Source organism: Arvicola amphibius, chromosome 5 (assembly GCF_903992535.2).
Source record: "Arvicola amphibius chromosome 5, mArvAmp1.2, whole genome shotgun sequence".
In the NCBI taxonomy this organism is placed as follows: Eukaryota; Metazoa; Chordata; class Mammalia; order Rodentia; family Cricetidae; genus Arvicola; species Arvicola amphibius.
Genome location: NC_052051.1, coordinates 125,988,158 through 126,132,336, shown reverse-complemented (window position 1 = coordinate 126,132,336; position 144,179 = coordinate 125,988,158). Strand labels below are relative to the sequence as shown.

Below are 144,179 nucleotides of genomic sequence, written 5' to 3'. Positions count from 1 at the left end.
GGCCATTATTAATAATGTCACAATCAACATGTATGTTGGATTCTCTTATGTGTGGTGCCTTCATTTTCTTCATGCACATGAAGAGTAGTATAGGTGGGTCATGTAGTAGCTTTGTTTTATTCTATGGGAAACCATAATGTTTTTCATAGTTATGTTATCAATTTACATTCATACTAATAATAAAAGTTTGGTTTCACATATACCCTTCCAGAAATTGTTATTTTTTTAATAATAGTCATTCTAACTGAACTGAAAAGAAATCTCAGTGTAGTTTTGATATAAATTTTATTTCACCTATGATTTAAAATGTTAAACATTCTTCATATATTTTTATACATACTATTTAGCTGTAATATTGACTACTCATCAAACTTGACTATGAATGTATTTGAATGTTTGACTCATGGATAGTCTTAATTGTCTGTTATTACTTTAGCACAATAACCTATAGTTTTAATCCAAATTTACTAGTTCTTAAAACATTATTCAGTGTATTAGTCAAGTAAGATATGCCAACTTTAAAGTATGAACTAAGAATTTTTAACATTACTTTTTGTTGGTTCCAAGAGCACACTCTCCCATATTTACCTATGGGCTTATACCACAATGATGACATTGTGATAGTTAAAATAATAATAATATATATTTTTATATCTATCTCATATGAATAATAATATTGTTATTCAGTGTAGCATAAATATAATGCCAAGACAGAGAAGCCTAAAACATATGAATCCTGACTTCAAAGGCTGCATTTCATAGTGAGACCCTCTCAAAAAAAATGTAACGTTCTATTTTCAACAATTCTATCATCAGTGAGACAAGCTCACAGTCGGAACCTTAGTTAATAGGAATCCTACTTCAATGGAGAGCTTATTTGGAAGAATGATGCAGAATTATAAGCTTTATTATTGTCCAGAAATGGACCATAGCTTCCTTGTATGATGAATATATGGCTATTATCCTATTGCTTTTGCTACTTACAAAAACATTATACATATTTTATAGCTTACTTGCATTCCCTTTCCCAATTAAATATCTTAAATTATTACTGAATGAACGGTCTTAGACTTCTCAGTCATTCTAACAATTTGTTTATGGTTACAACTGTATCCCAGTCTGCAAACTGCCCTTGCACCAATACCACCACAGTTCACACCTTCACGTGCAAGAGTACTGTGAAAACCAGGGAATATTCTCTTAAAGGGTTTCTGATTATTTATACATGTATGCCTGCATGCTGCATTTGGACCTGAGTGCAGAGGCATGTGGAAGCCAGAGACACTGGATTCCATGTAACTAGAGTTAGAGGTCAATATAAGCTACCAGGCTTGGATGCTGGGAGCCAAACTCTTAATTCTCTGCAGGAATAGTACTTGCTTTTAACAACTGAGCCACCTCCCCAGCCCCAGGCACTCTCTTTTTACATGGTTCCCTCTATACAATACGGAACAGTGACAACTTGGATTTTCATGTCATCTTTCCCATAACCTGTGCTGGTTTGTGATTTTTTTAGAGATTCATCAGGAAACTTTACTTACTATTCTTCATTACTACAATTAATAGTCAGTAGTATTCAAAAGAGCAGTAATTACATATGCAGAGCTTGATTCTTCTATGTCCAGTAATATCATTTACCAATTATTTCACAAACTATAAACACAAACACAATCAATTTCATTCATTAAATGCAGTAAAAAAAAAAAATTAGAACTTGAAGCCGGGCGGTGGTGGCGCATGCCTTTAATCCCAGCACTCGGGAGGCAGAGGCAGGCGGATCTCTGAGTTCGAGGCCAGCCTGTCTACAAGAGCTAGTCCCAGGACAGGCTCTAGAAACTACAGGGAAACCCTGTCTCGAAAAACCAAAAAAAAGAAAAAAATAGAACTTGATTATACCTAGAGTTCATTTATTCATTTGATAGCCTCCCATAAAATGCCTGGTATACATGAATCATGGGGAGATCAAGTATCAAACTCCTCCAACCAGTCTGCGAAGTATATGGAGAGTCCAATGATGTTGGAATCATTGGGTTATTCAATGAGAAAGAGCACACAGTATAGGGAGGTACTGTAGGATCTGTGGAACTCTCTGGTTCAGGAAAACAAGGTTTGCTCCAGATTGGATAATGCAAACAAAAAACAAACTGACTGGGTATTTTATCAAATATTATCTATTAAGGGGAAAGATAAATGTGAAGGAGTACTTATACTTGACAAAAAAAATCATTATTCCTGTTATCTGGGAGAAAAGGATGTTCAGTAATCTTTGGTTAGTGCTATAATCTTGTTTTTGTCTGTTTTCTAATGAGGTCATCAATTAATCATTTTCTGTCAGCTCATTCTATTTCTAGAGTGATCTTTCCTGACATCCATACTCCATGTGATTAGTTTCAGCAGGAGAACATCTTGATCTGACTCTGAGTGCTAGGGTAGCTCTGAATATCATGACGTACCTGATAGTGTTGACATTGTCTTATGTTGAGGTCTGGTTTTCTTTTCTTTTCTTATCCTTCTCTTTCTTTCTTGTCTTAAAAAAAGGCAGAACTCCATCTGATAATTAAAATAAAACAATGAGTAGAAACACAAAGTGTACATGCACACACACACATACACACACACACACACACACACACACAAATACACTCCAGATACTTGAGCACTTTAGTAGATTAATTAATGTTGTTCCTATAAGAACTCCATAAAGTAAATATTGTTGTTATTCCTATTTTGGAATAGCAAAGTGAGATTAAGAGAAGCTAGGTGCCTTGCCAAGTGATGTATAACTACATGTGAATTCACATCTTCAGTGATCAGATTAAACAGCACGTAAATACATGTAAATAACATGGTAGGTTTTTGTGGTATTTATTATTTGGGTATTATTTATTATATGACACACAGCTCAAGTGGATCATTTATGCCAGGAATGAACTTCATGGCAGGAAAAGCAGCAGGTTGGCTAGTCATCTTTTGTCCACAGTCAGAAATGAGGCAGTAAACAGGAAGTCAGAATAAATTACAAGCCCCAAGGCCCACCCCTTGTTACCTTCTTTCTCCATCTCCTAAGGGTTCTATAACCTTCCCAAATACACCACTAATTTGAAACTAATTGTTCAAATGCATGCGTCTATAGGGGGCGAGGAACATTACACATTTAAATCACAACATTCTGTCCCTTCCCCTCATAAGTTAATGGCCATCTCATGATGCCAAATGTATTTGTTTGCAACTTCAAATGTCTACAATGGTTTGCCAGCCCTATCTTGGTGTTCAGTTTCCATGAAGAGACTCAATGACCACTGAAACTTTTATAAAGGAAAGAATTTAATTGGGGATTGCTTCCAGTTTCAGAGAATTCAGTTCATTGTCATCATGGGAAGGAACATGGCAGCATGTAGGCCAACATAATACTGAAGACATAGCTAACATGTGCATGTGAGTCCATGAACAGCTGAGAGAGTCAGTGGGCCTGGTTTGAACTTCTGAAACCTTGAAGCCCACCCCAGTAACACACTTCCTCAAACAAGGCCACATCTACCCCCCAAAAGCCATTATCTCCTAACCCTTCTAAGTAGTGCCACTCCTTGGTGACCAAACATTCAAATATATGAGCCTATGGGAGCCGTTTTTATTTGAACCACCACAGGTCCCAACATTATTCAAAAGGCAAAAGTCTCTTCTGAGGCTCAAAGTAGTATTTTAACTGTGATACCTTGTATAATTAGAAACAAATTATATGCTTCCAACCACACAGTGTCACCGAGAAAATATCCTTTTTTCAAAGGAAAAGATCAACCTGAAACAATACTCAAACCCAGCAATGCAAACATGAAATCCTACGGCTCTATGTTCAATGTCTGGTGTTCTGGTGGATCATCTGGGTCTACAGAACACATTGTCTCTCTCAGACTAACTCTACTCCAAGCCTGCAACTTTCTCCTTGACAACATTCCAGGGTCCTGGCATCTCCAGTATCTCTGAGTCTCTCTTGCAACAAAGGTTGAACTTCATAGTTCCATACAGTAACCTTCCACAGCATCCGGGCAGGGAATCCTACTTGTCACACATTGCCTTGTGTCTTAGTTACTTTTCTATTGTTGCACTAAGATACTACAACCAAAGCAACTTATAGAAGAGAATGAATATTGAGGGCTTAAACTTTCAGCAGGTAATCTGTGAATATCGTGGCAGGGAGTGTGGCAGCAGGCAGGCAGCTATGGTGATTGAACAGTAGCCAGGAGCCTACATTTGATCCATGAGGCAGAATGATAAGTGGGAATGGTATGGGCTTAAACCCCCAAAACTCAATGACATGCCTCTGCCAAAAAGGCTGCCTAATCCTTCCCAAAGAGCTCCAACAACTGGGGACCAAGCTTTTAAATATAAGAGCCTATGGGGCCCATTCTCATTTAAACCACCATACCTGGTTCTTAGAAACTGTGATGTAAGAATCCACAACCCCCTCAACTTATTCATGCAATGTAAAACCAGTACAACATGGATGCAGTCACCATGCTGGATTATCAGCTTGAAAAATACCCTGCCCACCCTGAACCACAGTTTCAGTGAACTCCATGCGCTTTCCAGGTTAACCCTAGAAAACTAGATGTTTGGCGACAGGGAACCCTTTCCATGGTGTTCTCAGAGGCTCTACTTTCAAATGTAGTCTTATTTTCATAAGATGGAGCCTTACATGCCTGTTGCCTAAACTTAAACTTGCCCTAAATTTTATGTTTTTCATATTTTTACCATCTCTTACACATGCCACATCCTGAAACACTAGCCTGTCTTGACGTTTCCTACACAAAAGAGAGTCCATTACATTTTGGTCTAGCCACATACAAGTTCTCAGGACCTGGGCAGAATGAAGCCACATTCTTTGTCAGACTAAAACAGGAATGGCTCCTAGGTCAGTTTATAATGGGATCTATACCTACATGCACACCAAATATCTCATGAACCAAGCCTCCACTATTTACGTTCCTCTTGGTATTCCACTCTTCCACCGCAATGGTCCATTAACCTCTGCTTATAGTAGTTTAGGTCAAATTTTTCTACATTCCTCTGACAAATTGGTTCCAAAGCCTATGAACCACATGGTCACATTCATCTCAACAATGACCCAACATGTGTATTAGTTACTTTCCCTACTGTTGTAACCTGGTACATGATGAGAAACAAGGTAAGCAAGGACAGCTGTATTTTGGCTTGCCTTTACCTTTCAAGGAGATAGCTCCATTGCTACAAGGAGGACATGGCAGCAGGAGAAGGAGGAATGATGGTAGTAGGAAGAGGCCTTCTTGTTACATATTACATTACAGTCTAACAGCAGAGAATGAACAGGAAGTGGTATCTGGCTATAAAGACTCCCATTGACTGACCTCATCCAGTGGCGCTCCATCTCCTGAATATTCCACAGCATTCCTAAACCACCACCATTTGTAACAAGATCCCAATCTCAAAATCTCAGTCTCCCCCTCACCCCCCACCACACACACGTCTTTTCTTCTTCTCTCCATCTCTCTCTGTAAAGGTAAGATCTGAGTGTTTAATTCTGAAGACTGCTTATCCTTAGCTTTTCTGCTTCATTGTATCTTTTGTGAAAACCATATTTGTCTGATCAGATGATAGGAACAGAAATAAATAGGCTTTTAATGAAGAACTCTATGGTAACATGTTTAAAAATTGATCTACAGCTATGGGGATCATACCATTCAAACTCCCCTATTGTGCCTAGTTCATTACTGTATTAGTAGTGAAGCTAGTGTCTGTATCTTTGTTTCTGTCTGTGTGTGTGTGAGAGAGATCATGCATGCATGCATGTGCGTGTGTGTGTGTGTGTGTGTGTGTGTGTGTGTGTGTGTGTGTGTTTGTGTGTGTGTCTGTGCTTCCTACCTTCTTAATATTTGGTTTTCCCCAAAGTAGTTTTTCCAGAGAGAATGCATGCTTTGTAGCTCTATAAGTTTTTGGTTACTCTTATGTACTGGAGTTCTTTGTTGTACTAAGTTGTTGGAAAAGACTATTATCTTTATGATATAATCTTCTTGTTAAACTTCAGTCTTTAGTGTGTCTTTCTGTACATTGAAGCTGTGAACATAAATTTTTTTCATTACTGATGAAGGTGAATTTTTTGTCCCTTACTTCCTCCTCTGATGGAAGTATTTCTAGTATGTTATTTGATTCTCTCAACCTTGTTGACTTTGAATCTTTAGAAGAGAATAAAAATCAGAAGGAGATGGAATATGAAGAATGTTCTTCCCCCTGAGCTATGACTACGGTTGTAGTGTGGAGCTGCGGGCAGGCCTGCTTTTCATCCTGCCCAGCTCCCGGCCACCGGCTAGCTTTACCCGAAATAATTACGCGGAAACTGTATTCTTTTAAATACTGCCTGGCCCATTATTTTCTGCCTCTTACTCACATCTTGATTAACCCATATCTAATAATCTGTGTAGCACCACAAAGTGGTGCCTTACCGGGAAGTTTCTAGCGTACATCCATCTTGGGCTGGAGCTTCATTGCGTCTCTCCCTGAGGAGAGGCATGGCGGTCTGTCTAACTTAGGAGAGAAGTGGCATCTGACTGAGCCATCTACCTCACTTCCTTCTTCCTGTTCTGTCTACTCCACCCAAGGGCCGGTCTATCAGATGGGCCAGGCAGTTTCTTTATTAATTATCCAATGAAATCATCAGATAGATAGAAGACACACCAACATCATACGGTGATGACTTTTTGCCTGGAGATCAGGCCTTTGCTATAGAGTAAGCTTTGAGAATATTTATACAAAGGCTATATTTCCTCTCCCCTAAACCACCCCAGTGAGATCTTCCTGGAATCATCAATGTCATGTCAAAATTTGCTTGGGTTTTTTAAAAATAAGTTCCCTAAAATTGTAGGAAACCCCTAGAAATGTGTTCACCAGGAATTGGTTGCTCTAGCGCTAGCCTACACTCAGCCTCTAGGGATTCATTAAAACTATCACAGAGGTGTTTTTAGGACACTGAAGACTACAGAGACTCTTTCTTACAGCCATGAAATCGTTAAGTGTGCCTCAGTAATGCACTTACCTCTCCAAATGGCCTAGAGGAGACTTACTTGGTAAATTCAGTTTCTCTAAGTCCAAGGAAAGATGGACTTCAATTATTAGTCCATGTGTTTGTTGTTAATTTGGGAGTGATGACTCCCAGGGTCTTTGTTTATCAAGATATAACTAGAAAGTCCTCATTCAAGTGTTAAAATTAAGGCAAAATTTTCACTAGATTTCTTTGCCGGTTTGTTTCTGTGTTTGTTTTTTATTTTACCGGGAGGAGGGGGAGTTGTTGTTCTTCCTTTTTTTCTTTCCAACACAATCTTCCTTTGTGGTGAAATGATGAAGTGTATTAGGATGTTCTGATTCCTTCCTAGTTATTTTTGGTTTATCCAGTACATATTTTTGCCATTAAGCTTCCAGGAGAACATTTTTTGATTGTGAAACTATTTTAGAAATATTAACAACTTAGCATGACCATAAAGAATAGGCACAAATGAGCAAGAGAAAATATACCAAACAATGCCAAACAATGCAAGCTCTACCTTCTCCCATTTTGAATTGTAGATTTCCTTATTATTTTGTGTTGCCTATCTCATCCCTCGTGGTATAGTTACTGCTTCCGAACTGTCTAGCTCTTAGTCTTTATATTAGAGTCTAAGTGGCTTACTAGCTGCTTATCCCTCGGTAGAACAGCTTAGAGTATTTTGTGTACTTGCTTTTACTGGTGAGTTTTACAGCTTCCCATGCTTCCTTCTTGCTCATTAAATGTTTTTCTTAATGTGTCTACGTGTTTCTTAATGTTTTATTTGAAGGATTTCTTTTAGCTTTTCTCTATATGGCAACATATTTACTTCTTCATTTCTAATAGCTTTGCCTGACATTTAGTCACGTTGATTGTTTTTCTTCTGTATTGTGTAACTCTCGTCCTGGACTTTTACCGTGATGGGAGGAAAAACAAGAGGCCCCAAGCCCACTCCGGGCCAAAAAAAGGACTTCATGCTGTTCTCATCTGCCCTCTAGTCTCCTTTTCTGCTCTGTTCAGATTCAGAGACATGTTACTGCCCATTACCTTTCAAAGATGGACAAACTCACAACTTGCTTCAGTGTGGATATCCCTATTATCCCAGTGGGTAGTAATAGTGGTTGTCTCAAAGGTGTTGGGGTCAGATTTTAAAAGACAAGTATAAGAATGAATAAGAAATAAAAATAAAATTAAAATAAAATTTTAACTCATCTGGACGAGAACATGTGCTAAGTGGAAGATTTTCAAATATGCCGGTACAGTCTCAATCTTCAGGGCTCACAGTCTAAGACAGACATTTATTAATGTTTTAGTGAAACCCCATTGATCAACTTCTAGAGACGTGTAGATGGGCATTGCTAAGGATGCAATCAGGCTTAGTTTGGAAAACAATCTTTATTGCATCTGATTAGGTGTTCGACAGAGAGTTGGTTCTTCTATCTTCCTTTATACTAACAGCATTCTGTCCACTTCCACTGCTGTCTTGATGGTCGCCTCTTCTTCCTGGGATGGAGAAAATAAATATGGTAGAACAAGAAAGACAAGAGATACCATGACTGCTGCTAGTAGATTACCCTTTCCTTTTGTCTTAACTCCACAGTCATACACACACCACAGTGAGTTCATGTCCAGCTCCACTGCAGCAAACAGTTCGAGAACATGCACAGGTTTCTTGAGACCTCACTTCCCTGTGGTTCCTTCTCTCCCCTCTACTTTTCCATTTTCCCCACAGGACTATTATGCCCATGGGCCAATGAGCTCTCAGCTCAGACTTAAGACCCAAACCTCTCATCCAACTGGGTCCCTATCCTCTCTCCAGGCCATTCCTATTCCCTGAGGTTGTGCTGAGCTATCTGCCCAGAAGGACACTGTTTCCTCTTAAAGTAGAGGACTATCACATAGGAATAGAAAAAGTTCCCAGTCAAAGCTCTCCAATTTCTCACTTAATAAAGGTCAGTTTCCCTAGGAGAATTGGGTGTGCCTCCAAACAGCCGATCACAGCCCTGCTCTTTTTTCTATAAGCTCCCTGTCTTATGAGGTTTCTATTCCTGTGGGCCTTACCTCTCCAAAGAGAAGGCCACCCATCTTCCAGGATCCTCTAGCCCAAGAATATTAGTTGCTGCATGGAAACAAAAATAGGGATACTTCTTAAGGAGGAAAGATGCTCTCTGCCGGCCCTTAGAAATGTCTGAACTTCCTGCAGGAGCTGGAAAGCTTGGGACAAATCACAACTTACAGTAATGTTAAGATTCCTGGGCCAGAAGCAGAGGGCCTGTTTAATCCCCATCATTCCCAGAGCTGACAAGCTCCCCTCTCTTCCTGACGGAGGTGCAAGCCTGCATTGGAGGGACAGATTGCTCAGCAGACCCAGCCCTTGCTCACTTCTGTCCTTTTGGAGAATCAAACATACAGCCTGGACACTGACTCCAGGGTTTCTTCGCACCGTCTTCCTCGGTGAGCTGTTGCTCCTCAGCCTTCTCTTCCTTGTGTTCCTCTTTCTTCTCGTTGTTGTCCTGTTGCTGCTGCGGGGTGTGCCCTGATTCCACATTGCCAATTATCTGGGACATAACGAGATGGAAGACGTGGCAGCTGAAGCCCTCCTTGAGCCCATTCTGCACATGCTGTTGGAGGCAATCTAAGGTAGTATAGACTCGGCAACAGGCCATACACTTGTAGCCATTCTCAATGGTCACCAGTGAGTCGGGTGTCTTGGCCCTGGGTCTCTCTTCAACCATGGGTGACTCTGGCGGGCTCTCTAATTCTAGCCTTTCTTCATGTTCTTTCTCTTCGGCACTTTGTTCACTGTCCGACAGGAGGTTTCGGGTGGACACATCAGAGGATGGAGCACCTACCCACACACTCTCAGGAAGGGTGGCTTCTTCCATCCTTGGATGCGTGTCTAGGGACTCTGAGGTTTCGCTTGTGTCCCAGGAGATAGCCACGCCTTTGATCACGTGCACCCGCATGTAGTATACTTTCATCCCCCGTTCATCTTTGTTCATACACAGAGAGGACACACAAGTCTTATACGAAGGACAGGATGAGGAGGCAAGTTGTGAGGTAGCATCCGTCGCCTCTCCTTCCGGAACCTGGGCTGCTGATGATCCAGGCTTGGAACTGTCTTGTTGTGATTTCTGGGTTCCTGGCAAGTGAAATCAGAAATATAAGAACATTTTCAGAGAGAAGGTTGAGGGCACATGAGTGAGAGAATACATGTGACACAGGACAAGAGGCCTTGGGGTGATACGATTGAATGATGAGCTTTGGTATTTACTGTTTGCTTTCTAGGGTGGTGCGTCTGCTGTGATTTTTTGTGCACAGGGATATTAGCAGACAGTGTGTACTGAGGAATGTGGAGTATGAGAGTGAGAAATGAAGACTGTAGGAAGTAGAGGTAGAACATGTATGTGGTGAGGATGAACTCTTGGGACCTCATTGCTATAGTATTTGTGCAATGCGGGCTATGGTGTCCAAGGACAGCATCGTGTGTCATGTGTCATACATTTTCATGCTGTGTCTGGACTGAGAATACACATATCCGTGTGGAGTAAGGCTGTGTGCGAAGTCAGTGAGTCTGTGCTAGGTAGTCCCCCTGCACTAATGTCTATGCTAAGCAAGTATGCGGAACTCTGAACACAATCCAAAGGCAGAAGCCACACAATTCTTCTAAAAGTGCTTGTCTGGTCCCTTAGTCTGCAGCCCCAAGACCCAATCCTTCTCTCCACTGTTTCATGACTTCTCATCATTGTGAAGCCACGGCTCGGGATCTCCCACACCAAGCTCCAACTCCCTTAGTAGCTCTGGATTCTATCTAGGCTCCTCTACAGAGCCCTGAGGACCCCCCCCCCAACTTCTCTGGGCTTCTTCTCGACCTTATCCTTGAATCTATATGCCTTCTGCACTGCACCCTGAGCCCATACCCAAAGAGTTTTACCCAAGAAGCCCCATACCCAAAGCGTGTCACACCCAAGGAGCTTCGCACCATTACTACGATGGACGAGCTTAGGTGGAGAAGAAACACAGGAGAAGTATTTGGAGGCAGAGGAGACCTCCCCTACCCCTGGGTTCTGAGCTTCAGCCACTCCAGTAGATTCAGGCTGAGGGACATCATCTTGTGATTTTGAAATTTCTGAGAAAGGTATAAAAAACAAAAAGATATGGTGGTTGGCCATGTTTGCATGTCATTTACTTATTCAGCAAATGATTACTAGTGTCTGACAGAATTTGCAATTAAGATTAATACACATCGTAGAAATCTGACCCTAATGGACATTCTAGTACTTAATCACAGCCATAAATTATTTTATTTGTGTCTTCATTAAAAAATGTAAGAGTAGAGGCTGGAGAGTTTGCTCAGTTGAGAGTACTGGGTACTTTTGCAGAGGCCCTGGGTTTGATTCCCTGTACCCACACCTTAACTCACAACTGTCTGTAACTCTAGTCCTAGAGGATCCAATACCCTCTTCAGGCTTCTGCACGCATTATGCACGCACATGATGTATATAAATATTCATGCAGTAGAAAACAACAAAAACATAAAAAATAAAAACTTAAAAAATAAATAAATAGAAGTATAACCGTGATGTGTATAAGGCAACCTTTAATAAATGTGAGGTCAGGGGCTGGAGAGATGGCTCAGCAGTTAAGAGCACTGCCTGCTCTTCTAAAGGTCCTGAGTTCAGTTCCCGGCAACCACATGGTGGCTCACAACCATCTGTAATGAGGTTTGGTGCCCTCTTCTGGCCTGCAAACACACACACACTGACAGAATATTGTATACATAATAAATTAATTAATTAATTAATATTTTTAGAAATAAATAAATAAATGTGAGGTCAGAATGGTAAAAGTGGTAGAAATGTGGTCTCTATCTAGAGAATCAGCAGTTAGGAAATACATAGCCTTTTTGGGAGGCCTATATCTGTTAAGTATGTTTCATTCACTGAAGCAATATTTAATAAATAGCTATTATGTATGAGACACTTTCCTAAGTGTCCATCTTTGGACTGGACTTTCCATTTTAATCTTGAAAGGCAGGCACTGATCATAAATAAGTAAATATATACTAGGTCAGCTTATGGTAAGTATATAAGGCTTACCAGCTGTAGCAAACAAAAATGTCTGATATTCAGTTAAATTAGAAATTCAAGTAAGTCACAGACAGATTTTTTTAGAGTAAATATGTCCTATATAGTATTTAATACACATTCATACAAAACAAATATTTGTAACTAATCTGAAATTCAAATTTAAGTATAGTTTATATTTTGTTTGGCAACCCTAATAAAAGGTACAGGTGATTCTGTGTTTTATTGTGATTTGCACAAGGCTTGCCTGTTATTATTACATGTGTAGGGTTCCTCATATGTGACATATAATAACATGTGACTGGTTCTTACATGATATTTAGGAAGATCTTAAAGTATGTATGCTTTTGTGGGTCTCTCATGTACACACACACACAGAGAGAGAGAGAGAGAGAGCGGGAGAGAGAGAGAGAGAGAGAGAGAATGAATAGAATTTAGTGTGTGAAGACAAGACTGTCACATACACAAGCCATGTGAACGAGAGGTAAAGGGATGGTGTGTTTATATAACTATGTGTTCTCAAAGTGTGGAAGTAAGGGGCATCTTTCTGCATCAGAGCACACAGGGGAAATGTGTGGCTATCTCACTGAAGACCCTTGTGAGAGCTTTTATATATTACTGCATATACGGAGTGTCAGGCAAGAATAAAATAACTTTACCTTACACACCTCATAGTTAGTAACACTTTCTGACCCTCACACCTACTACTTCTCCTCCCAATAAGGATACCGAGGCAAAACAGTTCTAAAATCTAAGGGGACATGGGGGAGTCAAACCCATTGCTTCACTTTCCTGTAACTGCCAGTGGGAATTTGACAGGGCTTCGAGCCACTATTCTCTGGGCTCAGCCCACAGTCTTCAGATCCCAGGACCCCAGGAAAGCTGTGGGGTTCTACTGTGGGCAAAAATCTCCATCTGAGTAACTAGGTTGGGCTCCATTCTGCCCCACTTCCAACACTTGACAACCCTCCACACAGCAAGCACTTATGTTTTAATTATGCATTTATTTTATTTTATGTGTATGAGAGTTTCCCCTGCGTGTATGTATGTGCACCATTTAAATGCCTGGTGCCTGAGGAGGTCAGAAAAGGACATCTGCTCCCCTGAAACTAGAGTTATCAGTGGTAGTGAGCCACTATGTGGGTTCTGGAAATGGAACCCACATCCTCTTGCAAGAGTAGTAAGTCCTTAACCACTGAGCCATCTCTCCAGCCCACACGCCATGTTTCTACTTGTAGTAATTGCAGTTATCATGCATCCTAGGATACAAGCCAGCAACTGCCAGTGTCATCTGCTTTCTCTAGAGTCCCAGAGTCCTGGTAAATTTCACCCCATCTGTTATGACCTTGGTCTCTTATCAGACTCTTTCCTTTCTTTGCATTTCCTCTGGAAAGTCTAAAACCTGAACATCCACAGTCTTTATTGGACCACTTACAAATTCTTTCCACTAAAGAAGTAAAATCTTCATGGTCTCGATATGACATCAACCCCAGACAAACTCCTAACCTTCTGAATAAGCATTTTATTTCTCAAAATATTTCTCAGGCCCTTTAACTCATTAGGTTATTCTTCACTCTTTCCTAAAAGACTCAGTAGAACTCAGTTTTTCAATAAGCCCCATCACATCTCCAAGCCATTTTTCCAAGGGAAAAACAAACAAAAAAAAAAGATTACGAGATATGAACTCAGAAAGGGATGTCTGAAAATCTGCACCTCTGAGTCAGACAGCTGGGACCTCGGCAATCTTGGAATCCATAGTCCAAACGCCAGTGCCCGGGAAGGAAGTTTATAAAAGAACACAACTAGCCGGGCAGTGGTGGCGCACGCCTTTAATCCCAGCACTCGGGAGGCAGAGGCAGGCGGATCTCTGTGAGTTCGAGACCAACCTGGTCTACAAGAGCTAGTTCCAGGACAGGCTCCAAAGCTACAGAGAAACCCTGTCTCGAAAAACAAAAACAAAAAAAAAAAAAGAACACAACTGACTACCTTCCTGCCGTGGGCATCTGGACTCTCTGTGCTGTCTCCCATCACTGAAACCCTGGAGACAGATCTGGCAGAGTCAGCTGATAGACGATCTATGCCTCCCTGCTTCACCTGAATCCTCCTCAATGCCTCCTGCTCAGCTCCAGCTGACTAACATCCCTTGTGCCTGCAGACGAGGGGCCCAGAACATACCTTCTGCCTTCTCATCGTCTTCCTGGGACTCTTCAATTTCCAGATGTTTCCTCTTTTGTCGTCGTTTCATATCAGCCAAAACAGCCCCTTGAAGGATACGTAAAGTCTAATTTCACCTTTTCCCTACAGCTCGACTGCCCTTTTTGACCTTCAGAAAAATCTGCTAATACAAATTTAGAAATAAGTTAATACAAATTTAAAAATAATCAACTCTCTTAACTGGCTGATGAACTCAGATTACTTTAATTGAACAGCAGCCCTGTCCAGTGTTCACTGCGCTGCATGGTGGCTGTTAAGGGTCAAAGGTCAGAGGCTTACTAGAGGGTTCTCAATGATGACATCAGAGCATTCTATGGACCTCAGTCTAACAGCCTCTGCAGCTTCAGAAACCCTTTTTGCAAGAACAATTCCTTTTCCCCAATGGAATCTCTCGAAGGAACTCAACTCTAGTCTCTCAACTGTGGCAGAATATTTTTAGATGTTAACATGTTTCTATTTCATTTTTTTCTTTTCTCTGGTTATTTCACCCTTTCGTTTCTGCCCTTAAGCAGGAAGCAGGCTTTGTGTTGTTCATTTCTTAGAGCAGAGGTATTGTCAGGGCTGAAATTGTCAATAAATTGTGTCTAGAACCCCAAACTTTGCAGAAAACAGAATACTGGACCAAAAATATAGCATAGGCAGAACTTTTTTTATTCACTTTCTTCTTATTCTACTGAAGGTGTGGAAACTACCAATTATACCAGAGATAGATGTAAACTGTGGGAAAGAGAGGCCTTGATATATAGCTAGGGAGATAGCAGACAATTGTGTTGTTCAAATAAGAGAAGATATCAACCTGTCCTACTTAAAGTACAAGAGCAATAGCAGTCAGGTGCCCTGATGGCCACCCTCAAAGTCAAAGCCCTGCATGATTTCCAAAGAGAGATGGGTGGAAATGCACACAAACCAAGAACAGGACAAAAGCTTAAACTGGAAGTTCAAGTGGAAGTGTGAGAGAGAAAATGGCACGCCACGTCTTGCAAACAAGCTATACTTTCTCCAGGAGTAAGACGACAAGACTACTCCTGTATCTAACATTCACCAAATGAAGCCACTCTAAATCGACCCTTAGGGAGTTGCCATGGGAACATGTGGGCACACTGTGGACTGAGGAGCCTAGATACAAGGCAGAACTACTAGGATCACTACCCATCCACAAAATCAGACTATATATAGGTTTTAAGGAATCACAAATTGATTTTTTGTTCTGAAGAATATAGTTTGATATAGTTGTGAGACTAATTCCCTGCTACGAAGAGCAAGAATGGCAAGGCTAAAATGTACAAGGGGAAACCCACAGAGAAAGTACTTGATAATGTGACTCAGTGCAAGATATGCCTGTACCACGTGGCACTAGTTTTCCTTCCAATGACAAATAAGATGTCACAATCACCTATCAATATCCATGGGGCACTGGCTCTTAGACTTCCTGCAAATTAGGATATATACAAATCTTCAGGACTCTCAAATAAAATGATGGCAAATGTCCATGTTGTGCGCCACCTCCTGCAGTCCTCTCTAGACAACGTATAATAAGGCGGAGAGAGGTATTAGGACAAGCAAACATTGTCATGGGTACATGTTCAGAAGTGACCATCCGTCTCTAGCAGCCCAGAAGTATAGAGACTGAGTTGGACTTCTGTATGATACAAAGGGACAGGTGACCACCAAAAACAATACCACTGCTCAAATAATAAATCAGTTATATAATTAAATAATGTGCAAGACAGAAAAGTTGTAAAACATAAAACTATGGCTCAGCATAGTAAATTGCCATTCCCTGCAAATTAATATACAGATGTAGTATAATTCCTGTCCCAGTCCAAGAATAATGTTTGTAGTTACAGAATTTTATTTATATGTAAAGGCAAATAAACTAGTGTAAGTAAAATAATTTTGAAAAGGAATAAAAATTACCCTATTTTACGGCATTATTTTCTACAATAATCAAGATTGTGTGATATTGGTCAAGATATGGACATGTAAACCAATCGAACAGAATATAAATTGTACAGGGAAACATCTGCAAATATACCAAGTGATTTTTCACAAAACTGCAAAGTAATTCAACAGGCAAAAGACAGCCATTTTAATAAATGGTGCTGAAGCAATCGGATACCCATAAGAAAAAGAAATCAACAGCCATCTAAACTTCACACTTTATACAAAAGTTAGCTCTGTGGACTAATAGAATTGCATAAAAATAGTAGAGTAATAGATCATGAACTTGGAATAAAATGACCCAACTTTTAAAGAAGAAAATGAGAAAGCTATCTTTAGAATCTGAGACATCAGTAACATGCAAGTGTGTGTGCTTCAAAGTAAATTTCCTTAAACCTAAAACTAAAAACATAAACTATATAGTAAAAAGATAGACAAATTAGACTGCATCAAAATTGAAATCACTTGTTAGGAAAGAATTTCATTAATAATATAAAGTGAGATCTATAGACTCTAATAAAGTATTTGTAAACTATGTATACAGCAAAGGGTTAATATCTATAATATAATGTTAAAAGTTTCAAAGCCAAGCACTTCACTAATCGAGTGAGAAAATGGACAAAAGGCATGAAGAAATGAATAACTGGGGATTGGAAGCACATAGCACATAATCACATGACATGTCATTCAATACCATTGGCCATTAGGAAAATACACATTTCAAACACGGTAAGGTATCACTAAGAAACTATCAAAACAACCAAAAGACACTCCAGTAGTGATGTCATGTTCTAACAGGAGTGTGGAGGAGCTGGGTTTGCTGTACACTGCTGGTAAGAATACCAATACCTACAGAAGACGTGGTAATCTGAATGTAATTAGCCTCATAAAATGATACGGACTGGCACTATTAGGAGATGTAGCCTTGTTGTTGGAGGAAGTGTGTCACTGTAGAGGTTGGCTCTGAGGTCTCATATATGCTAAAAACCACACCCACTGAGACAGTTCATTTTCTGTTGCCTGTAACTCAAGATGTAGGTCTCAGCTCAAGAACCACAGCCTGCATGCCACCATGTCCCCCAATGATGATAATGGACTCCTCCTTTGAAACTGTAAGTCATCAGTGCTTTTTGATCTTGGCCATTCTTATAAGTGTAAGATGGAATCTCAGAGTTGTTTGATTTGCATTTCTCTGATGGCTAAGGATGTTGAGCATTTCCTTAAGTATCTTTCAGTTGTCTTAGATTCATCTGTTGAAGTTCTCTGTTTAGGTCTGTACCCCATTTTTTATTGGATTATTTCTTCTTTTGATGACCAGTTTCTTGAGTTCTTTGTATATTTTGGAGATCAGCCCTCTGTCCAATATAAAGTTGGTGATCATCTTTTCCCATTCTGTAGGCTGCCATTTTGTCTTGTTGACTGTGTCCTTTGCTTTATAGAAGCTCCTTCATTTCAGAAGGTTCCATTTATTATTTGTTACTCTCAGTGTCTGTGCTACTGGGGTTATATTTAGGAAGAAATCTCCTGTGCCAATGCATTTACATGTACTTCCCACTTTTTCTTCTATGAGGTTCAGTGTGGTTGGTTTTACATCGAGGTCTTTGATCCATTTGGACTTGAGTTTTGTGCATGGTGATAGATATGGATCTATTTTTATTCTTCTATATGATATCCAGTTATGCCAGCACCATTTGTTGAATATGCTTTCTTTTTTCCATTTTATATTTTGCCTCTTTGAGAAAAATCAGGTATTCGTTGGTGTGTGGGTTGATATCCAGGTCTTTGATTCAGTTCCACTGGTCCTCCTGTCAGTTCTCATGCTAATACCAGGCTGTTTTCAGTACTGTAGCTCTGTTGTAGAATTTGAAGTCAGGGATTGTGATGTCTCCAGAAGTTCCTTTATTGTACAGGATTGTCTTTTACATCCTGGGTTTTTCCTTTTCCAAATGAAATTGAGTATTATTTTTTCAAGGTCCGTGAAGAATTTTGCTGAGATTTTGATGGGCATTGCTTTAATCTGTAGATTGCTCTTGATGAGATTGCCATTTTTACTATGTTAATTCTATCTACCCAAGAACATAGGAGAACTTTACACTTTCTGGTGTCTTCTTCAATTTCTTTCTTCAAAGGTTTAAAGTTCTTGTCATACAGGTCTTCTACTTGTTTGGTTAGAGTTACTCCAAGATATTTTATGTTATTTGTGGCTATTGTGAAGGGTAACATTTCTTTGATTTCTCTCTCAGCCCATTTATTACCTTTGTAAAGGTACTGATTTTTTTGAGTTAATCTTGTATCCTGCTACATTACTGAACGTGTTTATGAGTTGTAGAAGTTCTTTGGTAGAATTTTTGGGGTTGCTTGTGTAAACTATCATATTATCAGAAAATAGAGTTTGACTTCTTCTTTTCCTATTTATATCCCCTTAATTTCCTTTTGTTGTTTTTATTGTCTTAGCTAGGACCTCAAGAACTATATTCAACTGATATGGAGAGAGTGGACAACCTTGTCTATTTTCTGATTTCAGTGGGATCGCTTTGAGCTTCTCTCCATTTAGTTTGATATTGACTATTGGCTTGCTGTTTATTGCCTTTATTATGTTTGGATATGTTCCTCATATCCCTGTTCTCCCCAAGACCTTTATCATGAAGGGATGTTGTATTTTCTCAAAGGCTATTTTAGCATCTAATGAGATGATACTGTGTTTTTTTTTCCAGTTTGTTTATGTGGTGGATTAGATTTTCATATGATGAACCATCCCTGCATCTCTGGAATGAGTCCTGCTTGGCCATGGTAGATGATTTTTCTGATGCGTTCTTGAATTCGGTTTCCCAGTATTTTATTGAGTATTTTTGCATCAATGTTCTTGCGTGAGATTGGTCTGTAATTCTTTCTTAGTAATACCTTTGTGTGGTTTGGGTATCAGGGTAATAAAACTCATAAAAAGAGTTTGGCTATGTTCCTTCTGATTTTATTGTGTGGAACAATTTGAGGAGTATTGGTATTAGTTCTTCTTTGAAAATCTTATAGAATTCTGAGCTGAAAGCATCTGATCCTGGGCTTTATTTGGTTGGGAGACATTGATGACTGTTTCAATTACTTTAGCAGGTATAGGCCTATTTAATTTGTTTATCTGGTCTTCATTTAATTTTGGTACATGATACTTGTCCAGAAAATTGTCCATTTCCTTTAAGTTTTCCAATTTTGTGGAGTACAGGTTTTCGATATATGACCTAATGATTCTCCGGATTTCCTCCATGTCTGCTGTTATGTTCTCTTTTTCATTTCTGAAAAAATGAATTTTTTCATTTTTTAATTTGCTAATTTGTTAATTTGGATATTCTCTATCTACCTTTTGGTTAGTTTGGATAAAACTTTGTCTATTTTGTTGATTTTCTCAAAGAACCAACTTTGTCTCATTGATTCTTTGTATTGTTTTCTTTGTTTCTATTTTGTTGGTTTCAGTTCTCAATTTGATTACTTCCTGGATCTAGTCCTCCTGAGTGAGTTTGCTTCCTTTTGTTCTAGAGTTTTCAGGTGTTCTGTTAACTGGGGATTTTTTTATGTAGTCATTTAGTGCTATGAATGTTCCTCTTAAAACTGCTTTCATTGTCTCTTATGAATTTGGGTATGTTTTATGGTCATTTTCACTGAATTTTAGGAAGTCTTTAATTTCTTCCTTTATTTCTTCCTGAGCCTTGGTGACTCAGGTGAGCATTGTTTAATTTCCATGTGTTTGTGGGCTTTCTGAAGTTAGTGTTGCTGTTTAATTCTAATTTTAAGCCATGGTGATCCAATAAGATACATGGGGTTATTCTAATTTTTTGTATCTGTTAAGGTTTGCTTTGCTACCTAGTAGGTGGTACTTCTCAATTTTTGAGAAGGTTCTATGAGGTGCTGAGAAGAAGGTATATTCTTTTATGTTTGGACGGAATGTTATATAGAAGTCTGTTAAGTCCATTTGAGTCATAACATCTGTTAGTTCCCTTATTACTCTGTTAAGTTTCTGTCTGGCAGACCTGTCCAGTGGTGAGAGTGGGGTGTTGAAGACTCCCACTATTAGTGTGTAGGGCTTTAGTGTGATTTAAGCTTTACTAGTGTTTGGGGGTTTTTTTGTTGTTGTTGTTGTTGTTGGTATGTGGGTGTCCTTGAATTTGAGACATAGATGTTCAGTATTGAGATTTCCTCTTGATAGATTTTTTTCTGTGACTAATATGAAATTTTTTCCTTTGTCTTTTTTGATTGATTTTAGTTTGAAATCTATTTTATTAGATATTAGGATAACTACACCAGCTTGTTTCTTAGGTCCATTTGATTGGAAAATCTTTTCCCAAACCTTTACTCTGAGGCTATGTCTGTCTTTGAGTTTGAGGTGTATTTCTTGTATGCAGCAGAAGGATGGATTCTGTTTTCGTATCCAATCTGTTAGCCTGTGTCTTATTATAGGTGAATTGAGTCCATTAATATTAAGGGATATTAATGGCCAGTGATTGCTAGCTCCTGTTATTTTAGTTTTTGTTCTTGGTGATGTTATTGTGTGTGTGTTTTCCCTGTTTTGGGATTTGCTGCTGTGATATCATCTATTATCTGTGTTTTTGTGGATGAGGCTAACTTCCTTGGGTTGGAGTTTTCCTTCTAGTACTTTGCGTAGGGTTGGATTTGTGGCTAGGTATTAGTTAAATATGATTGTGTCATGGAATAGCTTATTTTGTCTGTCTATGGTGATTGAAAGTTTCGCTGAGTGTCCTAGTCTTGGCTGGCGTTTGTGGTTTCTTAATGTCTGCATAACACTTGACAAGAACCTTCTGCCTTTCATTATTTCCTTTGAGAAGTCAGGTGTACTTCTCATAGGTCTTCCTTTATATGTTACTTGGCCTTTTTCCTTTGCAGTTCTAAATAGTCTTCTTTATTCTGTATGTTTAGGGTTTTGATTATTATGTGGCAAGGGAATTTTTTCTCGGGTCTATTTGGTGTTCTGTAAGTATATTGTATCTTCATATGCATATCTTTCTTTAGGTTAGGAAAGTTTTCTTCTATGATATTGTTGAACACAGTTTCTGTGTTTTTAAGTTGAATTTCTCCTTTTTCTATCCCTATTATTCTTATGTTTGGTCTTTTAATGTTGTCCCATATGTCCTGGAAATTTTGTGTTAAGCTTTTTTTAGATTTAATGTTTTCTTTGACCCATGAGTCTATTTCTTCTATTTTATCTTCAGCGCTTGAGATTCTCTCTTCCATCTCTTGTATTCTGCTGTTTATATTTGTTTTGTAGTTCCTGATTGTTTTCCCATGTTTTCTGTTTCCAGAATTTTCTCAGTTTGTGTTTTCTTTATTGTTTCTATTTCAATTTTTTAGTCTTGAATAATTCTTTCCTCTGTTTAATTGCTTTTTCTTGGTTTTCTTTAAGGGATTTGGTAATTTCTTCTGATTTTTTATTTGTCTTTTCCTCCATTTCTTTGAGGGAATTTTTTCATTCCCTCCTTAAGGGCCTCAAACATTTTCCTGATTTATTTTTAGATCATTTTCTTCTGCTTCTGCTTCATCTGTATTGGAGTGTTCAATCTTGCTGTTGTTAGGGCTGCTAGTTTTTGTTAGTGTCATGTTGCTCTTTGTGGTGTTGAGCGTGGGCTTACCTTGTCTACCCATCTTTTCCTCTGATTGGTGCAGTTGGATCTGTGACTCTGGTGATCAATCATCCAGGTGCCAGTGGATCCAAGGCTCAGGTGGTTGCTCCTCATGGTGCAGTTGGTGCCACGAATTCACTCACCCAGAGGTCACTCCGTGTTCCCAGAATTCACACTCCCAAAGATCACTCTGCAATCCTATAGGTAGTTCAGGCCTCCTCCCAGGGAGCTCACTTGCTTGGGCCTGCTTCCTCTGAGGCCGTCTGCTTGGGCCTCTTCCCAAGGAAGTCTCTGGCTTGGCAGTCGCTTTCTCATGCCTACTCTTGTGGAGATCACTTGCTCAGAGTAAAACCAATAGTTTGTCATAGCCCAAAACTGGAAACAACTCAGACATATTTCAGTGGTTAACTGGTTAATCCATAGTATATTCACACTGTGGTATCTTGCTGAAAAGTTCAAACAACTTATCGTGGATGAATCTTCAGAGAATTAGCCAGATCTGGGAGAAAGACACTCCAGAAAGCATATATGCTGTGTCATTCTACTTGAGAACATGACTACAATAACAAATTATAAAGGAAAAATGACCAGCATCTGCCAGCGGTTAGAAAAAGAACAAAGGGGGAAAGAAAGTGGCCCGAGAAAGGTCTTTTTGCTGCTGCCAGCACAGCCTGGATAGCCAAGATTGGTGGTGGGGGGGGGGGGGTGCCAGGATTGAGACACGAAGGCTTCTTTTCAGGTGGAAGAACAGCAACCTTTATTTTGCCCAGCAACCTTTTATACCTCTACTCCTTCTGTGGAGACCCACGGGCCAGAAAGAACACAAACATCCTTGTCAATTACAGAGCACAAGGAAGTTCTGCTGTGAGTCAAGGGGAGTGAGGGCAGCTGGATCACAACACTTCTAATTTTTAAATTAGGGGCCAGAGGGATGACTCCACAGTTGAGAGCCCTTGCTCTTGAAGAGGACCCTGGTTTGGTTCTCAGCAGTCACACAGTGGTTTATAACCATCCATAACTCCAGTTTCAGGGCATCTGATGTATGCATGTGATGTGCAGACATGCATACAAAGTACTGATAAGCGTAAGATAAATTGAATGACTCTTTAGCTTAACTTGAATTTAGGAAGACTCTTCTTTGTTCACTTATCATATTTGTATCAATCAAAAAGAAGTTTGTCCATTCACATATAAATAGAGAGTGATTTCCCACCAATTTCAGTGGCTTCAAATGAGTTTCCTTGCTCCTGCTATGTGACCACTGTCAGTCCGCCAGGAATTCTGCTCTTTATTGTTCTTACTTCTAGACCCAGACTGACAAAGCGATCACTGTCTGGAGAGCTGACAGTGTGGTTACTGAAGGAAAGACAGTACTGAAAGGTCTTGCGTTGGCATTAGATGTTTTGGCCTAGAAATGATGGCTGTCACAGCCACTCAAAAATCAGTTACCAGGAAATACAACCGGCCAGCTACACATTCACAAAACTAAATCTAAAATTACCTGTTAGATCATAAGCCAAAACCTCTCTACCATGCCCGGTTAGAGTTTATACACAAGGATGGTGCCTTTGTTTGCTGTGCTTTTTCATAATAAATTTAGGAAGGAATGTCTGGACATCTTTAAAACACTTGGCCTGAAATGAAAAGAAACAAGAATATAATTTCACTTCCTTCCTTCCTTCGAAAATGACGGAGATAAAAAGATTAGCTATCTGGGAGGTTTTTGTAGTCTGAATACACGAGAAACAATATTTCTAAGACTTCAAGAAATGGTCGAAAAACTCTCGATCCCCACGCTGCTATTTCGATTATCTTGTTGACACTCTAAGTCTGTGAATAATGGTGGTAGTTGCCACCGCGCAGTTTAGCTGTGAGGAAAGTGTTTGCTGCAGCCTCTGCAGAGGCACATGCAGCCGGAAGCGCTTGGTGCTCCCTTATTTGCTCGTGGGTCTGTGCAAGAAAACAAATGCTCCAGAAACTTACGCCGACGAGTTTTTCTGTTATTACTTTAAAGATAACTTGGCTGCCAAATATTTGCTCGGTGATGAAAAGCAACACATCCTCGGAAGAAGGATTTACTCATTACCATAAGCTGCTTATTTCTCAGCCTACACATCCCATGCACACCTGCTATAGCAGAGGCATTCCTCCACACTTTCCCAAATTGTGCGAAAATGACCGTGCCCTTCTCTTTCTTTAATCACTACTGGTGAGTGCTATTTTTTAGAGAACAGCCTCCCTTTTTGCTCAGATCTTCAATGGCTCTCTAAGATGAGAGGAACAAAGTCGGAAATGGCCAACCAAACCTTCGAAGTCCCATGACATTTTCAAGCCTACAACACAACATTGACCTTTTAGCTTTCACTGACTGTAGCCAAACTTCCTACCTAGAACAGAGCTCAAGCCTTTGCCTGAGTCCTGGCCTTTCATTGCACAGATTTTTCAAATACAATCTAAGAGCGGATTTTTTTTTTTTTGTAAGAATCTTCCCAGATACCCCTTCTGGGTGGCTGGGAGCCAGGCGGGAGGAAACCAAGGGCCCGCTCCCTCATACTACACTGAAGGAGGGCCCCCGCATTCCCAGTTTCCAAAGGACATTAGTGGTTCCCGGGACTACTCTGCTGAGAGTTAGTTCTGCAACACAAATGAGGCTGTGCTCCTCTTTGGATCTTCAGTTCTCTGCACTGACTTCCCTTATACATCACCACCCTCCAAAGCAAGACACTTAAATTGTGAAAGCATTGCATCTTGCTACTCCCAGCCCCTTATACACCACTCCCCCAATAAAGTATGTAAATAGTGATGTTGCTACTCCCAACCTCATATATACCACTCACCAAAAAAAAAAAAAAAAAAAAAAATTAAATAGTGAAAGTCTTGCACCTTGCTACTCCCAATCTCTTAGATACCACCCTGCAAAACAAAATATCTACGTAGTGAAAGCATTGCATCTTGCTACTCCCTTGCCCAAAAAGTATCCCAACCTGGTCTTCTTTCATCCCCCACCAAAAAAAATGATATATGTTATCGTTACATTTATCTGAAAGAACTGCCACCCCCAAGTCTGTCATAACACCAGTTATCTGATCCAAAGTGAGAAAGGAAGAGCCTCACCTGTCCTCTATAACCTACCTGACTCACTTCATCTCTGCCACAAATTTCACTACCTAAAATTTGGTTATAGGGAATTAGCATTTTGGGTAAATTAAGCCTTAAATTGTTTTCTTTGACTCCAAATACCTTTGAGACTTTAAATCACTAGCGGTCTATATTTAAGCAAGAACTAGTGCAAAACACTCATAAAATTAGGCTACTTTTGGATAAGAGATATAAAATAAGGGACAAAGAAGAATGGGAGTAAAGAGGAGGGTTTTCAAAGGACTGGGGCAGACTTTCAGGCCACTGGCAGTGAGATCAGGATTTATCCCTACTGTTTGTTCTGGCTTTTTGGAACCCATTCTCTCTGGAGGGATACCTCACTCAGCCTAGATAGAGTGGAAAGAGCCTTGGTCCTGCCACAAAGCAATGTGCTCGACTTTGTTGACTCCTCATGGGAAGGCTTACCCTCCCTGAGGAGTGGATGGGGGGTGGGATGGGGTATTGAGAGGAAGGTAGAGGGAGGAGGAGATGGAGTGGGAAAAAAAACAAAGAAACAAAATCCAAATAAATAAATAAATAAATAGAGGAGGGTGTTGAGGAAGTACCAAAATTAAATAAATATTCAACTTCCTTATGAATTATATATAGACCAATCTTCCTGGGATAGTACCCCTGAGTGAGACAAGGTCCTAAAAGCAGTATATATATCCAAATTAATAATGTTCAGAAGTGAATTGAGACTCATGAGAGTTCAAATAGCCACAGTGTAATCAGAGTGTAATTTTAAAGGAGCTTTGAGATTAGGATAAAATCCATACCTGTGAAATAAATCTTCCCATCAGGGACTTAACTGACGTGTATAAATTATAAGAAAGAAAAGCAAGTTTTAGAAAGGAGATTACAGGACTGCTAGACCTGAGAGACACTCCTAACCCAAAAGATTCATCTTTTAAACCCACTTTGTAGGGTTTTGGAAATTTCCTCTGTGGACCATAGGCTCTGGACATCAGTTCACAGATATGAAGGGGATTGTTATACCCTGGCCAATGTCCTGGCATTTTTCCTACAAGGTTAGCAGTATATGCACAATGAGGGAACAACCTGAACCACTGGAAAATCTCATGCTTTGAACGTCTTTCCATTCATAAATGTTGTCTTCCTGCTGTATACAGATAACAAGGCAAAAAGATCAAGGGAAAATAGGTCCCTGTGTGTATCAATGCGGTCATTGAACTGATGCTGCCATGAACGCAAAGCAGGGTCGTGTTTGTCCTAAGGAAAGCAACAAAATGCTCAGCCTGGTACTTCTCTTTCTAGAATATTTACTGCTTGTCACTACAGGAATTCAGTTGTAGGCTGTGAGAAAATCATCCTAGCATTCACAGTTTGTCCTTGAGAGAGCAAAAAGGGATCAGAGTCCTGAGATTAACAGTTGGAAATTCTGACCTGGCATACAATGGGAAACAGTATACTTGCTTATGGGTAATTTTTAGAAGTACTTTGAAGTGTGTATGGAAATGCTAACTGGTTCCTATCTCTTGAGAGCAAGGATTTCCATATCTTAGAAATGTGTAAATAACTCAGATCCATTCTTCTCCCAGAGAAAGTCTATGAGTGCAAATTCTGTTGAAGCCTGGTGATATTTAATGTCTGAAAAAAATATTATTTAATGACATTTATAAAATCTAAGTTGGGGGCACTGGAGAGTTGGCTCAACAACTAGGAAAACTGACTGCTATTGCATAGAATCCAGGATCCATTCACAGCACTCAACTGGCAGCTCAGAACTATCTATAACCCCAGTCCTAGGGCATCCAATGCCTTTTGACCTCTGTGGGCACTGCACACACATGGTATAAAGACATGCATGCAGGCAAAACACCCACATATGTTTTTTGGAAAGGAAAAATAATTAACTCAGCTGGATGAGTTGGTGTACTAGGTGAAAGATTATCAAATACATTCCTGCAAGCCCAAGTCTGCAGGGCTCACAATCTAAGACAGACATACAAAGGACATGGACCAGGCAAATATCAGAACAAAGCAACTGGTGTCACTGTGGATGCTTCCCTTCCTAGCATCAGCCTTCCTAAGCAGAGCCTGAAGACAGTGGCCAAAGTGTGGCGAAGTCTAGGACAGTCCAGCAGCTGCTGGGATGCTCCAGATTAGGAAGAATTACAATTCTTGTGAAATTCAGTCTCCTGACCCTTGAATTTCCTGAAATGTAGTTCTTTTAAGTAGTTCTCTGACTCATCAAACATCTTTGTTGGTCATGAATCATCACTGTTTATAGAAAACTACATATTTGGGCAAGTATAACTGAAAAGTCTTTCCTGTAAGGACAAACCTACTTCCTTGCAGCCTGTTGTTTATAGTTGTATGGCTAACTTTGGTTGTCAACTTGACTACAGCTGGACCCAACTAAAACCCAAACTGCTGGGCACACCTGTGAAGGATTTTCTTAATTGGATAATTTGAGATGAGAAGATCTATCCTAAATCTGGATCATTTAAGGTCAGAAGACCAACCCTAAATCCAGACCACAGCTTCTTATGGAAATCCATAAAAAGGACCTATAAGAAGGAAGCTCTTGCGTTTTGCCTGCTTTCCCTCACTCTCTTGGTTACAAGTTCATCTACCCTACCCCTGAGGTATTACTTTGTTGGTGTTAGAACCTACTTCTTTGAGAGTCTGATGTAGACTGAAGACATCCAGCCCCATGTACTGAACAACTCTCAAATTCAATACAAAATCAAAATGAAAGTAGTATCCCTTCCCCTAGTCACCATTAACTGCCAGCATCCCTCAGGGAGTGCCATGGCCTTATGAGCCCTTTTCCATGTTGAAAAATTCATGGGCTCAATCTTGTGCAGGTAACCACAGGCGCACTAATTTGTGCATCAGACTTAAAAAGCCACTTTGCAACATTCTTCTCCAACCTTTGTCCTCTAATTTTCCCACCCCTTCTTCTTCAGTGTTTTCTCAGCCTCAGTGGTTAGACAGTGGGATAGAGATGTCCCCTTGAGGGCTGAGCATACAACAATCACTCGTTATCTACACTTTGACCAACTGTGATCTCTGTACGAACCATCATCCACTGGGAAGAAAGCTTCTCCAAAGCAAGCTGACAGCTGCATCAATCCATGAGTGTAAAGATGAATATTTAGAAGGCAGTCTGAAACCACGTTTATTCAGGAAAATAATAATAATATGTTCTCTCACAGAGTCTGTGATCACCCACCACTTAGCTACAGATTCTTGACCAGACTTACAGTACAAGGTATATGGTTTTTTTTTCCAATGGGGAGGGCTTAAATCCAATCATGTTTGGTTAACCCCATAACAATCATGTCGCTGTTGCACCAATGGACTTGCCATGCTGGTTGTTATTGTAGTTCACGGGCTTCACAGCCGAATAAAATTGTTGGCGGTGTGTCTTTCATGCAGGATACTTGTATTTAAACTCTGTTTTTATTATCTTTATTATGTTTTTGTCTGCAGTAGGTTTTCATCTCAAGCATCCTTAGCATGATCCCTCCCCCCACTTTACGCTTCTTCACTACCCTCCCATCACCTCCTCTCCTCGCCCCCTATTCTTCTCATTTCTACCTTCATACCAACTGTGTTCTGCCACACACTTCCTTAAGATCTTCCTTCCTTCTACTTTCTGCAAGGCCTCTTCCTAGCTTCCAGGCTTCTACAGATCCCAAAATTAAACCCACGTATTTGAAAATAGAGTCCATGTATAAGAGATAATGGTGTGACATTTATCTTTGTATATATGGGTTATGTCACTCAGTGTAATTTTCTCTAGTTATATCCAATTACCTGCAAATTTCACTGTTACTTATGGTGGAATAAAATTCCATTGTATATATGCACACCATTCTCCTTGTCTGGGCACCAGTTGGTGGAAATCTAGAATGTTTCCATTTCCTAACTCTTGTGAATAGATCAGCAATGAACATGGATATGCAATAATCTCCATAGTAGAATATAAGTACTTTGGGTGTATGCCCAGCAATGGCATATCTGGGTCATATGGTATTTGTAGCTTTTTTTTTCAAGTCAGGGTTTCCTCTGTGTAGCCCTGGCCATCCTGGAACTTACTCTCTAGACCAGGCTGACCTCAAACTCACAGAGATTCACTTGCCTCTGCCTCCCAAGTGCTGGAGTTAAAGGCGTGTGCCACCACCACCTGACTATTTCTATCTTCCTGTGGGACCTCCATACTGGCTTCATTGTAGTTACGCCAGTTTTCACTTGAATAAGGTCCCTCTTTCTCCCATATCTTTGCCAGCATTTGCTACCATTTGTTTTCACTTTTAAAAAAATTAAAAACCACTTTATTTGCTCAAAATTCTTTTTTTAAATATTTATTTATTCATTATGCATACAATATTCTGTCCGTGTGTATGTCTGCAGGCCAGAAGAGGGCAGCAGACCTCATTTACAGATGGTTGTGAACCACCGTGTGGTTGCCGGGAATTGAACTCAGGACCGTGGGAAGAGAAGGCAATGCTCTTAACCGCTGAGCCATCTCCCCAGCCCCCTCAAAATTCTTTTAAAAGTCTCCATATCAAAAAGGTCATCTTAAACTAGTTTGCAGCTTAGCAAGTTAACTATGCAAGCTTTTATCCCCCATAAAAGGATATATGATGTGTCAAACAACTGTCAAGTGTATCCTTCCTAGTTAGTGGTAAAATAGAAGAAAGAAATATAGGCCAGTCACTAGAATCATCTGGTTTGAATCACAGCCACACTGATGAACCGCAGTTATCCCAAGGTACCTCAGTTTCCTACACAGGAATGAAGAACGCACATTCACCCTCGCAATGTCCTTCCATGAAGTGTTTGACACAGTACCTGTCAAGATAACTGAGGAGTGGCACATGCTCCCACGAGCACAGATCACACCAGCTTATACCTCACCCCCCTTAACAGAGACAAACTAACACTTGCTTGTCTTCATACTCCCCATCTTCCCAATGTCTAGGCTGAATAGACACCCACATTTTTCTTGAATACTAATGTGACTATCTGACTTCAGACTTGATTGTATACGATTTAGTAATAGTCATATTTCTTCTCTGGCCTCTCACTTTCACAGGGGAAGTTTGAAAATTCCAAGTCGTGAGTGTCTATTACCTATTATTATTACAGATGAGGGAAAACCCATTGCGCTCCTCATGTCCCAGACAGGCACACTGAACGGATGCACCAGGTCTAATCTATTTTAAAATAGGTTGGCATTGACATTTCTTATATATTGAAAGTTGACCCAATTTGAAGCTCCATTTCTCTCCTAAAGTAACGGTGTTCCAAGACACAGCTCTAACAGGAGGGGTCAGACGGGGCTGATGGGAAAAGGCAGCATCTAATATATCCAATTTCTGGCCTATGTTTCAGCAAGCTAAAGGGAAATTTTGTTGGTCTCCAGCGTACACCCTGAGCAGTAAAATTAAGATGGTCCACTCCCACACTGCTTCAGAGAGACTGAAGTAATTGTTAACTGTTATGGCTTTAGCAACTTGAGTGGGAGACAGTGGGAATTCTGAGAGAGGTTTGTTTACTGCAAAGCATCCCAAATATCTCATTAGTCTGCTTTTCATTTGGTAAACTTTCCGTTCATTAAAAGTGCCATGTTCTGCATTTCCGGACAAAGCAACACTGGCTCTGGGAAGGCACAGCAGCAATGCTGAAGGTCTTAACTTGACTTCCAAGCATCACAGGCCTTTCCCTATCATCTTGAACCTCACTTTCTTTGTCTGAAAGAAGGCAGTTTCCTCTGAATTCTGAGGTCAGTTGTAGGACTTGGGTACCTTGTTTTGTTTCTTCAAGACTCATATGATCGTCTCAAAAGTGAAGTCCATAATAGCATCAATTTTGCACAGTTTGCGATGAGTATTTAATGAGTGATACAGGCAAACTGATTAGATGTTATTGAATTAAGTGCCCCATAAGCACTTGTAGTCGTCATCATCATCATGCATATGACGACACATGGAAAGGGTGCCTTGCGTAGTATCATGAGATATAATCAGTAATGCAGGGGGAAACATCTCTGCTCCACACAGAAACTTTCCATTGGGATCTAACAACATTAGAGTGTGCAATGATGTATTCTATTATACAAACATGGACTCAGGATTTTAAGTGAGGGATCATGTAAACCAAGCCTTTCCAAAGGCAGTCAGACAGGTAGAGAGAGGGTAAGGAGATAACACAGTTAATATATAAAAATAACAAACCTCCTGACAACCGATCACTGAATTTTTGTCCCCATATTTTTCTGCTTTTTAAAATCACCTTCCTACAAGTAGGTTGCACGCTATCCGCTGGTTCTGCTCTTCTTTCCAGTGTCTGTGGACTCAGGGTAGTGGAGGAGGTGACAGACTGCATGGATAGGATGTCACCCCAACAAATTTTCCTAGGAGTCCCAGTTCAGACTGGGAAGCTTTCATCCCCCTCTAAAAACAGATGTGTTGCCCAGTTATTCAAATCCAGCAAATTCTGACTCCCTTGGCCAATTTTATTTATTTTTTAATTGAAAATAGATTCTTCTCTCATACAATACATCCCTACCATAATTTTACCTCCCTCCAACCCTCTCAGCCACCCCCAGCTCTCCTCTCCCCCGACCCACCCTCCCTCCATTTCCTCTTCAGAAAAGAGCAGGCCTCCAAGAGATGTCAACCAAACAGAACAAAACAAGATACAATAAGACCAGGCAAAAGCCATCATAATGTGGCCAGAGAAGGCAATGCAATAAGAGGAAAAGAGTCCCAAGAGCAGGCAAAACAGTCAGAGCCACACCCACTCCCACAGTTAGGAGTGCCCCAAAACCACCAAGCTACAGCCACAACATACACACAGAGGACCTGGTGTAGACCCTTGCATTCTCCATGCTTGCTGCTTTAGTCTTTATGAGCCCATGTGAACCATGCTTTGTTGCTTCAGTGGGCCATGTTCTTTTGGTGTCCTCCATCCCTCCTGGCTCCTACACTCTTTCCTCCCCGTCTTCCATGGGGTTCCCCAATCTCTGAGGGAAGAGACCTATGAAGATCTCCAATTTAGACTCTCTCTCTCCACATAATATCTAGCTCTAGATCTCCACACCTTCTGCTGCCAGAGGAAGACTCTATGAAGACAAGGCACCAAACTATGAGGGTAGCAGAATATAATTAGGAATCATTTCATTGTTGTTTGTGGGTCTTTTTGTTTTGTTTTTGGGGAGTTTGCCAGTTGTGTTTCGTCTCTGGGCCAGAGGATCTCAACCTGGAGGGTCACATATCAGATACTTACATTAAAATCAATAACAGTAGCAAAATTACAGTTATGAAGTAACAGAAAATTTTATGGTTGGGGATCACCACAACATGTGAAACTGTCTTAAAAGGCATCAGCATTAGGAAGGCTGAGAACCACTGCTCTGGTCTACCCCAGTCTCTAGTTCTTGGCCATCCAGGTAGTATCTGACATGGGTTCACACTTAGGTGTGAGGCTCCAAGTAAATTCAGACATTGGTTGGTCATTCTCACAAGTTCTATGCCACCAATGCCCCAGTACATCTTGTAGGCAGAACAAATTGTAGGCCAAGGGTTCAGTGACTGGGGTAGTGTCCAGGTTTCTCTTTCTGAAGCCTAAAGGATGCCTTCTTGTGCCAAAGAGACTAGAACATAGTGGTGAAGGACCCGTACAGACACCAGCTTGACCTCTCTACATTCAATGAGACAAGAGGATGTTGTCCTTAGTAATGGGACCCCATTGTTAAAGAGAACAACCCTCTGCTCTACATTGGTTGGGGATCTCCACAGGACTCCCTTGATCAACAATTCAACCAGATACCACCCAGTCCCACCACTGGAAGCCTTGCCTGGATACAAAAGATGGTCATTTCAGACTCTGTGTCCTCCATTACTAGGAGTCCTCACTAGAGTGTCACCTTCATAGATTCCAGGGATATCCACTACACTAGGTTTCGACACTATGCCCCCAGTGCTCCCAAATTCCAGCAGTTTCCACCCACACTCCCACCATCCATTCCTCCACACACTAGATTCCTCCCATGTCCATCCCCACCCACCCCCACTCCACCTACAAAGTTTATTCTACTTCCCCTTCCCAAAGAAGGTCCATGTATCCCCCTACACTCCTCCTCTTTACCTAACCTTTTGTATCTATAGACTGTAGCTTGATTATCATTTACTTAACAGCTAATATCCACTTATGCATACCATATTTGCCTTTCTGGTTCTGGGTTATCTCACTTTGGGTGATTTCTTCTAGTTCTATCCATTTGCCTGCAAATTTCATGATGTCACTGTTTTTAACAGATAAGTAATACTCCATTGTATGAATGTACCACATTTTCTTTACCCATTCTTTTGTTAAGGTACATCTAGGTTGTTTCCAGTTTCTGGCTATTATGAAGAAAGCCACAAGGAACACAATGTTGAGCAAGTGTCCTGTGGTAAGATGGAGTGTCATTTGGGTATATGCCCAAGAGTGGTATAGCTGGGTCTTGAGGTAGATCCACTCCCAGTTTCCTGAGGAACCACCCTATTGACATTAACTCTTTGAAAATCTTATAGAATTCTGTGCTAAAACTGTCTAGTCTTGGGCTCTTTGTATTTTGGAGACTTTTAATGACTGCTTCTATTTCACTGGGGGTTATAGGTCTATTTAAATTTATTATCTGATCTAGATTTAACTTGGTGATACCTAACAAGAAGATTATCCATTTCTTTTAGATTTTCCAATTTGGTGAAGCACTGATTTTGAAAGTATGTCCTTATAATTCTCTGGATTTCCTTGATGTTTATTGTTATGTATCCCTTTTCCATTCAGTTTTTTTTTAATTTGGATATTCTCTCTGTGTCTTTTAGTTAGTTTGAATACGGGTTTGTCTATCTTGTTAATTTTCTTAAAGAATCAACTCCTTTTTTCATTGATTGATTGTTTTGCTCTCTTTCTTTCTATTTTATTGATTTCAGCCCTGAGTTTATTTATGCCTCTTGGGTGTGCTTTCTTGGTCTAGAGCTTTCGGGTGTGCTGTTGAGTTGCTAGTATAAAATCTCTCCAATTTTTATGGGGCTCTTAGTGCTATGAACTTTGCTCTTGGCACCATTCTCATTGTGTTCCATATGTCTGCTGTGCATTCATTTTCATTAAATTCTAGAAAGTCTTTCATTTCGTTCTTATTTCTGTCTTGATCCAGTTTTCATTCAGTAGAGAGTTGTTCTGTTTTCAAGAGTTTGTAGACTTTCTCTTGTTGGTTCCCAATTTTAATTCATTATGGTCTGACAGAATGTAGGGGGTTATGTAAATTTTATTGTATCTATTGAGACTTTCTTTGTGTCAGTTTTGTAGAAAGTTCTATAAGGTGCTGAAAAGATGGTATATTTGTTGCACAAGTTCTAATTTGTCTTAATAATAAAAACCCAGAGTCAGATATTAGGGGATGGAGGATGAAGGATCAGACAAGCAGAGCAGCCAGCCATTCATCCTTACCTCTATGAAATCCTTAGACCGAATGGGGTATCCTGTCTCTACAAGTCCTCAGACTGAATGCCCAAACTGAACGTTGTGAGCTCTTGTCTCCTCCCACCATGTATTCCTCTTTCTACCCAGTCATATCCCTTCCTGTCTCCACCTCCACAGTGCTGGGATTAAAAGCATGTGACTCCCAAGTACTGGTATTAAAGGTGTGTGCCACAACTGCCTGGCTCTGTGACTAACTAGTGACTTAGCTCCACACTCTGATCTTCAGGCAAACTTTATTTGTTATAGCACAAACAAAATATCACCACATATATTCTTTTGTTCTATAAATATCTGTTGGGTTTATTTGGTTTGCAACGTCAGTTAGTTTCACCTTTTCTCTCTAATAGAAACCGAAATCAAGATTGCAAAAAAAGAGAGAGCCGGGTGGTGGTGGCGCACGCCTTTAATCCCAGCACTCGGGAGGAAGTGGTAGGGGGATCTCTGTGAGTTCGAGGCCAGCCTGGTCTACAAGAGCTAGTTCCAGGACGGGCTCCAAAGCTACAGAGAAACCCTGCCTCGAAAAGAAAAGAGAGAGAGAGAACAGAAAACAGAAGAGGAAAATATATCAGTCCTAAACTGAGCACAAAGTATTAAATGTTTTTGTTCTCAATGGGCCCCTCTAGCAGACCGTTAGAGAAATGAAGTTAAAGTTAATTTGCATGAGGCCAAAGAGAAGACAAGGGGTCTGCAGCATTTCATGTTTCTTCCAGCTTTGTCCCTGCCTTATCTACTCTCATAGGCACAGTGCTTGGAACTAAAAAGAGAAACACCTGTATAATCTACAAATAAAGAACTCAAGGAAGGAAACAAGAGTTGGAGACCTGGCATGACAGTCAGGGAGGCCGCCCACGGAAGGAAAAGGCTGGGTTCCTTCTGAGGGCAGCTAGCCTGACAACGTGGGGCCCGAAGCAGGAGAATAAAAAAAAAATCCATCCTAAACTCAAGGGCGTTTGGTAGAACTAGGAAGCACACGTAAATCAGCCGCTGGGGTAGTCTGCTGAGGTGAATAGGAATAGCAAGGTGTGTAATCGCTGGAGAAATCAAAAGCTAAAGTTGTGTGATATTTCTATTGATGTGACTCTCTCAAGCTGCAGGCTCTTGTGACCCGAGAAGGGGTGGCTGTGTTAGAAACACTCCCCGCGAATGAAAAAAAAAAAGAAATACAAAGGAAGAACGTGACTGCTCCTAGGTATAGTGGAGGAGAAAGGTTTTTGTAGATTTGAGGGAGAGCATAGCCAGAGACAGAAATATCTAAGAGAGTCCCGAGTGAACACGACCTGGAGCCATGTGAGGAGATGGGGGAGGAGAGAGGGAAAAACCAGGAAAGTAAAGGGTAGATAAAAAAAACCGTAGTATCTGGATTACATAGGAAAGGGCAGCCGAGGGAAGGGCAGTCCAGGCCCTGGGTTGGAGAAGTATAGGGGAGGAGATGTATAGTTTGCAGCCATATAACAAGTAGAGACTGAGGGATGCCGGGAGAACCCGGCAACCAGGACTGCTTTGATATGCTAATAGGCACCTCAGTTAGCCTCTGTCCTGGGTTTGAGACCTAACACCACCTCTCTTCTGTAATTGAAAGTTCATACAGCAACGTGGCAATGAGGATCTCCAGCAGGCTCTTTATCCAAACTAATGCCACTCTCTTGTAGTTGCTCGCAGGAGGGTGGAAATTTTTGATTCTGGTACTTAGAGTTTAGTCATTCAAATCGTTGTACTACTGAGATCCACGGCTTTGGTTTCTTTTCACACCAGTGTTGAGGTTGACACTGAATCACCTGTTTTCTCATTTGGTTTCTCTCACGGTTGATCACATACACTTGAGAAGGACTAGGTCAGGGTTAGAAGTAGCTTGTGCCCTTGACAGAAGCGCTGTGTAAAACAGCATTATAATATGCATAACTAAGGAGAGCTGGTTCGCAGAATAAAAATACTCATTGTCATAGAGTCTACTTGGCCTCAGTTTCTTCATAAATTATAAATAATCTTGCAGATGATCTCTTTATATCTACCCCTACCCTGCATTCTCATGATGATCGGAACAGCTTGTTTGAAAGCTTGTTTCCTATAAGGGATCATAAATGAAGGGTTGTCTGGTTCACTGGAAAAACAGAAACAAGTTTGCGAGTGAGTTAAGATAGCTTCCTGCTTCTCTAGCTGTTGGTATTCAAGTTAAATCATTTATCCAGTATGCCATTCTTGTTCCTTATTCTTCTGTGGTCACGTAAACTATGGAGGGTGCGGGGAATACAGACCAAACCCCATCCCATTAGTCTTTTGGCACTCACAGCTCATATTGGAAATCTTTGATGGATGCTACATACTAGAACCCAAAATCAAGGTTTCTTTCAGAAAACAAAGAGACTATGTACCAATACTAAACTGCTTTTGTTGTTCTTTTCAGTGCACACTGAAAACCAATGTGCCACCACCTTTGTGAGCTATGGCTACACCCACACACATGCGCGCGCACACACACACACACACAATGAAAGAGAGACATCTTTCCTATCAGTGGCTTTTAGTGAGCATAGTAAGGAAGAAATTAGAGTCTGTGGATGGTGATGGCAGAAGTGGATCATTCTATTACTCCTGCTCCCTTGGAAGATTCGTGTTAACAGAAATCCCACCTCCAAAACGGTTTTCCATATCGTCTAGCATGGTGGTTCTCGACCTGTGGGCCTCAAACCCCACAGGAGTGGCATATCAGATATTTACATTGCAATTCATAATAGTAGCAATATTATAGTTATGAAGTAGCAATGAAATAATTTTATTGTTGGGGGTCTCCATGTATAAGGTCGCAGCATCAGGAAGGTTGAGAGCCACTGACCTAGAGGAAGTGATGCTGCAGGGACTTGGATGCTTTTTTTGAGTAACTTGCCTTAATACCGTATGCATCTGAGAACCCACGAGCCTATGAATCTTAGCAAAGCAATTGTTTCCTACATTTGGGGTTGGCATTCTTTCCTTAGTTATGGACAAATAACCTTTTCAAGTCGTTTTTCTTGTTACTCTGGGAACCGGGATCATTCTATAAACATAATTCTCCATTTCAGACTTCTCTTTTCCTCATCTCAGCTGGAACTTGATTCGCATTCCAGGAACTGTATGAGGTGAGAAGGAAATGCTGTAGAGGAGGAAAGTACCTTTGAAATCCTAGGAGTATCTCCAAGAAGATACTTAAGCCTGCCCTACGAATCAGGCTTCTCTATGCCATCAGCCTGGATAACAGAACCTAGCAAGAGTCATCAAGACTTCACTCAGCGGCCTCCCCTCAGTTAATGCTTTTCTACCCACTTGGCCACGCAGCAGTGACAACAGCCCCTGCTTTCCACATTGTACCCCCACAAAATGTGTTCAACTAACATTTTTCCCACTTATTTCTTGATATTTTCTTCTTTTTCAGCTAGATTTAAAGCGTCGAAGAGAAGAAGATAGTTGTACTTATCTTTAGAAGACCCAAATCAAGCTTACGGATGTTTGTCCTCCTATGGTTTCAAATTTTCTATTAAAGTACTGATTTGTTAACTGAGTAGTTGATTGATTGATTGAACAAGTCCTGCAAATGAAAACACCTTGTAAACTTCCGAACACTAGACAAATGTAAGGCATTATTAAATGTAATTCCATGAATTAGCTTGGAACGTAAGGTAATTAGGCAATTACTCAAAGTCAAAAGGTAATGGACCTTGTAAATGGTCTTATTTCATAGCATCCTTAGGTTTTGTTTATTTGTTTAAGCCCAGACAGCTGCTACAATTTAAACACCCTAAAACAATCACACTCAAACATAGACTTGCAATAAATATCCTAGTAATATTTTGTTAATTTAGTGTTGCCTCTTAGAGGCAAAATGATGGAATGATAGCCATACTTTAATTTCTTCCTTTGGTACAAGATAGTTGATTAAAACATGAACGTCAAAACCAAAGAAAAAATGAACTGAAGGGTGTCTTTTGTCTTTAGCAATTGTCATTTATATGATTATACTTTTTATTTTTTTAAAAGAAAACAAACTATATTTTTTCATTATATGTTGCAGGAGCTCCTTCCACTCCTTCAGCCAATAGCTGCTGAGATATCAGCCCATTGAGGCATGGTCTCTCCTTCTTTAAAAAAGCAGCAACTGCCCTCCACTCGTTCTCTGGCTTCTGGCTCCGCTTCCGGCGACTGGGCTCCCTTCCTGATTGTGCAGAGGGCAGCTGTCTGGGACGGTGACCTGTAAGTTTTTCCCCTTTAAATAAATAACCATTCTATTAATCATAATTCTAAACTGGTGTGGGACTGTTTATGATTTACACCTTCAATTATACATACCAATTCAAGTTCCCACTCTCTCCCCTCCACCCATTCCTTCCACCCCTATCCGCTCCTCAGAGAGGGTAAGGCACATTGCCTTGGGAAGGTCCAAGGCCCTCCCTACTATAACTAGGCTGAGCAAGGTATCCATCCAAAGTGGTAATCCACAGCCTCGTCGTAATACACAGATTAATAGGAATGGGTTAATTTGAGATATATGAGAAATACAACTGAGTCATAGGCCAAACAGTGTTGTGATTAATGTATTTTCTGTATCATTATTCAGGTCTGGACAGCCAGGACACAAAAAAGGAATATCCGTTTACAGGTGTAGGCTTATGAAATGGTCTTGACAAGACTACAAGACAGAAAACAGATGTCATGAGACAAATAAACACCTTCCCAGGGTCACAGGTCTAGGGACAGAGAAAGTGCTGACAACTGGAGAAGATGAAAACTGAGGTCATAGAGGAGATGAACTCCATGATGAAGAATAAGGTTTGACAATACTTCAACCCAGTAAAACCAGAAGACAGTGAAGGCTTCAGCAAGGCAAGATACATGCAAATTCCCTTAAAAGGAAGACAAGCTATCGTGGCTGACATTGTTCTTCATTCGCACAGTTTCAACATCATCATTGGAACTTTTCTTGCTTGACACTGGCCAAACGATTTTGAGTTTACCTGCATTTGACATAAAATGTATATTATTATTGTAAATACATCTCCTGTTCAATAGCTCCAACAAATGCCTTGAGGTAGTGTGTCAAATACTACATCTGGGTAATATCCTTGAAAAGCTACTCAAACATTGAAATACATTTTGAATGAGCCATAATTACATTCTCTTCAGCTTTTATTACAATTCAAACAAATTCCCAGTTCATTTTGAAAGTGTTCTGTGCCTAACAAGATGAAGGACTATAGAATACATACACCAAAGTATGCCACTTTGGTATCAGGATTATTTGAGCTGAAAGGAACTCAAAGGAAGAAGAGTATCCCCCTCCCTAAACATTTCGCTAAAAGGAGGGAATACATTTACATAATTTAATCACAAATACAGTTTCAGAACATTGCCAACCTGGAGATACTCAAAAAAAAAAAAAAAAAACCACTCCTAGCAAACTTTCCTAACTGCTCTGTCCTACCACTAATTCCCACATACTTATATTCTCAAGCTGACCCTAGAAACTAAGGTCCGTCTTCTTTAACTTGTAATATCCCTGAAAATATTGAGTAGGCTAGATGAAACTCTGAGTGTTTTTCAATTTCTGTGTTTTCCACATATATTCGAAACATACCTGTTAAACTTTTTCATTTTTTTTTATTATTAATCTATGTTTTTGATATGAAGATTCCAGTAAATAACTTAGGAGAATAGAAGGAAAATTGTTTTCCTGTCTTATTAAAGAAAAAAGATTAAATTTTATATTATTACATCTTATTAACAACTGTATCATTGCATCTTGCTAAACTCTGCTGTCTATAATTAGCTTCTTTATGGTATTTTGAGACCTGGAAAATGAACACATGTAAGTATGTAGTATTTATTAAGTCCATCTAATTCATCTAAATATAAAGTTGCTCTTTGATCTGTAATAGAAATAAACAGTTGTCTTCATAAAATGTCTCCCAAACTGGCATTCTGGAAGATATTTTTAGTTAATTTCTTTTTAAAAAGCAATTGAGAATGTGGCTGAGGGATGGGATCCAGGAGGGAAAAGCCTTCGGGTACTGATGCTGATTTGATACCTGTTTTAGCTGCTTTCTATCCCTGTGACAAAACACAATGACCAAGGAATCTTATAAAAGAAAATGTTTAATTTGGGCCTCATAATTCCAGAGGGTCAGTGGCCCCAGCCATCATGGTGGGGAGCGTGGCAGCAGGCAGGAAGACAGGCAGGCATGGTACTGGAGCAGTAGCTGTGATCTCACATCAGAAAACACAAGCACAAAGCAGAGAATAATTGCCTAACTAACTGGGAATGTTGTGGACTTTCGAGAACTCAAAGGCTGAGTAATACACCTCCTTCAACAAACCACACCCTCCAATCCTTTCCAAACAGTTCCACCAGCTGGAGACTAAGTATTCAAACATATGAGCTTTGGGACCAATATCATTCAAACCACCACAATACCTATGAAAGAAAAAGTGCAAGGCAGCGACATTTGGCAGGAGGCACAATAAACTGAAGCATGGCCGGTCCACTGTAGTTCACCAAACTCAGAGGGAACTTCCCAAGCAAAGATTGCCTGTTAGCCTACACTGAGCAGAAATGACCTACCCAAGTGTCTCCTGCCATATGCCACCACTACCTGAAATATTTCAAGAGAAATTGTAGCCTTTGTTCCAAAGTTGAGAAATATCCAGATGACAATGAATTTGGTGGTTCTCACAATGACAAATTCTTCAAGGAAAGGAGCCTGAAGCCAGACATTTCCATTATCAAGGCTTCTGCGGCAGTAAAGGTCTCAGCTCTGGTGTCTTAGAGCTAGAATTACTGACAGCAGCCTCCCAAGTCCCCTACCAACACACCACCTCTAGATCCTTACTGCATGAGAAAAATTAATCCCCTAACTTATTTAGTCCTCTGTATTGAGGTTTCAGTTCACTGTGCTTCTGTAAATTGTTGACCCGGATTCTTTCCACTTGCTGATTCCCTAGTTAATGGTAAATTGGGTGTCTGGAGAGATGAATTCATTGTTCCGGGTTGAGAGAGTTCTGTTCAATGAAATAACACCAGAGGAGTAATGTGGTCACCAGTCCAACATGAACGTCAGTTTCTTTGGATAACTTAATAGTGAAAGCAACTTGAATAATTGTCTGCCAAGACTGAAAGAGCAGACAGAACCAAAAAGGCTGGTACACAGGTTCTGGAGCGAAGACCTTTCCCGCAGCTACTCACACTCACAATATAGAGCTCTTGTCCATTCATAACTGCATTGTCAGTGATTGAAATGGATGAATCTGTCTTCTAGATAACCTTAGGAAGGATAGAGGCTTCAAACGCCTGCCACATGAAATGAGCAGGGTAAGTATGTACCACTGCAAGTATTTGTTACAGAGGGAACCTGGGGCACAGAATGATTTACACAGGTCATAGAGAAGTTGACAGCCAGGTTGGTGTGATGTAGTAACTCAGATATTAGCAACAACAGGAAACCAATACCACATTATACAGAAGCACTGGTACTCCAGAGTATAGGCAGGTCAGTAATCCTACAAGGCTGAACCAATGATGGGCTGGCCCTATGCTATCTGGAGCATGGAATAAATTCAGCTGCTACACAAGATCACTCAAGGCAGAAAGGAAGAAGGGGCGAGCACCCGGTTTCTCTCTTTCTCCTCACTCCAGCCCCTCCCACCATCAACATCTTCCACTAGTCACACTCAGCCCACTGGTTTATTTCATTGTATAATTCTTAGGTCATACCCCATCACTGAGGGAATTCTGGGCGGAAACTCAAGGCAGGAACCTGGAAGAAGGAACTGAAATAGAGCCATGGAGTTACGGTGCTTACTGGTTTGCTCCTCGGGAACTGCTTTCTTAAACAACCCAGGACCACCTGCCCAGGGGTTGCATTGCTCACAGTGATCTGGGCCCTCCCACATCAACCATTAATCAAGAAAATTTCCAAGAAACTCACCTCCTACAGGGCAATCTTATTGAAGCATTTTATCAATTGAGAGCCCCTCTTCCCAGATAGGCTTAGGTTTGTGTCAAATTGACAAAACCACCCAGCACACAGAGGGGACGTCCCACAAAAGTGTGGTGTATAACACCCTTCATAGGTCAGATCTACCATGAAAGAATACCACAAGGGAAAGACATGGAAAAACAGGATTGGAAGCCAGGCAGGTCTAAATCAGGGGCATGTCGTGGAATATTATTTTAAAATGTGTTACATTTGTTTATGCAGTAGAACATTTATTTTGATGATACAAGGATGTGTTGCATTCTTTTGTTTTGCATTTGTTTAACTCTGAAACTGTGCTTCTTTGCTTGTCTAAAACACCTGGTTGGTCTAATAAAGAGCTGAACGGCCAATAGGCAGACAGGAGAAAGGATAGGTGGGGCTGGTAGGCAGAGGGAATAAATAAGAGGAAGAAGGAGATCAAGGAGGAAGGAAAAAGAAAAAGAAAGAGGATGCTAGGGGCCAGCCACCTAACTACACAGCCAGCCACAGAGTAAGAAGTAAAGAAAGGTATATAGAATAGAGAAAGGTAAAAGTTCTTAGGCAAAAGATAGATGGGATAATTTAAGTTAAGAAAAGCTAGCTAGAAATAAGCTAAGCTAAGGCCAAGCGTTAAATTTCAGTGTGATTTATTTGGGAGCTGGGTGGTAGGACCCCCACAAAGGAGCCAAAAAAGCAAAGAGTAAAAACAGCCAACAACAGGGGCATCCATCCATGTTTTGGTTTCAGTAGCAGGTTGTATGGAAATGAAAACATATAAGAAAATTGCTTGAACTGGAAATGACTATGTCTACAGAAGATCCATGATTGGTATATAAATATGAAATTTTATTCAGATGTAAGACAAATACATACCAACATATATTGTGTTCATAATCTATCAAAAGGATATAATATGATTTTAGCTGAGCTATATAGTTCAAAAGTATATAGTTAATAAGACTAACTCCCTTCATATCTGCTATGTGATTCCTGAGGGAAGTGACAAGGACAACAGAAGCTAGCTTACATATATTTTTTTATTTAATTACTGCTAAATTAATCAAAAGTTTCAAGCACACTCAATCGAACGAATACACAAAGTCTTTTTGGTTGTGATAGTCTCTTTCAATGGCTATGTTGCCTGGGCCTATGCAGAAAGGCTCTCAGAAGGCTCAAGGAAAGTTGTGAATCTGTCACACTGATCAGGTCAATATTATCACCCTCCACTAGGCTAACAGGGTACTGATCCTTGGTTAGGAAGTTGCTACAGATTGGATGCCAAAAGTCATCCAAAGATCCAGATGTTTTGATCCATAACTCGTGGCTCTATTGAGAAGCTGTGAACCTTTAAAACATGGAGCCTCCAGGGAACTATGTAGGCTCGGGGTGGGCTTTCAGAAGAAATTTCAGAACCCTGGTCTCGTTCTTTTTTTCGTTTCTGGCCATAAAGTAAAAGCACTTCTGCTACATGTTACCACATGGTACACCCCATTCCTGTCGGCTGGGAGCAACAGTCCAGCGGACAGGGGACTGAAACTGCCAAAGAGGCAAAATAAGCCTTTCCTCTCTTTAAGTTGATTCCCTTAGGTATTTGTAACTGTTCTGAAGCACCGTGTAACACGGAAATTCTTTACGTCAAGGTCCCTGTGTCATATAAATGACTCTCGAAAGCACTTAGAACTGATGAAATGAACTCCCTGAAGTAAAAGGATATATTCCCCTTCAGTTATAGGAGGAGCTGGGTTTTCTGATTGTCAATAAGGACAAGCTCAAAAGGCTTTCCCAAGAAACTCTGCCACTTGGTGAGTTTTTTGAAGAGCCACGGGGAATCCGCTCATCAGCTCACTGCTGCAAAGGCGCAGGCTGGTTCTGCCTTGGATGTGTATTGGCCTCTTCATCCACATTTTCAGTCAGGAGATAGCATGGTAGCTGCAGCCCCAGGAAACCACGAGCATCCCAAAGGAAGGCACCCAGCAAACAGAATCTCCTTCATGCCTTTAAAAAAAAATCTCCCATGCACCCCACAGCCCACAGTGTGAGAATTTAGGTAGTAGTGAACATGGAAAACCACCGGGATGGCAGAAGTTATGAAACTAGCTGGAAATTTTTAGCTGAGAAACTTTTATTCAGACGAAGGCATTTAAAGCAACCCATGGGTCTAGCTTGTTTACACTTAACATTTTTAATAGCTGGGAGGTTAAGGTTTGGGAGCAAGAATTGTTGCTATTCATCTAGAAGCAGCTGGTTGTTACGTTCCTGTGATCTTTCCTCTCCCATGAGGATTTAAAGAAGGTCTGTAATAATGTCAAGGCCTGATCTTTTTCTTGAGAGGAGTCAGGAGACATAAGAATTAACTCAATAAAATGACGCTATAGCACAGGCAAGCCAGTGTACCCATCTGCCCTTGGGGGAGAGAAGTACAGACAAGGCTGAAAAGGACACAAGGCATCTGGGGACTCCGATTTGATAAAAAGTTCATTCTGCAGAAAAATAAAGACAGATTCTGAAGGGCCTTCAGGTAGTGACTTCTCACCAAGCACAGGCTGGAGGGCTGCCGCGGCTTTCTCCCGGCCATTATTCACCTCCCAATCTCGTCCCCTTCTCTGCAGGACACAGATAATTAACCAGCACGTGTGGGCCGAGGCTCTTGAAATTGTCCTTTAGTGTTTCCTACAACTGACAAGTTAACAAGATTCTGGGGTTTTCTAAACCAACTCCACGTAAGGACCAGAAAACTCACACACTGTTGATAATCTCTTCGTAGTTAAATGTGCTGTCTTCAATCTTGTGCTCCCGTTTAAATAGCCAATTCCATTCACATTATGCCTTTGGAGAAAGTGCTGTGATTTCCAATTTGAGGGGTAACAGGGCACTTTAAGGCAATTGATCTCAGAGGGAGCAAAATGACTCAGAGCTCAGAAGTTTTTCAAAGGAATCGCAACTGCTGAGTCTGCGCGCTTTGAGCACTCAGGTCCGGTGTGAACACAGGAAAAATGCCTCCGTAACGGAAAACATGGGGAGAAAAATGGAGCAAAGCATCCAAAAGTACCTAAATACCTGTCTTTATTCAGACCTTGAAGTGAAAATAACAGAATTTCAGAAATCAAAGAGGAACGGTGGGGTTATCAGACCCAACTTTCCCAACCTAGGCTTAAAGTTTGCTGTTGTTTTTCTCTGCGGTTAGATGTTCTTAGCTTTATGGGCCTCATTGGATCCACCCTGCAAGCTTTTAAAAGAGAAACCCAATGTATGTTCCCACACCACGTCAATTAAATAAAAATAACTGAGTGGAAGGGTCAAGCTCTGAGCAGTTTCAAAACACCTTTGTTAGATGATTCCAACATGGCAGCCATGTGACTCCTGCTTGTCTAGAGGTCACGTTTGGAATCTCCAGTGGCAAGCATCTTCATGGAAATGTATTTTCAGGACATTCTGCATTTTGTTTCTTCGGTTTTGTTTTTATTAAGCTTTGTTTTGAAGTATAGTCAAGTCTTTTTATTTGGGTTAGTTATAGCAGAACCTGGGTCCTTCACTAAACACAGTTCCAGTCCTACACCTACACAGTGGCTTAAGCTGGTGTCTAAACAAAACTCAGAGATATTGCTCCCACCTAGCACAAGGGGCTCCCTGGCTTTCCAGAAGTTTCATTTGGGCAAGGTGGACTTGAGAAAGGGTTTTGCTGTGTATTCTCTACTGATCTTGAACTCATAGCCCAAATTAACCTCAAATTCCTATCAGTTCTCCTGACTCAGCCACCCACTTGGGGATTACAGGCTTGCTCCAAGCAGTCAGCTGGCTCTTTTAAAGGGCCCATTTGTTGGGAATTTAAATGACCCAGCCCCTTTTCCTTTGGTACCATTAGTGGGCACACATACTCCACCCTTCCTTCCTCCTTGGGTGACTCAGCAATTGGAGGGCTGTCAGGACTTGTGTCCTCTTTGCCCGCCATCTGCTCTAAACCCATTGGACATTTTCCTTAGGAAAGGCTCAGAAAGCGAAGGCACCTGCAACATGAGCGCCAGCACAGACTTCAGGCTGAATGTAGGCAAATGGCAGACAGTCACTACACCGTCACCTGGTGGTGCCGCTACAGAAATCGCCTGTGCTCCCCAGGGACTGCATTCAACCCCAGCCATCTCCGTAAAGACCTATGCAGGGGAGATGCATGAGTGGGCCGGGTGATTGCATTTCAACACAGAGAAAGACGGGAAAAGGAACTCAATGGGTAAGGATTTCTTTTTAAGTGTTCAGAGAACTGTGTGGGGAACAGAGTAATGAAAGACGCCTGTAATTTTCACGCAGGGAATGAGGAGGGCAGAGCGATCTCAAATTTGAGGCCAGTATGAGCTACAGGGAAAGATCATGTCTCAAAAAGAAACAAAACAAAGCATACTCTTTTTTTTGGTTTTGGTTTTTTGTTTTGTTTTGTTTTGTTTTTGTTTTTTGAGACAGGGTTTCTCTGTAGCTGTGGAGCCTTTCCTGGAACTAGCTCTTGTAGACCAGGTTGGTTTCAAACTCACAGAGATCCACCTGCCTCTGCCTCCTGAGTGCTGGGATTAAAAGCATGCGCCACCACCACCCGGCCATAAAGTATATTTTTAAAAGCTCAATTTTTTAAATTAAAAAAAAAATCAAGAACTAATAGGGAGGTAGCAGATGAGATGGAAACTAGCATTTGAATACACGGTGGGCCAGGTTTGGGCAGTCATCAGCAAGGCCAAATGGGTCACCGAATTAAAAGAGAAGATGTTCACATGGCTTCAAGGGACAAAGCCAGGAAAGGGGGAGGAGTTGCCATCACACTTAAAGAATAATATCATTTTTATTTTTTCTTTGGGTGTCTGTTGGCAAAGGTAAGGCACTCTGGCTATTGGTCTAACACTGATTCTATCTCTTTCTTACTCCTTAATCCTTTTGCTTTATCCCATGTGTATGTTTTTATTGTCTTTTGTGTGTGTGTGTGTGTGTGTGTGTGTGTGTGTGTGTGTGTGGTGTATGCATGCGCGTGGGCCCATGGGTATCACCACACACATGTGGAGCCCAGAGGACAATTTGTAAGGACTCTGCTCTCTCTTTGTACCATATGAGGCTTGGGAATCAAACTCAGGTCACCCAGCTTGGCAACAAGCACCTTAACCTGCTGAGTCATCTCACTGGTCCCCATGTGTGTTTTAAACCGTCACGTCATACTAGCCTTCCCCTCCCTCTTCATGGATAAGTAAATATGTTCTATTATTTGTATACATTCTTATAGATTTTGTGCATATTTTATACATTTTGGTTTCCTAGAGTTTGCCCTTTTCGCTGAGATTAAGGTTTTTTTTTTCTTATTAATTTAGTTCCTCTAGGTGTCTTGGATACTAGTCCCTTGATGGCATTAGAAACTTGATTTATAATCTATTAATGTTCTAATCTTTCTAACAATGTTGCTTAGATGTAATCGAAATCAACTTTTTCCTGTAGATATCACATTTGAATTTTTATTTAATAAATCTTTCCTACCTAAAGGTCAGAAAGCTAATTATTCACTTAATTTCCAATTCGCTTCCTGGTTCTGACATTCATAGTTATAACTTTATCCACCTGAAAGCTGCCTTTATACGAGGCATAAAGCTCTATCTTCTACCTGTAACGATCCTGTTTTTATGACCAATCTTCTACTGCTGTTCTTCCTTTCCCATGGACCAGAATCCCATCTCATTATATTTTCTTCCAGTCTGTTTTGTTTTTCTTGAGTCAGGGTTTTTCTGTGTAGTTTTGGCTCTCCTGGAACTCACTCTGTAGAACAGGCTAACCTCGAACTCACGGAGATCCGCCTATTTCTGCCTTCCAAGTGCTGGGATTAAAGGTGTACACCACCACCACCCAGCTTTATTTTCTTCCAGTCTGTATATTTTTTGTTGGCTCTGCTTTACCTCCCGATCTGTTTGGCTTTTTGTACCAGGGTAACACTGTGTTGTTCATCATGGTTTTATAGATTATCTTAACATTTGCCAGGATATGATATACTACTTCTCTTTTCCAAAATTGATTTGCTGCATTAAAGGCAAACAGAGATTTGATGCAGTACAGTAGGTGTGGTTAACAGTACTTTACTCCACCAGGAGAGTAGATCTTATATGTTCATCATTTGAGAGAGCTGGCTTGCTGTGCAGTGTGGAGCACGCTTGTAAGTCTAGATGTTTGGAAACTGGGGCTGAAGGATCATTTGAGGTCAAGAAGACTTAACAAGATCCTGCCTCATAACTTCTCTAATAGAAGTTAGCTGGATAGATAGTTGATAGATAGATAGATAGATAGATGATAGATAGATAGATGATAGATAGATAGATAGATAGATAGATGATAGATAGATAGATAGATAGATGATAGATAGATAGATAGATAGATAGATAGATAGATAGTAGATAGATGTTTTGAAATCACTTTTTTAAAAAGCTAGCTTTCTATTTTGTGAACTTCCACTTTCCTAAGTAAATTTTAGATCAAAGAAATCAAGTTCAGCAAAAAAAAATAAGTAACTAAAAAAATTTTAAATTAAACTCAAGTCAGTATATTAACTTAGAAACACACACACACACACACACACACACACACACACACACACACACTGTTATCTTGTCTTGCCCAAGGAGCATCCCTCCATTTATTGTTTATTTACTCTTTCTGTCCGGTACAGTTGAACTTGTGTTTCCTGGGGTTCCTGTGCATTCCTGGGTGAGTTAAATCGGTCTGTATTTAAGGATTTCCTGAACAGGGACAGAATTGGTGCCCCCTTTACAGAAGGCTCTGATTAGTATGCACATTAACATCTTAACACCATATGCCACCCAACAACATCAGCTACCAGCAAGACAGCTACTCCAGCTGCCTACTCCCCTGTCTCAATTCTACCTTTATCTGGCCTCCATCAGCCCTCCATACTAGTTCCGGGGCAGCCTGGCTCTTCCCAGAACCCAGCACCAAAGCACCTAAGATCCTCCACATCTGGGATTTTCCTAGCCCGTTGATGTTCCTGTTTCCCCATTTGGCAGTGGGACTTCTCTTCTCTCAGGCAGCACCTGCAAGCAGCAGATTTCAGCGGAGTATAATGAGAGATTCCAGGCAGCTGTTAGGGGGGCGTGGCTACTGCTACCTGTGACCTTGCTCCAATCAAGAAAGCAGTCACTCACCCTGGCCAGAGAGAAGCGACGCCCTTGCTGTCTGGAAATCAATACAAAGTCCTTTGTAGGCACTTCAAATCTGTCATTTGGTGACAGCCAGTCTCTTGAGTGCCTGTTTAATCACACCGTCTCACCCTCGGGGCTACACCTGTGCGTGCCCCGGATTCCTGTAGTCCGGAAGTGCTAGGATGCTAGCCATTCAGTGCCCTCGTCCCAAAGGCCTGACATACGTAAAGACAGGAATATAGGTCCTCCAGTAGGAGCACACAGCCCTTTCGTCCTCTGGGTTACATGGGGTGAAGGAAGAAGCCTGACACCCTGTGGCACACTTTTAGGCACGGTGAGTGTTGTCCAGGTTCCAAAGAGCAGCAATAGTAAAGACACTTTACGCCCTGGTAGAGGATGTCCCCTGCGTGTGCTCTGCGGATCATGTTCATCACTCTAGGTCCATAAATGTTTTTTTTTTTTTTTATTTTCTGTTTTCCAGTTCATCCGAGTCAGACATCAACTGTTCTTTAAAGTTCAGTACAACTTTGCAGTGAAACCATTTAGTGTGGAGTTCTAGGGAGGGGAAGTTGCTAAACACCATTTCAATTTGCTTAATATTTGTGGTTCCGGTCGACGTTTGCTTATTTGTTGCTAGAAAAATATTGAACCTATAAATGAGGAAATGTTTGATTGTGAAATTGATGAGATGCCCAGAAGTTTCAAAGTTGCTTAGCGCAGATTTATCCTGGAGTGCTGCAGTGTGCTGCCACCTAGTGGTAGTTTTCCTCTCTGGTTTGACTATTGACGGGACTGCTTCTAGACTATGGCTAACTCACATCACCCACAATTCCGAGAGTTCCCTGTGGTGAGCCCACTGGATTGCCTGATGATGCAGGGTTAGACCAAAGAAATGGATTAGGTCAAGGGCATTCTTTATTTTTTTTTTTTTTTTTTTTTTTTGGTTTTTCGAGACAGGGTTTCTCTGTAGCTTTAGAGCCTGTCCTGGAACTAGCTCTTGTAGACCAGGCTGGTCTCGAACTCACAGAGATCCGCCTGCCTCTGCCTCCCGAGTGCTGGGATTAAAGGCGTGCGCCACCACCGCCCGGCTAAGGGCATTCTTAAAGGCATTAAAGGAATACCTTTAAGATTTCTACAGAAGCAACCTGCTCTTGTTTCCCAAAAAGATCAACATGAGTGCACCACGTTTGAGTACAGGGTAAGATAAAAGCATCAGTTCCAGGCCATTCAATTCAACGTTGTGAATGTAGTTCTTTTTAATTATTCTTACTGTACTGGTATTTATTTGGCCATTATCTTTCTGTGCTGTATTTAATCTTATTCACTTTCCTCTCTCTTGTTACAAGTTTGTCAATTTTATCAAACAGCTTTCAGTTGTGTCAATCAGCTTTTTATTTAGCTTTTTAATTATGTGTAATTTATACACCATAAACCGTTTAAGCCAGTGGTTTGTGGCATAGCTATAGTGTGTAACTTTTATAACTACCTAATTATAGAACATTTTTATCCCCAAAAGTTCCTCTTCCCATCAGCCCTAACTTGCCATTTTCCTCTTCCTCACAGCCTCTGTCAACCACTTAGCTTCCTTCTGTCTGAATAGAGACTTCTACCACACCTCAATAGTTCATAGAAATGAGATCATAACGTATTTGGCCTTTAAAGTTGGACACCTTTCATTCATTCATTTCTACAAGATGGTCGTCAACGTTTCAGTAGATATCCGTCGACTGTGTGTGTCATTTTGAGGAATATTTCCACCTTAACATATCTTCCATCTACAAACAAAAATGTCTTTTCACCATCGTGAATCCCAGCACTTCGGAGGAAGAAACAGGCAGATCACTATGAGTTCCAGGTCTGCCTGGTCTACATAGTAGGTTTATTAATCCTCTGACATTTATCAAGGCCTAACAAATATCCCATGTTTTATAAATGTGCTTTAATTCTTGAAAGGAATGAGTATTTACTATGATTAAGTGTAGACTTTAACTAAGCAGATTTATTACTGTTATGATTTGAAGGCAAAGCGTCTCCCTCGGGTCCATGTATTTGAATCCTTAGTCCCCAGTAGTGGTTCTATTTAGGGAGGTTGTGTAACCTGTGGGACATGAAGCCTTAGTGAAAGACACAAGACTGTATCAAATGGGGAGGGGCTCATAGCTGGACTGCTTCCAGCTGAAGGCCTACGTTTTCTGATCTGGGAAATAAAACAGGTTGTGCCCTCCACTCCTATCGGCACAGATGGAGCACCCATGGCTCCCAGGATGAAAGTATGGACAGAAGTTAATGCTTCCTCCCCTAAACGCCTTCTTTTGCTGAATTTGATCAGTGACAAGAAAGATGACGAATATAGTTATATATTTCAGAGCATTGCTGTTCATATACAGTTATATATATACTTTAGAGCATTACTGCTCATATATGGTTAAATACTTTAGAGCATTACTGGTCATAGATTTTGTCCTTTTGATCACATTTGCTTTTTTTCTTTTAAACTCTATTTCTAGCTTTAACTGATATTTTGTAGCAATTATACACATTTTATTGTAACATTTCAATGTGTGCATACAGTACGTTGGTATGGGAGATAATTCTGTCTGCGTGTTGCTTTTATTGTTTAATGAATAAAGAACTGGTTTGAGCCTATGGCAGGGAAGAACAGAACTAGGTGGGGAAAGCTAGGCTGTATGCTGGGAGAAAGAAGGGTGGAGTCAAGGAGAAGCTATGGAGCCACTGCTGGAGACAGAAGTGCAAAAACTTTGCTGGGAGGCCACAACCTTGTGGTGATGCACAGATGAATGGAGATGGGTTGAATTCATATGTAAGAGTTACCCAATAAGAAGCTAGAGCTAATGGGCCAAGCAGTGATTTAAATAATATGGTTTCTGTGTGATTATTTCGGGGCTAAGCAGCCGGATACAAACAAGCGGCTCTCTCCTCCAACAGTGTGTAAAAATTTAGTCTGTGGTTGACATGTCTGTCACCTCAGATGTTTATAATTTCTTTGGGGTGGGACCATTCAAAACTCTTCCTTCATCCATTTGATATATTCAGCTAAATATCATCAACCACGGTTGTCCTGTGTGCTACTCTTTCTACGTAACTTCCTCCTGTACCCACTCACCATCCTCCCTTCATCTCTCTCCTGCCTGTTTCCCTTCTCTGGGTCCCAACACTCCACTCTCTATGAGATGAAATGTTTATCTTCCACATGTAGGTATTAAGGTGACATTTCCTTTTGTGTGTTTGACTTATTTCACTAAATACATTTCCAGTTTTATCCATGCTTCTGAGGGGATTAGACTTTTATTCTTTTACGGATGGATATTATCTTTCTGTATATATGCCATTTTCATTAATGGAGGGACAAAGTGGCTTCTGAACTGGCTTCTTGTGAATAATGATGTAGTAAGTGTGCTCGTTGGTTTTTCTTGTTAACCGGACATAACCTAGGGTCGTCTAGAAAGAGGAAACCTCAACTGAAGAATTGCTTCAAACTAATTCCCCTGTTACCATGTCCTTGAAGAATTATCTTGATTGCTGACAGATGTGGGAGGGCCCAGCACATGAGGGGCAGTATCATCTCTGAGCAGGAAGGCCTGGACTGTTTAGGAAAGCCAGCAGACAGCAAGCTGGAAAGTGAGCCAGTAAGCAGAATTTCCTCTACGGTGTCTTGTTTCACTTCCTGCTTCATTTCATACTCTCAATGATGGACTGTGCCCTGACAATATAAGACAGAAATTAACTCTTGCTTGCCCAAGTTGCTTGGCATCAGAGTGTTTTATCAGAGCGACTGGGAACAAACTAGTCGTCAGCATTCTGGTGGCAATATTTCTCCAGATCTCTGATTTCATGTCCCTTAAATATATATTGTGGTTATAGAAGTGCTGGATCACAAGACTGTTTTTTCTTAAAAAAAAAAAAAAAAAAAAAAAAAAAAAAAAAAAAAAAAAAAAAAAAAACTTGTTTGGTGGGCTAGAGAGATGGCTCAGTGGTTAATAAATATTCTTTAAAATACTTGTTTGGTGTTTTTTGTAGTAACTAATAATTTATAGTTGTACCAACAATAAGAATTACCCCTCTGTGCCTCCTCACCAGAATTTACTATGTTCCTCTTTGTGATACTGTTTTAACTGGGTAAGATGATACCTTGATATATTTTTACTTTTTCTGTAATTAGTTCATATGTTTTTGGTCAAATTACACCCTCTTATCCTCCTGAACAATGTCCACTCATGTCATTTATCATCTTAAAATTAGAGTGGTGTGTGGTGTGGTGTGTGTGTGTGTGTGTGTGTGTGTGTGTGTGTGTGTGTGTGTGTGTAAGAGAGAGGGTGTGTGTTGTGGTGAGCTATTTGAATACCTTCTATCCTGGATAATAACCCCTTGTTTCCTACATCTTACCTCCCAATGTCTAAAGTACAAGTGCAATGTTCTTCCTTCACTGTAAGTGATAAATTATTTGGCTAGCCTACAACAGAGAGTAGTTTACATAATCACATAAGTATGTTGATATAGTAATAGTTTTTTAATATGTTGTTACAGCTGTTTATTTCTGCCTAAATCATATATAATAGATAACCTTGTAAATACTATATAACCACATATTTTAAACACTTTTATAATATTATTGTTAAAACATACAAATATGTGGGTTTACGTCCTATAGGGTTTTTTTAAAAAGTCTATTTGTTAAGAGATAGTTGTGGTTTTTTAATATATTTCTGATTACAATTTGTTGCTTCACATTTATTTCCGAAAGATATTGCTAAATGGACTTTTATCCGGAGTTCCTGAAGTTTCATTTGTTAAAAAGAGCATTAACATAAAAGAATCCTGACTAGGGCACAAAAGAAGAAATATTACCTCATTTTGTCTAAACATCTAAAAACAGAAAGCACATATTTTATCTGGAAGACTACAGCTTATCAAAACAGCATATGAAAATCAGAATCATTATTTCTAAAATATGTAATGGAAATAGTAAGTCATGGGGTAAACATGAAGAACTGAGGAATCTTTTCCTAGTGTCTGGGCCCAACTTTTGTTTTGTTCTGTTCTTTTTTATTGTTTTATTTTTGGTTTTTTGTTTGTATTTTTGTGACAAGGTATTACTATGAAATCCTGCCTAGCCTGGAACTTACTGCGCAGACCAAGATAACCTCAAATTCACAGAGATCCTCCTGCCTCTGCCTCATAAGTGCTTCCCTTTCTAAACAGTTTGAGTATTCACCATTTCAAACCATTCATGACAGAGATTTCAGTCAAAATTATACTCAACAGAGGGTCATTATTTTGAGCAAATTATATACAAGAGGGAAGGGGGATAAAAGCCCACGATCCCAACATAAATGTTTCCTCCTTCATACGTATAAAGTATTTCACTTTCAAAATTGAAATAGTGCTTGAGGTCAGAGTTGCTTGTTTATTTTTTAAGTTGTCTATAATCACATCACATGGCTTACTTACTCTTCATGCGGTATGGCCTTCTTTCTATTATTGCATGGAGAAAGGAACATTGCTATACTGCCCCCACATACACAAAGACCTGTGCTGCTGATTACATTGATAATGGGAAAGACCCATAAAGTTCTATATTCCATTGGCTGATTGCATGTTAGTGAATGAATCAACCTCACCACAGGATAGCTTTGCCTACAGGATTATTTTAAGAAAGGTTTTGTATCTATGCCTACACCATTTAATTCCTGCACACAGACCTGCAAGTGTAACAGGTTACACTAGGCTAATCATCTCGTGGCACTGACAGATGACTCTCATCCTGCCTCTGGTTTGTGCAGAGTTAAAACACAGTCTTTGCAGGGGACAATTGCTGTAGACAATTGCTGTAGAGAAATTTTAACAATTTTATTGATAACCCGTCTAAGTTTAATTTTATATGACATTCAATTTATTTGTTTGCATTATGCATTTAATTTAGGATAGATCATCAAATACATTCCCCCTGGAGTGCAAAGACTGTCATATTGTCAACTTGATAATCCTGTCAGGTCTGTGACCTAGTGTTTCTCAGAATCAACCTTTCCCTTTTATCTCCCTTCATAGTTCCAGAAGTGTTTTTAAACTTTTTTATTTGTGTACTGTGTGTGTGTGTGTGTGTGTGTGTGTGTGAGCATGCCCATGCCAAAGTACCCATGTGTATGGAGGTCAGAAGAAAACTTTAAAAAGTCAATTCTTTCCTCCCATCTTGTTTTTGATGCAGAATCTCTCTTATTTCTGCGAGAATTCCTTTCTGCCCACCACGTCAAAGTAAGAGAGCTGGGGTTACAGATGTGTACCACCATGGCCAGTTTGATTCACATGGGTTCAGAGAGTTGAATCCAGGTTGTCACTCTTGTGTGACAAGCACTCTTGCCCACGGAGCCATTCTGCCAGCCCCCCCCCCCCCTCACACACACAGTTAAACATCTCCAAATTTGCTAAGAGACAAAAGACTTGTATTGGCTTCCACCACTGTGAATGCTTTAAAGCTTATGATCAATAATGAGAAGTCAGTAGGTTTTCCATTGTCCCCAATGAGTTAAATGATTACAATGGAAACTGATAGACCCAGAAGAGGAGACATTGGGTCAGAACTCGCACCCATCACGGACATCTTATTTCTTATCCAATCCATCTTCAAATGTACTTAATATACAACTTATGCTTTGCCAGGATTCCTGACACAGATAAGCCCCAGATACAGTCCCTGGTATGTTCATCATGAGGTAAAATAGAGTGTTGATTAGCTTGTACCTGAGATAGCTTAGGGAACAATCCTGGGTAAGTTTTCCTGAAATATTTTTAAAATATTTAAGTAACCCTCCCAGCCACCAAACTACTGCACACAATCCCAAAACATATTGATAACTACAAGTAATTTATGAGAGGGACCTAAAATCACAAGCAAAGCAAAACAAAACAAAAAATGCCCTGTGTTAGGAATTGTAGCTCTCCTTTGTTCACCCAAATTTCTATTCAACAGACTCTGAGAAAGAAACCTGTTATACACACACACACACACACACACACACACACACACACACACACAAAATGAAGTGACCACCTTAGCATCCAAAGGCAGAGAAAACACATCAGCCATATTTGCCTCTCTCCCAGGTTCTAATGTACACGTTTGGACCTGTTTCTCCATTGCATTTGGAGGGAGAAAAGCTTGTAGTGGAAAGTGGTGAGATTGGTTGTCTTCACCACATATAAGAGGGATGCTTCAGGCTTCAAAAACACACATCAGGTTCCCCCCATCAGGTCTTCCATACCTGAGCCATGCAGGCCCCACAGAGGAAAGGAAAGTCTTGTTGGTCCACATAACTAGTGAGCAGCAACTACAGATGCTCTCCAGGCAATCCACACACCATGCACACCGGTGCTCCCCCCTTCCTTAGGAAAGGCTCTGATGCTGCTGCTTCGGACTTGCCTGTCCTTCAGGACTCGTGAATCCCGATGCTTCATGTTAATAAGTTGTTTACTGCCAGGTATTTTATACAGTGAAGACATTTCTTTAGAAGCATGCTGGTAGTTAGCGAGTAGATGGAGGGGAATATTGTGAAGAGCAGATTAAGTAGTTGAGTGGAAGGAAGTCTTAAGGCAAAGCAAGGTGGCACGCTGTAGTCACAGCCTTGGAAACTACATCCCTGCCTTCCCCGGAATAAGCATCCCAGCCTTTAGACTGTTTCAGCCTGAATGAAGGCAGCAAACCTCTTTGTTCTCACCCACTCACTTTGGATCCAGTGATACAAATGTCAAGGTCCTGAACCAATTTAGACACAGTAACGGGACGGTTGTCCAGTTGTCAAAAGAACTTGGTAGTATTTCCCAGGCTTCCTTGTTTATCCTTTACAGCTGTACCGGGGATGGCAGGCTATTGTACTGAATGCCTTCGTTGGGTCACTCTGATGTCCACTGATTCCCCTAATGAGGGACTTCAGGTAAACAGAACTGGAATTAAAGGCAACCTAGTATAAAGAATAGGTTCCTGGAAGCTGGGCAAAGCATTAGTGACAGGCCCTGCATCCAGCACTGAGAGTCTTACAACTTGATCAAGCTACACAACTGTCACACATATGTAGAGAGCCTAGGGCAGTATCATGCAGGCTCCCTAGCTGTCAATCAAGAGTCTGTGAGGTCCTATAAGTCCACATTAGTTGTTTCTGTGGGACCTATGATGACCTTGACCCCCTTCCTGACTCATACAGTCCTTCCTCCCTCTCTTCAACAGGATTCCCTGAGCTTGGCCCAGTGCATATTGGAAGAGGTCAATTGTTTCATTCCCAGCTGCTCAGCCCCAAAATAATCACACAGCTACTGTATTAATTAAACCACTGCTTGGCCCATTAGCTCTAGCTTCTTATTGGCTAACTCTTACATCTTAATTTAACCCATCTCCTTTAATCTGTGCATTACCATAAGGCCGTGGCCTACCAGCCAAGTTTCAACACATCTGTCTATGTCAGCAGCTCCATGGCTTCTCTCAACTCTTCCTTTTTTCTTTCAGTATTCAGTTTAGTTTACCCCACCTACTTCTGTTCTGCCCTGCTCTGCTATAGGCTCAAAGCAGTTCTTTATTAATCAATGGTAATCATAGTATACAGAAGGGAATCCCATATCACCTCCCCTTTTCTGTTTAAATAAAAAGGAAGGTTTTAACTTTAACACAGAAAAATTACATATAACAAAACAGGTATCAAGCAAGAATTACAGTTACAATATTTATATCTACTTTATCTTTTATCATATCTAAGGAAAACCATAATTATTTATTCTTCAACTCCATCAAAGACTTCAAAAGGATATAATATTACCTAAGTAAACAGGAAAAGCATTGTAAGCAACTTCCAAAACTAGAAATGACAGAGACCCTAAAATGCACCGCCATCACTCTCCCCTCCACCAACCCAACCCAATCCTTCAGGTTCCCACCCCTGCCAGCCCCAAGTCTACCCAGGAGGTCTCTTCTCTTCTATTTCTCCTTCTCAGAAAAATTCATGTGTCCCCAACCCCCTTTGGGCCCTCCTTGTTACTTATCCTCTCTGGGGCTGTGGACTGTAGCATGGGTATCCTTTACTTTACAGCTAATAATAGAAACATTTTAATATCTACAGAAGCATTAGTACATGGAATAAAATCATTTATTTCAGCTAAAACTCAGTCTATATTCAGTCCTAATTGAAATGTTTCATTTTGCACAAAAGTCATGAGGTTTGATTTTAAAATTGATTATAATAACACCAATTATAGATACTAAAGAACTAGCAAGGAAAATCAAAAACCCACATTTTATTTAACTGTGTAAAAAAAAAAAAGAACTAAAACAATCCTTTTCAACTTTCTGACACGTGTCCCTAACAGCCAGAGATGACAATAACAATTTTTGTGTCATTAAATAGGTGCCAGATTAGGGTTAGAATCAAATAAAGTCTGTATGAGTAACACTGCAACTTTAAAGGGAAATGTGTGTTTCAAAAGAAACTAAATTGACCTAGATAATCTGCTTTCAGGCTGAGGGAGGTGTGGCTGAATCTATGAGTACATCAAACTGACAACCTTCTTGCAGTACTTTGGCAATGGTTGATTATGCTTTTTGGTTTGAAAAACACTGATATGAAACTTGAGTGGTTGCAGAAAACATAGCTCTGGAATCTCTGAGGGGGAATTCTTTTCATGTGGAAATGCTAGGTCCCTAGGGCCCTGTTTTGCACACCATAGCTGTTTGCTAACCCTACGCCTTTCTCTTCCTACTCCCTAAACCACTTCAGTGTAGAAGACTGCACATAGGTTAGGTTTGAGAAAACAGAGACTCTATTCTATGTGACCTTGATTAAATTACTTGCATGACTCAGATTGTCATTTAGGAAGCACTGCTGGTTACATAAGAAGGCTTTCTGCAGTGTTCTTGCGCTGAACACAAGAACTATGTGCCGATTCCTTTCTAAAACTGGCACTAAGATGATGAACCTGGTTTGGAGGACAAAGAACTGAATGGGGCACTCCATGTACTCAGGGTCCCATTCACTCTCTGGATTTGCTTTTGCCCCAAATTTTTGTTCTTCCCTCTTCCCAGGTCTTGTGGCTTTCTTGTACAAAATAAAATCTGAAATCAAATTCTTACCCCAGCCCAGTGATCAGCCAAACCTAGACTCTCTCTGAGAACCTCTGAAATACTAGCAACTATATAGCAAAGCTGCAAGCGTAGCTGAGCAGCTCTTGTTACAGTCACATTAGCCTTGGGCTTCTACAAAAGAGGACAAAGGGAAGAAGAGAAGGAAAAGAGGCTAACGGAAGAAAAGATATGCTGAAAAATGGGCTCACCTACCAGAGCTCTGGTACTCATTATAGAGTCAGTGCCTGATGCCCCAGCTTTCGCCAACCATGGCTATAAAAGGAACATAATTATACTTAACAGGAGCCACCTGCATTTTGAAGTCATCTTAAATTTAAAGCTTGTGGAGAGACTTAATTAAATTTAATGAAAACCATGGCTTCTAAACAAAGATGTATTATAGTTCCCCCATACTTATTTCTGAGGAAATTGAGTAGCGACCATGAAGAGTCCCCGTAGTTCTCACATTTAACACCCCAGTCTATAAATAAGACACTGCTCTCTTCTATTCAGTAGCTAATAACGTTGTCAAGGTACTCACCTCTTCCTTCAGGAAGAAAGCAAGCCCTAGCTAGAAGGAAAACGATGAAAAGGGGGAATAAGAAGTTATGCTGAGCTTGAGACAGGGGACCATCCTGACCTCTTTGCCATCCCTGGGACCGTCAACCCACCACGCCTACCTTTTCTGAAAGAACTGTATATTGTTTGTCATGGTGTGTAAGTGTCCATGTTAATGTCAATAGGAAGTGATGCCTAAATCACAGCATCGAGATATGTGGCTCATGGTGGTCTCGCGGTAACTGCGACCTGCTATTCACCAGTCAGTAAATCTGATGACGAACCTCCTGCTGCATTTTAGGAGGCTGTGGAGATGCAGTGCAGAGCAACAAACAGGACAGAGAGGAGGAGGAGGAAGTAAAGTGGCCTCACCTAGGTCCACAAAGGACCTTGCAAAAGTCAAAGTCAGGATTCTCAAACGTTATTGTGCACCACAGTCCCCTGGAGAGCTTGTTAAAGCATATTTCTGGACCTCACCCCCAGAGTTTCTGATTCAGTGGATCTGGAGTGAAGAAACCTGAAACCTTTCCTTTCTAACAAGTTCCCAGGAGATGTTGGTCCGACTAGCTCAGGAACTCTATTTTAGAACCACCAGTCTAAGATACAGTGTCACAGAAGTTCAGGAAACTGATATATTATTTAGAAAGCTGTTGGATATTGGACAAAGCCAACCTTAAAAGACATCAAAAAACTAAGCCACATACTAATGAGTAAAAGGTGAACCCTAGAAAGCTGCCCTATGGGGAAGGCTCTTCACCACCAGGATAAGGTTAGAGTCTCTCTGGGAACACTGGACAAAGCTACGAAGCATCCCACTGACATGATCTACCTGTTGGAAACAGGTCAGGGACAGGCCTCTTGGGCAAAGGAGGCAAAAGGTTGCAGAAGGACTCTGGGTAGAGAGCCTCAAGGTGGGAAAAGCCTAGAAAAACCAGAGTCATCCACAGGCACTTTGTAATGTATGTTTCTTCCCCTGGCATCAGATCTTTGACAGGCAGAACATAGCTTCATCTGACAGAGACAAACTCACATCTTCAGGGCTCCAGGACTTGACAATTTATATATTAGAACAGTATCTTAATCATGAAAGGCTTCTTTCATCCACCTACACTCAGACCACTGTCAAACACCGTCTTTATGAAACATGAATCACAGGACAATAAGGCAGAGATATCAGATTTTCATATTCATTCTCATCTGACTCTTTACTCCATATGATGAGACAAAAGAACAAGCAAGAGAACACATCCAAGTATCACACAAGAAGTCCAGAAGGCCAAGTCTTAGGCATTCTTGACAGAATGTATTCTGTTGTAGAAAGGATCTAAGTCAACTCTATAAAACAGGAGAGCTTTATTCTCTCCTGTTTCATTAAGAAAAAAAAAAGTCAACAGGTTGCAGCAGGTAGCATGTCAGTACAGCACTGAGTTTGCTAACACTAGGTCAGTCCCCCACAGCCTTAGGACCAGCGAAGTTCTCCAGCATTGGAGGCAAGCAAGCACCAGTTGCACAACCACTTACCAGTACATTGACAAAGGGATTAAAGCATGCATCTGGATAGACCTCATGCATCTGATTCTGTTGATTCATGGCTTTAGAAGCCCCAAACTAGAACAATACTAATCCCAGGTATATTTCTTGCCCAAAGATACCTTTACAAAAGAATTGTCTTTAACCTTTTTAAAATTTATCTTTTCCTGTTTAACTAAACGCTTAAAAGCAAATGTCCTTTAAACATCAGTTCTATATTCCTTATTATAAAATCTTACGTTTTTTTGTAGAATCGTTGAAAATTCTGTTTGTGAAATTCTTTGCTTTTTGAAGAACATTTATACTGTTCCAGAAAAAAAAATGAATAGATTGGTTTACATGCCCACATAATGCACCAGAACTTCTCATGTTCTACGCTCTCATGAGCATTTGTTCTTTACAACAGCCATTCTCACTGGGGGCAATGGGATCTGCAGCTTTAATCTGTATTTCCATGATAGTTAATGATATTAAACAGTTGTTCATACGTTTATTGGCCATTTGTATTTTCCCTAATCACATCATCTACCCATTTTTTATTGAATCACTTCTTTCTATTAAGTTTCTGTGTTTATTTATATATTCTGGAAGCTAGATATATCAGATGAACAGTTGTATTTTATTGCTCATCTCTTCACCATTTTGATTGTTGTGGAAAAACGTTTTATTACCTAATGCCATTTGTCAGCTTTTGTATTTATCTTTTGTATGTATTTTAGAAGATCTTACTTTTTAAAAAAAAATCACTACTTGCCCCAATGTCTTCTAGTGTTTTCCTTAAATTTTCTCTATTCATTTCATGTTTCAGTTTTCAGTCCATTTTGAGTTGATTTCCAGGTAGAGCTAGAGAGGGAGTCAAATTTCAGTGTTTCTATGGATACCCATTTTTCACAGCTGCATTTATTGACAAGGCTGTCCTATCTCCAAAGCATGTTTCTAGCACCACTGATGAGAATTTGTTGGCTGTAAATACATGTCTCTGCGATCCATATTCTGTTGGTCTATGTATCTGTTTTTATGCCAGTATCATGGTGTTTTGATTGCTATGGCTCTACAGCTCCAGTAATGTCTCCAATTTTGCTTTTTCTAAATATTGCATTGCATGGTCCATTTTGTTTCCTTGTAAATTCTGGGACCAATTTTTCTAGCTCTATGAAGATGTCATTGTAACTGGAATGGATAACACATTGAGTCTTTGTACTGATTTCAGTATGTGGACATTAATTTTCCAATCCATGAACTTGGAAAATCATTCCATCCTTTTGTGTTTTCTTCACTTTTTCTTCAGTGTGTGTTCATCTGCATGGTATACATCTTTCCTTTAGTAGGTTAAAGTTATTTCTTGTGATCTTCCTGTAGCTTTTTGAAAAGGAATGTTTTTTATGATTTCTTTTTCATCAAAACCCTGATTGTGTATAGGAAAGCTAATAATTTATATACTGGTTATGTTTCATATAACTTTGCTGAAATTACTCATTCCTGTGGGGGTTTTTTGTTTGGTTGTTTTTTTAATTTGTTTTATTTTGCTTTTTAATTGAAGCTTTTACTAAGTAGAGAATCATCTGCAGACAGATGATTATTTCCGTTCTTTCCATCTTATTTGCATGTCTTTCATTTCTTTCTGTTGGGAAATTACTCTGGCTTAAACGTCCACCAGTATATTGAGTAAGAATAATGAGAGTTAACCCCACTCTTTTGTTCTGGCTCTTTAAGGAAACTTTTCAGCTTTTTCTCAGTCAGCATAGCGTTTTGGCTGGGGTCTTCATATACAACCTTGTTACTTTGAAGTATGAGCCTTCTATACTTAGATTGCTCAAGAATTTTTTTCAGGAACGAGTGTTGAAATTTAACAAATTATTTTCTACATCCATTCAGATGATGATACAACATTTTATACTTCCTTTCTTTTATAGATGAAAAGTGCCACACTTACACTGATTTCCATATATTGAACCATCCTTTTATCTCTGAGATGGAAATAAGTTGGCCACAGGGTATGGCCAATTTGGTGTGCTGTTGAATATGATATGCTAATATTTTAAGAAGTTTTACATCTATTACTATCATAATCTATAGTCTCCTTTTCTTATGTTTTTCTCCAGTTTGGGTAGCAGAATACTTGTCTCATACAATAGGTTTGGAAGGGTTCCCTCACTTATAATCCTGTGGAAGAGTTAAAGAAAAATCATCATTAGTTCTTCTCTTAAAGCATGGTTAAGAGCCAGCAGTGAACCCCGCTGATCCCGAACTCCTCCTCACTGGGAGACTTTTTACTACTGACTCAACTTCATTACTTGTTATTGGTATATTTAGGGTTTTTTTTTTATGTCTTCATGATTCAAGTTTAGTTGATAATCAATGTCTAGAAAATGATTTCATAGCCGGGCGGTGGTGGCGCAAGCCTTTAATCCCAGCACTCGGGAGGCAGAGGCAGGCGGATCTCTGTGAGTTCGAGGCCAGCCTGGTCTACAAGAGCTAGTTCCAGGACAGGCTCTAAAAAAGCTGCAGAGAAACCCTGTCTCAAAAAACCAAAAAAAAAAAAAAAAGAAAGAAAGAAAATGATTTCATATCTTCTAGATTTTTACAAAATGTTATCACATAGTTTTCCATATTAATTTCTAAATGTTTTTATATTTTTGTATTGATTATAATATCTCATTTCTAATCTTAATATTATTTATTTAGGATATGATTTTCTTGTTTTATCAGTTAGTCTAACTAAAGACTTGTCAATTTTATCTTATTTGTCTTTTGGTCTTTTTAGTCCCTTAATTTATTTCTTCTCTGATTTTGCTATTTTTTCAACTAATTTCATGTTTCATTTATTCATGATGAAAGTTATACTGCTTGAGTTCTTCACTTTTTATATGTAAGCACCCTTGCTGTAAGTTTTCTTTTTTCTATTTTATATTTCTGATATATTATATTTCTATTTCATATTCAAAAAATTTCATTTCCATCCTGATTTCCTTGATTACATATTGTACATCCAAAAACTGTGCTGTCAGGCACCAGGTATTTGTATATTCTTGATATTTTTTGGTTTTGTCTTTTCATGTTAGTTTATTGTAATCAGGACAATACATAAAATATCATTTCAATCTTAATAAGCCTGTGGTATTCATTTGTTTTCTAAGATTAGATATTCCAACATTAAATAGACAGAGGTCTATGATTGTTATGATTCTTGTTGACTCGATCCCTTGGTCATATATAATTTTCTGTTTTGTCTTTTCTTCCAGCTTCATCTCAAACCCTGTCTTGTGAGATATTTATAGTGATACCTGTACACTTTATGTTCACTTGGAAAACTGGTTTCCATCCTTCTGCTGTCAGTCATGTCTCGTTACTGCTAAAGTGAATTTCACAGAGACAGTATGCTGTTGAGTCTTATTTTTTATTCCATTCTTCTAGTTTGTATCTTTTAATAATGTAAACTATTCTATTTACATCTCAGGCTTTATTAATAGTTAAGAGTTCTTTCCATCTTTATTTTACTTTACTTCCAATAATTTCAAACATTTTTTTCTTTTCTTCCTTATTCACATTTGTAGTTTAATGGTTTACTGTGAGGATAAGGATTGATTCTGATTTTCTTCCCTTTTATGTATGTCTTTTCTTCTAATGGAATTGCTAGTAAGCTTTGAAGCCTGTCCTGGAACTAGCTCTTGTAGACCAGGCTGGCCTCGAACACACAGAGATCCACCTGCCTCTGCCTCCCGAGTGCTAGGATTAAAGACATGCGCCACAGGCCTTAGTAACATTTTTTTACATTGAATGTAGAATGCCCTTAAGCATCTTTACTATTGTTGTATTGTTTATATGTATATGCATATGGTACAGGCATGTGTGTACACGTTAGTGGGAATACAGACATTTGTGCGTGCATATGTAAAGCCCAAGGCTACTGTAGGTCGCCATCTTCTATCACGCCCCACCTTATTTCGTTTTTATTTTTAATGCATTATTTATGTGTGCTTGTTGCCTGCATGAGTTTATTTTGCTCATTTTATTACATTCTAGACCTCTTTTTATCATTAATTTTTTTTACTATTTTAAACAGGTTTTTATCGCTCTTTTTTTTTGGTTTTTCAAGACAGAGTAAATTTAAATATATTTTGATCATATTCTTCCCTGACCCTAAGTCCTTCTATATCCTCCCCTGCACCCAACCTTAAGTTCTTTTACATAAAACAACAAAACGCAATACAATAAAACCCCCCAAAATCAAGAAAATGAAACCACACCCAAAAGGGAAAAAAAAACACCAAAATGTAACCAAATAAGGGTGCATGTGCACATGCGCGCGCGCACACCACCACCACCACCACTACCACCACCACCACACGGCACCACACCAAACTCTGGAATTCATTATACATTGCTCAACTACTTCTAAACATGTGCAGCTTGTCCTGTCCTGTGGTTGATATACCCAGTGTCACTATTTTTTGTGGCTGGGTCTCTCACTGAAAATGGAACTCACCAATTCTGATCCAGATTGCCTGGCTTGGCAAGCCCCCAACACACACATATTCACCTCTCCCCATGCCCCCATCACTCCCATTATGGGATTACAGGCTGATGTCACCAAGCCCAGCTTCTTATAGAGGTACTGGGAACCCAAACTCGGGTTCTCATGCTTTCCCTACCAACAATTTAGCTACCAAGCCATCTCCCTGGTCCTCCCTTAAGCATCTTTTAGAAGGCTGATCTGGACCTCAGAACTTCATTCAGTTTTTATATCTTTAGAAGTTTATATTTCTTCTTCATCATGAAGAATATTTTTGTTAGGTATAATAATCCTGATAGCAGTTATTTTGATTCAGGACAGAGAATATGTCATTCCATTTCCTCCAAGCCTTTATGATTTCTTCTAAGAATTCTTCTGGTAGTCTAATCAGGATATTCTTAAATGTGACTTTGCACTTTCTAGTGCAAAAATTGGACCTTTTTTCTTTGTCTTGTGCTTTTGAAAGTTGGACTATAAAATTTTATCATGAGGATCTTACCTGGTCATATTTATTCAGGTTACACAACCTTTCTATATAAGAATGTTTTTGCTTCTATTAAATTTGTTTTCCTTACCTTCTTGACCTTTGAGTATCTCAAAAAATCGTAATTTTGTTCCATTTATGATGTCCTGAAAAGTTTGAACGCTATCTTCTTGCTTGCTTGCTTGCTTGCTTGCTTGCTTGCTTGCTTGCTTGCAAGTCTCATATAGCATACATTCACCTTTTATGAAGCAGATGTTAAACTTGTGGTCAACTTGTAATAGAATTATCCCTCAAGATTGGAGAGACTTGGTTACAGTAGTCTTGGAGCCTGGTCCTCAATTACAGTGGAGAACCTGGTTGAAAGATGAGGCCAAGATCATTGAACAACAAAGTATGAATAGAGTTATGGAAATCTCCTAAGACCAACTTCTTGGAGAGGGAGATTATGCTAATGTGCAAAGGCAAACTCTATGATGACTACACCTTGGTTTTATGCTGTATAGTAGCTTTGAATGCTTGAGGCAGAATTGGAGAAGTAGGAAAGAAAATTGAGTCATTTACTAAAGTTATACAGGACCCAAAAGAAACCTTCATTCATTTCTTACAAAGATTAGCTTCAGCAATAAATAGAATGATACCAAATTCAGAAACTAGACAAAAAATAATTGAATCTCTGGCTTTTGAAAATGCTAATGCACAATGCAAAAGGGTAATTAGGTCATTAAAGGCAAGATCAGCACCCTTAGTGGAATGGATCTGAGATAAAATCAATATTGAATCTCAAGACCAAGATGATGCTTAGATAGGAGAAGTAATTTCCAGAGGCTTGAATAAAAATCAAAATATCAAGTAATTTCAATTGCAGTAAACAAGGTCACCTAAAAAAGATTGTAAACAGGGCATTCCTAGAAACAATGTTTTTTTTTTTCCACGCATGATCCAAACAGAATGTTCCTTCCTTCTGGATTATGCAGAAGATATGGCAAGGGCAGACACTGGACTAATGAATGTGGATCAACAAGGGACAGTCAAGGGAACCCTTTGCTGTCAGGAATACCTGAGGGGCTGCTTGCAGACCCACACGCCAAATTCGGTTCAGTCATTTCCTGTCATCATGGAAGAAACTTCTTCCCAGAGCAATTAAAGAACAGAGTGGCTATTGTAAAAAAAACATACTGCTCTGGATGATAGAACAGCTATAGAAGGAGAACAAAAAATTTAGGAGAAACAGTAAAGCAGATAGTTTGGCAAACTTCTATAAATGAACAAAGACCAAAATTAAAAATACAAATAACTGACGTCATTGAAAATCTTGTACACACAGGTGCAGGTGTATCAATAACTGCAGCAGAAAGTTTGGCATTGAAATTGGCCTCTTTAGTAGGTAAATGTCCAGCTTTTAAGGATTGGATCATTATCTTAGGTAAAACAGAGTGAGATCTTGGATTGAATGTATAGGACCAGAAGGACAAAGAAGAAAATTAAAGCCATTCGTAGCTAATATAGCAATGAATTTGTGGGGATATGATTTGTTACAGCAATAGACTACTTAGATTAACATTTCCCCATCAATTCGATTTAGTACACAGAGAAGATTTTTTTGGTGGTCAGACTATCAGGGAACCCAGAGTTTACGATCCAGGAACACAAACCAGAAAGCTGCACGGGTGGGCGGACCACAGGAAATTGTCAAGTCACCACATGGCGGGCCATGGGGAGTAACCAAGTCACTGTACCAGCCACAGTATTGGCAGCTGCATGCCAAAGACGTAGCTCAGCTGCAGAGTGCTTTCAAGCCATGTGGGCAAGGTACCTGCTCCATCCTGTTCCACTGCCCAATTGGGCATCAGATGAAGGGGATTTCAATAAAATAGTCCCACACTGGAGTATAATAAAGGGTTCTTTATTTAGGGTAGACTCACAGATCAACCATCCTCTACATGAGCAGGGAACAGGAACCAAATCCAGCAGACAAGAGAGTGCATCTTCTACATCTGCTTTTATAGTACCCAAGACCACGCCCAAAGTGGTTCAGCATCTTAAAGGCCATTGGCCAAAGGAGTTCCCACAGCACCAAACTGCTTGTATGGCTGGGGCAGACTGCGGGGATACTAGCAGAAGCAGCAGGATTTATCCCCACTGTTAGTACTAGCTTTTTGGGAATCTATTCTCTTTAGATGGATATGTTGCTCAGCCTAGATGTAGAAGGGAAGGCCTTGGACCTTCCCCAAAGCGATGTGCCTTACCCTCTCTGAGGAGTTGTTGGGAGGTGGGAGGGTTAGGAGCTGGGAATGGGAGGAGAGGAGGGAGTAGGAACTGGGATTGGTATGTAAAATGAAAAAAGATAAATAAAAATAAATAATCCCAAACTGCTATGAAACATGAGACTAATAACATGCTTCAGAAAGGTAGGTAAGATAACCAAAATACAACTTAACTTGAGACAAGTATTGAGCACCTAATAATCAACACGTTCATTAGTGAACTGGAACATCTAACTTGATAAACTTATTCTACTAGGGCACCACTGAGCTTCCCCAAGCTCATCATGAGCAGGAATTTGGTATAATAAAGACCAACATTATAAATTACCATTGCTTTATTAAAATTAAATTGGCAAAGAGTAGATCACTCTGCACTTTAGGGTCAAGTCTGAGGGACCCATTTCCTTACTTGCAGGGAAGACTGTAAGCATACTCCAGGAATTCCTTTGCTGTTGGCCCAAGGTCACACCCCTCTTCAAGGCTAATCAATTGTTAGTTGCCTCAGGATACTTCTTAAGGAATATCCCAGCTTCAGAGAAACCTACCAATAAAATCTGAGGCTGTGTAGCATCCTTTACCCCAAGCCCACTTCTGATAGATAACAGAACTTAAGAGTACCCCCATGAAATCTCCATCACAAAGGCTGATCCTCAAAGAGTCAACAAAGAATGAGAATTCCAAGTGCAACAAAACTGATGCCCTCCATCCCAGCCTTACTATCCACACGTCCCTGCTTCCTCTGCAGACAAACCAGCAAAAGCAGATTCACTGCATCTGAGGGAAATGGAGGGGAAACAGCTATGTGAGTGCACTTGCTAGAGACTGTCTTTATTATTTCAGGCTACTGATGAAGCAAAATGTCTCATCTTTGGTGATATCCAGTTTTAAGCAGAGGGGATCAAAGAATTATTTGATAGCACAAAGACTTTGTTCTTAAGCACAGAACTATTCTAACAGCGGAAAATGAATCCATTCTGGGAATGAATGAAGAGAAAAGAAGTAAGTGAGGTGAACATTAGGTGGCTTTTATTCATTCAATTTTCCTTTCAACATATTATTGCTATTACAAATTCTAAAGAAACCAGACTTGGTTGAAAATTTATTAAGATACAGATCTAAGGACAGAATAATTACTTGCTATTTAGATTACAGTTTCTTGTAAAAATAATATATGAAAAATTAGTAGAAAATGAAAATCTGAAAGTCATCTGAAATCTGAAAATGTTAAGCGATTTCTGCTGCATGTTACTGTTGATCACATCACAGAATATTGGAACATAACTGGGCAGAGTATGTAATTATTCCATTTTTGTTGACAGCACAGTGGGCTCTTCAGAGCTTGGCATAGTCTTTAAGAATCATCTGGAGCTTCTGACTCAGCAAGATGTTCCCTTTGGCCTTCAGTCTGCCACTGAAGAAGGCCTGCAAAGGGACAGGGAAAGACACCGACCATTACCCTTGCACTTACTCCTTTTCCAAGAATACAGTCCTCATGTCATGTCCTTTCCACTGAGTGCTGGTGTGGTACTCCCTGTCTTCCATCTCCTTCACTGCTACTTACTCTGAAGGTCTTTACTCCTCCCATTCTGAGGTGGAGCTTTACTTGATGTAGTAACTCTCTGGTGGGCAGTTATCTCTTTTCAGGCCTTGAAATGCATCCTTCCACACTCCTGCCCTGCAGTGTTTCTGTTCAGAAGTCTGCTAAGTCTAATGGGGCCACTGAAAACTTACACATGATTGGGCACATTCTCAGGTTTAAAGAATCCTCCTTTATAAACCTGTAGTTTGACGTCTGACTATGTCACAGTGACTGTTTTTTCTGATCACATTCATTTGGAAACTCTGAATCATGTATCATTACGTTCATGTCTTTCTCAACATTGGGGCAGTTTTCAACCACACTTGCACTGAATAGTTCCTATGTCCATAACCTTAGCTTCTAAGTATTCTGATGTAGAAGTCCGATATTTTCATGGTGTCCCACACATACCAAATCTCTTAATTCTTTATTATTATTTTTGTCTGAATGTGAAAATTTTAAAGACTTCAAACTAATGTTCTTTTTTATGCTTGATCTAGTTGGGGGCTTTTACTAAGGTCTATATCTGTGTTATTGAGCTCTTTGTTTGCCAAGGTTTCTTCCTACTTACAGAATATCTCATTTATATCCTGCATGTATTCCTAATTTCATTCATGTGTACCACATGTGTACAGATATTCAAAGAGGCCAGAGGGTATCAGATACCTTGGAACTGAACTAAAGTTACAAGTGGCTCATAGCCACTTGATATGGGTACTGGAAACTGAATCTGGGTCATTTTTAACCACTAATCTCTTTGACCCCATCGACTTGAGCATCTTTAGGATCCATTCCTAAAGTGCTGTCATAGGCAGGATGTATCATCATATAGTATTTGTTTCTCATATGTGACCTTACATTGAGATTTACGCTGTGTGGTAAAATGGATATCCCTACTGCTTTCATGGAATGGTCTTTTTAGAAAGCAAATTTCTCCTGAAAATGTGTCTTGGGATACTGGTTTGTTATGCAATTTTGAGTTTGGCACCATGGGTTCCTATAGGTTCTTTTGACCATCATTAGGTCTGGGCAGTATAGCATACTCAAGTCAGCGACCTACTGTCTCTGCAGATTATGCAAGAGTTGGGGGACTCAACTGTGTATAAATATGGGAGCAGTGACTTCTGCCAGGGGCGTGCGTTAACTGTCAACACTGTCTGGGACTGGCTGCTCCGAGTCCTCAAGCAGTGACACTGGCACAACCCCAGTGCTTCACAGGAGACACACTGGTTGTGTTCACATGCAGTTTCCTTAGCGGTAGAGGAACAGCTGATGCAGCAGGTCCACATGCTGTGGGTGCACACACCCACAAACCCCTAGCTGTGCATGCGGGGAAAGGAAATGACAGCCAGGGTTAGTTTTGTTGTTTGTTCCCAATTCTCAGTGGCAGTTATCACCAGGAACCGAGTAAAGTTGCATTTCTCAGAAACTTTCAAAATTTGAGGATTCCTTTTAAACAAGTATTTCATATAGCATATAAATGTATAGTTTTTAAACAGGTTTTCTTCAATTCTTTCATCTCATGAGTTTTGTTGCTATGTGGAAGTCATTTCTTAATACTTGTACATTCAAATAATAGTCTGAGCCCATTCATTGTACAGACTACTACAAACTGAAAATAACTAATTTTTCTCCTCTATGTAAATTACTGCATGGGCTACTTCAATTTTGTGTTTGAAAAAGATAACGGTTTCAGAGTAATATTAACAGTAGTCACAGAGGCCTCCTGTCTTACTGATAATTTCCAATGCCCTGGAATGCTTCAACTTCAGTGACTATTATAAGCATCCTATTTCTAGGTTTTTCATGAGTTATTAATACTTTATATTGGCTGAATGTCACTAAAGCAAAACTCTAACTTCCTGAGAAAAGCAAATCAAGGTGTTTTGGGAGGTCATTTGTTTGTTTAATTTTGGAGCATTTCCTATTCCAAATTTTTAGATTAGTAAAATATGTACAAATATCCCAAAATCCACTAGCTGAAAGTTGAAACACCTCAGATATTATTCAACTTGTACCACATACAAGTTTTACATCTCAAACTATAGATTTAAAATGCCTACTTTGGGCTTTATATTGTTTTTAGTAAATGATAAATTGGACTTAGAGCCCCCAAAAAATTATTTCAAAGCTACTAACTAAAATAGTAATTTTTAAAATCTGACTTGTTGATGAGAATTTAAGTATAAACTTAATTAATGAAAACTTTCAGAACATTACCTTCTGAGGGTCGAGCTTGCCCAGGACCACCTCCATGAAATCCTCATCAGAGATTATGATAGTGGTGTCAGCGGAGCCCTTTGCAGGGCCTTGGTACACTTCTCCAGAGCCATTCTTCAGGTCCATAGCTGGGAAAACAAGAAAACAATGTGTTACATTTTCTCCAAAATACAACACAAAAAGTGAACTAAATGGGAACTGTCACGGCTCCCAAGTTATCCATGTGTTCTGTACTTGTTCTAAAACATGTACTTTCTGTCACGTACAAAATTTTGTTGTGGATGTTGAGATGGGGTCTCATGTGGTAGCCAAGACTGGCCTTGAGCTCACAGCAATCCTCCTGCAGTGTGCACCATGAGGTGGAGCTTGCAAATCTACTTCTTCTAAAGTACTTTGTAATAGTCGGCTCAATAAATAGCTTTTTCTTAATGAGGCATTTTATATCTAGAAATACTCATATAACTAGGAATTGAATAAAGTTACTAACAAGTGAATTTGCTGGGATGTACCTAAGGCCTTTAACAGGCCGTCAGCAAAGAAGGTACCCAGTGACATAGACAATGGAGAAAACTGACCTTCCTTTCCCAGCAGGAATCAACTACAATGGCAAATAGCTTCTTGGGCTGGGCATGGTGGCACATGCCTTTAATCTCAGCATTCAGAAGGCAGAAGCAGGCAGATCTCTGTGAGTCTGAGGCCAGCCTGGTCTGAATAGTGAGGTTCAGGACAGCAAGGGCTATGTAGAAAGACCCTGTCTATTAAAAAGTTTAAAAAAAAAAAAAAGGTAGGGCCGGGTGGTGGTGGCGCACGCCTTTAATCCCAGCACTCGGGAGGCAGAGGCAGGCGGATCTCTGAGTTCGAGGCCAGCCTGGTCTATAAGAGCTAGTTCCAGGAAAGGCACCAAAGCTACACAGAGAAACCCTGTCTCAAAAAAACAAACAACAACAACAACAACAAAAACAGGCAACAGAAGGGGACAGAAAGGAGAGGGTATGGAAAAGTTTAAAGGAAAGTAAACCTCTGCCAACCAATAGACTTACCATCTATGGTTTTAATGCTGCACACCTCTGTCCAAGCCCCACTGGGGGGGGGGGGCGGTGTACATAAAAATTGTGCTCAGTAATAACACTTTACTTTGCACACATTAATACTAGAGTAAAGGAGTAACTATCCGAGCAACAACAATCATGGTTGTTCTCTTCCACTTTCCCTCACCGTCTGCAGACATGAGACTTGGAACTGTGAGAAGCTCATGGCTACACTGATACAAGAAAAGATAGCGCTTAGCAGCATGAACTCTATCTACAGCATGGATGGGCTCACTGTGAGCCTTGTCAGTTTGGTTGCTCACCTTCCTGGACTTAGGGGGAGCTGGGAGGACCTTGGACTTAACATAGTGAAGGGAACCCTGATGGCTCTTTGTCTTGGAGAGGGAAGGGGGAGGAGGAAGGGAGGAGATGGAAATCTTTAATAAAAAAATGAGAGAAAAAAAAAGAACATAGGCATGTGGGGTGAAGGAGCCAAACAGTCAAATGCACGGGGGCTTTGGTGTATGTGGGAGAAGCATCCACCAGGTCATTAGAATCCAGATGTCTGTAGGTTACTAGTCTTCTGTAGGATAAAGAAACCGCACTTCCACCCAATGGCAGAGTTTACTGTGTTCACTGTGTCTGAGTGATTACAGTTCAGATTTATGATCATTAAGTCTCTAAAAGAGTTCAGAACAACTTCAGCTAGAATTACTGTCTTTACAGGGCAGGGGGGAGGTAAAACCACAAAAAGGGCGACAGAAAAAAAAACGATGCGTTGCTTCTGTCTCCTAGGCCTTGGACAAAAAGGCCTTGGTGGGCACAGCCCGTCTTGTCACCTAATCCCATCATCCACTCTGTGAAGAGGGTGTTCAGGAAGTGGTGAGCGAGCGAAAGGGCAGAGAAAGGTTCTCTACGCCCACCAAAGAGGAGCAGCAAGGCTATCCTCAAACGCATGGGTTATCCTCATGCCTCTGCCTCCTAAAAGCTAGGATTACAGAAAGCAGCCATCACTCCCTACTAAAATATAAGATTTTTAGAAGAAGAAAAAGAGAGACAGCAAGGACATAAAACTTTGCTACTTTTCTGTCCAAAATTCGCCAACCTAATCATGAATAATATCAAATAAATCAAACTAAAGAATATTCTTCAAATAACTTTTCCAAACCATCAAGATGATAAATAAGGCAGACAATGTATCTGGGTTCCAGCAGCCAGGAACTTAACAACAGCTCCGAGTGTGAGCAGGCCAAAGGGGAGCATTCATCCCTCCCTCTCCATTTCTACTGCTGCTACTACCACTGTTATTATTCCTTTGCTTTAAACAACCTATTGGGACAAACGGTGAGACATTAATAAGGTGGTAGAGCAGATAAGAGCAGTGCATAAATGTGAACTTCCTGACACTGACACCACTCTGTGGTCAGGGAATGCCTTTGTTCTTGAAATAATAGAGTAGCCTTACACCCGTACAATACCGTCTCCAAGTTATCTTACGTACATACACTTTTACAAAATGGGATAAAATTTGAACAGTTTGAAGTAGCAGATGAAAGATAACTGTTACTTCTCATTATAATCTTTGCAGTTTTATCTCTATGTCAGAATTTATTGTTAACAAAAAAAAAAACTTTGCAAACAATTTTAGGGCACGCTGCATGCCAAGAGGAGTGCCAGCCTCTGAAGCATGAGGTTCTGTGAGCATGGAGTCAGGAGCTGCGCTGGAGAGTAGCCGCTGCTCACTGTTGGGGAAATCCTTGCTGATGATTTGATAGCAGATCCTTTCCAAAGACAATCTGTTTTCTTGAAATTCATAAGACACTTCTGAATCTCAACCCAAAATCTGGAACTGGCATCTTTAAATTTTAGTGTTAGGCCTAGTGAGCTGGCACATGCCTATACTCTAACCACTTATGAAGTTAAGGCAGGAGAGTTTCTGGTTTGAGGCCAGCCTGGGCTATAAAGCGAGATCTTGCCTCAAAAGATAAAACAATTTATGTTTTAGCTGAAAAATCTTAAAGGATAATCCAATTTGACTTCAGAAGATGAATTCCAAGCCACAGCTCATAGATTCTGATCAAACAACTTCTCAAGAAGGCTTGGACTCTCATCTGCAAGGAATGCCAGTTCTCCAGTCTCCACACTTCTTCCACATCGGGACAAGTTTCCAAAATGGATAAACACATTCAGAGAGCACGGTCATCCGGCCACTGTCACTGCACAGGAGACGCCTGGATCCAGTCCAGATATGTCGTCAGCTCTGGATACTTAATTACATCATTAAACTCAACTAATTCACTTCACCAAACAATATTCAAACAAAAATGCATAGTACCTGTATGATCTTGGTATCTACATGAAATTTTTACATATTGGTTCACATAATATAAAAGAATACAGATATGATATTAGAGAGAAATAAACCAGCTCAAGCCATTTGCCTAAGCCTATCACTCTAAGGAATGTAGAACACATTCTGTTTAGCAAGCAACATGGTGTATTTAGGATATAATTAAGTACTTGTATACAGTTTCAATAGTTTGAATGTACCCTATAACTCTAAAGATTCAAGCAGCAAACAAATGACTTGGAAACATGTATCATGCATTTAGCATTACGATAAACTATACAATGGAAATTTCTAAGTGGAATTCTCTGTGAACAGGAATGACACACAATCCTCCACTCTTGCACGACATCATCAAGGTAGCAAAGCTCATGCACTGACTGTGCTTCCCACCCTCTGCTTGCAGCTGTCACCAACCCACGAGCGGCAGGCACACAATCTAGCCCAAACCCTGACCGACCACAGTTCTGCCATCACAGTGCATTTTCTCACTACAAACTGCTTTTCCTTCCCCATCTTGCCATTGTCACCATTCTCAAGAGCACAAGTTTAAAACCTCAGCTTTACCCCAGATGTCTTCATTTCTTCTGCTATTCGGACATAGAGTGCTCAGGGAAGTTCAGTGCTTTCACGTCCATCCTCTCCTCTCCATTACTATCCTGACTCTAACTTAGGTCTGCCTTTCTTCTAGTCTTTTCATACCCGTTCACTTCCAACCCAGTAGGGGCCATGGCACATAAATCCTAAACTCTTCACTGAATGACCGATTTCTCCATCCTCTGACGCTAAGCTCGTCGTTCCAGGCTCTGTCACCCGTGTTCCTCATGCACACATGCAGGTCTGTAATTCTGAATCTCAATTTTCAGCCTGGATATGTTCTCAATTCAGAATTGTTCTGATTTTAGAGACTCTGAACTAGAAAAGCTCCACCCCCAGAGGTGCAACACCGTATAAACAAGGATGTTACTTCTCCACTCTGACACTGGTGAAGCAAAGACAGTAATACCACCTACCTGGGTCAGACTTTGTTAGCAGTGAGTTGTAAGAGGGAAAAGTTCTCTACCTCCAAATCTTTCGGCTTCCAAATTTCAAATCAAAGTGACTGCTTAACTTTTCAGGCACAAACGATTCTGCAGGCTACCTGAAGCCTCCTGCTCACTCTTTCTTTGTTGTGTGGTGCTGGAAATAGAACCCAAGGCCTCCTGCACAGCAGGCATCCCCAGACCTAAGCCGCTTATTCTGCCAACTTTCATTCCTCTGACATTTACTGTTAACAGAATACCAGATTAGGACCAAATAGCTTACTAAACAATTTTTGAATGGTTTTAGGAATTAATAAAAAAAATATGACCATTGTTAGTAAAACGTTTCAATGGTACATTTCACCACCAAAGAAAAAGAGCATCATCTATACAGGAAACCTGCTGAACAGAAAACAAGCATCCATTTTTTGCTCCTCTAAAAGGACAGTGATCTCATCTCTCTGAACTGTGTCTCAGCTGATATCAGCAGTCTCTCTAGGACTAGACATAATTTGAATTTAAAAAAAAAAATCCCCCACTATACACACGCATTCTGCCCAGAAATGTGGTACTGCCAGAAAGGAAGAGGAAAGCACGGGTATGATCTGGGATCTTGGGCTGGAATGTGGCCCATCAGTGCCTACATGTGCTCAAGGACAAGACAGCACCCCAGAGCACACCTGGCCTATATACTCATTTCTAGTTCCTGTACCCTGTTTCTGGTATACCATGATATGGGCACTGCTGGGCAACTTACCAACAATATAAAACACACAATTCCTGGTACTTCAGCATTTGGCAAAACACCTTAAAAACTTCTTGTTGGGGGGAAAAAAAGTAGAGGCAAGATATTCCCTAAGGTAGCCTTTAAATATGTACTCTCTAGTGCAACGCAGGACTGCCACAAGGGATGCCTTCTACCATACCAAGAGGCCAAAAGAGATTTTCACTGCAGCCAAATACTGTGATTTGCCTCAGTTACACAAAGACTGGAAGGAAAACAAGAACCCCAAACAGTTTCACAGCTGTAAATGAAATCAAGCGGACAGACAGAGTCAATCGGAGCACAGAGGAGGCTGAGAGCCCTGTCGCTGCGTTCTTTGCTAGGTAAGTACCTGGGGACATGAGAAAACAGACAAGAGCTACGAAGAACTGATGGCGGGCAAAAACGAACAAGACTCCAACCATCTCACTTATTTCTAATGGAAATATAATGGGGAAAACTTTCTGTGTTACCAACAGGTAACTTCCCAACGTAAGCATATTATCTTCCAAATGAAATCTTAGTTGTTATTAACCACTTACATCATATTGCTGGCCCGCTGGCCTAGGTCAGTCACTTGTCTTCAGTGTGAACCCCTAGAGTCTATAAGGCCACCTTTGAGACCTGTGTGTTTAGCCTTCTCCCGTTCCTGCAGCACTCACCCTCTCTCACCAGCATCCTCACTAAGCCTGGGCTCTATAACTCAGCTTCCAATGTGCTCTGCCCATAAGAGGAGAGCTGATTTCCACCAAAGAGAAAAATGAAAGGGAAAAAAAAAGACAACAAGCAGTAGCAACTCTGCACATTCTGCTAACCTGTGACGCCAGCTCAGAAGTCCTGAGGCAGTGATAGCTCTGCATACTCTGCTGAACTCTGACACTAGCCCCCAGATACCAGAAGAAGGCATCAGACCTCTGGAACTGGAGTTACAAACAACTGTTAGCTGCCATGTGGGTTCTGGGAATTGAACCTGGGTCCACTGGAAGAGGAAGAGCAAAGTGCTCTTGACTGCTAGGCCATCTCTCCAGTCCCGTTCAGAGGCTTGTAGCAACCTAAACTACATGGGGATCTTATTTCCTCAGTTAGAAATGAAACTTAAAAGTCCTTTATAAATTTATGGGTGTGGAGTGGGGGGGGGGGGGCATCATGCCACAGCACCTGGATGGGAAAATTCCTTTTCTAAAAATTACCCTGTAGGCTGCTTTTCCATGTTACTATGGAGATTTAGTAGAAAAACGCTGCTAGACCAGAGAAAATATTGTGTCCTTAGGCTGCCAGGATGAAAACAAGGAGCAAGCAAAAGGTCCCAGGGAGTATTCACTGATAAGCCCACTTTCTCCCACAATCCTACAGCCGAGAATAAAGATAAGACCACGCAGCATGCAGAAGACCTGCAGACGTGCTTCACTCCTTTTAAATCTTACAACCTTTCTTTCCTCCAGAGACAATTATCACCTGGCCTCATGCACTGTCAGTCACTGGCTGGCTGAAATCAGGGATATGGAATGCGAAGAGTACTGACTGCAGACACGACAATAGAATCATGAGCTCACAGCAGCTGTGCTCATGCGCACTGGACTTCCGTAAGACTGGGCTAGTCAACGGTCAGTAGTGGATGGCGGATTCTCATGGAGTCCTAGCCCTCCCTGGGGAACAACTGGCTACTGACAGATACTGGAAGATGGGGGGACTCAGTCATGACTCCAGTTACCAGCCACTAAGGAGTGCTCCCCTGGAATGGATAGTTCCACACCCACGCTCACATGAATAGTGCTGGTTAAAGTCAGTGGGTCACAAAACAAAAAGATATGAATGTAGATGAGGAATTGACAGAAAGAAGGAGTGATTAACAGGCTGGGGTGGGTCAGAGTAATTAGAACATACTATATATGGCCGGGCGGTGGTGGCGCACGCCTTTAATCCCAGCACTCGGGAGGCAGAGGCAGGCGGATCTCTGTGAGTTCGAGACCAGCCTGGTCTACAAGAGCTAGTTCCAGGACAGGCTCCAAAGCCACAGAGAAACCCTGTCTCGAAAAACCAAAAAAAAAAAAAAAAAAAAAAAAAAAAAGAACATACTATATATGTGCATGAAATTGCCAAATAACATTTGTAATTTAAGAGAAAAAATACATGCCTTTGAATGTCCTGAGACCTATTAGCTCTCATGGAAAACAACAACAACAACAAAACCTATGTAGGTTAGATTTAAATGCTTTCAAAGGGACTATTATCAATTATAAAATATACTTTACCTCCATTAAAAGTTACCTTAGAATAATATAAAATCAGAAATCTTACTTACTCCACTTGGCTGCAATATTTCCACCTTTCGTGATATGCCATTCAAATACAGCATTGACTTTCTTTACCACCTCACGTCCAATGTCCTTAAGGCGGCGACCTATTTCCCCAAACACGAGAGCACTTTGAAGCTCCTCACCCTGACAAAGAGGAAATCGTATTTGAAAACTTCACAAAGAAATGATTACAAATACATAAAGAATGATTTTTTTTCCAGGTCATAGATAACACAGCTAAACTACTTTCTTCACACTAGGCTTATTTCGCACTTTCTTTGTATTATACAACCCAGAATTGTTTGCCCTACCAGAAAAATTCTTTTTCTTTTTCTTGACAGGGTTTCTCTGTGTAACAGCCCTAGCTGTCCTGGAACACGCTCTGTAGACCAGGCTGGCCTTCAATTCACAGAGATCCACTTGCCTCAGCTTCCCAAGTGTTGGGATTAAAAGCACGAGCCACCATCATGAACCAAGAAAATTCTATTTTACCATAATTTTAAAATAATATTTTAGTGTCTTAGGTAAAGTGCCTCCTGTAAAACCATGAGGTCATGACTTGAATCCCAAGCAGCCATGTCAAAAGCTGGGTGTGGTCATGCACGGCCTAACCCCAGCACTGGTCCAGCAAGGGACCTTGTCTAAAAATCAAGGGGGAGAAGAAACTGAGGAGGACATGTGATAACAACCTCTGCATGTGCCTGCAAGGTGAGTCCACCTGACCACGCCCCACACAAATTAATGAATTAAAAAAAAAAGAGGAAGCTGTGTACCTAGGTCTAATTAACTTCTCAAATAATCAAGTCCTCTGGTCTTCAGTTTTTGTTTCTAAAATAGTAGTAAATTCTATGAAGCGTTTAGTTATTTCTGGCTGTAAGACGTCATAGGTTTTAAGCTTAGATTATTCTCATAAAATATTAATTTTGTTTGTTATATAATAACATGATTTATGAAGGAAAAAGATAATGTTTGTGACAGTTTCAACATTATTAAGTTAATATTTTGGACACAAAATACAAATATTTTATCAAAAGCCTTAGTATTACTAAAATATTAATATTTTAATAAATAAGACATGATATTGCCTTCATATCTTTATACAAACCTTTAAATCAAGAAAAAAAGAATAGGTTACTTAACTTTTCACCTTTTATTCTCCAAATACTTTTCAAAATTTCTCATTAAAACTGAGCTAGACATTCATAAAGCAGACTATTTTCTCCTAAAGTAGCCCAATATTCTGCAAAGATTTTTGAAAGTCTAAGTTATCAAAATATTTTTCATTCCAATCAGTTTTAAATTATGTCATTTCTTCTAGAGGCTTCTCATAGCTTAAGGAAGTGGCCTGAAAATCCCAAAGTGGCATTAACTAAGGCTCGCACACAGAAGTGACTGGGTGCCAGACTTAGCAGCCTACCTTAGAAGGTGCCTGAGCTGAGACTCCAGATGAGGGCACAAGATCTACATATGCATTTGAAATGACAATGTCTCCAGTCTCTTGAACCTGAAGAGAAGTGGGGTAGGAAAGAAACAGTTCACGCTGACGGTTTACGGGTCCATCATGAAATGCTAGTCATTTTAAGGAAACCTCAGAGTTTTCTTTGAAAAAAAAAAAAAAAAAAACTAGAAAGCCAAATAAGACAAAAGGTCAATGATGTAAATAATAAAATAATAAACATAAATATTTTCTGAATTAATACAATTGTTACTAAGCCTGGACAGAGAGTCAACTGATGACTTTTAAAGGAAAAAAGAAAATGAAAAAAAAAACTATGATCAGGTCTCATCTTCCAAAATAGGAATCAAAGGAGCTGGAGCGATTGCTCAGTGGCTAAGAGCTTTCTGCTTCCTTCCTCTTCCTGAGGGCCCCAGTTCAGTCCCCAGAACAGTTTAGTTCCCAGCACCCACATTAGGCAGCTCACAATCATCTACAACTCAAGCTCCCAGAGATCTGACCCCTCTGACTTCTGGGAGCACCTGCACTCTCATGCACGTACACATAATTTAAAAACAATAAAACCAAATATTTTTAAAATCGGAATGCTAATTTAAATGATCTAGGATAGAGCCAGAGTCCTGGCATTTTGGAGATTTTCTTTTCCCAAGCCCAAGTGTCTTTTGAAGGGACCGAGGGTGAGCAATCAACTGTTGGAAATAGTAGAGGGTGTGTCATAATACCATGTGGAGCAAATGTGTCCTGTTAATGTAGGTTAAAACTGGCTAGGAACAGACGATGGTAAAATTATAACTCTGGGTCCTATTTTAAGTCAGATGCATACACAGCATAAAGTAAACATCCAAATAACCTTTAACACTTGCCATTAAAGAAACTCTCATTCCTCATCCTATATTTCAAATCATTCCAGTGAGTTTTCTTCCATAAGAACAATATAAGCCAGGCTTATAATGTTAGCACCCAAAAGACTAAAGCAAGAGAACTTCAAGTTCAAGGCCAGCCGAGACTAAGGAAGTATGTTTCTGTACAGGCTGTGCTATAGCCAAACACTGTCTCAAAAGGAAAAAGAAGGATTTACAGTGTAGACAAGTTTCCCAAAGTTAAGGTAGCAAGTGAAAGAACTTTGAACTTAACTAACTCCTTGACTACTTCCCTTCATCCTTAAAAGGAGGGAAAATACCTTTCCCACAATGTGTTCCTTTTAACATACAGATCCAGCGAAAAGCATAGACGCCGTTAAAAAAAAACCAAAATACACTTCAACAAATTGCTTTTCTGTAAGCACATGAGCATAGAGTTCTGAAACACTTGTTTTAAATGTTTCTTAAAATACACTGGAAAGGAGGGAGTCCCGGTAGGAGTCTTCTACGTCCCTGTAATTACTGGGGAAGGAGAAAATACTCTGAAAAGAGAAAGCATATTTAGAGCCATTTAAAATGGAAGAAGGCTTTACATTTAGGTTATTTCTCAGCTCCTTAAGTGCACAGAAAGTGCCATGTACTGTTCATGCTAGGACTGTGTGAAAATAAAGACCTATAACGTTTCATACAGTGCCGTGGTCCTCACATCTGTGTTTGTGTCTTTCTTGCTTTCTTCATGGTTCTAGGGATTGAACCCGGGGCACAGCAGATAAATGCTCTGTCACTGAGCTCCATTCCCAGCTCATTTGTGCACGTTAATTTTCAAGGAAGATTCTGAACTCGAGGGCCGACCATGGGCAACACCCTGGGTTTGATTCCCAGAACCCTGACTCCACCACCATTTTATGCAAGAGAGTAAGAAAACGAGAGAGCTGAAGAACAGGAGGCAAAGGTTTTAAGTGAAATAAGGTTTCAGAGAAAGCCAGGCTGTGTGCTGTCTGTGTAAGTGGGAGTGAATGAACGACAGAGTCTAAGGCGCTACCTGAGCTGGGCTTGGCAGTGCATGTGTGCAATGCCAGCCTTTGAAAGCTCTAATGGGACAGCCTGAGCTACAGGATAAGGCTGTTTAAATTATTTTTTAAAAAATGCGAGAGACTGTTTCTAAGGGTAAAGCCAAACTTACACTGGGGTCTTTAATACAGAAGAAAATTGCAAAATAAAACAAATGATTTCCCTAAACCATGAACGAGTTGTCAGCAGCAGGAAGGCATTAACACCACAGCAGAATTCTGCTAACTTACCAGTTCCTGAGGGAACAAACTACAGCAAAAAGAAACCCGGAGACTGAAGCTTTGGAGCCATGTGAAGCTGTATTTGTACCCTGCTCAAACACTGTCTATGGGGCCATCAGCAAGTCATTACCAACATCAAGGTCTTCTTAGGAACCTGGACTTTCTTCCATTTCAATGCAGAGTTGTTACCGAAAGTTGCTATTGAAGACAACAGTGCTTATAGCATCTCCATAAATAAAAGTGTTACTGTCACTGCTGGAGACTTCAGCCTGTTCTATGTGATACAGAGTGACGGACAGAAAACTATTAGCTGCGTAGCTGTGGCAACAAAGGCTGCTTTGGAATCTGTTAATAGTGAAACAGTTGAATGTCCTCTTAGTGCTTCTCTGGAGCATCACTATGTTTCCCTCGGAATTGGTTAAATCAGCAGAGGGGCACCTTGATTGGCTTGGCAATTATTAATTAGGCCCAGGCTCTATGATGCAAAATGTTAATTTATATACTTTTTGTGTGCTCAAGAGCACATGGTTTCTGCCCAGGGAAAAACTAAAGGCTCCATCCTCACGGTTCTCTAGAACACAAGTAAATATGCCTCTAACACAGCAAAAACTTGTCTCGGACGCCCTTCCTGGCAGACTAGCTACACTGCTGCTCTGGTTCTCTTGAGCCAGGCTGCAAGATCTTTCACAAGTGAGTGAGGGAAAATATTTAAAAGGTACATGAGGAATCTTAGTTCCAACTAAATGACAGCATTAACTTCAAGAGCACTTCAAGTTTCTTCTCCAAGATTCCTATAACTAACCACAAAAAATGCTAGCAGAGAACAAAATGACAGTGTGTGGTGAAGGTCACACAGGACACATCCAACCCTGTGACAGAGTGTGGTGAAGTCACACAGGACACACATCCCCAACTCTATGATGTATACCTTGGTTTGAAAATGAATTCTGTTTCCTTCCTTCCACATCTCAGTTTGAAGAGTTTGTCCAGGATACACTGGCTTGGCAAAGCGAACCTATTAAAATAAGAGTTTAAGCATTAAAAGTGTTTTTAAATGAAACTCTTCGAGTTGGGAGGGAAATTTCAGAGGTCTACATAAAAGAGAAAAAGTAGAGATTTAAATACATTAAGCTTCATAGAAGATACCAGAAATGTAGGAAATTAATAACGAAAGGACGCTGACAATCATGCACATCCATAATAAGCTAGTTCTTTTCTCTCAAAACAAGAAGCAGGGCTGGGAACATAGCTCGCTGGTGGAGAGTGCTTGCCTAGGTTATCTGATGTCCTAAATTCAATTCCCAACACTGGGAAAAGGAAAAGAAAAAGGCAGCACCAGTAAGCAGCATGTTCTTATGACAAATCGAAAACCAAAACCATATATTAGGTAGTGATACTGGCAGCCACCAGAACAATCTGGAGTCCAATGTGGTACTAATTATTCTGGGAGCTGAAGGCTCTGGTGAGCACACAGAAGAAAATATTTGCACATTTTAGAGCAGGATCATTTATGTTACTGTGTAAATCTATACACACATTACTGAACTAACAAAACTAATTGTGATTAAATAAAGCACCTGAAAATAATGAGTGTTATTAAGGTCCAGGCATCAGAACATTTGTCTCCACTCTGGCATGGAGAATAAACTAATAAATACTTGTAAAGCCATTTGACACTGTCCTAGCGCCTGTCAGGCACACATCTTTGACTTAGACAAAACTACTGCAGGCAGAGACAGTCTCCTTTGTTAATAACAGTGAGTGAACAGTAAAACCTTGAAATCAGCTTGTAAGCACAAACCTAAACACTAGGTCCCGTCAGAGCTGCAGTGTTGCTGTGAGAGACCAAACTCAGCCCCCTGACATCTTCTGTACAGCAAAGGCAGAGTTGCTGGACAGGGCGGTACACATCTTTAACCCCAGCACCCCAGAGGCAGAAGCAGGTGGAGCTTTGTGAGTTCCAGGACAGCCTGGTCTACAGAGCAAGTTCCAGGACAGCCAGGGCTACACAGAAAAATCCTGTCTTAACTCACTCCTCCCCGCCAAAAAAAAAAAAAAAAAAAGCTATGCCAGAGACATATACCTTAATCGCCTTGAATCTTGACACATCATTTTCTGCGAACCGTTGTAGAATATGCCTTGCCGAGAATCCAAAGGTACATAGTCCATGTAGTATGGGCTTCTCAAAACCTGAGAAAATTTGGAGAACTGTTATACACGAAAAATGCCTTATCTAAGTATATATTTAATTCAGCATTTTAATGTCTTTTAAACTGCAATTTTACGCTGAATTACATCATATACTAAGAAAAAGAACATGCCAGGAAAGAAGGCATCACCTTTATCACAGCACTACAGAGACAGGGGGAGGCAAAACTCTCTCTAAGTTCAAAGCCAGCCTGGCTTACATAGCAAGTTCCAAACTAGCAAACTAGCCAGGGCTACAGATTGAGACTGTTTACTTTAAAAAAAAAAGTTTTATAAACAGTACTTCATACTTCCTAGGGAAAAATTAAGATATAAATAACAAAAACTATTTTTTAAAAAATTTGGAAACACAAAAAACTTTTTCATTTTATTTATTTGAAACAAACCACAGTGAGTAATTTCATAAACCTATCTTTTTTATTGTTTTTATTGAGCTATATATTTTTCTCCATTCCCCTACTTTTTTCTCCCCTCCCCTTCTACCCTCTCCCCTGGTCCCCATGCTACCAATTTACTCAGGAGATCTTGTCTTTTTCTACTTCCTATGTAGATTAGATCCATGTATGTCTCTCTTAGGATCCTAAGTTCTAGGTTAGAGAACCTTGTCTAGCTTCTCTGGGACTGTGAGAAACTTGTAAGCTGGTTTTCTTTGCTTTATATCTAAAAGGCACTTATGAGTAAGTACATGTGATATTTGTCTTTCTGGGTCAGGGTGACCTCACTCAATATGATGTTTTCTAGATCCATCAATTTGTCTGCAAATTTCAAGCTGTCATTATTTTCTCTGCTGTGTAGTGCTCCACTGTGTAAATGTGCCACATTTTCCTATTCTACCTCTCTAACCTTTCAAGCTTTTCTTCTCCCCAGATGACCTGGCCCAGCTCATGACAGCACACATCCTTCCCCACTGCTTTACCCTAGGCCTACAACAGAGCAGCTTCACTTCACCTTCTGAACTTCAAGCAAACCACAGTCCATTTCCTGAACACTTCCTACTTTTCTTTAGCCTTTGAATAAATAAGAGAACTGTCTTTTAAATGCCATTGAAATTAGCAGTCGCAGGCAGCACTTCCTTTAAGTGTACTCTTAGTTAACTGAGCTAAGACTTTTCAGTAACTCACACAATTTACAACTCACCAGCAATGCTAGCAAAGCTAGGGTCAATGTGTAAGGGATTCCAGTCTCCACTGAGGCGGTACAAAGCAGCCTGCAGAGAAAAATTATCACAGTACTCAGTGTTTTCTGAAAAAGCATTAAGTACAGGACAGAAGGCACAGCCAACTATTGATTAAAATATATAATGTACATAAATCTAGACTGTGATCTAAAAAATAACTAATTTCTACCAAAACAAGATTACCTGTAACTTTAAGTTTTAATAAGGTCTTTCACTGTAATCAGTAGAGTGAGGGATAAAGCAGTGAGAAAGGAAAGCAAGAATTACACCCTCCCCCCCCCCATCCCCACCTAAGGGGAAACTCACAGAAGGGAATACCCAACCAAGATAGGTAAAGGGCTAAAGTCTCTTAGCCAATCAAAATCTATGCCAACTTTCTTAATGGGTTTTTTTCAATTTGAAGTCTGTAACATAGTACTGGGCAGACATATAGCTTCTCACAAACTTTCATCTTTACCAGCACAGTAAATCCTGAATATCAGCTCGTGCACAAAACAAACCAATAGCTTGCCAGTATGACTCAGTAGCTCAGACTGTCACACTACTGATTTACATAGGTAAGGCAAGAATAGCAGAAAAATGTAGGCAACAGCAGGAAAGCCATCATTTTCTGGTATTTAAACTGTGCAGTTTTCAAACTAGAGTGCTCTTCAGAACTGAAGGAGAGATTCGCAAGGCAGCTGGGTATGTAATGCGTCTTTACAAAAGCTTGTTACACTCTATGTCCGACCAGCCTCAGAATCTTTTCCTTATCAAGTCTGGTTTTGAGAAAAATTTTACTTTTCTGTGGCTCGGTATTTTTTACTGGAGCTATGTTCTTCTAAATACAAGATTTTATGTGTTAGAAAAGAAATGGCTATTTTTTTTTCAAGAGCCATACACAAACAGGAAACTATGCACCATCCACTACTGTGTATACAATGAAAAAAGACACATCTCAGGCCCACAAAGGGAAGTCATCAGACACGAGCTATATAATAGACTTTGGTTCCAGAGGGACCTGGATTCACATCCATTCCTATCACTGCTAAACAAGTTTCTCCACCAAGATAAGCCTCAAGCTAAGAGGACTCACTTTCAGAGAACAACTGGAGAAATTAAATGAGATAAAACTCATGGGTATTGCCTCCGCGAACATTAGCAATTTCTAAATCTTTTTACAAGACTTTAGCAACAGTGTAAGTGAACAAAGTCTCTTGTTAGCACTTGATTAGAGCCCTGTCTACACAGAGGACAAAGTGTGCGTGCCTGCGGAGGCAATCCCCAGAAAAGTGCGCATGGCTGCGGATGCAAACCCTGGAAAAGTGTGCGTGTCTACATGCAAGTTCCAGAAAGCATCTCTTTTGGAGAAGCAAAGACAAAAATATCCCCCAAGAGCTGCCTAGTGAATGAAAAGCACCAAGGGGGAATCTGAGGCCCTGTGAGATCCAGAAAGCTAAATATCTTTCCCAATCAAAACTTCTCCCTACAGTACTCCCTACAGCCATCCATTAAGGAGGTAGCAGACAGCATTTTGCTATGGAGAAAGGATGCCACAGCTCCAAAGTAGCAATCTTGGAAGCCAAGCCATCAGCCTTATGAAAGCCGTACACAGAGATGAACAGATTGTATAGCTTTAGAGGACTGCATCTCAGGGTGGTTCTCACTGCTGCTGACAGCTTTCTCTCTCCCCGTATGCTGGATCTTCCTGTCTTTCTCCCAACTACTCTCTGCCTAGCCTTTTAGTTCTTGCCCTCATTTTCATTTTTTTCTTGGATTTATTTATTTTTATGTGTGTGGGAGCTTGGCCTACATGTATGTCTGTGTACCACATGCATGCGTAGTGCTCACAGAGGCCAGAAGAAAGTGCTAGAGGAACTGGAGTTACAGAAGGTTGTGAGCCACCATGTAGGTGTTGGGAACTGAACCAGAGTCCTCTGGAAAAGCAGCCAGTGCTCTTAACCCCTGAGCCATCTCTCCAGTCCCTTTCATTTGCTATTCCATTGCTTTTTCTTCCTCAGTTTAACTTATTACTAAGTTGCGTTTGTTTTTAATTTGTCTTTCACCTCCCACGTGTCCTTAACAGCAGGGCTTCCCTGCATCCCTTTCAGCACTCCCACGGGGGTGGGGTGCATCATGTGTACTTTCTCTCCTGGAGCATCTAACACTGTGTGTCCCTTCTGCCCTTCCAGTCTCTAGCCTAGTTGTTGGTTTGCACTGGCTATTTCTTCAGTCATAGCTAGTTAGATGAAGTTCCTCCTTCACGCGGAATGTTCTTTTACAAGGATAGGTGGTTGATACAAACTTTTATTTCTCCATTTCTCCCCTGCTCTGGAGGAATCTGATGCCTATCTAGCTTCCTCTGCAAGATACTTCACCACTGTCTTTCAGTCCCTCAAGGTTATTTTCTTCATCTTTAAAGTCCAAAGATTTTACCAGAATCCCTCTCAGTGCTACTTACTGAAAATTAGCATTTCCTGGTCAATGTAAGGGACCCAGACAGTCCCATGAAGCATTTGTGATTATTTTCAATATTCAGCCCTGTAAAGAAATTGTCTAAAAGGGACACCAAAAAGACCTGGTTTTGAGGTCATATCTGCTTTTAATTTAGCACAGTAGGGATTTTAATAAGGAATTATCTTTTAATCGAAAGTACAACCTACTCAGTAACAACTGAAATCCTAACAGTGTAATTAGTGCTAGACTGTATCTGATCAAACTACAGCTTGTTTCTCATCCTCCACAATTACAATGCCTGGGGTTAAGAGCTGTTCCCTGTTTGGCCTTTTTACATCACTGAAAGAAAATCTTGATTCTTCATGAAACACTTGTTTTACTTGTATGGTCAAGCCAGCTACCAGTGAAGAAACTCTCCTATGGACATTTAAACAGCATATCTGAGAAGTGGCATTTGTAGGGCTAACACGGTACAGTTGTGCTTGCTTGCTGACTAAAATGTTACTATACAAAACCCAACACAGTTTAGGCTCTAATGGCACAATTTTTCCATTTCTTGCAAAGATCTGCCCATATACATTATCCTCCATTAACCACCAATGTAAATGTGACTTTGGCCTTCACATACCCTAACCCACACCCTGCCTTTGCCTCTCTGTGCTACTAGGCTTCCCCACCTCTTCCCTGCCAGCCTGAAAGCCCACATCTCTGAGGAGGGAACATCCATATACCAATCACCTTTCTGCCAAGTCAATCATTACTGGCAAACCTTTCTGCCTATCACTCAAAGGAGTGCCCTTCTCCAAGAACTTAGCAAAGTCTGGTGTTTCATGTTCCCTTGCTTGGAATAAGATGCCCAAGTTAACTCCACTAAAGGCACACAGAAGTATAGTATGTCCACACTCTCAACAGAGCAGTATCATCAGCCAGGAGATCAGCACTTCTCACCTGGTTCAATGAGGTGGTGTCTCTCAGTACCGCATCAGGAGGTCGTCTCGGTACAGCCACAGCTGCCTGAAATCAAAAGACATGTGTCAACTTAAATTATGTGATTCTCTAACAAAACTAACATCCCATAAACAACCAAGTGTCAACATAATAAACTCTGCAAACTGGATAAAAGGTTTATTATTTTATGTAAAAAAGAAAAATATCATTAAAAATTTCATGGCTCCTAGATTTTTATAAATTACAGTTTCCCTAAAATGACTCTTTTCAATATAAGAAATATTATCAGACCTATTGTCAGGTCACAGGGGACAAAAGACAGTTTTTCCTAGGTAAAAAGAAGATGACAACTTAAAGAATTAAACAATTTACATATTTTAGTTTGCCACGTTAACAAAATAATACATTTTATCAACTTTTTAAAATCTGATTTTTATTATTAATTACATGGGGGGTACACAGGAACGCAAGTGTGCATGGGGGTCAGAGACATCAGATTCCCCTGTAATTGGAGCCACACTGTATTGTATTCAAACAACCACACCAATTTTTTACTTATTTATGTAGAAATAAAATATCACCAGGGTGGTGGCGCACGCCTTTAATGCCAACATTCAGGAAGCAGAAGCCGGCAGATCTCTGTGAGTTCGAGGCCAGCCTTGTCTACAGAGCAATTTCCAGAACAGCCAAGGCTACACAGAGAAACCCTGTCTTGAAATACAAAGCAAAAAAAAAAAAAAAAGAAAGGGAGGGAGAGAGGAAATATCAACTGTGCCACAATTACATAATATTTTACAAGAAAGTCAACTTTCCTAATTATAGTGCTGATGATTTTTTACTATGAAGTATTAAGCTTAAATATCATCAAATTTGTTCCACAAATCCCAAAAACACAATCCTAAAAGGCCATGAGGAAAGGGGCTACTTCTACAGTAAGAGGTTGCTGCTTTTCAAAAGAGATTTTTAACTTATGTTTTAGTGGTGGGGGGGAAAAAAAGGAGAAGGGAGGGGGAGAGGAAAGCTGCTATAGAAAGACTCATTCAGAGCCTATTAAGTAAGCCTTAGAGGAGAGTGAAGGAAGCTGAGCACAGTGGCTCACTCCTACAACCCTGGCACCCCGGGAAGCTGAGGCAGGAGGACTACTACAAGTTTAAAGCCAACCTGCTCTGCTTCATCTGAAAAAAAAAAATCAAAAAGGGTGTGGGGCTGGAGAGAGAGCTCAGCAGATGGCATTTATACCACTCTTGCGGGAGACTCAAGTTTGTTCCCAGCACCCACCAGCCCTCTGATGCCTCTGCTTTCCCCAGACACCTGTATATATCCACACACAAACACATGATTAAAAGTGGAAAGACAACAGTGGTCACTAGATAGGAAAGGGGTAGTGGGAAGGAGTGCAGCGGCCTGAACCAGCCAGTGTGGACCAGGGCAGCAGGATGGCAGAAGGTCAGGCAGCATATATGGAGAATAAGTTCCAGGACATGTCAATGCTGTTTTCTGACTTATGTTTTGAACACATATACTGAGTTGCTGTAATATGCCCCATAAAAAATGTACAAATATTATACCTCAAAAAAGTGTCTTACTTTGAGTTTTTCTGATGTCCGTTTTCCACCAAAGCCCCCAGAGCCAACAACAAAGATAGAGAACTGATTATAACATATGAGCTCCTTCCCAGAATAGGAATGGACTAAAAAAGAAGAAAAAGGAAAAAAAGAATTATTACGCAAAGTATGTCTAGTTAATGAAGATAGGCTTAACACTTCCGTTAATAGCTAAAGGAATAAAATGTGGCCAATGCAAAGGTCAGCATCTACAGTGAGCATGGGGTGTGCCGAGTTCTACTGCCGTGTGCTACTCCAGTCTCTGGTGGTAGACAGAGCTACCCAGCCTTTCTCTGTGAACCGTGAGCTTACCGCTTAAATGCCCCAACTACCACCTACATCTCAAGTTTTATCTGCCACTAACATTTCAAACAATTCCTCGAGAAAATTCAAGCTACCACACTCAAACCCTGAAATATTGTCAGAGCACTGAGGAAGAACATAGGTCTTAAAGAGACAGGAACCAGGAATGGGGATGCCATCCTGCTGGTTCCGTTTACCACTCTTTCCCTAGGGAAAAGGGTGCCCGGTACAAAGAAGGTTCCTCCTGCCTCAGCCAACTGAGTGCTGAGATCATTATTCATGGCTTTTCATGCATTTTTACCTAAGATATTTCAACTTCCAATGTGTTTACTGGGGTGCAACCCCATGGTAAATCAAGGAGCACTGGCATGGTCCCCAGTATTTCCCTCAGAAACAACACATCAGACAGAGCTCTCAGTTCTGCTGTTCTTAGGAGCAAACTTCACAACTCAGATAAAATGCAGTTACAGTGTTTACACCATGAGTTCAACAGCTTTAAATGCAGTCTAGAAACCTAACTGCAATCTGCACTAATCGAGTTCCAAATAGGCAACACAGAAAAGAGCATCAGGAACCCAGCCCAGCTGCACCAACCCTACTGCAGTAGGCATAACTCTCCCTGTGATTTGAACAGGGACACACTTCTCACTTCTGTGCTTAGTTACGTTGTTTCACCCCAGTGACATGTCCCACCTGCTGTAGCTTTAGCCCCAGTCTACTCTGCCTCCTCCCTTATTTTCTTAAAAACCCTATGAAAGTTTAAAATGCTTACTTTGATCTCTTACACATTATAAAATTGGTCTCTGTGGTAAACTGTGCTACCTGCAAAGCCTATCACTCTAATGATATTATAACAAGTACAGATGCGTTACCGTCCATAACAATCACTATGCCAGATCCTTTATCCAGGATGTCAGCAACAACTGCTTCACATTTTAATTCTCCTAAAATTAAAGATAAATAATTACATTAAACATCAAGGAATTTACCACGGTTTCCACTTACTTCAGCAAAGCTAAAAAATTATGGTTTTAAATATTTTCCCTTAACTTCACACTAAAAAAAAGTGCAATTGTTTATACAAAACATAAAATACAGAACATTAAATCACTAAACTTAATGAATTACTAAATTTCTGATGTAAAATTGTGAAACATTAATATTTCTGATGTACTGTCTCAGACTAAATGAACAGACTAGAAATGTACTCTGCAATATCATGGACCAAAGCATGTACACTTTAAAAGCAGATACAACGCTCAAAGTTTTTGTAAAATATCAAGGTTTAAAGGGGCTACTTGCTAACTTCTACATTATATGATATGAAAAGACACCAAGTTCTCCTTTGTTTTTAACCACCTTATTACATATATATATATATATATACACAAAAATATATATACAAATATTCTAACATCAAAAATACATAAAATTATTGTGAAGGAGTACGTGTTCTCTCTCATCTGTGGTTCTTAGCTCCAAATCCTCAGGTATAAGTATACAACACGGAGTGATCACCACAAAAGCTGTGACGTATAAAGGAGTGATGGGGAGTAGGGGACGGGAGGAGATTAGCAGAATACAGGTGATATAAAGTGGGAAATGGAATAATGAGGAAGGGGTTCCAACTTCAGAAAATGGAGAGAGGTCAATACAGAAGGAGGAGGGGCAGAAGAGGGACAAATAGCACCAAGGTTGTTCGATAAAAGCCTCAAGGCACCTGACTATTTCCTATTTACCTAAGGTTATATACACTACATATACATGTATGTACTTACACATATAAACACATGCAAAAAATGCTAACAATGCTCTACACAAGAACCATAAACTATCCCAGCACTTGGGAGGCAAAGGCAGGTGGATCTCTGTGAGTTCAAGGCCAACCTAGTCTACAGGGAGAGTTCCAGGGCAGACTTCAAAGCTAAATAGAGAAACCCTGTCTCAAAAACTATTTTAAAAAAAGAAAAAGGAAGAAAAAAACATAAAATAAGAAAAATTCAAGAATCCTAGTACTGGACACAAGAAACCCTTTCTGAATGGTTGGTCAGAGTAGTTCAAGTAGCTCCCAAAACAATATATATTATTGAGGTAGCCCTTGGTTGCTTCGCAGGGGTTGAAAGTGGTGCCCTATTGCTGAAAAATACCCCCACACACTTAGGGCCTATGATTCAAATGATTTGACCTGTCCCTAACCTGCACACCTTTTCCTGCATCCTAGTTTCTATGGTTCTAGAAAATGCAAATTGCTAAGGGAAGGACGCAATTAAAAAGTTCTACGCAGATGTAACACCTATAAACCATGGCAATTGCCAGCATGGCAGGACATGCACAAAGGTGCACTCAGGGTGCTTACAGTTGAAGGGCGGTAACCAGCAGCTGTCTGATTGGACTACGGATCACTCAACATAGGGAAATCATATCTAGTACTGGAAATCTACCCAGCTTCCTGGGGCTAGTGAAGTCATGGGTATTAGAAAAGAATCTACTACCCCAATTTTTCTAGACCAGCATAACTCCTTATTACATTCTAAATATTATTCTTAAGCCCCCAGGCAAGTGTAGCTCCCACCCTTCATCAAAGAAGCCTCTCTTTGTAGCAAATGAAGGTGAGCACAGAAAACCACGACTGCACACAATGCACAGACAAATAGATGATGGGGATCTAAGCCCCAATAATTACATCTGCATCACATGATCAAGAGATCATGGGAGACCCCGCCCCAATGGAAACATCTACATGACAACTCCTCCATCTCTGGCTCAAGGAACATCATGAAGGACAGGGCACAAAGACTGAAAGAGGCAGAAGTTCAGGAACTCTCCTATGAAACTATCTCTCCTAGATATGACTGAACAAATAAGAGCAGAGCAATGGCACATGTTACATAGCTAACATATCAATGGACATGTTAACATGGAGGGAAGTAAAGTCCAGAGAGTACCACTCTTTGACAAAGAACTATAAACAATTATTGACTGTTAAGGAGGAGAATTATACTTTCTCAAGGGTGAGTCCTTTTACTGGATGTCCAATAAGAGGGTAATCCCTTAAATCATATACACACAAACAACAAAAACTATCTCAGCAGTGTATATATATATATACACATACATATGTAACAATAGTCAAAGAAAAAGGCTATCAACTTGAAAGTCAGAAAGCATGAGAGAAGTTCACAGGAAGGTAGCTGGAGGTACTAGAGACCTGAGGGGTAAAATAATTTTGTTGCAATTAAATATGTATTTTAAATGAAAAATGAAGCTGGGTATATCGTACAGTCAGCAGGGTGCTGCCTACCATGCAAAGACCCTTGGTTCCATCCTGAACACCACATATACCTTGTGTCGTGGTTCAAGTCTTAATCCCAGTAATCAGAAAGTATAAGGAGGAGGGTCAGAAGTTCAAGGCTATCCTCTGCTATGGAAAAAGTTGAAGGTCACCATGGGACATGACAGGCCTATCTCAAAAAAGGATGGATAGACGGACAGAGGGGGCAGACAGACAGATGGATGAGAGGAACAAACGGACAGATGGAATGAACACACGGACGGACAATAGACAGATAAGCTTTGGTGAACATCCAAAGGATTCCTGAGAAAAAAAAAGTTATTAGGTAGGTTTGGTTTTCTTCTCTTCCAAGGGAATAGGGAAAAATTACAAAAGCTGCATCTTTGAGCATTGTTTGCTTTATGCAAATTAATATTAAGATAAACAACCACGGGAACCATAACTGATACACACTCATAATGGTACATATGTCACTATAGACAAACTGGTACTAAATCAATAATTTTACTGTTAGTGGAAGACAATTAGGGATCAGTATAGGTACTGGTTAACGTCATCTACTCTAAGGTTACATGGACGCTTCGGATATCTTGTTGGGTTGGGCTATGCTAGTTTAACACAACAGATTGGCTTGGGAGGTTAATTGGAAAATTAAAGCATAGTATTAGGGAATTAGTTAACATAAACTCACCTGATCGAGGAAGCGGTTTATACAACTCCAAGTATTGCTCCCCATGAAGAACCTATGTTACGACAAATGCAATCTTATTAGCGGACTTTCTGGTAGCAGTGTCTACCCATGAGTACTGCTAAGCACGATGACATTTTACAATCTACACAGCACGTCAGCATTCCTCCTGTCTCATCTGTTCAGTAACGTGTTCACTTCTTAATCATGCAATGCAGAAATAATTAACATGCCAGCATAAAGACAAAGAGATCTTTTGGAGGAGAAAAGATAAACCTGTGTTCTTCGAATCCAGGGATCCTTACTGATTCTACTGATTTACCAATGGAGCCACTCAAATCAGGCTCTGTTCCAAGGACTTATAATAATGCCTAGGACATATTGGGCAAGTAAGTATCCACTCAGTAAAAATGAACCAGTAAGCCAGGGCTGGTAGCTTCAAGTCACACAAACTGAGCAGAAATGACTCAACTAAAACAGAAAGATAAACCTTACAAGCATATCCAAAGACAAAATCAGCAACATTCCCTCTGTGTGTCTCGGAGTAGAAACCAAGCACATTGCAAGGAAAAAGCAACCTGAGCTCAGCACAGCAGAGCGTCACATGCAAGGAAACCTGAGTGGAGTCTCCACACCCAAGTGCCTGCACCACCAACAGCAGGACAGCTCTCCAGGCTTCCCACATCCAAGTGCCTGTATCTACCAGAGCAGGACAGCTATCTAGGCTTCCCCAAACACAGAAGGAAGAGAGTGGAGCTGGAGTGAGTGCCTTCCTCACTGTGTCACACTGCCTTGAAATCCAAAGCTAGGAAAGCTAAGAAACAGATCTCCAGATAGCTCTCATAGAAGGTAAACATCTTACCTGATTCAGCATATAACATGGCAGAGCGATTAAGAAAGCAAAATGACCAGCACAGGTTTCCAGGCTTTTATCTAATGTTATCAAACATTCTAAGAAAAGAAGCTACCATTACTCCAACAGGAAAGTCATCAGCAATGGGCTCATCAGGTCAACTGCACAGAAACCTGTTCATAGCTCTGATTCATTAACTATTGCTAGACTCAGCTCACACCTACATAAGGAACTAACACAAACCCTAGGTCAAGTTAATTTTAAATTATTTCTTCCTTCTTGAAATACTTCTGTCTTCTTTAATGGCACATTGCTAATGTCATGGGCCATCCTACCCAAATTTTTTTGCTAGTTTTTCCACGTCTCTTCAACCTCTAAATACTTCAGAGGCCCTAAACCCAGGTGTCTTCTCTACCTAAATTCGCAGCTTAGGTGACTTTAGCTAATCCCACACTTTTAAACATTGCCTGAATGTGGAGGATCCCTTACCATTCTAGACACAATCAACTATGCCTTCTTTATCGTCACTTAAATAAGTACCAGACAGGTCAAGCTGATCCAAAACAAACTGCTGACCATCCTCCCTTAAAACAAGTATGTGAAGACTGGAGAGATGGCTCAGTCAGCAAAGTGCTGGCCATAGAAGCACGAGGGCTGGAGTGTGCCCAGAGCCCATGTAGAGGATCCAGACGTGGTAGTGAATGATTGTAATCACAATGCTGAGGGTGAACACAGGCAGATCCCAGTGCATGCCGCCAACCATCCTAGCTAAATCAGCAAACTCTAGAACAATGAGACCCTGTGATGTGGGATTCCCCTCTGTATGCTGTGAATACCATTGGTTAATAAAGAAACTGGCTTGGTCTGATAGGGTAGAACAGAGCTAGGTGGGAAAACTAAACTGAATGCTGGGAGAAGGAAGGCAGAGTCAGAGGAGAAGCCATGTAGCCCCGCTGGAGACAGATGCTGGGAACTTTAACCAGTAAGTCACAGCCACATAGCAATACACAGAGTACTAGAAATGGGTTAAATTAATATATAAGAGCTAGCTGAAAAGAAGCTAGAGCTAATGGGCTAAGCAGTGATTTAATTAATACAGTTTCTGTGTGGGTATTTCGAGGCTGGTAACCAGGACGAACAAGCAGCCCGCTTACAACAATCCTGTCTCAAAAACAAGGTAGACAGCACCTGAAAAATGGCTATGGCCTCTGTGTGCCCATATACATGGTACCAAGATGCACATGTACACACTACAGAAAAGGTGTGTGTGCAAAGCTATGAATGACAGAACATGCCTATAATTCTAGCACTCAGATGGCTGAGACAGGAAGACTTCAGGTTAAAGGTCAGAACAGGGATATATACCATGCAGGAGAAGGTATACAACTATATGACTATATATTATGATATATACTATGATATGCAAATACTATATATATTAGCCATATACTAATAATTATACATACATCTGGACATAATTATATCTACAAAATTTCTGTTGTTTGTAACACCTTCTGCCTTACATTTTTTTTGTCCTTTTATTTACAGCTTTTGCTTAGATTACTGAAATCAATTCTTTAATAGTTTCTCAGCTTCTCCACTTGCCTCTCATACCCTTCTCCACACAGGAAGATTAAGTCAGAAAGTGGTGCACATTGCTCCTCAGTTTAAAGGACCACAAGCTACTTCCCATGCTCATCGAGAACACCAGCTGAAGGGAAGCTAGACATTCATGCCCACCCCTAGCCATGGAGCTATTGGCAACTGTTAGGGGCTGGGAATAGGGGAGACAGATTTCTCCAAGAGCATGGCCCTGGTAGATTGACCAGGCTTCAGTTGAAGACCACACAGCCAACAATATGCGGCCAGCACAAATCCGTCTTGTTAGGCTTTTAAAAAGACACAAAGTTGGGTAGATAAAGACTGGGAGGTGAATCTGGGAAGGGTTGGGGTTGGAGGAATGAATATGACCAAAGCACGCCGTATTAAGCTCACAAAGAACTAAGAAAAAAATTAAAAAGAAAATCTTATGGGGCAAAAATTAGTATAAACTAAAATCCTTATAGTTGCCACAAGGTTTTCTTCTCATGACAGCCTCAAATAGACCCTCTCTGCACTCTACCATTAAGACTGATGCCTTGCTGTTCCAAAACCAGTCAAGAACATGCTGCCCTGGGGCCTGTTTATGCTAGAGATCCTTCCCCCAGGTAACTAATGGGTGTTCTCCTTCATCACTATCATGAGGTGAAATTTGCCTATCCACTCTATGGATGAAGAAGCCAAAGCCTAGAGCAGCTACTTACAATTACAGTAATAAGTAAATGGCAGAGAGAGGAGTAACATTATTCTAGGATTGCAGGTCTATATGTAATTATTTTCTTCTTAGAATTTTAAATTAACTCTACCCTCTTATTCATGAAAAGAAAAATCAAGAGATAAACTAAATCATTAATCCTAAGCCAACCACCAAAGTCAGTTTATATAATATATGTGTGTGTGTGTGTGTGTGTGTGTGTATGTGTGTGTGTTTGTGTGTGTATGTATGTATGTATGTATTCATATTATGTACAAATTGCGGATGTAATGTTTAATAATATAGTATGAGATATTTATCAACAACATTTAAAGAAACAGTACAAATAAAAGTTTCTTAGTAGACATACCTTTGAAAACTCTATTGACAGCCCAGGAATCTCTGCTAGCCCTCCATTCATCATGGACTTCTGAGCAATAATAACACCAAAGGTGGGCAAACAGGTGAAGTCAGCACTTCCTTCATACACAAACTTCAAATCCTCCGGATTCTTGACAGAAGCTCCTACGCCAAGGGCATACATAATACTCTCCAGTTCCGAATACGAAGAGGAGAAGGAAGGAAGCTTGTGGCCAATAGCAGCAGCCTAAGAGAAAAACAGGAAAACTATTGCCCTCCACATTAGCATCCATGGCCCCAACTTCAAATCATAACTATAAGGTAGCAATACTCTCAGGCTCAAAATCAGATTTCTAACTTATAACCACAGCTTCCTGGGTCAAAAACTACCAGATCAATCTGTAATAGATGATTTCTTTCTCATCTACTACACTTCTTTTTTTTTCCTTCTAATGAAAATAGATCTTTTTTTCTCACATAATATACCCTGACTAGTTTCCTCTCCTTCTACTCCTCCCAGTTCCTCCCACCTCCCCTCATCTGATCCACCCCTTTTGTCTCTTGTTAGAAAACTGGCTTCTATAAAATAATAACAAAGTAAAATATAATATAATAAAATAAAACAAAAACTAACATATGAACTAGGACAAAACAAACAGAAGGAAAAGCCCAAGAAACAGACACAGAGACCCACTTATTTACACACTCAGGAACACCATTAAAAACACTAATATGGAAGTCATAATATCTATGTGAAGGACCTATAGGCTAAAAAAGAGAAATACATATACATATATATAATAAAAATTAGCTTTCTTATATTAGTTTTACATATAATAAAAATAAAACTTTATGTGTATATATTAATATATATATCCTGACCTGACATTCCATCCACTGAACAGTCAACTGACAAATATCCCAGGGAGAGCTAGAACGCTCCTCATACCCCTGTCCCCTACAGTGAAGCACCTGGCTAACAACCATGTCAATATTCTGTAATACAGTTCATCAATGCTGTCCCTTAAAAGATCTTGCCTAGTGGACCAAATGAAAAAATGGAAAAGAACCATCAAAACAAAGATTCTTTCCCAAAACGTTATAAAAATTATGACTTAAAGAGGGTTACTAATGTCCAAGAAAAAAGACACTTGTCAAACTGAAGGAAAACTGCAAAAAAGAAAGTTATATTTTAATGTTCAGCCTGTATGTGTTCATTCTATCTACGTTTAGGGCATAGTTTACAATAAGCCACTTATTTAATTTTGTTAAAAAGTTTGGAATTATTGAACACTAGATCCCAAGTCGTGGCTGACTGACAGGAGCACCACACATGAACTTTTATCAGCAGTAGAGGGAATGGCTTTCCCTCTCTTCCATCCACTGTCTCCCTGGGTTGCTTTTCAAATAGCAAGGAGGATGTCGGCTAGTGATGTAGGATGTCTTTGTGTGTGTGTGTGTGTGTGTGTGTGTGTGTGTGTGTTGTTTTTATTGGCTAATGAATAAAGTTGCTTTGGCAATGGCTTAGCAAAGTAAAGTCAGGCAGGAAATTAGAACAGATATAGAGAGAGAGTAGGTGGAGTCAGAAAGACGTCATGTAGCTGCCCAAGAAGCAAGAGGTAACAAACCACAGCCTTGTGGCAAAATATAAAATAATAATATAAATAGGCCAATTTAAGATACTAGAGCTAGCTAGAAATATGCCTAAGCTATTGGTCAAGCAGTGTTGTAATTAATATAGTTTCTGTGTGATTATTTGGGTCTTGGCAGCTGGAACATGAAAGAGCAGTCTCCTACAACAAGCTGGCTAACACATCAACTGGGCAACTAATTTGATTAATCACAACCCCAAAGAAAAACTATCAAAAATTACATGCAATACTATACCCCTGAAAACAGAGAAAAGCTTCCAGCTCCTATAGTTATCACACAGAAATGCCCAGGACAGAAGCTGAGCTGATACCTTCCACTCTCCTATCCCAGCTCATACACCAAGAAGAGCTTTGGGAAACAATATCCAAATCCCCTCCTCTCCTCTCAAGACAGACCTCCATCAAAGCAAAAAGCATGGTCAAGCCCAGAAAAATCTCAGAGGAAAGGTGGAAAAGACGAAGAGTTATCCGGACAGCTTCAGAACTGACTTCAAGCCACATGCTCATGCGGTCATCATGAATTCCTTATGTGTTAAACTTAGCCTTATTCCAAACAATAATAAACGGTTTCTGAGGACACACAACTGACAGAGTGACTATCTCCTAAAGAAAGGCTAAAAGGAGGAATTGGGGGAGGATGAGTCAGTAGGTGGGCTTCAGGCATTCCCCCTACTTACAAATCCTGATGTGGCAGCAGATACCACATGACTTGTATGGTTTTGTGAGACTCCTTCTGAATCTATTTTATGTAAAACTTCAAGTATGCCACTCGTTGATTCTACAATAAAAAAGATAAGAAAAGATAGAGTTTTGCTGTGAAATCTGAATAAAGAAAACTGCAATATGCAAGAGAACACCCACAGTACACTTCCACGGATGCTCCCATTCCAGTGGATGGCCCCACACCCATGACACTGAACTAAACGGGTTACTAAAACAACAAAAAAGAGGATATGAAGTGAGAGCACAGAAGGTGGATACGGGAGCAGTTAGAGGATGGTGTGGGATGTATATAATCAAAGCACATTGTACACATATATGAACTTTTCAAAGAATTAATTTAAGATATGTTTTTAAAAGGATTCCACATAAGCTGGATTGTACTCGGTGGTACAGTGCCTGCCAAGCATGTCCAAGAGCCTGGGTTCTACCCTCAGCTCCACAAAAAATAAATACATGTAAAATGGTCTCTGCCTCAAAGGAACTTCACATGCAGTTCGTAAGTAAAGCAGGAAGAACATTTACATGAGATGCTCGCGTGGTAGTTCAGCTAACAGAAGAATGACACAGCCCAGAATATTTGGGACTATCCTGCTGAGCATTTGGGGTCCGAATTTTTCTAAAGAAGTCCTAAAATGACATATAAGTGACAAAAGGAGGAGGACATGGGAGAAAAGAGAGAATAGCAAAGACAACGAGCTGAACCAAAGCCACATCTATAACTAAAGGAGAGAGCTAGGCCTAAGCAAAAGAACCAGAACTTCTAGGGCAACAACTGCATCAGATTACGAACATGTGGCCAAAGGCTGGAGAGATGGCTCTGAGGATAATAGTGCACACTGCTCTTACGGAGGACCCGAGTTCAGTTCCCAGCGCCCACATGGGGAGTTCACAACCTAGAGTTCCAGCTCCATGACATCGGACGCCCTCTTCTCAGCTCCAAAGGCACCTGCACTGATGCACACACACATGCGCGCACACGCGCGCACGCACACACACACACACACACACACACACACGCATGCACACGCGCACACGCATGCACACGCGCACACACACACACACAAACACGCGCATAAACACGTGCACACACACGTAAAAATATATGTAAAAATTAAAAAGAGCATATGGCAAGAAAATGGAAGACTCCAAAGCCAACTACCACCTGGGAAGAAAGTACAAGAAGCACAAATAAGTACACGCCCCACAGCCATCCATCTACCAGAAACACACCAGCCAAACACACAGGACTAGGAAGCACTGAACAAACTGCCCACGAAGACTCCTAGCACCTAGTGGAGCAGAAACCACATATGTTCCAAGACCTAAGTATCTGCTTTGGCACAGACAAAAGAGATGAACTGCATACAGAAAAGACAGCTCATCGCCTCTCCTTCCTGACCAAGAAGGCCAAATAACTTGGGACTGTACCTTGAATGGTCCGCGGCTTGCTGGCATTGCTGAAGTCACAGATCTTCTCCCAGTTGTCCCTCACTGCCTCGGGAGTCATGGGCTGATTCCTCTGCCTAACAGTGACTCCAAGGGTCCGCTCCCAGCGCACTAGTTATGGAAACAAAACTAAGACACTGTGCACATAGCTTGAAGGACATAACATAAGACGCTTGAGAGCCATCTTCAAGAAAAAGGAAAATCCTAAAAGAAAGTCATCTGGCTTCTGACGAGCTCTACCAAAACCCTTGGAAGATACTTCTCTTTAAAAGCCCGTTAGCAGAAATGTCGGGTTTTTAGAGAAAGATTCACAGCTGAAGGACAGAGGGACACGGATAGGCACGAAGCAGAAGAACATAAAAGGATGATGAAGCTGTAGTAAGACCTACCGCTTTGCATGCTAAGTTAAATAGCACAAAAATAAATTTAAATAAAAAAATATCTGAAACTGAAGAGAAATTTCTATAACTCTGTCAGGAACTGCTAATAGTATTATCTCCAGCTGAACCTGGAGACGCGTTTCCACGCGGTCACAGCGATAGCAGATCACTTAGCACAAGACACTCCACAATCCTTGTCAAGACAAGGCCTGCTGCTGCTGCACATTGAGAACCAGAGTGACAGCAAGCAGGTTCCAGCTACAGATCCTGGATGCCACAGCCACCAACAACTCCCCTCCAACCATCCTTGGCTCACCCTCCATTCCCACAGCCCCACCAGAACCTTGTAGGGTCACAAGAAGTAGCACTGTTCTTGAGTCCTCTTGAGAAATTGAACACTGTTTTCTGTTTTAAACATTCCATAGCAGTAACTACTATAACATTTGAACATGATGGTGGACACTGGTGACCAGTCAATTTACAACATCTTAAAGGAAGGAAAAAAACACCAATTTCTAGAGTTTTTCCCTCCTGTAAAAGGGTCCATATGTAGCTGTTATTGCAACCCTTACCTTGCTGTTTTAAATGATATTTAAATGCTGTTAAGATAACCAAATGCTTATAATAATTATAAGTTACTTTATGATTAACTTATAATTATAAGGTTAGCTTATAATTAATAACTTGACATAACTTATTAATGCATATATACATACATACCTATATGTAGATATTTATATATACTCTACAATATGTGAAACAGTATCCTTCACTGATACCAATCTTCTAAATAATTCTATGATTAATTATGATATCAGCAGACAGCTAAAGGCAAGCTGAGATTCTGAATTTTCCACTTTTTGGTTTTGTTTTGCTTTGTTTTTCAAGACAGTGTTTCTCCATGTAGCCCTGGCTATGCTGAAACTTACTCTGTAGACCAGATCCCCCTGCCTCTGCCTCCCCAGTGCTGGAGAAAGGAGTGCGCCATCATGCCCAGCAAGTGTTCACATTTTCAACACTATAAAGCAACTACTATATTTGAAACTTAGAAAGTTTAAGAAAGAAACTATCAAGGGTGAAGCCAAATGAATTTCCTGGGGGGGAAACAATTCCCACAGATCAGCTGCAGCTTCTGTCCCTGAAAGCTGTCCCCTGTGTTCTTACTTGCTCCTTACATCTTCCATTCTAAAAAGAAGAGAATTATATGAGAGAATTGGAAGATCTGCTTGTCCATCTAGAACAGGCTCCTCCCACTTTTCAGACAGCCCAACTCACTGTTCTGATGAAACAGCAGGAAGCATGTGGGATAATGTCAACAAAAGGAAACTACAGTATCTGAAGAGAGTAAGGTAAACCCAGTGCTACCTATTGGGACAGCAGACAGGTCCTTAAAAGCACAAGAGGCCGGCAGAATAATTCCCATGTTTTAGTACCTTTAGCTGGAACAGTATTCTAGTCTGAGTATAAGCAGGTTATAAAATGAAAAAAGAAATTATAACAAGCAAAAAACACAACAGAGACTTACATTTTCCAATCCAGCCTGCTCCAACCTAACAAAAAGAAGGAATAGTGGATTGATCAGCTTCGGTTTTGACCACAGGCAAAGGCAATGTATGGAGAATTGGAGAAATAGACAAATTTTCAAGAAGGCAACTTAAAACTTTCAAACATCATCCTCTCAATGAACAATCCTCAAACTTTCTGTCACTGGTTACTTAAAAGCATGCCAGCACAAAGCACTCTTCTGACGGACCCAGAGCTTTAAGGTAAACAAAATGGCTAGATATTTCCTCCTAAACATTCATTCTAAATTTGGAACCACATGGAATCACCTTAGCTGACATCAAAATCAAAGCCAACATAACAAAAGATAGTTATTTTCCTCTGCTAAGACAGGACATATTTCCTGCTCAAGGTTCAAGTCATTCTGGGCAAAACAGTTTCCATAGTCTGCTTCAGCAAACACTACGAGCCCTTCTCACAACAGCTGGCTCTTTGCTCTTTCTCTGTTGGCCTGACTTGCTGCGCTTGCCAAGTATACTTCATTTCCGGACTTCTACATCACTAGAATCTCACTAAGCCTTTCCTCTGTTGCCCTTTAGATATTTGGAAGGTGTTCAAGGGTAAGCTTTTCTAACTTTGGACCAACTAACCTGACTGAGGTGTTTCTTGAGCAATTTGGTAACAACATCACCTTTAGCCATATTGTGAGTGAAGTAACAAACTACAGGGGCCAAAATATCTGCACCAGCTGGTACTCATTAAAAAAGTCCACACATAGTAAAAGAAAGTAACAATATAAATTTTTATATGCATGCAGGATCTCAGCCATATGATTACAGAAATGAAGATTTATATAAAATATCCATCTGAAAGAACAGTCTATGTAAAATGTACATCTAATAGAAGACTGGAAGGAGATATTAAAAAATTCATAGCAGTTCTCAGGGCAGTAAGAATGCATGGTTTTTATTCTCTCCTATTCACATTCTTATGTATTTAAGATTTCCGCAAAGATGATATATTGTGTAGTTAATAATAATGTAATTATAAGGAAATAAGTAATATTTTGATTCCTAGCTAGGTAGAAAAAGGTCGGACCAAATTTCAAATTTTAAGTGGCTCAATATCATTAAATTTTTCTATTCTGTAAAATTAAGAGTTCAAAGTTCCTTCTACATGTAATTTCTGTAATTTACACTTAGTTGGTATAATTAGAAAGGTGGATGTATATAACTGCACTCAAATATATAGAGACCTTTCTCCTTAATTCATTCATCAGCTTTTAATTCAAATGAGATTAGCTAATAATATATTAGTTCAAACTGAGGAAAGTTCTTTTGCTCCTAAGAACCATTTTTAATTCTATAGTCTATATACTATGGGTTCATTATTGTTAGGGTATCAAAAATGGGGTAAAGGGAGGTCTAATATACAATGCCTTGGCTAAAATAAGGAGATCAAACACTAATGAATATAAAAATATATAAATTAGCTGGGTCTGGTGGTGCCCACTGTAATCCCGCCTACCTGAGAAGCCGGGACAGGAAGACTCAAGTTCAAGGCCGACCTGGTGTATGTACTAAGTTAAAGGTCAGCCTAGGTGAGACCCTGTCTAAAAATAAAAATATAAACATAAGAGAGCTGAGATGCTGACCGAGCCCTTGCCTTCTACAAAGCTTTAAATCCAATCTGCAGCAGCACAAATGGTTCTAACAAATGGTGGAACTGTGCATAATTTTTATTTTGACAACAGCCACGGAGAGCTTCAGAATAGGGAAAACTAGAAGAGCTTACTGCCGGACTCAAAATAAACAAGCTGTATTTACTGCTGTGTTACACCAAACATCATTTATAACTAAATTGGAGGAAGGAAACATTAGGCTCTCATGCAAAGGGTTTGAAATGATGTGCAGTTTTCACAAAGACTCCAAGAAGACTAAACTCTGCAGGGTTAATTTATACCACAACCCTGCGAGCCAGCCAGTGCTAGGACAAATGTTCAAATTCTGGCCTAGCTGACTCTAAACATCTGCTTTATCATTCATCTTCTTAAATCAATGAGATTTTCTATATTTTACTAAACACATCAAATCAGCCACATTGCAATTAGGAAAAACATTAAAAATGGACAGCTTTGAAAAAAGAGTTTGTAATGATAATGTCACTTTCTAAAAAAATGGGGGGGGGGGGGGCATGGATCCACACTTGCCTGTGTAAAACAAGGTCTTGCTATGTAGTTCCAGTAGAACACAAACTCATGTCCTCCTGCCTCGGCCTCCAGAGTGCTGGATAACAGAGTAATAGTACATACCACCCTTCCCAGCTTGACACTTGTTCCTTAACAACGTATACACAATATGTGACAAACCAAGTGTTACAGCTACCACAGATTTTTTTTTCTAGATGTAAGCATTTGGGAAATACTAATATACAGTCTTTTTAAAATTTAGTTACATAAACAAGGCTTTAGAAGAAACATAAAGCTTCACAGTACCTCAAATAAGCCGCCATTTTCCTCACAACTCTCATGGCAAAGCCAAAGGACCAGAGGGGCCACATAATCTGGCTTCAGGGCTTCAACAATATCTGAAATAAATACAAAACATCAATAAGCAAGAGCACAAACAGGTTTCATACATCATCTTACTTTCTGAAAATATTTTACATAAATAATCAGACTTTTAAAACAAATGTGATAAAATTATATGTAGATAATTCATCTAAGTTTAAAAGCTTTTAGAGATTTTTTTCATCCCAACTGAGAAAAACCTAACATCCTCTCAAGTTTCTCCAATCACAGGCATGTGTGCCTTTCAATGATCTGCCTAGGCAAGAACTGTTGAAAAAAATAAAACAAAAATGGACAATCTTAGGTACCAGTCACTCTCAAAGGAGATCAAGGGGTTAGAAACTAGAAAGGAAGAAGTCAACCACTCGGTATTTGCACATGATATGAGAGTATATATAAGGAACCCCAAAAATTCTACCAGGGACTCACTCCTACAGCTGATAAACATCTTTAGTGAAGTATCAAAGACCTCAACATAAGTCCAGATACACTGAACCCCGTAGAAGAGAAAGTGGGAAATATCCTTGAAGACTTTGGAATAGGAGACAATTCTTGAACAGAACACCAATAGTGCAGGTACTAAGATGGACAATTAATAAATGAAACCTCATGAAACTGAGAAGCTTCTGTCAGGGAAAGGACACTGTCAATAGAACAAAACAGCAGCCTACAGAATGGAAAAAGATCTTCACTATCCCCATCCTGTCAGAGACCTGATCTCTAAAAAATGTAAAGAATTCGAGAAACTAGACATCAACAAATCAAATAATCCAATTTTAAAAATGGGGTATAGATCTAAATAGAGAATTCTCAACAGAAGAATCCCAAATGGCTAAAAAATATTTAAAGAAATGTTCAGCATCCTTAGCGATCGGGGAAATGCAAATCAAAAGAACTCTGAGAGTCCTCCTTACACCTGTCAGAATGGCAAAGATCAAAATTACAAGTGACAGCTCATGCTGGAGAGGATATGGAGCAAAGGGAGTGCAAATTTGTATAGCCACTTTGAAAATCAATATGGTGGTTCTTCAGAAAATTGAGTGAGGTAGCCCAGACCCAGAAAGACAAATATAATATGTACTCACTCAGACGTGGCTTCTAGACATAAACAAAGAAATAAAAAACCAACCTACAGTCTACAACCCCAGACAACCTAGACGACAAAGAGGACCCTAAGATCTACATGGATCTACATAGGAAGGAGACAAAGACAAGATCTCCTCAGTAGGTTGGGAATGGGTGTGTCCTGGGAGAGGGTAGAACGGGAAAAGGGAGTATGGGAGAGGGCGGAGATAAATGTATAGCTCAATAAAAACAATTTTAAAAGCCGGGCGGTGGTGGCGCACGCCTTTAATCCCAGCACTCGGGAGGCAGAGGCAGGCGGATCTCTGTGAGTTCGAGGCCAGCCTGGTCTACAAGAGCTAGTTCCAGGACAGGCTCTAAAAAAAAACTGCAGAGAAACCCTGTCTCGAAAAACCAAAAAAAAAAAAAAAAAAAAAAAAAATTAAAAAAAGAAGAAGAAAGCTGGCAAGAAACAAGCCAAACTAAGTCTAGGCATTTATAAGAAAAAAATAAGACTCCTTGTGATTTATTTGGGAGCTGGGTGGCAGGTACCTCAAAGAGTTAAAAAAAAAAAAGCCATACAGCAAAAGTGAAGAAATGATCTGTAAATAACAGTAAACTAATGTTAGAAACAAAAAAATAATGAAAAATGCTGGATTTGATACCTACATCCCAAGCAATAAATAAGCACAGCCTAACTCCTAATGATATAAACACAAAAATCTCATACAAAGACCAATTTGCCTCAGTTCATGTTACCTAAAGCATTACATTCAGAATTAAACAAAAGCTTGAGTCATGCTAAAAGGCAACAAGAGTCCAGGCTGAAGAGCAGGTGCCAGAGACTTGGGAATTATCAAACTGGGAGGATAAAACAACTGACTAATAGGCTAAGGGCTCTAATAAAAAAAAAAAAGAAACAATATACAAAGACAGATGGAAACCAAAAGAGACAATTGAAAATAGTAGAATCAAAAGAAAATAAGCCAAAGAAAGGCAAGTACCACATGTTATCTTTCATATGAATAATCTGGACTGAAGAAAAAATGCATGAGACAAGAAGGGGACCCTAAGATCCCTTAAGGGCATAGGTTAACAAAGGAGAATAGGAGAGTAAATAAGATCAAAGTACTTTATATAAAGTATGAAATGTAATGTAACCAATTGTTTTATATGATTAATATAAGTAAAGAAAAAATTTACAGAGAAAGAAGATGCTTTGTAAACTGAAATCACCGTAACAGAAATGAAGAATCAATGCACTTGAGGATATATCACTACAACTCCTGACACCAAAAGACAGAGAAATAGGAATGAAGCCAGGTGTGGGGATGCACACCTGTAAACCAGCACTTAGGAGGTTGAGACAGGAGAATCAAGAGTTCCAGGCCAGACTGAACTTGCATGCAAGTTCCATGCAAGCCTGCCCTGCGTGCGGGTTTTCTAGTTTGGGTTATTTGAGGTGGGGAAACCCACCCTAAATCTGGATCATCTGAGGTAGGAAGATCTACCCTAAATCTGGGCCACACCCTCTTTTGTGGCAGCCCACAAAAGGACATGGAAGAAGAAAGCTTTCGCTTCTTGCCTTCTTGCCCTCCCTTTCACTGGTCAAGTTCACCTACCCTGATGCTGAGGCAATCCTTCACTGCATTAGAGCCCACTCTTCAGGACTATGATACAGACTGAAGACCACCTGAGACATGCAGCCTCCTGGACCAAGGAACCACGGGAATCGTGGTCTGTCCGTTGGCTGACAGTCATTATTGGACAAGCTGGACCAATGAGTGTAAGCCATTCTAATAAATCCATTATGTGTGTATATATACATATATATACATATTCACACCATATACATACACACATACACACACACACACACACACACACACATTCTATCAGTTCTGTTCTTCTGCAGAACTCTGACTAATATATAGCCCACAGGACCATTTATTGAAATATTTAGTATTGAAAAAAAAGTCTTCAACCTAAATGCCAATGAAATCACCCTTCAAAAGCAAAAGAAAGACACACATGGTGGAAAACATACTTGCAAAACACACATTTGGCAAAGTATGTTTCCAAAATACACAAATACTTAAAACTCAAGAAAGGAACCAACTCAAGCTAAAAATGGAGGCATAAACATTCACGAAGCTGAAGAAAGACTTTAAGTGTGAAGCCAGTTTAGGCTACAAAACAAGATCCTATGTGGTGACCTTAGTTCACCAAGACAGATCCATGTCAAGGTGGGATAAGAAAATTAAAGCCTCTAAATATTACTTTGATTTACAAACATTCATGTCCCTATGTGGTCCCAAGTATTTGAAGATGAGATAATAAAAAAGATTTAAATAGTATCTATTATTTGCATAGCATTTGAATGTATAATGATTTGACCATACAGAAAATAGTGCAAAATTTGATATTGGAAGGAGTATTAAACACTGAGGAGTTATGAAGCAAATTAACTTGAAGATATTCAGATGTTTTAAGAATAAAAAAAAAAGACATTGTCTAGTTGGGCAGTGGTGGCACACACCTTTAATCCCAGAACTCAAGAGGCAAAAGCAGATGGATCTCTGTGAATTTGAGCAGCCTGGTCTACAAAGTAAATTCCAGAACAGTCAGGGCTACATAGAAAAACCCTGTCTTTAACAAAAAACAAAAAAGAAAGAAACCAATGAACCGATGCCTCAGTTAACCTCTGACCTCCACATGCATCACATAACATCTGCGCACTGCCCACGTGCAGACACCATGGGCACACACAATAATAATCAACCAATAGATACTTCACTAAAGTAAATAAATGCAAAACATAGGAAAATGCCCAGCATCATGTCATCACGGGGTCTCAAATTAAAATAGCAATGCCATATGTCTGGCTAACTATTAAAAAGACTAAAATTCAATTTTGATTTGCCAAATGCTGGCAAGATATAGCACAAGGGCTCTGAGTCAGCAGCGGAGGGGATGCAAATGAAAAGGTCACTGTGAGCACCATTTCTTACACAGATACAAATTATCCAATGATCACATTTCTATTTTCTCAAAAACTGAAAATTTATATCCATACAAACTTACATGTGAATTTTTATATGTAACTATCTTCTTAGGGTTTCTATTACTGGAACAAAACAACATGACCAAAAGCAATTTGGGGAGAAAGGGTTTTATTTCATCCTCAAAGGAATTCAGGGCGGGAACCCTGAGGCAGTCAGATACAGAGGCCACAAAGGAGTCCTTCTTACTGGCTTGTTCCCCATGGCTTGTTCAACCTGCTTTCTTATGCCCTCCAAGACAACCTGTTCAAGGAGTGACAACACCCACTAAGGGATGTGCCCACCAACATCATTAATCAAGAATTAATAAATTAATCATTAATCAAAAATTGCCCTACAGTCTGGTAGGGGCATTTTCACAACTGAGTTTCCGTCTTCCCAAATGATTCTAGCCTGTGTCAAGTTAACACAAAAACTACCTAGCAGGGCAGGAGAGATGGCTCAGAGGTTAAGAGCACTGACTGCTCTTCCAGATGTCCTGAGCTCAATTCCCAGCAACCACATGATGACTCACAATCATCAGTAATGAGATTTGATGCCATCTTCTGACCTGCAGGCACACATGCAGACAGAACACTGTATACTTAATAAATGAATCTCAAAAAAAAAAAAAAAAAGGAGGAGGAGGGGGAAAAATAGAAGATGATGATGACCACCTAGGACAGTAGCTTTATTCACAATTAACAAAAACCAGAAGTAACCAAGATTCCCTGATCTGAAAGGAATTACAAACAATAGTATTCCCATACCACAGAGTATGTTCAAACAATACATGAGTTTCAACACCCCTCCCCCAGAGGCATCCAGAAGGAAAAGGAAAGGAATAAGAGGCGCCGGTGAGATCTGCACGATCCTGTAAAGGTGGACACAGGAAGGTATGTATTGCAGCTGCATATGACAAAGTGGATCCCAATGCAATTATAAACCTTGATTAACAACAATAAATCAGTATCGGCTCTTCAGTTATAACAAAATACCACAGGCAATATCAGGAAACCATGAAAGGAGACATACATGAGAACTCTGAACACACTGCACAGTTTTCCTATAAAGCAAAACTACTCTAAAAATAAAGCATGCTACATTTCATATTTGTGCTATGCATTTCATATTATATTTTATATATTATATGTAAGTAAGCTATTATTATAAATAATTACATTCTAGTTCTATAAAACAGTAAGAGTGTTGTTACACTGTCTACAGAAATATATATGTATGTCCACCTAACAATGCAAAGACAAAGGAGGAAGGTTCGTTTCTACAAGGAAACTAATGATCACTTTTCATATTTTCCACTGTACTCTAAATTTTCAACAGTGGTCATAGATTTCACAAAATGCTTTCTAAATTGGAAACAGCTTTTCTTTAAGTATTCAGAAAATCAGGTCCTTCTGCCAAGCTCACTGCACACACGTGTGACACGAGTGAAGACCCTGAGCACACTCACCTTCCGGCATCACAGTCTGTGTCATCCGGGACCCCGCGTTGGGGGCAATGGTGTTACAGTGAATGTTGCTCTTCCTGCCTTCAATTGCCAGAGTGTTGCAGAGGCCCATAATGCCCAGCTTTGCAGAACTGTAATTTGCCTGGCCGAAATTGCCATATATGCCAGAAGCTGAGGAAGTCATGATGATCCTAAAAGAAAGCAACCCCTCAGCATCATCTCTCCCGTGGTTTGCTAACACTGAAACCCTACCTCATCCCTGATGCTGTGGAGTCTCTCAAAGGCAACTCTACAAACCATCCTTCACTTCTCGCAGCTGTGATTCCTATAGTTACAGTACTGTTGATATAAATGTGATGCTTCAAAACTCAACTATAGGATTTAAGTGCATAGAAAGAATCTCTGGTCAGAGCCAAGTGAATTTAAATATAATAATGTTTATATATTATCTATGAAAAACAAAAATATTTACAAATATAAATTAGCAACATTAAATTAAAATTTTAGCAAGAAATAATACACTTGTAATTCTCATCACTTGTCCGCTCAGTTTCTGAATAATTCTAAATGCCATCTTATAACCTAACCCACCTCTACTTAGAACATATAAAATAAATCATACTATTTACTTTCAGAACTGTCAAGATCATGATAAAACAGAAGTCTCAGAAAAAATTAGCATTAATACCAAGTGCTCCTACAAGTGTCTAAAGCCTAAATTCCAGGGCTGAGCCTGACGCCAGAGTGGACAGTACAAATGGACCTACATGGAGTTAAACAGGAATACACGGGAGTCCTGTTGCCAAGCAGGTCACAAAATCTAACCCATGGTGTGCTAGCACAGAAGAAATGGCAACTCATCTCTGTCTAACTGGTTACTGGGCACAGCAAATAACATTGTGGTTAAGAGCAAATCTTCAGTGTCTGTACTGCTTTCTGAAGTTGTTGTATAAAGTTTCCTACAAAACTAAACATCTTCCATCTTGGAAGGAAGCACATTAAGTCACATGATGATTACAGAGGTGAAACAACAGGATGTTCTGAGAGGAGGGAAAAACATTCCATGCTGCCATGATGCTGGGAAGCTCATTAAGTAAACTACTCAATGACTTCAGGAAGTCCCTGAAACCAACAGGATTCACTAACCTTTCCCTCCCCAAGGATATAGAAGTAGTGAAGATAGTTGCTAAAAGACCCTCTCGACCAAGCTGAGCTGTCTGGAAGAGGCTCAAATCCATTGAGACACCTGGATGTCACTTCCCAACCTGTTGAACGTCCTGCAGGCTGTTCACTGAGCTCCCGCTATGCAGCTTTTGTGAGCTGCCACCATGCTAAGGTGTTACTGTGGTGGCACGGCTGGCTGTCATTTACGCTCCTCTTAGTGGCCTGTCACCCACACTCTTTAGTTTGTTTTGTTTTGCCAACCTGAACTCTGATGATTTCTGGACTTCTGGTCTGTGGTTGGCTCTCTATCTGGGATGAACAGAGATTGATTCACAATTCGTATCCCCAAAAGTAGTGTCACACAACAAAAGTGATAAAGGCTCATGGTAGAAGAAAAACACAGACCTAGTGAGTGTGCACTGACCAGCACTTTAGAGCCTGCACTTGGGTGAGAATACTTGCCCCAGGACCAGACAACTGTTTAAGAGGACTTGGTGCAAACATCTCCAGTCCTCTCTGGTGACTTCAGATAACTCTACCTTCCATATTTCTGTTTCTTCATATGATCCCACGCTGCCCGGGTCACTTGGAAGGAGCCCCGCAAATGAACTCTATGAATTATATCTAAAACAGAAATTATTTTCTATATATTTTGTCAAAAGTTAAGTATGCCTTAGAATAAACTTATATAAACATATTAGACTTGTACAAACTTACATAAGCATATCATTTTACATCCAACATTCATAGGCACCTGCTGTCATATCCAGATAACCACTTTTGCTTTTGTCAAAATTATACAACTAATCAGTAATTCACACCCATACCTATGAACTTTTCCTGTAACTTATAAAATTATTGTAATCCTTGTATATATCTAAACATAATGCTGTATTTAATTAATGCCCATTCAAAATAAAAATTTGTTACTATAACCTGTGAGGGCAGGGAGACAGTTCAGTTGGTTTTTTTACATCTCTACCTGAATGTGTACGAGGCAACACAAACTTACCAAAGCAAATTCTGACCACCCTCCCTTAAATAAGCACGTGTAGGGATTCAGCTCAGCTGGCAAAGTGTTGTCACAAACGCATGAGAACCTGAGTGAGAGTCCCAGAAGCCATGTGGAGAGCTAGGCATGGGGGTAAATGTGTGTAGTTCCAGTGTAGGGAGGTGAAGAAGGTCCTGGGCCTTCCTAACCAGCCAGTCTAGCCTCACGATGCAGGCCAGACCAATGAGAGGCCCTGGCTCAAAGGAGGTAGGATGCATTTCTGAAGATGATAATCCACCTACCCACACACAAATTCACATGAACTAATAGTATACTTGCATTAAAAGCAAATATCTAAATAAATAATATCCATGAATTTTACATATATAATTTGTACGCAAAATAACAAAACATAGTTAGACCACACTACTCATCATCGGGGAATATTTATAAACTACCCACTGTTATCTCTATTTTTGCCATGATTTTCAAATGAGTTAGAGGGGTCTACTTTCAACGACTTCAATCCAGTGAATCAACCACTTGGGAACACTTCAGAGAAACAACTCTAGATTGAGTGTTGTCTCGTTTTTGACCATTCTTACCTATTTGGGTTCATTCTGGAACCAAAAAAAAAAAAAAAAAAAATGTTTTCATACAAATATAAATGAAAGGGAAGGTAAATGCAAAACCAAGACTAGAAAAGGGGGTGACGGGTTGGGGGACTGAATAGGTGCTAAGCCAGCCACTGTCTCACCACCGATTTGTTTACCTGTGATGGTTGATGAAAAATAAACTACAAATGTGATTTCATCCTTGTATCAACTCAACCCTGGCTACACGGGGAAGAAAATGAAAAATATTTCCTATTTATTAGAAACTTCAGATAAGCGTGTAGGTTTTGTCCTACCCTCCTAACACCTTTGATTTTAATTTGTAGTGCCCTGGGCTCTTCTAAATCCTGTTCTACTCCTGGGGGAGCAAGAGGACATCTATTTAAAAACATACTAAAAAAAAAAAAAAAGAAGTTGACAACCTCTTAGGGAAAGAAAAGGAAAAACATCGCAAGAAACAAAACTGTTTTCCATAACTTCTGCAAATGACTTACCTAATTTTTTAACAAATGTTTAAAAATATGATACTTCTAACTATAAAAATCATTGTCAATAGACTAAATTCATTTATATTAACAGCAGCAAATGGAAAGTATTTCCTTAGCTATATAAACACATTAAATATTAAAAAGAAAATGTATAGTTACATTCCACAGAAGCATGAGAAACAGCTTACCCCAGTCTTCATCACTTATTCTGGAGAAGGAGCGGTCCCTCAGGATTCTAAAATATTGATAATACATATGGTCAGAGTAAAAGGGAAAATATACAGTTATGAATACAATGGTGTGTAAAATGAAGATTAAAAACTCACCCAGCATTGTTGACCACAATATCTACAAATAAGAAAGGTCAAAGTTACATAAACGAAAGCAATCAAATTAATTTGCACCTGCTTACAACTCACATTTATTTTAAAAAATGATTTTTAAAGTCCACCCCCCCGCAAGAAAAACTAAACACAACAAGAATGCTGCCAAAACAAAATTTCATAGTGATAGCAAAATCGACTAACTGCAAAGAACACAATCATCATGTACCTTCCTGTCAGGCATAAAGATCTAAATTTCCTTTCTTCTACCAAAATCCTTTTCACTCAGAGGGCTAGCTCCACCCTCTTGAGTTCCGAGGACTCAGAACAAGTATACGCCACCTTGCACTTAACTTCAAGCCCACTCAGAAAGGCAACAGTTCTCTCCTTGCTCCTCAACAGAGAAAAGATCAAAAGTTCAGGAAGTCACTGAAGCAAGCACCAGGATTCAGGCCTGCAATCCAACCACTTGAGAGGTGAGGGCAAGAGGCTCTTGAGATGAAAGCCAGCTTCGGCTATACAGCAAGTCTGAGGATAGCCTGGACTACATGAGATCTTGTCTCAAAAAAAAAAAAAAAAAAAAAAAAAAATCCACTCCCCCAAAAAAAAGAGAAAAAAAAGAAAAGAAAACCACTGAAGTCAGAAACTAATGCTCTATTTGATGTCTCCATAAGTTCACTATCCAAAGCAAGGAAAGCTTTCAGCCACTGGAATTCTTGGCTGTCCTCATCTTCTGCCTTCACGCTCTGTGGTTTCTGTCCCTGTCAAATAGCACCTGATCATGGCTCTTATGATTCGACCTAACCAAACTAGAACAAGAAGTGTGTTAAACTCAACAAGGGAGGGGCACACTCAAGTGACAAAAAGAAGTGCCGTCCAGACTGAAAACTGTTTCCTTTCCCTTTAGCGATCCATTCATTTCAGTGAGAGGAAGGGCCGAGAGTACACTTCTAAAATGAAGAGCCTGGTTGTGCTGGGTAATTTTATGTCAACTTGACACGAACTAAATCTGAGGGGGGATCCTCAACTAAGAAAATGCCTCCCGAGATGGGTGATGGTGGCGCACACCTTTAATCCCAGCACTCGGGAGGCAGAGACAGACAGATCTCTGTGAGCTTGAGGCCAGTCTGGTCTACAAGAGTGAGTTCCAGAACAGGCTCCAAAGGTACAGAGAAACCCTGTCTTGAGAAACCAAAAAGAAAGGAGGGAGGGAGGGAGGGAAGAGAAAGAAAGAAAGAAAGAAAGAAAGAAAGAAAGAAAGAAAGAAAGAAAGAAAGAAAGAAAGAAAGAAAAAGAAAATGCCTCTCAAGATCTGGCTATAGGCAAGCCTGTGGGGCATTTCCTTAATTAGTGATTGATGGAACATTGTAGGTGGTACCATCCCTGGGCCCAGCTGGGTTCTATAAGAAACGAGGCTAAGCAAGCCATGGGGAGCAAGTCAATAAGTAATACTCCTCCGTGGCCGCTGCATCAGCTCCTGCCTCCAGGTTCCTGACCTGTTTGAGTTCCTGTCCTGACTTCCTTTGATGATGGCTGGTGATATGGAAGTATAAGCCACATAAATCCTTTCCTCTCCAACTTGCTTTATGTTCACGGTGTTCATCACAGTAACAGAAACCCTAAGACACTTATATACAGTTCTTCTAAATTTATATGATATCAAATCTTACGAACATAATTATTAAAAAGAATGCACCAGGTCCATTATTGCCAAAATACTGATTTATCTCAGAAAAGTATTTAAGAGTTAATTGAAGTATGATTAAAAAGGGCAAAGATTTTATGCTTATAAAACTTTTTAATCATTTAAGGTGCAAAAAATAAAAAAGCTAAACATATGTATATTATTATATACCTCACCTATCATGAAATAAACAGGTTAAATGAAATATTTGAATTATAAGACAAACCCAAAAATGTAATTAGCAAGAGAGATTTGCTTGTTAAACAAATGCCAATTCAAAAATATTGTATTAGGAAGCTAGAAAATGCTTTATAAGGCTATGTAACAGCTAACTTCCATTGTCAATTCACCCAACCTAAAACCACCAGGAAGAAAGTCTCACTGGAAGATTGTCTACATTGAGTTCACCTACGGGCAAATCTGTGGAAGACTATCTAATTAAACTAATTGATATGTGAAGACCTGGGCTACTACAGGTGGCATCATTCCTTAGACAGGGTTTTCTGAACTGTGCATGGGAAATCGAGCTGAGCACAAGCAAGTAAGGAGCACACACGCATTCGCTTCCCGGCTGCCAACCACTGCCGCCACACCTGGTATTTAAGCCCTGTCATGACTTCCTCACAATGATGGGCTGTAGCCAAGGCCCACAAGTCAAAATAAATCCCTTTCTCCCCTAAGTTGTTTTTCCTGGCGGTTTTTAACCCCCACAACAGAAATGGAACTTACAGAAACCACAAAAGCCAGGAAACCTCACCTATTCTGCCGAAAGCATCCAGTGCTGTCTTCACGAGCTTCTCTCCTTCTTCAACCGAATCTGAGGAGAGCAATGAGGACAAAACTTCAATAGTTTTCCCACAAGTCACTTTCTGTGGCTCAGGGCACATGGCTGATACTATCACCAAACAGAATTAAACTCAAAAAAGGCACAAAGCAGTCAACACAGAGCCTAATATTACCAAAGAAATGTTTATGCCAGACAGTTCATTAACCAGCAAAATCAGGGTAGACCGGACGAACAAAAGATGCTTGCAAGAACTATAGCAATACTGCCCAATAAGACTGCTTATGGAAAAGGGGAGAAGTATGGAGTGATAACATGTTAATTAAATTTTTAAACTTCCTATGAAGTTGAAAATGCCCTTGTACAATAATCATATGTGGCTACTGAGTGTATGTTCAATAGTGTTCAAAAGTGTGGCCAGCATATAGGTAAATACTTAGTTTAACTGAATTTATATTTAATTTTACATAACTATACAGGCATTTCACCTTAATAGCAAATGAAAATTTGAGAGAGATGGAGGCACATATTTAATTTGTAAAAGCATATGTGTATATGTAGCTATATATGTATACGTAAAGTGGATATATATATGTATGTGCAAAACAGCTATATATATGTTCATATAAATTGATAAATATATGTAAAATGACTATACATGTATATGTAAAATGGCTATATATGTAGCCATTTTCCAAAATGATTGGAACCAGAAGCACTTTTTTTCTCAGATTTTGGAGGATTTGCCTACACATAATGATCTATCTTGGGGTTATAACCCAACTGTACACAAAACATTTATTCATGTGTCCTCTGAATTCACCTTACACTCACACCTGAAGGTAAGTTCAGATATAATTTCTACTGGGCCTATTCAAAACTGACTACACTGTCTGGTGAGAACAGGTGTGAGATGTTCTACATCTAACACCATGTTAGCTCTCAACAAGTTTTAGGCTGTGGACTCTTGGGGTTCAGATTTTCTGGTCACCACTGGTCACTGTCTAGATGGCTGCAAAGGCAGACTTCCCAGGTGAGACGGAGGACTCACCCCAGCGAGCCTACGAGGACCGCACCAGCTCCAGCAGTCTCTGGCAGCTTCCTGAGCCTCGCCACCCAGTTCTTCCAATGGCTACTGAGCTTCCCATTCCCTGGAAAGCCTTAGTGCTTGGAGAACCTGGAGGGACTGTTGTCTTGAGTGACGCAGACCACACAAACGGGAGGTATGAAAGGGAGAACCCGAGCACTTATCCTTGTGCGTTTTTAAGGCTTTAGAGTTTAAGGAAAAAGTTGGAACATTTTTTCTCTAAATCACCAATGTGGGGGAAGAAAGGAAACATCTCATTAGCATCTCATTACTCCCTCAAATAATAAGGATCAAATCCTATTTCCTTCCCTGTAAGCTGTCAAACTGAAGTCAAGCTGCTTCCAGAGAAATCAGCAGCCACAAGTTTGAAAAGCAAACCTGTTCCACAAAGTCCTCTCCAGCACCACTAGAATAACAAATCAAAATGAGAAAGTTGTATTTGCAGTTTTTTTCATGTTGTACTATATCTAAGTTGACACCTGAGTTTTTGCAAGGCTAAAGATACTTTTGGTAGCGACGGCTTGAGCACAACAGATCGTGGCAGCTGATCCAGCAAAGGCTGCCCACCACTTAGCACAGAAGACTGAGAAGCCTTTAAAAGAGTGCTAGGAAGAATGAAAGATGATGCCGTGGAAATATGCGAGATCTTTAAACCAACCAGTAAGAACACAGCAATCTAAGTATCACAACCATTGATGAAATTACTTACAGTAAAAGTTTAGAGATTTCTCACATGTGATGTAAAGTATGTTCTCAAAGGGCTTGGTAGATAGGTAGACTCTAATTTCATAGTTACAGTGTAATGGTGAGTTATGTCTCAGAGATGACTAGCGTGAGCAATTTTCATCAGCAGAAGGAAAGCTGGCAGTACATGCTTGTCACATACCGTTGCTGGGACAGTCTACGCCTGTCACATACCGTAACTGGCCACTGCCTTCCCACCTCTCCTTCTGATTTCTTCCACGACTTTGTCCGCGGCTGAGGAGCCTTTCCCGACTCCCTTGAAGTCTCCTCCTAAGTCATTCACTGCAATGCAAAAACAAGCAAACAGTCCATTTCTCACACCTTCCAAATGCATCAGATATAAAATCCAAATTATTGGTGCATCTCTTCAATCATCCGCCCGCTACATTATCACCAGTCTTACAAGGTAAATGTGTGTGATTAAAAGAGGCCTCTTGGCTGGGACGCAGCTGTGCTGCGCGGTGCTCCCCTCACGTATGCAAGTCCCACATTCATCTCCAGCACCAAGAAAACAAAGTTCCCAACACAGATACGAACAGCAAATACTTAAACCCGGGTTCAGATCATGAATTCTTTACTTTCACTATGCTTTTCCTCTTTGGGAATGGAAAGGGATATGACAACCCCTTTTGAAAAAAAAAACATAAAGAGGGAGGATGAGTGAGGGAGGGGTGTGAAAAAAATCACTTCAGGAGTAAATATAAAAGAAAACAATGCAGAGGTTTCGGGAAGCTTTAGAACAAAGAAGTGGGCCTAAACATGACCTAATGGTTAGGGACAGAGAAGGGAGGTGGGGAGCAAATACAGAAAAAGAGCGGAGACTAGATGTGATTGCATGCTGTATGCATATGTGAAAACAGCACACTCAATATGAATATGTACAAGTAAAATGAGCTAACAAAGTAAAAAATTAAAAGCCCTTTGCCAAAAGAAGTAAAATCAAATGAAAAAGCACCAGACGCCCCTAGCACTGTAGTGTTCACGGCAGCTAAGGTATGGAAATAACCCAGCATCCACAGCAAGGAAATGGATGACGAGGGTGAAGGCCGACAGCCAGGAAAGGACAAACACTTAACAGTTCCCCTCACAGGTGGCTTTTGGAAGAGTCAGATTTCTAGCTTCAGACTACACAGATGGTTCCAGGGAGATTTTAATAGGGGATTTTAATCGGCCTAAAGTTTCAATTATGCAGGGTAAATGGTTACCTTGCCTTGCTTACCTTACTTAACTTTCTTAACACACAAAATCTCCTTACACTCAAAAATATAACTACTGTCTTCAATGATACACTGACTATCCTCAGAGAAAATCTACAGCGGGACACCTAAGGCAGGAGATGGGGCTCAGCCTTGGAGTTTCTGACTTCCTGGAAGTTAAGTGAATAACAGAAGGTTTAGCATAAGTACCTATCCAGGCCAAAGTAACCGAGTACTAGGGACAGATGATGAACTCAACTACACAGAATTAAACATAACATGCAAGCACTAATGATACATACAGATCAACGCCAAGTAACCAAGAAAAGCAGAATTTAAGAAAAATATTTGGAGCATTTGGAGTAGACGGCTCCCGGAAGGGGGCAGTGGGGAAGGACTTGGTTTTCTTTAAGGGGCTGGCCACTGGGAGTCTGGCCATGCTCCACTGGGTATAGGGCCAATACAAACTGGACTTTTCTTTTTCTCCTCCTCTTCTTCTTCTGGGAAAGGAGGTCACAAGGGGGTGGAGGGTCTGGCCTGGGAGGACTGGGAAGTGAGCGTGATCAGGGTGCATGATGTGAAATTCCCAAATCATCAATAAAAATACGATGTTTGCTGGGGGAAGAAAAGTGTTTGTGGTGAAGACTGTATTGTGAATGTCATTTCTTTATGGCTGCCACATGATCTCAGCATAACCTAATAAAGTACTAATTACAATGGTGAGAGGTTACATACGACAATTATGTTTTCCAGTATTGATGAGGGGTTTTTTCTGAAGGAAAACATCTTTTTTAACTGAAGTGAGGTGATAAAAGGAGAGAGGAAAAAAGCAAGCACCTAGCACACTAAAAACTGCCACAATAAATATGTTTTCAGTTCTCTTTTTCTTTTTTAAAAAAATGAGTTTTTCAAATTTAGGCAGGGATGTTGTCCTAATCTAGTAATATTACCAGTCTTGTTGAAAATAAAAACTCTCTGTAAAGACACAAATTATTATTGGTCTTTACACAAATAATTATTTGTAACAAGTTTACACTACCCTCGAGACATGGAAAGAGGGATGATTATTCAAAATCCGAATTCTATTAATTGTTCATTTCCATGCAATTATTCAAATGACAGAAAACAACTACTTAAAAACAATCAAAATTTAGAGAAAGGCAAGAGTTTTGATGACTCTTTTTAAATTAACTTTACATTTTTAATTAAAATATAATTACATTACTTCCCCTTCCCTTTCTTCCTTCTTTAAAAAATAAAATAAAATAGCACAAAAACTTCCAAGACCAAATTGACAAATACAGCATTTCAGTGTAATGAAACACTGCCCCCAAGTGGAGAAGTTAGAAAATGCAATCAGACACAAACACTGAAGGTTAGATAATGCAGAGAAAAAGGACACTTTACTAAAAGTACTCAATAGATCGCCACATTAGAAAACTAAACTATCAAATTCGCTCCATTACTAGGTCTCAATCCTGCAACCTATAAACACCCTATTCAAGTGCTGAACGGCTGAGAAAGCAATAATTTACAAGTTTATTTGTAACCAAAATGAAGAGAATTGTCGGTACCCATGCTATGTAGCAAGGCTGCCACTTCAATGCATGGTCAAAGTTGCAGATGCAATAGTAACAAACCCAGCAGTTTATATTTATGTAGTTCCCCATCCTTTAACAGTCATACACTGAGGCATTTAAGGCCCACAGTTCTTTAAGACTTCGCTGTAATAACCACTCCTGTGTTCAGGGATTAAAACACAGTTTACACCTTAACTCAGACTAGTGTAAGCAAATTTTAGTCTAGAACCTGAACTGTGCTCCTCAGTCACACCCAAGCCACTTGGCCTTAAAAGGAAGAATCATTTCTACTAAGAAAATCAAGCACAGTCACTTGAGGAAGACACAAAGAAAGACTAAAACAGCCACTGCCCTCAGGTCAATGGCATGCCTAGGTAGATCATGTCAGCCAAGGCTAGCGTTCTCAGCTGGATCTATCACAAGTTTCTACAGTGTGATAATTTGTCAGTTCTCCCTTTAAAAATCCCTTTCAGGAGCCTGGGTCCTGGCATGTGCTTGTAATTCTCGCACACGGGAAGCAGGAGAGAGGACCAACAGTGTTAGTCATCCTTCACTACGCAGCCAATTCTGGACTAGCCTGGGCAAAGGCAGATCCTACCAAAAAAAAAATCAGCTCACACCCTGGAAGGTTTCTCGCTGGGCAGTCTACTAAGGACTGTTTGGTTCTGTTGGGTTGGGTTGGAGTTTGGTGCTCGTAAAAATCTACTCTCAAGAGTTTCAGTAAATAATGGCTGTATTGGAAATTCACGAATCCAGGGAATTCTGAAATACACATGGACAACACACCTAACATAGACATACTCACACAATCACACACATACTTACATACACACACTCATACAATCACATACACACACATACTCACATACACACACTCACATAATCACATACACACACTCACATACACACACTCACATACACACACTCACACATCACACACACACATACTCACATACACACACTCACACAATCACACACACACATACTCACATACACCCTCCATGCACACACATACACCAATAATAATAATATAATTTGAAATTTTGTTTTAGAAAGAATTACTTTGGGGCTGGGGATATGTCTCAATGGAAAAGCACTTCCCCAGCATGCATAAATTCTAAGTTCAATCTCCAGCACGAGGAGAAAGGTCATTTTATCACACAATCACACACACACACACACATACTCACATACACACACTCACATAATCACATACACACACTCAATCTCCAGCACGAGGAGAAAGGTCATTTCATTCCACTGGGGATGGAGGTCAGAAGGAAACAGAACATGTGCATGCAGTAGGCCCAAAGCCTCAAATATAATCCCTAGCATCTCCCACATCCCAAAAGAGGCATTTCATTAACTTTACAACAGCTTGGTCCCATTGGATTTTTTTAACCAGTTTATATTTATGTCCTGATAACTACCAAAATAGAATTTCTACACGTATACATTTGGGGACCACACAGGTGCCATGGAACTCATATGAAGGCTGAAAGGGAAGTTCTTTCCTTCCACCACATAGGTCCTGGGGTGGAGGGGGACTCAGTCACCGGGCTTCTCTGCCAGGGTCATAACCTGCTGAGCAATCCCACTGGCCTCCAAAAGTATTTTTTAAAATGTAAATGTAACCCCAGCACTTAAGAGTGGAGGCAAGACGATTAGGGGTTCAGGGGTAGACTAAGTTACCTGACAACAATACCTGTTTCAAAAGAGAGAAAAGAAAAATTAACAAGGTATTATATATGTGTTGTGTATGTTATACATGTGTGTGTATATGTGTGTGTATGTGTGTGCATGTGTGTGTGGTTTTTTTTTTTTACATTCTAGAAAAAGTTTCTACAAGGAGGCATATCTAGTGGTTGCTGAGGACCTTGCTGCGTTTCATCTTAAGCTACATAGCTGCCACGGAACTGAGGGAAATACGAGGCTGGCTATCATATTGTTTCCAAAGTCTGATAGAAAGACCGGCAGTCCTGTGTCTTGGCTCAAGAGGAATCTTTTCTTGAATGGCTACAAATGTATCTGAACCCGTGAAGAGCTCAGAAGTGAAGAGCCACTCAGAAAGCAAAATCCTGAACTAGCTATATGACTTGACCCTTGTTATTTGTGCTACTCAGAACAAACACTACACACTAGGTAGCTACTAAATAGGATTTCCCCCACCCCCAGAAGTTCTAGTGGATTAGAATGGCCAAGCCTCAAACTTATACAAGAACTGTTCTCTGTGGGGTTCCCTGCAGACTTTACAGCAGGCAGGGAAAAACCATGAGAGGGAGGTAAGAATGAACTCAACTGGATTTTATTGTAACTAGAGCTGGACCAGGACTTCCGAGAGTCTGGTCCAGATCATTTTCCTTTGGCCATACAATTTTGGAGAAAAGGTATTCGGATAACAATTAGTTCATCCCCGTGGGTACAGCAAACGTGCATTGAGGCTCATTGCAAAATACATGTGGCTTCATCAGTAAGATAGGTTCCTGTTGAACCTATCTTGACAATGCTCAAGGTAAGGGTCTAGGAGAACGACTGAGGTAAACACAATGCCTGTGGGAGTCATGATTGGCCTGGCCCTAAGATAACACTTAGGCTATAGTAAAGTACAAATGACATCTCTCATAAAGATGGAGTTTAGGGCCTAAAGGCAATGCTCAAGATTTAGGGAGAAAGGGCCTGGGATTAAGTAAAACCATAAATCCCGGGAGGTCCGGGTAGACCCTGTCTCATCAGGCAGCAAATGAACACCAGGTGGTAAAACTGCACCCCCCCTGGATTCCGGGGAGCAGCTCCGCACCCCATCCCACCAGAGAAGCAAACTGTGAATGTAACTTCCCTGGCTCCTCTGGCACTTACCTGTGTGCACGAGGCCTTTCTGCCCCCTACAGTTCTCTATTTCCTTAATGGGGCCAGATGGGAAGAAGCCTGAGGCCTGAGGCCTACAACAAGAGGACTGTAAGCCCGAGGGAGAGCTTCTGAAACCCTAGTCCCTTTAGATGTCCTCTCATTAGCGAGGACACATCCTTCCTGACTTAATCCTCATCAAAGAGCCACACCTCGGCACAGCTGGGACTCAGTTTCAAGACCATTAGTCAAGCTTTAGCAATGCCTGTAATTGATTATCTCTGCCTCACCAAGGAGGCCAGCATTTTCTTAAAGGAGAAGAAAACTGGAAAAGAAAGATGAAGACTGATCCTTGGATCTCTTTTCCTGTTTATCTGTACCCAGTGCCTAATCAGCCCTGGCTTTAAATACTACCTATGCAAGGGGGGACGCTCAGATCACATATCAGAGGCGGAGCAGAGGAGCAGCACAAGCTGATTTAATACTAAATCTAACATTCTGTTTGCTGTTTAGGAACTGAACTGTCAGAGACTGAGAGTGGATGTGTAATGGAGACTGGTCACTCAAGAGGATAAAGAGTTGAAGGCTATCCTTGACCAAAGATGGAATTCCAGGCCAGCCTGGGCTACATGTGGCAGTGAGAAAGAGAAGAGGAAAATAAAGAAAAGAAGTAAGTTTTTCAACATAGCCCTGGCCTCTGTCTCAGAATGCTGCTCCCACTGCCTACTGCAAATCTAACAGAAATGTCTCCTCCGCCATTCTCCCCTGACTTAGGAAGTGGACACATTTAATTTTTCAGATGCTCAACTCAAAAGCCTAGAATTATCTTTAACTTTCCTTCCCCTTACAATGCACACATAACCATTCAACAAACCCCATCCTACCGACCTTCAGAATACACCCAGAGTTCAACACTTCCTGCATGGATTTATGGCATGCTTTTCATTACTAAAATTAATTACCTAAAGCAGGCTATTTAGATAGAAACAACAGGTTTAGGGGCTGGGACTATAGCTTGATTAGCACAATGCTTGCTAGCACGCACAAAGCCCTGGGTTCTAGAGTACCTGTACCACAAAAACCAGGCAAGAAGGCACACATTTGTAATTTCAGCGCGTGGGAGGTGGAGGCAGGAAGATCATTTCAAGATCTTTGTTAACCTATGGGGTTCAAGGTCAGCCTGAGCTACATGAGATCTTGTCTCTAAGTAGGGAAAGAGATACAGAGCTTGGGATATAGCTCAGTCAATAAATTACTTGCCTTGCAAGCATGAAGCCCTGAGTTTGATCCCCAGAAACCACAACTGCGGATGGTGGTGCACTCAGTCCCAGGGCTGGGGAAGCAGAGCCGGGAGGGCACCTGAGCTCGCTAGCTAGCCTAACCAAGTGTTCTCCAAGCCCATAAGAACCAGCTCCTGATGAGTGGTTCCTGAGGCTGACCTGTATGTGTGTGTGTGGGGGGGGGGGGGGGTGTCAGGGACGACACGCAACAGAGTTAACACCACATGTCTCCCGCTCCCTGGCTCTTCTCTTTCTCCACAAAGTCAACAGATTTCATGGAGGCAGTGCATGCACAGAAGGTCCACTGGAACCTAATCTAAACCTCAAAACACCACTGTGAGACCAGCCCTCACCATCTTAATACACACACACACACACACACACAATTGGGACTAAATTTTACCACCATGAAGCCTTGGGGAACACCCAAATCCTTTGCAGTGGATTACTGTAATAGGTTCTGGCTAGTCTCCTTGCTTATACTTGTTTATTTTCATTTAAAAAAAATTACAAAGTATATGCAAAAACAACCAACCCATGTGCCCAGTCATCATGCCCCTCCACTTCCTTTCCACTCTTGCTCTGTGGCATCTGGGCCAAGATGAGCACCCAGAACAAAGCACTAATCCCCTAACCAGGTCACTCGTGCTGCTCCTCCACGCCCACTCTGCAACCCTTCACCATTGGAATCAGGTCAGAAGCCAACAGCTCTGTGTGTCCAGCCTCACGCTAACTCTATGCTCTCGTCTCTGGCTTTTACTCCCTTCAGTGGCCCTACCAAGTCCAGCCACACTGACCCCCTTGCTAACTTTAAAACACACCAAACCTGCCCCCATCCCAGGGCCTCCGCACCAGCCAGCACCTCTGGCAGAAACTCTTGAATCCCAGGTCGGTCCTTCACAATCCACTCCTGGGAGGTCTCGCCTCAAAATCCTCTTTTAACATTTTCTATCCCGATTTTCTTCTCTCCTAGCATTATCTATAATCTTTTCACATATAATATTATCGTGTATTCTTCTTCTGCCTTCTTACTTCAGCCTAAGCTTCCTAAAGGGGACCACCATGCATCAGGGTACATGACTACACTCCCAACAGGAATGAGGCTAAGGCAGGAGGTTGACAAGTTTAAGGCCAACCTGAGCTACACAGCAAGCTTTTAATAATGAAAAAAGACCAAGTAGGGACCCTAAAATCCTAAATTCTACACAGCTCCCACTATGATGCTCTATTGAGCAGATGGTGCTGTCTTTATAACAGGCACCAAAAAAAAAAAAAAAAAAAAAAAAAAATACCTGTAGGATAAATAAATGGCTCCAACTGACACTAAGTCTACTAATTTCGTTAAGATTTCCTTGAACTGGAGAGAGGCATTGTGAGGTGACTCAGAGGTTTTCTCACATAACTGGGTTGGTGACGCTCATGGGAACATCTAGGGAGAAGTCAGCAAACGCTGTTCGTTTGTTATACACTGGATCCACAAGGGCTTCTTCAGTCTCTCAGGTTCTCTTAAGTTTCACTTGCATTCTTGGTTAGCAAACAAAGCACTGTGTTCACACGCACAAAGAATGCTGACGCCTACAGCAGGCATTTTCTTCTAGGTATCTTGAGGAGACATGTGTTTTAAATAGGGCACTGGGCTGCCTCCTCATGTTAGGGTACATATGTAGAATTTGTGGGCTAATGGTATGGAAAAGAAAAAGTAAAGAGAAATAGACTGTCTATTGGGCCTCCAGCTGCCAAGGTTGCCCACCAGCTCTGAGAAAACATCAATGGTCTCAACTAGTACCCACTGGCGCCCACAGGCATGTGCACTACCTTTGCCATTCTGAGATAAACTTTGGGTAATTAAACCCTCATACATGTCCTTATACCTCACACCTCTAACAACAAGAATAAATCGTGAGTAGATGGGTCTTCCAAAAACCCCTGCCCAATTCCAGGAATTGGACCAACCCCTACTGAGCCAAGGGAAAGAATGGAAGACTAGTATGTATATGTTCAGACCCCATGAAGAAGCAGTAACATCGCCACACTCAGTCCACTCCAACCTCAAGAGTATAATTTCAGAGCAGAGGAGATCGCTGGATGATCAAGACCACACTGCCTGTTCTTCCAGAGGACCCAAGTTTGGTTCCCAGCACCCACACACATGTCAGTTCCAGAACCCTCTGCAGCTGCAGTCCCTGAGGATAAGGTACACACATGGTGAATAAAACATAAGCAGACAAAACACCCATAACACATTTGATAAATGATTTTTCAAAAGAGTTCGATTTTACTTTCTCACTGTTAGGAAAGAAACACTCTGGATGCTTGCCTTACCCACCGCTCTCCGAACTCTCAACACAAGAACCAAGACCGCTGCTGTGGTGGTAGAGGCTGGAGGAAGACAAGACCTCCCAATACCACCAAGGAAGCAAGATCTCAGCTCAAGCCGGTGACAAGCTTGCGTGGTGCCATGCCTGACAGCCTGAGTTTAATCCATTAGATCTACCAGCATGGGGAAGGAGAGAACCAATTCCTGAAAGTTGTCCTCTGACTCCCACACATGCACCACAGAACACACACACACACACACACACACACACACACACTTTAACTTTTTAAAATTAATTCTTTTACAAGATTTCATGTTGACTTATGAATTCAGTATAGCTCAGACACACAATGTGTACTTGACACTGAGGTGTAACTCAGTGTTCCTATATCTTCTACGAAGGCCTTAAATTTTTCATACAAGTTACTCAGTTAATACTACAGACTGGGGAAGTAGGTACAAAGGGATCGTATAACTAAGCAGTAGATGAAGATTTCACCTGGTTTGAAGGTCAATCAATGGATTCGCCTCATGGACTGATTTTCCAACTGTCGGGATTGCACAAGGGTGGGAACACTCCGACTGTAGCCCACAGGGATTTAAGATGTGGTTTACCCATGGTTGTGTAAGTACAGCACAGAAAGAAGTCGTGCCCATCTTAGTTCATAGGAGTGCAGCTTGACTTGTCTAAGATGCTACTTCTTCAGTTCAAGAGAACAAAACTTTCTGACTTGTCAACTGCAGTTCCTGCTAGAAGCCCTAACTCTGTCTTTTATGTTCATGCTCTCCAGTTAAACTGGGTGCAGCTATCTCCTGCTCAGTTCCCTGCACCTGCCTTGGACGTGCGCAAAGTTTTACTAAAATGTGCCGCTTATACAAAACCAAATTTGGGCTGTTAGAGTGGCAATCCCATGCACTGAATTACAGGTAACATGGGCTTGATACAAGGTTTAGAATAAACCTTATATCTTAGTTAAAACAGAAGAAAATCTCATGCCCAAATTTAAATATTCTACAATACTTTATATTGTGGAATATAAAGTATAGCATTTGTATTGTCATGAAATTAGAACATATCTTAAATGATGCCCTCAGCTTCAGGCACAGCTCAAGGGTTTGGTCACAAGTAAGAGTGGAAGTACCACAGCACTTCTAAGGTGGGGTTTCTGGAGCCAACCACCACATAGCTCCCGCATGTCTTAGGGTTTCTACTGCTGTGATGTTTTGGAAACACCGTGACCAAAAGCAAGAAGGGGGGGAAGGGTTTATTTAGCTTACTTTCACAACAAGGTTCATCATCAAAGAAGTCAGCGCAGAGACTCAAACAACCTGGAGGGAACCCAGAGGCAGGCGCTGAGGCAGAGGCCATGGAGGAGTGCTGCTTACTGGTTTGATCCTCATCATGGCTTGCTCAGTTTGCTTGTTTTTTGTTTTGTTTTGTTTTCTCTGTAGTACAGGGTTTCTCTGTAGCTTTGGAGCCTGTCCTAGAACTCACTCTGTAGACCAGACTGGCCTCAAACTCACAGAGATCCACCTGTCTCTACCTCCTGAGCACTAGAAAATGCCCTATAGCCAGGTCTGTGGAGACATTTTCTTAATTGAGGTTCCCTCCTGTAAGATGACTTTAGCTTCTGACAAGTATAAAACTATCTGGCACACATCCTTATGTCTCCTCTGAGTAAGAGCTGATCTATCATCTGGGATCACAGTACAGGAACAATTGAATGGTCATAGAAGGATGGAGTATCCGGCTATCCCAACAAGCCACTCCAATGTAAAACTGTGAACTCATTATAATCTAGCATAAGGTAATTTAGATGGGAGACAAGCTACTTTGGTTCTTGAGGTCTTACACTTCTTACTATCCTCTGAGCCAATGACAGGATATATGACAAGTCTTCCAAGAACAAGATAACCTGAATCCTAACAATGAACCAAAAAGTTATCAGTGTACAGTGCAACACGGTGCTGATTAGGGAGGAACAAAATGCCTTGGTAGCTCATGAAGTTTCCAGGAAAATCACAGATGAGAAAAGGTGAGTGGCCACCAGAAAGGGACACTGTATCGAGCTTGGTGTGGTGGTGCACACGTGCAATCCCAGCATTTGGGAAGTTGAGGCAGAAAGACTGCAAGTTGAATATCAGTCAGAGTTAGTAACAAATTCCAGGACAGACTTGGCTACAAAGGATTGTCTCAAAACTTATGTGTAGTGTGTGTGTCTGTCTGTCTGTCTGTCTGTAGTTGCACAAAAACTGAATCCTGCGTGTGTGTGTCTGTCTGTCACTTTAAAAAGACTGAATCCTGCCAATTAACACCTAACTAAAACCATCTTTCTGCCACATTTAACAAATATTTTAATTCTGCTTCCTTGAACTTTCAGCTAGGACTTATCGCAATAGCACAATAACCACCCATAGGCAATAAGAGAACAAACAGACATATTGTCCTTGTATATCTGATCTCTTTTTTGAAATCCAATACTCATCGTCTGAACTTAACATATTCAAAGGTTATAGGAAAGCAAGAACTGACACCCATGCTTACATCACTGCAGTTTATTTCCTAATACTCTGAGAAAGAGCCTGACTGTGGAACCCAAGTCTGCCTGCTCTGAAATTATTTATGAAATAAGATTTGTGATGTGGGGGTAGGTGATGGCTGTGCAATTCTGTGTGTTTGGTTTGTTGTTCTGGGGGTTTGAGGCAGATTGTTTGCTTGTTTATTTCTTAATTTTACCAAGGGTTTCTCCTTTAATCTCTTGTCAAGAGATAAGCTTCTACCTCAAAAAGTAACAGTCATTGGGATGGCTCAGTGGTTAAGAGAACCAACTGCTCTTCCAGAGGACCCAGGTTCAATTCTCAGCACCCACATGGCAGCTAACAACTGTCTATAACTCTAAGAACTGACACTATCACAGACAAACATACAGGCAAAACACCAATGCACATAAAATAAAAATGAATATTTTTTTAAAAAGTTGCAGCCCATAAGACTAAAGCCAAGAGTCAATGCTTATACCTCTTTATCAATTCTATTAAATGAGAAAGTCTACCAAAGTACTTTACTTTAGAAAGTCAGTTAAGCCAGGTATGACGGTAGAAATCTGTAATCTCAGTAAGCCAGGGCTTAAAATAAATAAAAATAAATAAATGAGCAACCTTTAAAAAGAAAAAAAAAATTAGCCTTAAACTAAAAAATTCTCTGACAGAAGTAAAAACTATGAAGTTATACCATAATTAATTATGCACTAGGAGGACAAAAGGCACCTGTGAAAACTGTGTTTTTGCTAGCAGCTACTAATTTAAAAGACAACTTACCAACCACAAATGCTCCTCTTTCTGCAAAAGCCAGGGCATAAGCTCGGCCCAGTCCTAATCAGAAACAAAACAAAGAGAAAAAAGGTTGCAAAACATTAGCATAATTATTTTAGTCCATGAAACTTGATCTCCATTTTAAAATAACAAGTCAGCAATGGGTTACGATAGCAGATGGCATCTTTACTGTTACTCTCAAAGACCTCTCAATCCTCCTTCTGACTGCAAAAGGTAGAAAAGTTAGAGCCGCATCTGCTGGCCTATTTTCCCTAGCATTCTCTAGCATCCTCCCAGGTTGCTTGATGCCAGGTGTGAACTAGAGACCATCACTAGGTGGATTTTCATGAAATTTTAAAAGTAGAAGTGACAGTCGGGCGGTGGTGGCACACTCTGGGAGGCTGTGCGTTCAAGGCCAGCCTGGTCTACAGAGTGCGTTCCAGGACAGGTTCCAAAGCTACACAGATAAAACCTGTCAAGAGAGGGGGGGGGGGGGGGGGGGGAGGGGAGGGAGGGGGGGAGGGAGGGAGGGGGGGGACGAGAGAGGAGAGGGTGGGGGGAGGGAGGGAGGGATAAGAGAGAGGGAGGGAGGGAAGACAAGAGAGGGGCTGATTGGGAGGGATGTGGAGGGAAGGAAAGAGAGAGGGACTGGGAGGGAAAGAGAGAGGGATGGGAGGGAGGGAGGGAGAGGGAGGGCGAGGGGGGGGGAGAGCATGCGAGGATGGAGGATAGAGAGAGAGAGGATGAGAGAGAGAGAGAGAGGAGAGAGACGAGAGAGCGGGGGGGAGGGACGGGAGCGGGGGGAGCGGGGGATGGGGTTTGGAGAGAGGATAGGAAGGTGAGGGAGGGAGGGAGGGAGGGGGAGAGAGAGAGTGGAGGTGGGGGAGGGAGGGAGGGAGGGAGGGAGGGAGTGGGAGAGATTGAGGAGAGAGAGGGTGGGGGAGGGAGGGACGAGAGGGAGCGGAGGGGGAGGGAGGGAGGGAGAGAGGGAGGGAGGGAGGGATGAGAGGGATGGGGGAGGGAGGGAGGGACGAGAGGGAGGAGGGAGAGAGGAGAGATGAGAGAGGAGAGAGAGAGAGAGAGAGAGAGAGAGAGAGAAACAAAGGTAGAAATGACAGATACCACATTACCAGTGCTTCAGCACGTGCTGCTTAAGAAGCTGCTTCTCCTGAAACATCCTTGTATTTTAAAAAAAAAAACCATGCCTGAAGAGGTAACTTCTTGATCTGGTCTCCTAATCCTTGGGCGGCAGCTTCCATACTTCAGGTCCCTGATGTCCTAGGCTACTTAAACTACGACAGAAATTCAGTGACAGATCAAAAAGATGACTTCCAAAACCCCACTTCAAACGCAAATGCTTCTGCTGCATTCTTGACTGTTCTAAAACATCTAGTGATTTCTATAACCTGTGCTGAACCTTGAATATCCAACTGCCAGCTTCAAATCATGTTAACTCTAAATATGTGAGACTGGCAAGCAGAGACGAGAACAAGCAGAACTAAGCACGTGTAAGCACTGGCTTACACGTCTTTTTTTTTTTTTTTTTTTAACTTTAGTTGCTAAGTGGAGAAGCTTAGCAGGAAATTTATATTCGGAGTAAACTGATAAATACATATACAAATGAACCAAAATGGATAAATTAATCAGACTTTTCCCAGTGTTGGTGGCAGACATGGGTAATGACAGCCCCTGGGAGATGCAGGGAGGAAGCTGAGGAGTTTAAAGCCAGCTTGGGCTAGATGAGACCCCCACCTCTTTAATAACAACTGGTGCAAAAGAGCCCCTTTACCTATAAGGGTGAGAGATCAAAGGTTTAAGTCGATGCCCCACACATGGAGGTTAGAGACCACTCACTGGTGTGAAACTAATGGAGAAATTTCACTGCAAAACATCTATCTACGTGGAGTTGTTTACTTTCCTGTCCTTAGCATTGCTTCAATTACAATTCAAATACAAGACTGGCAGCTTTTCCACCACCTGACTCACGTCAGAAATGCCTTTGCTCTCAAGTTCTCCTCTCCTCTCCCATTATCCCTGTATCATCCCTCACCCTTTCACACACTGGAGTTTGCGACCTTTGCCACAATTCAGGTGAACTTTGGTATGTGGCCCTCTCAAGAAACTGAATCACAAGACAGAGGAAAACAAACGCTAAACGACCGACCATTCAAAGTCAAGGGGCTGGCATCTCAGTCCCTTGGGAGGAAGGCCAGGCCCAAAAAGTCTTTTTAAGCCCATGTGTGACTTGACAGAGGCCTAAGCGTCCAAAGGCAGCAGAACTCAACAGTCCATGCCCACGCACGAGAGAGGACGAACTTTTACTCAGTTGTGCACCCGGCTACCCTGCTGACATCTCCCCTGGGAAAGCCATGGGCCTGGGACGCTCCATCCCGGCTGGGGACTCCGGAGCACCTGCCTGCATGGTCAATGTCCCGGTGTGCCCGGTGCCCCTACGTGCTCGGCCCACCCGGGTCCCTCCCGATCCACCACCAGCTCCGCATCCCGCAGCTGCACGCTGCAGTCCTGCCATCGGGACAGTGGGCCCGGCGCGAGGCTCACCTCCCCCGGCGCCGGTGACCAGGACCACACGCCCGTCGAACCTCAGCGGCAGAGCCATGAGTCTAGCCGGCACCAAGCACACACTGGCAGTGCACCCGGGTACGCTCGGCGTGATTAAGACAGCGGGAAGGGAGAGGAGGGGCGGGACACCAGCAAGTGACCCGCGGGTTTCAGGAAACAGACGCCTGCTTCCAAGTGGGCCTGCGTGGGGCCGGCTTGGCATCATGGGAAATGTAGTCCACTACGATTCCTCTTAGAAAATTCGTCCAAATTTCCATTGGCTTGGAAATTCTTTTAGAAGAGAGCGCCGCCAAGATCTATGCGGCGAAATGGCTGATTCCGTTCTCTTCTTGCATATATCTCCGTAGAGTTCGTCATTCTCTCAACAACATGTTCTGAGTTCAGCCACTGACCTAGATAAATAGTACTTACTTCCGTTTTCGGGAGGCTTTTTGGCATAGCCTTTAAAAAATACAGTTATCCTTCACAGCACTGATCAAGACTTCTCAGAGTGTACCCCCTGGATCTACTATATGAAAATCATTCTAAAACTGTCAAAACGCAGAATCCTGCACCCCCACGACTACCCTCCCCAAACCCAGCGGGGACCCCCCCCCCAAAAAAAAAAAACAACAACATGAATTGCAGCTAAATGAGTTTAGGATTTACATGTTGGGAACACCCATACAGTGTTTTTTTTAATTTATTTATTTATTCAACAAATATTGAGCAGCTAGATTTTAGAAACAAACTTACACCTCGGCAAAAAAAAAAAAAAAAAAAAAAAAAAAAAAAAAAAAAAAGCCAATGTCATTGATAGTGTGCTGGTTAACTTTGAACACCTGCAACCTGACAGGACTTGGGAGAAAAGAGTGGACATGTGCCGACAGATGGTGTCAAAATAAAGGACCACTATGCACCCACGGAGGGAAAAAGGAAAAAGAAAAGCCTTCCCAAGGAAACAAAACAGAAGTACTTAACCTGGGGTGGAGAGGGGAATGCAGGGAGAGGAGATACTAGCTAGGCTGGGGCAGGAAGAGAAAGGAGCCACCAAACTAAACAGAGCCGGTGAGATCAGATTTCACTGTGTGCATTTCCTGCAGAAAATGGTCCTGAACAGGGTTCCTCCAGACGGAGGTTAGAATATATTTATTTATAGAAAGGTCACTTGGTCCTTCTAAGGAGGCTTGAGTAAAGGTGGACAAGAACATATAAAGGTCCAGGGAAGAGATAAAAGAGGGCAGAAGAGGAAACGCTGAAGAGGAAAATGGTGGCTGCATTTTGAACAGAGTGAATAGGTCTTTAGGGGCAGTTGGATGTGAGAGGAAAGCAACTGAAAAACATACCCTGCCTTGACAAGCTATGCTATGGTGGTCCCTTCATCGAAGCAAGTAATGGGAAGAACCACTCCCGAACGAGAACACGGGCTCAGTTTTAGGCAGCTGCGTTTGGGGAAAAGGGGTGAAGATTCTGGGGTAGGTGCCTAGTCAACAGCTTTAGTGCTGAGATCTGGCAATGGGGCTTCCTTGCTCCAGCAGAGCAAGAGGAATCAATGCCAAAGTTCACGTCCCTTCGCTGGCAGCAGAGAGCCTAGCTCAGCCAGCACTTTGTTCCCTCTGCTCTGTCCAAACGTCCTTATCTCGTTTGACCCTTGAATTTTCACCTGCACTGAAACCCTAGCAGAGCAGCTCAGAGAGTATGCAGGACTCAAGAAGGAAGGTGGCTGGGGGGAATGCATCTCAGTGGTGAAAGGCCTGGAGTGAGTGAGATCCTGGGTTCAACATAATTTTTTAAAAGATTTTTAGTATCGAAAAATTAGCAAGCTAACAGCCAAATTTTCCAAACAGGCAAGTTTTAATTGCCAAGACAATGAGGCTCTCTTCCGCTTAATCTACATAAAATAAAGTAACATGGTGCTAATTAACCCCGTATTTGCCCATTGTCCTGGCTCCTATACTTTCCTTACAAGGAAAATAATTTTGAAATTACCAATCCACTTGGACTTTCTGTTCTGCTTTTTTTTTTTTCAAGCCCTTCTCCGTCTGAAAAGTCAACATCCTTCACTCAGACTGTGAACACACTGTTTTCTGGACAATCATCGAATACAGTGGCCTTCCCTGCTCGCTCCAGGCTCTGCTTTGTGCTAGGCACCCACAGAGCGGGGTTAAGGGGGGAAAGCGGGGAAGAAGCACAATATGCCAAGGGCTCGTCCAGCTCCGGGACCTTTGGACCTTTACTCCGACCCAGTGACTTCCAACCAGGCCAGTCAAGGCCACCTCCGCCCAGAAGGCACGTCTGTCCTGCTCCTTGCTTGGTTTTCTGCTTTCCTGACTGACCACGCACAACCCAGTGTGCGAGCATTTCTGAACAGAAGCTTAAGTTAAAATGTAAAAGTTAGCCTAGATGTGGGGATTCGGGAACCTGACTGAACATAAGCTCAGTAACAACTTTGTGACAGTGTGGGTTTTGTGGCCCAGAGCCCCTCTGGGGAAGCCTCTACAGCTCGCTCAAAAGGGGCAATACACCAATACTTAATTCTGTGTACTGGTGTTTGTAGGGGTCTTCCTTCCCTTTCAGCCTGTTGGCCACCAGGTCGAGAGGGGAAAGAGGCAGATGAGACAACAAGAGAGCCTTGGCGGCCCAGGAGCACAAAAGGCAGCCCTCCAGGAGACAAGATTTCGGTGAAAATTTGCATTATGTGGCACGGCCCTATCACTAAACTAAAGTTTAGTCTAAACTAAAGCTGAATGGGGCCTCTGATTTAGAGACAGCTTTTAAATAAGGTCAGCCCTCCTGGCCCAGGGACATTCTCAAGATAAGGATAAGAGCAGGTAGAGGCAGGAAGTTCTTCTGCAGGGAGGGAGCTCCTTTTTGCCCAGCTTATTGAGATAAGCTGCTAAACCATGGGGGAGAATCTGACCAGCAATGACTTCCAACAAGTATTTGGGATAGCTCAGGCTCCAAAGTAACCACTGCAGAAAGCCAGTTTTGATCTTGTCTTGTAATCTTTCGTATTCCACTAGCCAATCTCAATCTTAAAACTCAGGTTTGGCTATTTCTAGCTTGTCCTGGACCATGGCCAACAGAAATAGGTAAAAGTTAAGTCTACAAATAAATATGTTTAGACTATGAATTATTTAGAAATTGTAATCATTGAAATAGAAGGAAGTGTCTGATTTAATATATTACAGAAGAGGTGTTGTTGGCAGCGGCTTGTTCATTCCCAGCTGCTCAGCCCCCAAATAACCACACAGAAACTCTATTATTTGCAAAACTGCTTGACCAATCACTTAAGCGTATTGCTAGCTAGCTCTTACATCTAGAATTAACTCATTTACATTATTTTATATTTAACCATGAGGATTGTGGCCTACCGGTATGGTTCCAGCTGGCAGCTCGTGTCTTTTCCCTCTGGCAGCTACATGGCGTAGCCTTGACTCTGCATTCTTTCTCCCAGCATTCAGGTTAGGTTTCCCCGCCTAGCTCTACTCTACCCTATTACAGGCCAAGGCAGATTCTTTATTCATTAACCAATAAAATCAACACATAGACAGAAGAACCTCCCACACAATTTCCCCTTTTCTGTTTAAATAAAAAGAAAGGTTTTAATTTTAACTTAGTAAAATTACATATAACAAAACAGGTATCAAGCAAGAATTACAATTACAACATTTATATCTATTTTATCTTTTATCATAAATAAGGAAAACTATAATTATCACTATTCTTCAACTCACAATACCTTAATCAAGGGCAGAAATATACATATAACAAAACTGACCTTAAATTTGTATCAATAAACCAAGATCCATATCAACGCAAAGTATTCATCTCTATATCATAGCCCCCTTTAAATGTAAGCAAACATTTATAAACAATGCCTTTAGGGAATTTGGGCATAGTTCTCTCCAAACGGCAATGGTGGGGGAAGTCCTTCTGTATATGTGTTGCTTTTATTGGTTAATGAATAAAGAATATGCCTTGGGTTGTGATAGGGTAGAGTAGAGCTAGGCAGGGAAAACAAAACTGAATGCTGGGAGAAAAAAAGGCAGAGTCAAGAGGACGCCTTGTAGCCCCCAGAGGGGAAAGATGCAAGCTGCCAGCTGGAACCTTACCAGTAGGCTATGAGCCTCATGGTAAAATATAAAATAATGGAAATGGGTTAATTTTAGATGTAAGAGCTAACTAGCAATATGGTTACGTGATTGGCCAAGCCGTTTTGCAAATATTATAGTTTCTGTGTGGTTATTTGGGGGCTGAGCTGCTGGGAATGAACAAGGTGCACTGACGTGGGTAACTACATCCACATAAAAACCTGAGAAAGCTTAAAAAGAAATTCTAGACACAAAAGAACAGAGTTAAGCATGGCTTTTTGCAACCACAAATTTTTTTGTCTAGATGGGCTCACAGCTGCTTTAAGAGGGGTGCAGTAAAAACTGTGTGGTTTCTTTATAAACAGTGGCTTCCTGGTTTGCCAGAACAAATGGCTCTGACTCTTTAGGGAGGTCCAGCTATGGAGCATTTTAATGGGGTCTGTGAGCAGAGTGCTACAACTTGCTTAATGGCAGCATAGACCTGCCGTATGCCTAAAAATGGGGCTGTGAGCATGGCTCTCAGAGGCAGCAAGCATGTCTCCATGATGTTGGATGAGGGGGAGCAAGCAGGCAGAACTGTGTTGGTCCTAGTCAAGCCCACTTAGGATTTTAAGAAGCAGTCCTGGTCAGAAAATAATTACAGATATACAACAAAGACAGATTCAGATGGAAAAGACCTCTAAATGGGTCACAGTATGTTTTTAAAAATGTGCATAGGCTTGGGAGAGAGAAGAAAAAGAGTAAAGAGACAGTAAATACAATACAAAAGAATACAGTCATAGATTAAAAGAGTAAAGATAATAAAATAAATATTAAACTTGTAGAAAAAATAATAGAATAAGAAAAATAAGTCATGTAAAGATGGAATATACATAAAGAGTCTAGATTATGTATATTATTGTGTTTTCTTTGAATTGTTTGACAGTGAAGGTGCTAAATACAGAGAGATATTTCATTGTACAGGCTACTAAGCTAAACCAAAATATATATCTTAAAGGTGTCTTGACTTCAAAATATGGATCTCAGGATATGTTGCTTTGGAAAAGTTCTTCTTTTGTTTCCACAGAAGATAAGAACCTGTGGATTAATTTCAGACTAATGTGATTTGATGGACCAAGACCCCCTGAAAGGTCACTGTGAACACCCCCAAAAATACTTCACCCAACAAAAAGCAGGAAGCAGTTTGGAGAGAGCTATGCCCAAATATTGTTTGTAAATGTTTTTATATATAAACAAGAATCTGATATAGAGATTTACATTGGTATGGATCTCAGTTTATTGAAACAAATTTTAGGTCAATTTTGTTATATGCATATTTCTTCTCTTGATTAAGGTATTATGTTTGTGTAGCTCATTTAAAAACATAATGCATAATTAAGAAATTCAGGTTACTAAATAATCATCTGTATTAGTCAAGTTTGTAGTCATGATAGGTTTCTATAGAGAGAGAGAGACAGATTTCAGTTAGATAGGTATTCTTCAAATCTTTCAACAACTACAGAATATAGAATTTAAAATGTTTTAAGAACTTAGTATTTTTCATGACAATGAGACACATCTGCTCCTGGCACTACCAATCTACTTCAAGAGGATGATGGGCATCAAAGAGTCTCCTCATGGAGTTTTCTAGCCATTTGGGAAAGAAAATACTCTTGCCTGGACTGCTTGATGGTGTGCTGTGTGAACTAGACATGCAGGACCCACAGAGAAATGACTATTGAACTTGCCTAAAAGTGAGACAATCCCTTGGGGTCGCTGCTTCATGAAAGAGACTGCCAGACATTCTGCAGGATACAGAAGAAAGTAACTGACAAATTGTCAATATAGGTGAAACTGTCTTTGAACTTTCTTGCTTCATGGAAAAATCTGACTGATTCTATGGGCCTGTAGGCTGAAGATGGATGCCGGCAACATAACAGAAGAACTTTGGGTGAGTGTTCAGACAGTGAAATATCACTGTCAATTCTAGAGTTTTGAAAGTTATTTACAAAGCACTTTCTATTAACTTAGGTAATATATCCTTCTGGGGTCTTTGATGGAGTTGAAGAATAGATAGTTATAATTATAGTTTTCCTTAGTCATTATAAAAGATAAAGTAGATATAAATATTGTAACTGTAATTCTTGCTTGATACCTGTTTTGTTATATGTAATTTTACTAAATTAAAATTAAAACCTTCCTTTTCATTTAGACAGAAAAGGGAGGTCATATGGGATTCCCCTCTGTATGTTGTGATTACCATTGATTAATAAAGAACTTCTTTGAGCCTAGAGCAGGGCAAAACAGAGTTAGGTGGAGAAAACTAAACTGAGTGATAGGAGAAAGAAGGCAGAGTCAGGGAGATCCCATGGAGATGCCAGAGGAGAAAGATGCAGGCCGCCAGCCAGACCCTTGCCAGTAGGCCACAAGCCTCATGGTAAAATATAAAATAATAGAAATTGGTTAACCAAAGATAAAAGATCTAGCTAGCAATATGCTTAAGTGATTGGCCAATCAGTGATTTAAATAATAAAGTTTCTGTGTGATTATTTCAGGAATCTGAACAGCCAAGAAGCGAACAAGTTGCCTCCCACAACAAAGAGGTTTGCAACATAAGTATGGATTTATTTATACATACATGTATATAATTGTCTTGTCTTGCCCTGGAGTCTTAAAAAAGAAAGAAATTCATACTTGCTAATTAAAACCAGCTTGGTTCAGTTACGGTGACACATGCTTTTAATCTCAGCACTTTGAAGGCAGAGGCAGATGGATCTTCATGAGTTCAAGGTCAGTCTCTACCACTGCTTCTAGCAGCTAAGGGGTTAAGGAGAATTCAACAATCAGTGGATGGACAAAGTCAACTTGACTTTTCTGTATGAGGGAGTAAAGCTTAATTCTCTAGGACTAGTGAAAAAGAGACATACACACACACACACACACACACACACGCACACACACGCACACACACGCACACACCACACACCACCCACACACACCACACGCACACACACACACACACCACACACACACACACCACACACACACACACACACGCACACACACACACACACACACACACACACACACACACACACA

At 40.6% G+C, this 144,179-nt stretch overlaps 2 protein-coding genes across 3 annotated transcripts; both read right to left on the bottom strand.

Annotated features, from left to right (window-relative positions):
* Positions 1-8,456: 8,456 nt before the first annotated feature.
* On the bottom strand, positions 8,457-14,380 carry Fam170a (family with sequence similarity 170 member A). Its single transcript, XM_038332198.1, has 4 exons — positions 14,311-14,380; positions 11,037-11,177; positions 9,432-10,190; positions 8,457-8,551 (listed from the first exon to the last, which is right to left on the bottom strand). Exons 1-4 carry the CDS (start codon positions 14,378-14,380, stop codon positions 8,457-8,459), a joined length of 1,065 nt encoding a protein of 354 aa, XP_038188126.1.
* Positions 14,381-70,174: 55,794 nt separating this feature from the next.
* Hsd17b4 (hydroxysteroid 17-beta dehydrogenase 4) lies at positions 70,175-140,434 on the bottom strand. 2 transcript variants are annotated; one of them, XM_038332213.2, is made up of 24 exons: positions 140,382-140,434; positions 134,455-134,508; positions 122,094-122,201; positions 120,062-120,121; positions 117,624-117,645; positions 117,486-117,532; positions 115,744-115,828; positions 114,044-114,231; positions 108,395-108,486; positions 105,923-105,947; positions 104,000-104,128; positions 102,526-102,626; positions 100,207-100,443; positions 96,694-96,745; positions 93,583-93,654; positions 92,390-92,493; positions 90,804-90,869; positions 87,380-87,449; positions 86,118-86,224; positions 84,963-85,049; positions 81,844-81,930; positions 80,432-80,570; positions 72,970-73,097; positions 70,175-70,592 (listed from the first exon to the last, which is right to left on the bottom strand). In XM_038332213.2, the coding sequence occupies exons 7-24, from the start codon at positions 115,764-115,766 to the stop codon at positions 70,503-70,505; spliced, it is 1,797 nt and encodes a 598-aa protein (XP_038188141.1). In that variant the 5' UTR covers positions 115,767-115,828; positions 117,486-117,532; positions 117,624-117,645; positions 120,062-120,121; positions 122,094-122,201; positions 134,455-134,508; positions 140,382-140,434; the 3' UTR covers positions 70,175-70,502. The 2 variants fall into 2 exon arrangements, with proteins under 2 accessions (XP_038188141.1, XP_038188140.1); XM_038332212.1 differs by lacking the exon at positions 140,382-140,434 and adding an exon at positions 137,008-137,159.
* Between the last annotated feature and the right edge of the window lie 3,745 nt (positions 140,435-144,179).

Bases quoted from the DNA above. Each gene is read 5' to 3' on its own strand.
- Fam170a (XM_038332198.1), bottom strand. From the start codon at position 14,380: ATGAAACGACGACAAAAGAGGAAACATCTGGAAATTGAAGAGTCCCAG. The intron at 11,178-14,310 runs GTATGTTCTGGG...TACCTTTCTCAG, and splicing joins AGACGATGAGAAGGCAGAAG to AAATTTCAAAATCACAAGAT. The intron at 8,552-9,431 runs AGTGAGCAAGGG...TCTCCATCCCAG, and splicing joins TGATTCTCCAAAAGGACAGA to GAAGAAGAGGCGACCATCAA.
- Hsd17b4 (XM_038332212.1), bottom strand. From the start codon at position 137,065: ATGGCTCTGCCGCTGAGGTTCGACGGGCGTGTGGTCCTGGTCACCGGC. The intron at 108,487-114,043 runs GTGAGTGTGCTC...TATTTATTTCAG, and splicing joins ACAGACTGTGATGCCGGAAG to ATATTGTTGAAGCCCTGAAG. The intron at 90,870-92,389 runs GTAAGACACTTT...TTTTGATTTCAG, and splicing joins GGACATCAGAAAAACTCAAA to GCAGCTGTGGCTGTACCGAG.